The following is a 121896-nucleotide window of genomic DNA, read 5'->3' on the forward strand; positions in this document are numbered from 1 at the left end:
TCTCAGATGGCAATGCTTCCTATGGAAGTAGTATGGAGAGGACGCTGCATGAACTGCTGCCTGTGCTATTATTCCTGTATTCCTTTACCCTGTCTGGCATCATATTGCAAATCCCTGGGAGGGGTTGTCTGTACCAGCAGAATGGAGGGTAACTCACCCCCACCAGACCCTCGCCCCAAACCAGGAGGACCCAGCGCTCTGTACCTCGGCTCTGTAAGTTCACTCCATCCTCTAGTCTCATTCACGAAAAAAACTATTATTATGTGTCGCCCCCGTTTTCCGGGAGTGGAGAGGCCAAGGACTGCGTCGCAAGACGCCCTGTGACGACCAGCCTGAGTCGCAGATGACCATGTTTAATCACAGACTGTGACTCTGGTCGCAGCGCTGCCATCGCAAATGCAGGAGGCGGTGTGCATGCCCCCCCCCGTAATTACAATCCATGCTGAGTTAGACCCACAGTAGACACACACCTACCTCCTAACAGCACAGAGGTTAGTTGCTGTTTTGCTGATTCCCCATAACACTAATACTTTGCAGATTATTACATTACTGACCTCGCTAGTGATCTGCAGAGCATTGCTCTGTTCCACCTCTTCCCTGATAGAAGTGGGATCCGGATGATAGATAGACCGTGTCTAGTTAGACAGTCAATAGATAAACACCCTGGGGTAAATTTACTAAGATGTGCGTTCTATTTAAGATGGGATGTTGCCCATAGCAACCAGATTCCAGGTATTATCTTCTACAAGGTGCTAGATAAATGAGAAGTAGAATCTGACTGGTTGCTATGGGCAACATTCCATCTTAAATAGAACTCCCAGCTTAGTAAATTTACTCCCATATGTTAGACAGACATTAGTTCAACAGGTTTAAAAGGTCGACATAAAAATTATCGACATAAAAAGGTAGACAGGTTTTTTTTAAATTTTTACATGTTTTTGGACTTTCCATAACTTCTCTGTTCATGTCCAAGGCTTTAGTACATAGACCCCTTAGTCACAAGCATGCGCAGATCAGGGAGATCAGTGAGATCCGTGCATGCTTCTGTATGGAACAGTAAAGAAAGTGTTAAAAAAATGTAAAAAAAATTACGTTCAGGTCCCCCCAAAAAGCATAACCAGTAGGGTGGCCATTCCCAGCCCATTTTTTCAATCCCGGGTTTCCTGGGATCCCTGGGGATTGGCGTTTCCCTGAGTGGCCGTCACCCTGCCCCGCCCCGCACACATAAGTCACCGATCTTCACTGGATTGTTTGTAAGTATATATATATATATATTTAACAGGTGCACGATTGGATTCTACTGGGGAAGGGGACATGAATGGCGGTGTGGGTTGTAGGTAAGTATGTATGACTGTGTAAGTGTGCATGTATGTGTATTAAAGTTTTACTGTCACGGTGTGTGTCTTGTGTTTTTATTTGGGTATTTATTTTGTTGTGGAACTACAAGAACCAGCGGGCCTGTTATTTTCCCCGCATGCTGGTACTTGTGTTTCTCCAAGTACCAGCGAGTGGGGGAGGCTTGCTGGGACTTGTAGTTCCACAACAAAGGACAATGGGGGTAATTCAGATCTGATCGCAGCAGCAAATTTGTTAGCAGTTGGGCAAAACCATGTGCACTGCAGCTGGGGCAGATGTAACATGTGCAGAGAGAGTTAGATTTGGGTGGGTTATATTGTTTCTGTGCAGGGTAAATACTGGCTGCTTTATTTTTACACTGCAATTTAGATTTCAGTTTGAACACCCCACCCAAATCTAACTCTCTCTGCACGTGTTACATCTGCCCCCCCTGCAGTGCACATGGTTTTGCCCAACTGCTAACAAATTTGCTGCTGCGATCAACTCTGAATTAGGCCCAATATTCTTTCTTAGTTTTTACACACTTATAAAGGCTATCAGCCCCCCATCCACCGCCCAGGGGTGCTGGGGACAGCCTCGGGCTTCACCCCTGGCCCTTGGGTGCCTGGAGGGGGGACTCCTTGATTTAAGGGGTGCCCACTCCTCCTTGGACTTGCGCCGATGCTGCAAATGTATGCGCAGCTGCTGGGATTTTGCGATGGCTCCTGTGGGCGCCTCTATTAATTACCGTGCGGCAGCTTCACCTGCGCGGTTTCTGAAATTTGTATTCTGAAAAAAAGAAACCCACAAAGCTACGTAGATTTTATCACTCAAATCGTGCAATCTCTCTCTCTCTCTCCACTCTCTCTTCCTCCGCTCTCTCTCTCTCTCTCCACTTTCTCTCTCTCTCCACTCTCTCTCTCTCCACTCTCTCTTCCTCCGCTCTCTCTCTCTCCACTCTCTCTCTCTCCACTCTCTCTTCCTCCGCTCTCTCTCCGCTCTCTCTCTCTCCACTCTCTCTCTCTCCACTGTCTCTCTCTCTCTCCACTGTCTCTCTCCCCACTTTCTCTCTCTCTCTCCACTTTCTCTCTCTCTCTCCACTGTCTCCCCACTTTCTCTCTCTCTCTCTCCACTGTCTCTCTCTCCACTCTCTCTCTCTCCACTTTCTCTGTCTCTCTCCACTTTCTCTGTCTCTCTCTCCACTGTCTCTCTCTCCACTGTCTCTCTCCCCACTTTCTCTCTCTCTCTCTCCACTGTCTCTCTCTCTCTCTCCACTGTCTCTCTCCCCACTTTCTCTCTCTCTCCACTGTCTCTCTCTCCACTGTCTCTCTCCCCACTTTCTCTCTCTCTCTCCACTGTCTCTCTCTCTTTCTCCACTGTCTCTCTCCCCACTTTCTCTCTCTCTCCACTGTCTCTCTCTCCACTCTCTCTCCACTTTCTCTGTCTCTCTCCACTTTCTCTGTCTCTCTCCACTTTCTCTGTCTCTCTCTCCACTGTCTCTCTCTCCACTGTCTCTCTCCCCACTTTCTCTCTCTCTCTCCACTGTCTCTCTCTCTCTCTCCACTGTCTCTCTCCACTGTCTCTCTCTCTCTCTCCACTGTCTCTCTCCCCACTTTCTCTCTCTCTCCACTGTCTCTCTCTCCACTCTCTCTCTCTCTCCACTTTCTCTGTCTCTCTCCACTCTCTCTCTCTCCACTGTCTTTCTCTCCACGCTCTCTCCCCACTTTCTCTCTCTCTCCACTTTCTCTCTCTCTCTCTCCACTTTCTCTCTCTCTCCCCTTTATCTCTCTCTCCACTTTCTCTCTCTCCCCTTTATCTCTCTCTCTCCCCCTTTATCTCTCTCTCCACTTTCTCTCTCTCCACTCTCTCTCTCTCCCCCCTTTATCTCTCTCTTCACTTTATTTCTCTCTCTCTCCCCTTTATCTCTCTCCACTTTATTTCTCTCTCTCTCTCTCTCCCCCCTTTATCTCTCTCTCCACTCTCTCTCTCTCTCTCTCTCTCTCTCTCTCTCCCCCCTTTATCTCTCTATCCACTTTATTTCTCTCTCCCCCCCCCCTTTATCTCTCTCTCCACTTTATTTCTCTCTCTCTCTCCCCCCTTTATCTCTCTCCACTTTATTTCTCTCTCTCTCTCTCTCTCCCCCTTTATCTCTCTCCACTTTATTTCTCTCTCTCTCTCCCCTTTATCTCTCTCTCCACTTTCTCTCTCTCCACTTTATCTCTCTCTCCCCCCCCTTTATCTCTCTCCCCCCCTTTCTCTCTCTCCCCCCCTTTCTCTCCCCCCCCCCCCTTTATCTCTCTCTCCCCTTTATCTCTCTTTCCACTTTATCTATTCCCCCCCCCCCTTTATCTCTCTCTCCACTTTCTCTCTCTCCATGCTTTGATACATCTTCCCCTAGTCTGAAGCTGGATATTTCTGTAACTGGAGAGGAGATTCTCTCTGAGGATGATACTTGAGAACCGGCCCTTTCCAGATGAGACAAGAAAGCTGCGTCGGTGCTGCCATTGTGTCGGCTCTGCACCCCATTGTCCTGTATTGCGGCGCCCTTCTTCCTTGTTCATATTTCACCCGGTCACCTGTGCACCTGTTCCGGGACTGGTAAAAGTGCTATAAACTATAGGAAGGAGCCCTGGGGGGAGCGTGAGGAAGATGAGGCCCTGACATCGCTGTCTGCTTCATGCCGTCACCTCGTCTCCTGTATAAACCTCAGACAGACACTGTGGGGCAGCACTGCCCCTATAAGGTGCGCCCGCAGCTTAATGTACTTTGGATGTCATTCCGACCCGTTCGCACACTCCAATTTTTTGCAGCCGTGCGAACGGGTCAGAACTGCGCATGCGCGTCGCTGCCCAGCAATGGCCGTCACCGTGCAGCGACGAAATGGACGAAGAAAGCGTTCTCAGCGGCGAACGCTAGAAGACTGACAGGAAGATGCCGGCCGGGGGTCTATACTCACCGTTTTGAAGGCATGTCCGTGCGAACGCAGGCGTGCCCAGATGTTTCGAGGGGGGATCCTGACATCAGCTCCGTCCTGGATGATCGCAGCGGCTGACGTAACTTTTGTTTGTGCAGCTCTCGGCACGGCGGTTCGCAGACCTGCAAAGCGATTCCCCCTCCCCCTGTAGGTGGCGACTACCTGATCGCAGCAGTGCTAAAAGTAGCCTGCTAGCGCCCCCATTATACGCTCAGCGCACCAATACGCCCCAGTCACATTATTATTTTATTACCACAGTAGCTGCTTATGTAAATCCTCCAGCCCAGCTATAGGGGGTCATTCCGAGTTGATCGCTCGCTGCCGATTTTTGCAGCTCAGCAATGAGGGCAAAAAACTGCATTTCTGCGCATGCATATGCCCCGCAATGCGCACGCGCAACATATGGGTACAACGAACAATGTGGTTTTGCACAGGCTCTAGCGAAGATTTAGGTCGCACTGATGGCCGCAGAGTAATTGACAGGAAGGGGGCGTTACTGGGTGTCAGTGGCGGATCTTGCCACGGGCAAGCAGTACTTTTGCCCGGGGCGCCGCCTTCCGGAGGGCGCTGGCGCCATCCGGAGGGCGCCGCACCGTGGCAAGATCCGCCACTGCTGCCCGCTGTGTCCCCGTCCGCCTCCGCTGCCCGCTGCCGTCCCCATCCCCGTCCGCCTCCTGAAGGGAACTAGACGCTATGCGTCTAGTTTCCCTTCCTGGAGAGTAACTTTGCTGAGCGGTGCGCGATGACGTCATCGCGCACCGCACAGCAAAGGTCCTCTCTACGAAGGGAACTAGACGCATAGCGTCTAGTTTCCCTTCGTGGAGAGGACCTTTTGCTGTGCGGTGCGCGATGACGTCATCGCGCACCGCTCAGCATTCAAGCGGCGCTTTTAATGTACAGGGGGCGTAGTTGACCACGCCCCCTGTATTAGGCCATGCCCCATTTCCTGCCCGGGGCTCAGAGCGCCCTTGAACCGGCCCTGCTGGGTGTCAACTGGCCGTTTTAGGGGAGTGTTTGGAAAAACGCAGGCGTGCCAGGGAAAACGCAGGCGTGGCTGGGCGTTCGCTATGCGGGTGTATGACGTCAAATCCGGACACGAATAGGCTGAAGTGATCACAAGCGCTGAGTAGGTTCAGAGATACTCTGAAACTGCACAAACTGTGTTTGCAGAGCTCAGCTGCACATACGTTCGCACTTCTGCTAAGCTAAAATACACTCCCCAGTGGGCGGCGGCATAGCGTTTGCACGGCTGCTAAAAACTGCTAGCGAGTGATCAACTCAGAATGACCCCAATAGTTCAGTATAGTTTATTTTTTGTATTATAATATGTAATTAAGCAACATACAAAATTAAGAACAGACATCCCAGGTAACCAGCGTGAACCTATTACCTGATCCCTATACATACAGATGGGTTCAGTATTATTTACCGACGGACACAATACCGACAACCATTGACCAACAGTCAAAATACAGACATTAATTATGCCGACATGGTCAGAATACAGACATTAATTATGCCGACATTTCAAAATACCGACATGAGTTTTTCTGTGTGTTTTTTGTGTGTCAATGTCGACATTAGTTGACATGGACACCATGTAGGTGGTAACGTATCCCCTCGCCTGGCTCGCGTCGCTCGGCACACTATTATATTCCCCCTCCAGGTCCACCGGGATGGTACATTTGTTTTTGGGCAAAAATTCCTTAAAAATGCATGTCGGCATTTCGACATGTCGGTATTCTGACTATGTCGCCATTTTGAACATGTCAGAATAATGAATGTCGGTATTTTGACTGTCGGCCAATGGCTGTCGGTATTAGAGACATTTACATTTCAGGATATGCTCTTGCTGTCTGGGGGTCCTCACACTCCTGTCTGGGGGTCCTCACACTCCTGTCTGGGGGTCCTCTGTCCGGGGGTCCTCACACTCCTGTCCGGGGGTCGTCACACTCCTGTCCGGGGGTCCTCACACTCCTGTCCGGGGGTCCTCACACTCCTGTCTGGGGGTCCTCTGTCTGGGGGTCCTTACACTCCTGTCCGGTGGTCCTCACACTCCTGTCTGGGGGTCCTCTGTCCGGGGATCCTCACACTCCTGTCCGGGGGTCCTCACACTCCTGTCCGGGGGTCCTCACACTCCTGTCTGGGGGTCCTCTGTCCGGGGATCCTCACACTCCTGTCCGGGGGTCCTCACACTCCTGTCCGGGGGTCCTCACACTCCTGTCCGGGGGGGGTCCTCACACTCCTGTCTGGGGGTCCTCACACTCCTGTCCGGGGGTCCTCACACTCCTGTCTGGGGGTCCTCTGTCTGGGGGTCCTCACACTCCTGTCCGGGGGTCCTCACACTCCTGTCTGGGGGTCCTCTGTCTGGGGGTCCTCACACTCCTGTCCGGGGGTCCTCACACTCCTGTCCGGGGGTCCTCTGTCTGGGGGTCCTCACACTCCTGTCCGGGGGTCCTCACACTCCTGTCTGGGGGTCCTCTGTCCGGGGATCCTCACACTCCTGTCCAGGGGTCCTCACACTCCTGTCCGGGGGTCTCTGAGCCATGTGCTTGGCCTCCTTGTGGGCAGTGGATATGTGACATGTACAGTTGTATTCATGTTGGTAATAAATGTATTATAATTCCAGGATAAATCCGCACAGCAGCAGCAGCTCCTGCCATAATAAGAGCACCGCCAGCACCAGCCGTGTCTAGGGCACAGTTACTGTGTGTGATAACCCAGGCTGGCACCAGGTGGTGCCTCTGCCATCCTGCCTGGCACTGTCACCCCACCTCCAGCGTTCCAGACTCTCACACCCAGCCACACCTCCCAGCTACAGCAGCACTGCCCTCACTCCTCTCCCTGCACTCTCAGGACTGGGTGCCCGGCTGCCAGGAGGTACCCCCAGGACCCCCCAGGGCACTGCCATGACAGGTACCAGCACTTTATACTATTAGCTGTGTGTTACTTGTGGCAGAACTGTAGGCAGCTGTCTCTGTAGTGCTGTGTGAGTAGTGATCAGCTGCTGCTCTACACATCTGTATATCCTGTGTGCTGTGTGTATACTGTATATCCTGTGTGCTGTGTGTATACTGTATGTCCTGTGTGCTGCGTGTATACTGTATGTCCTGTGTGCTGCGTGTATACTGTATGTCCTGTGTGCTGCGTGTATACTGTATATCCTGTGTGCTGCGTGTATACTGTATGTCCTGTGTGCTGCGTGTATACTGTATATCCTGTGTGCTGCCTGTATACTGTATATCCTGTGTGCTGCGTGTATACTGTATATCCTGTGTGCTGCGTGTATACTGTATATCCTGTGTGCTGCCTGTATACTGTATATCCTGTGTGCTGTGTGTATACTGTATGTCCTGTGTGCTGTGTGTATACTGTATGCCCTGTGTGCTGTGTGTATACTGTATATCCTGTGTGCTGTGTGTATACTGTATATCCTGTGTGCTGCGTGTATACTGTATATCCTGTGTGCTGTGTGTATACTGTATATCCTGTGTGCTGTGTGTATACTGTATATCCTGTGTGCTGCGTGTATACGTATGATATAATATTATTGCTTGCTGTGGCCTCATACTTATGGCTTGTATTTTATTTTTTTATATGATAGTTAAACAAAGTGATGGCAGTATAGTGCACGGCTCTGGTAGTAGTATAGTGCACGTCTCTGGTGGTAGTATAGTGCACAGCTCTGGTAGTAGTATAGTGCACGGCTCTGGTAGTAGTATAGTACACAGCTCTGGTAGTAGTATAGTGCACAGCTCTGGTGGTAGTATAGTGCACAGCTCTGGTAGTAGTATAGTGCACAGCTCTGGTGGTAGTATAGTACACAGCTCTGGTGGTAGTATAGTACACAGCTCTGGTGGTAGTATAGTGCACAGCTCTGGTGGTAGTATAGTGCACAGCTCTGGTGGTAGTATAGTGCACGGCTCTGGTGGTAGTATAGTGCACAGCTCTGGTGGTAGTATAGTGCACGGCTCTGGTGGTAGTATAGTGCACAGCTCTGGTGGTAGTATAGTGCACAGCTCTGGTAGTAGTATAGTGCATAGCTCTGGTGGTAGTATAGTGCACAGCTCTGGTAGTAGTATAGTGCATAGCTCTGGTGGTAGTATAGTGCACAGCTCTGGTAGTAGTATAGTGCACGGCTCTGGTAGTAGTATAGTACACAGCTCTGGTAGTAGTATAGTGCACAGCTCTGGTGGTAGTATAGTGCACAGCTCTGGTAGTAGTATAGTGCACGGCTCTGGTAGTAGTATAGTACACAGCTCTGGTAGTAGTATAGTGCATAGCTCTGGTGGTAGTATAGTGCACAGCTCTGGTGGTAGTATAGTGCACAGCTCTGGTAGTAGTATAGTGCACAGCTCTGGTAGTAGTATAGTGCACAGCTCTGGTAGTAGTATAGTGCACAGCTCTGGTAGTAGTATAGTGCATAGCTCTGGTGGTAGTATAGTACACAGCTCTGGTGGTAGTATAGTACACAGCTCTGGTAGTAGTATAGTGCACAGCTCTGGTGGTAGTATAGTGCACAGCTCTGGTGGTAGTATAGTGCACGGCTCTGGTGGTAGTATAGTGCACAGCTCTGGTGGTAGTATAGTGCACAGCTCTGGTAGTAGTATAGTGCACAGCTCTGGTGGTAGTATAGTGCACGGCTCTGGTGGTAGTATAGTGCACAGCTCTGGTGGTAGTATAGTGCACAGCTCTGGTAGTAGTATAGTGCACAGCTCTGGTAGTAGTATAGTGCATAGCTCTGGTGGTAGTATAGTGCACAGCTCTGGTGGTAGTATAGTGCACAGCTCTGGTGGTAGTATAGTGCACGTCTCTGGTAGTAGTATAGTGCACAGCTCTGGTAGTAGTATAGTGCATAGCTCTGGTGGTAGTATAGTGCACAGCTCTGGTGGTAGTATAGTACACAGCTCTGGTAGTAGTATAGTACACAGCTCTGGTAGTAGTATAGTGCACAGCTCTGGTGGTAGTATAGTACACGGCTCTGGTAGTAGTATAGTGCACGGCTCTGGTAGTAGTATAGTACACAGCTCTGGTAGTAGTATAGGCCCTCATTCCGAGTCGTTCGCTCGGTATATTTCATCGCATCGCAGTAAAATTCCGCTTAGTACGCATGCGCAATATTCGCACTGCGACTGCGCCAAGTAATTTAACAATGAAGATAGTATTTTTACTCACGGCTTTTTCTTCGCTCCGGCGATCGTAATGTGATTGACAGGAAATGGGTGTTACTGGGCGGAAACACGGCGTTTCAGGGGCGTGTGGTTAAAAACACTACCGTTTCCGGAAAAAACGCAGGAGTGGCCGGAGAAACGGAGGAGTGTCTGGGCGAACGCTGGGTGTGTTTATGACGTCAAACCAGGAACGACAAGCACTGAACTGATCGCAGATGCCGAGTAAGTCTGAAGCTACTCTGAAACTGCTAAGTAGTTTGTAATCGCAATATTGCGAATACATCGGTCGCAATTTTAAGAAGCTAAGATTCACTCCCAGTAGGCGGCGGCTTAGCGTGTGTAACTCTGCTAAAATCGCCTTGCGAGCGATCAACTCGGAATGAGGGCCATAGTGCACAGCTCTGGTGGTAGTATAGTGCACAGCTCTGGTAGTAGTATAGTGCATAGCTCTGGTGGTAGTATAGTACACAGCTCTGGTGGTAGTATAGTACACAGCTCTGGTAGTAGTATAGTGCACAGCTCTGGTGGTAGTATAGTGCACAGCTCTGGTGGTAGTATAGTGCACGGCTCTGGTGGTAGTATAGTGCACAGCTCTGGTGGTAGTATAGTGCACAGCTCTGGTGGTAGTATAGTGCACAGCTCTGGTAGTAGTATAGTGCACGGCTCTGGTAGTAGTATAGTGCACGGCTCTGGTGGTAGTATAGTGCACGGCTCTGGTGGTAGTATAGTGCACAGATCTGGTGGTAGTATAGTGCACGGCTCTGGTGGTAGTATAGTGCACAGCTCTGGTGGTAGTATAGTGCACAGCTCTGGTAGTAGTATAGTGCACAGCTCTGGTAGTAGTATAGTGCACGGCTCTGGTGGTAGTATAGTGCATGGCTCTGGTGGTAGTATAGTGCACAGATCTGGTGGTAGTATAGTGCACGGCTCTGGTGGTAGTATAGTGCACAGCTCTGGTGGTAGTATAGTGCACAGCTCTGGTAGTAGTATAGTGCACAGCTCTGGTAGTAGTATAGTGCATAGCTCTGGTGGTAGTATAGTGCACAGCTCTGGTGGTAGTATAGTGCACAGCTCTGGTGGTAGTATAGTACACAGCTCTGGTGGTAGTATAGTGCCCAGCTCTGGTGGTAGTATAGTGCACGGCTCTGGTAGTAGTATAGTGCACTGCTCTGGTGGTAGTATAGTGCACGGCTCTGGTGGTAGTATAGTGCACAGCTCTGGTGGTAGTATAGTACACAGCTCTGGTGGTAGTATAGTGCCCAGCTCTGGTGGTAGTATAGTGCACGGCTCTGGTAGTAGTATAGTGCACGGCTCTGGTGGTAGTATAGTGCACGGCTCTGGTGGTAGTATAGTGCACAGATCTGGTGGTAGTATAGTGCACGGCTCTGGTGGTAGTATAGTGCACAGATCTGGTGGTAGTATAGTGCACAGCTCTGGTAGTAGTATTGCACAGCTCTGGTAGTATTATTGCACAGCTCTTGTGGTAGTATAGTGCACAGATCTGGTGGTAGTATAGTGCACAGCTCTGGCGGTAGTATAGTGCACGGATCTGGTGGTAGTATAGTGCACAGCTCTGGTGGTAGTATAGTGCACAGCTCTGGTAGTAGTATAGTGCACGGCTCTGGTTGTAGTATAGTGCACGGATCTGGTGGTAGTATAGTGCACAGCTCTGGTGGTAGTATAGTGCACAGCTCTGGTGGTAGTATAGTGCACAGCTCTGGTGGTAGTATAGTGCACAGCTCTGGTGGTAGTATAGTGCACAGCTCTGGTGGTAGTATAGTGCACAACTCTGGTGATAGTATAGTGCACGTCTCTGGTAGTAGTATAGTGCACGTCTCTGGTAGTAGTATAGTGCACGTCTCTGGTAGTAGTATAGTGCACAGCTCTGGTAGTAGTATAGTGCACAGCTCTGGTGGTAGTATAGTGCACGGCTCTGGTAGTAGTATTGCACAGCTCTGGTAGTATTATTGCACAGCTCTTGTGGTAGTATAGTACACGGATCTGGTGGTAGAATAGTGCACAGCTCTGGTGGTAGTATAGTGCACAGCTCTGGTGGTAGTATAGTGCACAAATCTGGTAGTAGTATAGTGCACAGCTCTGGTGGTAGTATAGTGCACATCTCTGGTAGTAGTATAGTGCACAGCTCTGGCGGTAGTATAGTGCACGGATCTGGTGGAAGTATAGTGCACGGCTCTGGTAGTAGTATAGTGCACGGCTCTGGTTGTAGTATAGTGCACAGCTCTGGTGGTAGTATAGTGCACAGCTCTGGTGGTAGTATAGTGCACAGCTCTGGTGGTAGTATAGTGCACAGCTCTGGTGGTAGTATAGTGCACGGCTCTGGTAGTAGTATAGTGCACAGCTCTGGTAGTAGTATAGTGCACAGCTCTGGTAGTAGTATAGTGCACAGCTCTGGTGGTAGTATAGTGCACGGCTCTGGCGGTAGTATAGTGCACGGCTCTGGTGGTAGTATAGTGCACGGCTCTGGTGGTAGTATAGTGCACGGCTCTGGTAGTAGTATAGTGCACAGCTCTGGTGGTAGTAGTATAGTGCACAGCTCTGGTAGTAGTATAGTGCACAGCTCTGGTGGTAGTATAGTGCACGGCTCTGGCGGTAGTATAGTGCACGGCTCTGGTGGTAGTATAGTGCACGGCTCTGGTGGTAGTATAGTGCACGGCTCTGGTGGTAGTATAGTGCACAGCTCTGGTGGTAGTATAGTGCACAGCTCTGGTGGTAGTATAGTGCACAGCTCTGGTGGTAGTATAGTGCACAGCTCTGGTGGTAGTATAGTGCACAGCTCTTGTAGTAGTATAGTGCACAGCTCTGGTAGTAGTATAGTGTAGTATAGTGCACAGCTCTGTCCAGAGCCGTGTATTAGTATAGTGCACAGCTCCTGTGGTAGTGTAGTGCGCAGTACCTGTGGTAGTGTAGTGCGCTGCTTCTGTGGTAGTGTAGTGCACAGCTTCTGTGGTAGCGTAGTGTGCAGCTCCTGTGGTAGTGTAGTGCAGATTTCCAGTGGTAGGGTAGTGCACAGCTCTAGTAGTAGGGTAGTGCGGATCTCCAGTGGTAGTGTAGTGCATGGCGCATGTGGTAGTGTAGTGTAGTGCACAGTGCCTGTGGTAGTGTAGTGCACAGCTCCAGTGGTAGTGTAGTGCACAGCGCCTGTGGTAGTGTAGTGCACAGCTCCAGTGGTAGGGTAGTGCACAGCTCCAGTGGTAGGGTAGTGCGGATCTCCAATGGTAGTGTAGTGCACGGCGCCTGTGGTAGTGTAGTGCACAGCTCCAGTGGTAGGATAGTGCACAGCTCTAGTAGTAGGGTAGTGCGGATCTCCAGTGGTAGTGTAGTGCACAGCGCCTGTGGTAGTGTAGTGCACAGCTCCAGTGGTAGGATAGTGCACAGCTCCAGTGGTAGGGTAGTGCGGATCTCCAATGGTAGTGTAGTGCACGGCGCCTGTGGTAGTGTAGTGCACAGCTCCAGTGGTAGGATAGTGCACAGCTCTAGTAGTAGGGTAGTGCGGATCTCCAGTGGTAGTGTATTGCACAGCTCCAGTGGTAGGGTAGTGCACAGCTCTCGTAGTAGGGTAGTGTGGATCTCCAGTGGTAGTGTAGTGCACAGCGCCTGTGGTAGTGTAGTGCACAGCGCCTGTGGTAGTGTAGTGCACAGATCTAGTAGTAGGGTAGTGCGGATCTTCAGTGGTAGTGTAGTGCACAGCGCCTGTGGTAGTGTAGTGCACAGATCTAGTAGTAGGGTAGTGCGGATCTCCAGTGGTAGTGTAGTGCACAGATCTAGTAGTAGGGTAGTGCGGATCTCCAGTGGTAGTGTAGTGCACAGATCTAGTAGTAGGGTAGTGCGGATCTCCAGTGGTAGTGTAGTGCACAGCGCCTGTGGTAGTGTAGTGCACAGCTCCAGTGGTAGTGTAGTGCACAGCACCTGTGGTAGGGTAGTGCACAGCTCTAGTAGTAGGGTAGTGCGGATCTCCAGTGGTAGTGTAGTGCACAGCGCCTGTGGTAGTGTAGTGCACAGCTCCAGTGGTAGGGTAGTGCACAGCTCTAGTAGTAGGGTAGTGCGGATCTCCAGTGGTAGTGTATTGCACAGCGCCTGTGGTAGTGTAGTGCACAGCTCCAGTGGTAGGGTAGTGCACAGCTCTAGTAGTAGGGTAGTGCGGATCTCCAGTGGTAGTGTAGTGCACAGCGCCTGTGGTAGTGTAGTGCACAGCTCCAGTGGTAGGGTAGTGCACAGCTCTAGTAGTAGGGTAGTGCGGATCTCCAGTGGTAGTGTAGTGCACAGCGCCAGTGGTAGGGTAGTGCACAGCTCTAGTAGTAGGGTAGTGCGGATCTCCAGTGGTAGTGTATTGCACAGCGACTGTGGTAGGGTAGTGCACAGCTCCAGTGGTAGGGTAGTGCACAGCTCTCGTAGTAGGGTAGTGCGGATCTCCAGTGGTAGTGTATTGCACAGCGCCTGTGGTAGGGTAGTGCACAGCTCCAGTGGTAGGGTAGTGCACAGCTCTCGTAGTAGGGTAGTGCGGATCTCCAGTGGTAGTGCGGATCTCCAGTGGTAGTGTATTGCACAGCGCCTGTGGTAGGGTAGTGCACAGCTCCAGTGGTAGGGTAGTGCACAGCTCTCGTAGTAGGGTAGTGCGGATCTCCAGTGGTAGTGTAGTGCACAGCGCCTGTGGTAGTGTATTGCACAGTGCCTGTGGTAGTGTAGTGCACAGCTCCAGTGGTAGGGTAGTGCACAGCTCTAGTAGTAGGGTAGTGCGGATCTCCAGTGGTAGTGTAGTGCACAGCGCCAGTGGTAGGGTAGTGCACAGCTCTAGTAGTAGGGTAGTGCGGATCTCCAGTGGTAGTGTATTGCACAGCGCCTGTGGTAGGGTAGTGCACAGCTCCAGTGGTAGGGTAGTGCACAGCTCTCGTAGTAGGGTAGTGCGGATCTCCAGTGGTAGTGTATTGCACAGCGCCTGTGGTAGGGTAGTGCACAGCTCCAGTGGTAGGGTAGTGCACAGCTCTCGTAGTAGGGTAGTGCGGATCTCCAGTGGTAGTGCGGATCTCCAGTGGTAGTGTATTGCACAGCGCCTGTGGTAGGGTAGTGCACAGCTCCAGTGGTAGGGTAGTGCACAGCTCTCGTAGTAGGGTAGTGCGGATCTCCAGTGGTAGTGTAGTGCACAGCGCCAGTGGTAGTGTAGTGCACAGCTCCAGTGGTAGGGTAGTGCACAGCTCTCGTAGTAGGGTACTGCGGATCTCCAGTGGTAGTGTAGTGCACAGATCTAGTAGTAGGGTAGTGCGGATCTCCAGTGGTAGTGTAGTGCACAGATCTAGTAGTAGGGTAGTGCGGATCTCCAGTGGTAGTGTAGTGCACAGCGCCTGTGGTAGTGTAGTGCACAGCTCCAGTGGTAGTGTAGTGCACAGCACCTGTGGTAGGGTAGTGCACAGCTCTAGTAGTAGGGTAGTGCGGATCTCCAGTGGTAGTGTAGTGCACAGCGCCTGTGGTAGTGTAGTGCACAGCTCCAGTGGTAGGGTAGTGCACAGCTCTAGTAGTAGGGTAGTGCGGATCTCCAGTGGTAGTGTATTGCACAGCGCCTGTGGTAGTGTAGTGCACAGCTCCAGTGGTAGGGTAGTGCACAGCTCTAGTAGTAGGGTAGTGCGGATCTCCAGTGGTAGTGTAGTGCACAGCGCCTGTGGTAGTGTAGTGCACAGCTCCAGTGGTAGGGTAGTGCACAGCTCTAGTAGTAGGGTAGTGCGGATCTCCAGTGGTAGTGTAGTGCACAGCGCCAGTGGTAGGGTAGTGCACAGCTCTAGTAGTAGGGTAGTGCGGATCTCCAGTGGTAGTGTATTGCACAGCGCCTGTGGTAGGGTAGTGCACAGCTCCAGTGGTAGGGTAGTGCACAGCTCTCGTAGTAGGGTAGTGCGGATCTCCAGTGGTAGTGTATTGCACAGCGCCTGTGGTAGGGTAGTGCACAGCTCCAGTGGTAGGGTAGTGCACAGCTCTCGTAGTAGGGTAGTGCGGATCTCCAGTGGTAGTGCGGATCTCCAGTGGTAGTGTATTGCACAGCGCCTGTGGTAGGGTAGTGCACAGCTCCAGTGGTAGGGTAGTGCACAGCTCTCGTAGTAGGGTAGTGCGGATCTCCAGTGGTAGTGTAGTGCACAGCGCCAGTGGTAGGGTAGTGCACAGCTCCAGTGGTAGGGTAGTGCACAGCTCTCATAGTAGGGTAGTGCGGATCTCCAGTGGTAGTGCGGATCTCCAGTGGTAGTGTATTGCACAGCGCCTGTGGTAGGGTAGTGCACAGCTCCAGTGGTAGGGTAGTGCACAGCTCTCGTAGTAGGGTAGTGCGGATCTCCAGTGGTAGTGTAGTGCACAGCGCCAGTGGTAGTGTAGTGCACAGCTCCAGTGGTAGGGTAGTGCACAGCTCTCGTAGTAGGGAACTGCGGATCTCCAGTGGTAGTGTAGTGCACAGCTCTCGTAGTAGGGTAGTGCGGATCTCCAGTGGTAGTGTAGTGCACAGCTCCAGTGGTAGGGTAGTGCACAGCTCTAGTAGTAGGGTAGTGCGGATCTCCAGTGGTGTGCAGCTGAAGTATTGCACTTTCAATTTCTGACAGTAATGTGTAATGACAGTTGTGTTGTGTATTGTCCATCTGACTTAATAGTGCTTTGTGCAGTGAAAGTATTAGTGTATTGTGTAGCACAACTTCACTGTGAAGTGATTAGTGGTCACACGTCCTGTGTTGCAGAACTAGGAGCCCAACTAATATTTGCAGCTATTTCCCTGAAAACAGCCGGTGTCCTGCATTATTCGCAATGATTAAGTATCCATGCAATGTATGTAGGTGGAACTGCAGCCGGTATCTCCAATACCCGCTGCCATTCCTCCATTCCCGCCGGCAGCCGCATCACCCACAGGTTTCTATGGGAGACGCGATGCAGCCAGATTTACCAATATCCAAAATGCGAAGCATGGCCCGCGCAGCTACCACCATATTGAGACAGCGGTACCTCATTGTAGCCCATAGGCTACAGATCCGGGATGTAGTTCCGGCAGGGTTCCCCGGGAACCCTCCGCCGGAAACGCCCACTGTGTATGGTGTTCAGGGTGACCGTCCCACCTCGGCACTGCACACACCACATCAGAGCCACAATGTGCCAGAGTGAGCGCAGTCACACAGTCTATGTAGCAGGTTAGTGTGTGATTGGATGGTGATGTCACAGAGTGAGGGCAGTCACACAGTCTATGTAGCAGGTTAGTGTGTGATTGGATGGTGATGTCACAGAGTGAGCGCAGTCATACAGTCTATGTAGCAGGTTAGTGTGTGATTGGATGGTGATGTCACAGAGTGAGGGCAGTCACACAGTCTATGTAGCAGGTTAGTGTGTGATTGGATGGTGATGTCACAGAGTGAGCGCAGTCACACAGTCTATGTAGCATGTTAGTGTGTGATTGGATGGTGATGTCACAGAGTGAGCGCAGTCATACAGTCTATGTAGCAGGTTAGTGTGTGATTGGATGGTGATGTCACAGAGTGAGGGCAGTCACACAGTCTATGTAGCAGGTTAGTGTGTGATTGGATGGTGATGTCACAGAGTGAGCGCAGTCACACAGTCTATGTAGCAGGTTAGTGTGTGATTGGATGGTGATGTCACAGAGTGAGCGCAGTCACACAGTCTATGTAGCAGGTTAGTGTGTGATTGGAGGGTGATGTCACAGAGTGAGCGCAGTCACACAGTATGTAGCAGGTTAGTGTGTGACTGGATGGTGATGTCACAGAGTGAGGGCAGTCACACAGTCTATGTAGCAGGTTAGTGTGTGATTGGATGGTGATGTCACAGAGTGAGCGCAGTCACACAGTCTATGTAGCAGGTTAGTGTGTCATTGGATGACAATGTCACAGAGTGAGCGCAGTGCAGTCACACAGTCTATGTAGCAGGTTAGTGTGTGATTGGATGGTGATGTCACAGAGTGAGGGCAGTCACACAGTCTATGTAGCAGGTTAGTGTGTGATTGGATGGTGATGTCACAGAGTGAGCGCAGCGCAGTCACACAGTCTATGTAGCAGGTTAGTGTGTGATTGGATGGTGATGTCACAGAGTGAGCGCAGCGCAGTCACACAGTCTATGTAGCAGGTTAGTGTGTGATTGGATGGTGATGTCACAGAGTGAGGGCAGCGCAGCCACAGTCTATATAGCAGGTTAGTGTGTGATTGGATGGTGATGTCACAGAGTGAGCGCAGTCACACAGTCTATGTAGCAGGTTAGTGTGTGATTGGATGGTGATGTCACAGAGTGAATGCAGTCACACAATCTATGTAGCAGGTTAGTGTGTGATTGGAGGGTGATGTCACAGACTGAGTGCAGTCACACAGTCAATGTAGCAGGTTAGTGTGTCATTGGATGACGATGTCACAGAGTGAGCGCAGCGCAGTCACACAGTCTATGTAGCAGGTTAGTGTGTGATTGGATGGTGATGTCACAGAGTGAGGGCAGCGCAGCCACAGTCTATATAGCAGGTTAGTGTGTGATTGGATGGTGATGTCACAGAGTGAGCGCAGTCACAGTCTATGTAGCAGATTAGTGTGTGATTGGATGGTGATGTCACAGAGTGAGGGCAGCGCAGCCACAGTCTATGTAGCAGGTTAGTGTGTGATTGGATGTGATGTCACAGAGTGAGCGCAGCGCAGTCACACAGTCTATGTAGCAGGTTAGTGTGTGACTGGATGGTGATGTCACAGAGTGAGTGCAGCGCAGTCACACAGTCTATGTAGCAGGTTAGTGTGTGATTGGATGGTGATGTCACAGAGTGAATGCAGTCACACAATCTATGTAGCAGGTTAGTGTGTGATTGGATGGTGATGTCACAGAGTGAATGCAGTCACACAATTTATGTAGCAGGTTAGTGTGTGATTGGAGGGTGATGTCACAGAGTGAGCGCAGTCACACAGTCTATGTAGCAGGTTAGTGTGTCATTGGATGACGATGTCACAGAGTGAGCGCAGTCACACAGTCTATGTAGCAGGTTAGTGTGTGATTGGATGGTGATGTCACAGAGTGAGGGCAGTCACACAGTCTATGTAGCAGGTTAGTGTGTCATTGGATGACGATGTCACAGAGTGAGCGCAGCGCAGTCACACAGTCTATGTAGCAGGTTAGTGTGTGATTGGATGGTGATGTCACAGAGTGAGCGCAGTCACACAGTCTATGTAGCAGGTTAGTGTGTGATTGGATGGTGATGTCACAGAGTGAATGCAGTCACACAATCTATGTAGCAGGTTAGTGTGTGATTGGAGGGTGATGTCACAGACTGAGTGCAGTCACACAGTCAATGTAGCAGGTTAGTGTGTCATTGGATGGTGATGTCACAGAGTGAATGCAGTCACACAGTCAATGTAGCAGGTTAGTGTGTCATTGGATGACGATGTCACAGAGTGAGCGCAGCGCAGTCACACAGTCTATGTAGCAGGTTAGTGTGTGATTGGATGGTGATGTCACAGAGTGAGGGCAGCGCAGCCACAGTCTATATAGCAGGTTAGTGTGTGATTGGAGGGTGATGTCACAGAGTGAGCGCAGTCACAGTCTATGTAGCAGGTTAGTGTGTGATTGGATGGTGATGTCACAGAGTGAGGGCAGCGCAGCCACAGTCTATGTAGCAGGTTAGTGTGTCATTGGATGACGATGTCACAGAGTGAGCGCAGCGCAGTCACACAGTCTATGTAGCAGGTTAGTGTGTGACTGGATGGTGATGTCACAGAGTGAGTGCAGCGCAGTCACACAGTCTATGTAGCAGGTTAGTGTGTGATTGGATGGTGATGTCACAGAGTGAGTGCAGCGCAGTCACAGTCTATGTAGCAGGTTAGTGTGTGACTGGATGGTGATGTCACAGAGTGAGTGCAGCGCAGTCACACAGTCTATGTAGCAGGTTAGTGTGTGATTGGATGGTGATGTCACAGAGTGAGTGCAGCGCAGTCACACAGTCTATGTAGCAGGTTAGTGTGTCATTGGATGACGATGTCACAGAGTGAGCGCAGCGCAGTCACACAGTCTATGTAGCAGGTTAGTGTGTGACTGGATGGTGATGTCACAGAGTGAGTGCAGCGCAGTCACACAGTCTATGTAGCAGGTTAGTGTGTGACTGGATGGTGATGTCACAGAGTGAGTGCAGCGCAGTCACACAGTCTATGTAGCAGGTTAGTGTGTGATTGGATGGTGATGTCACAGAGTGAATGCAGTCACACAATCTATGTAGCAGGTTAGTGTGTGATTGGATGGTGATGTCACAGAGTGAGGGCAGTCACACAGTCTATGTAGCAGGTTAGTGTGTGATTGGATGGTGATGTCACAGAGTGAATGCAGTCACACAATTTATGTAGCAGGTTAGTGTGTGATTGGAGGGTGATGTCACAGAGTGAGCGCAGTCACACAGTCTATGTAGCAGGTTAGTGTGTCATTGGATGACGATGTCACAGAGTGAGCGCAGTCACACAGTCTATGTAGCAGGTTAGTGTGTGATTGGATGGTGATGTCACAGAGTGAGGGCAGTCACACAGTCTATGTAGCAGGTTAGTGTGTGATTGGATGGTGATGTCACAGAGTGAATGCAGTCACACAATTTATGTAGCAGGTTAGTGTGTGATTGGAGGGTGATGTCACAGAGTGAGTGCAGTCACACAGTCTATGTAGCAGGTTAGTGTGTCATTGGATGACGATGTCACAGAGTGAGCGCAGCGCAGTCACACAGTCTATGTAGCAGGTTAGTGTGTGATTGGATGGTGATGTCACAGAGTGAGCGCAGTCACACAGTCTATGTAGCAGGTTAGTGTGTGATTGGATGGTGATGTCACAGAGTGAATGCAGTCACACAATCTATGTAGCAGGTTAGTGTGTGATTGGAGGGTGATGTCACAGAGTGAGTGCAGTCACACAGTCTATGTAGCAGGTTAGTGTGTCATTGGATGACGATGTCACAGAGTGAGCGCAGCGCAGTCACACAGTCTATGTAGCAGGTTAGTGTGTGATTGGATGGTGATGTCACAGAGTGAGGGCAGTCACACAGTCTATGTAGCAGGTTAGTGTGTGATTGGACAGTGATGTCACAGAGTGAGGGCAGCCACAGTCTATGTAGTATGTTAGTGTGTGGTTGGATGGTGATGTCACAGAGTGAATGCAGTCACACAGTCAATGTAGCAGGTTAGTGTGTCATTGGATGACGATGTCACAGAGTGAGCGCAGTCACAGTCTATGTAGCATGTTAGTGTGTGATTGGATGGTGATGTCACAGAGTGAGCGCAGTCACAGTCTATGTAGCAGGTTAGTGTGTGATTGGACAGTGATGTCACAGAGTGAGTGCAGTCACACAGTCTATGTAGCAGGTTAGTGTGTGATTGACAGTGATGTCACAGAGTGAGGGCAGTCACAGTCTATGTAGCATGTTAGTGTGTGATTGGATGGTGATGTCACAGAGTGAGCGCAGTCACAGTCTATGTAGCAGGTTAGTGTGTGATTGGACAGTGATGTCACAGAGTGAGGGCAGCGTAGTCACACAGTCTATGTAGCAGGGTAGTGTGTGATTGGACAGTGATGTCACAGAGTGAGGGCAGCGTAGTCACACAGTCTATGTAGTAGCAGGGTAGTGTGTGATTGGATTGTGATGTCTCTGTGAACAGGTCTTGGGGTTAGGGTTATTCACAAGGAGGAGGGTTACATCCGGAACCTCGAGATACTGCCAGGAGATGTTTAAATTTTGGAAGTTTCCGCTCAGTATCTTCTGTTGATCTCTGGTTTCCTCACAGTGTTCTATATATTATATATAAGCAAACGCATTAAGCTATGAGGGTGGTGGGTACCAGCTTGGCACACTGGTTAGGGTCAGTGTCCCCCCATCTTCCAGGCAGATTACTAGGGCACGCACGGACTCTTCCATGTAGCTCTGGAAAGACCTGTTCTGTAGCCATGTTAATGCCCTGGCCGGCCATACATATACTAATGTCACAGGAAGCAATCTGCAGTATTTGCATGTGTGATGTGTTTATATAACGTGCTGGCATTAGCGCGCCCGGGCACCTCACCAACAGCTATTCAGTAGACGCGTGTTCATCGCTGGTGCTGGAGCTTCTGTTCTGCATTTATACCTGGCTGCTGGTTAGAGCAAACCGCTCCAATACACACACGCTGCCGGCCACAGTACAAACACATCAAACACACACACACAAACACACACATGCTTCCGGCCGCAGTACAAACACATCACACACACACACACACACACACACACTTCCGGCCGCAGTACAAACACATCACACACACACACACACACACACACATGCTGCCGGCCGCAGTACAAATACATCACACATCACAAACGCACAAACACATACACACTAATACACACATGCTGCCGGCCGCAGTACAAACACATCACACACACACACACAAATACACACATAAACACACACACACAAACACACACACACACTAACACATACACACACACACACACACACTAAAACACACATGCTGCCGGCCGCAGTACAAACACATCACACATCACACAACAAACACACACACACACAAACACACACACAAACACACACACACACACACACACACACACACACACACACACACACACACACTAACACAAACACTAATGCACACACAAACACACTAATACACACACACACAAATAGACACACACAAACACACACACGCACATCATGGGCTTAATTCAGACCTGATCGCTGTTGCGTGAAATTGCAAGGCGGCTGATTATCGAACGACTGCGCGTGCCTACGAATTGCAATGCGCACTTCTGACGCCAACTGCTAAAGAAATCTGCATCTTTTTTGATCGCTAGGCGTACGCAGACTGACTGACAGGAAGCAGAGGTTTGGGGGTGGTACAGTATCTGCCTGTTTTCTGGGAGTGTCAGTAAAAACGCAGGCGTTCCCAAGCGTTTTCAGGGTTCTCCGGCCCGATCAGCCTGGACTGCACACAGACTGGAGAAATCATTAGTGAGTTGTGATCGGATTTGCAGCTGAGCGGCGTTTGCAAAGCTTTTCGCACGGCGTACGCAGACTTGCACAGGGCGGGTTTTTACTCTGTCTGGACGGCGACTTTCCAATCACAAACCTCTGCAAATTCGCGGAGGAGCGATCAGGTCTGGATCGTGCCATGTTTTTCTGCTTGTGATTACCTCAGTGTACAGCCTGGGTGTTGCTAGCTGATCAGACCGGCTTCATGCCCATTTACTGCCATTCATTCCTAGTGGCCCCCGGGGACCCAGTGTGTCCTTGTGTTTCACTTCACGGTCCATCCCTCTGAATACAGCGACCTTGCTCCTGTTTGGTAGAATAATGACCCGTGCCTGGTGTAATGTATAAAACGTTCCCAGGACTCCGGAGCTGACTGACCAATCAGGCATTTTTTAAGCACACTCGCCTACGTTTGATAAATCATGTCAGGGAGATGTGACAGTAACACCTATCAGCGCGGACGTGTACCACTACATCTGAGAGGCGTCATAAACATGGCTGACATCCAAATGTAAATGAGCCGCAGCGTTAGTAACATCTACTTGTTATAGAAAAGACTGATATTTGTCAGGATGTATTGTGTATTGTGCTTTACAGGAGGTTCCTTATACTGTAAGTGGCCACGAGAAACCTTATTTAAAAAAATACATGCAGCCATAAGGATCATAGGGTGTCATTCCGAGTTGTTCACTCGCTAGCAGTTTTTAGCAGCCGTGCAAACGCTATGCCGCCTCCCACTGGGAGTGTATTTTAGCTTAGCAGAAGTGCGAACAGTTGTATCGCAGAGCGGCTACAATTTTTTTTTGTGTAGTTTCAGAGTAGCTCAAAACCTACTCAGCGCTTGCGATCACTTCAGACTATTCAGTTCCGGTTTTGACATCACAAACCCGCCCAGCGTTCGCCCAGCCACGCCTGCGTTTTTACTGGCACGCCTGCGTTTTTTCTGCACACTCCCTGAAAACGGTCAGTTGCCACCCAGAAACGCCCACTTCATGTCAATCACTCTGCGGCAAGCAGTGCGACTGAAATGCATCGCTAGACTCTGTGCAAAACGACATCATTCGTTGTACCCGTACGTCGCGAGTGCGCATTGCACCGCATATGCATGCGCAGAACTGCCGATTTTAAGCCTGATCACTGCAAACAAATTCAGCTAGCGATCAACTCGGAATGACCACCATTGTGCCTTATACCTATGCAGGGAAATGGCGCTGATGATCCCATCTGATTACTTTTGTTTACCCCCAAGAATGTAACAGCGACATAATGGGGGGATATGGTGCAATCAGGGAGATCGCTGGACTATTCAGGGAGTGAGGGAGATTACTACTATTTCAGGGAGTCTCCTGCGGAATGAGGGAGGGTACGCAACTATGATTTTAACACTTATCCATGCCAGAGATGATTTCAGTGTCTTGCTAAGATGAAAGTAAACTCTGCCATACAGTTCTAGCAACTCATAAGTTACTCTTTGCTTGTTGCCATATTTCTGTAGAATCAGCCACACTTCCCTTGCGTCTAGCTTTAGGTCAGGGGTGGGGAACCTTTTTTCTACCAAGGGCCATTTGGATATTTATAAAATCCTTCGGGGGCCATACAAAAATTATCGACTAAAAAATTAGCCTGCCCCCCAGTAGATATGCCCCCAGTCAGTTGTTATACCCCATTAGATATGCCCCCAGTCAGTTGTTATACCCCATTAGATATGCCCCCAGTCAGTTGTTAGGCCCCTAGTAGCGCCTCTTACACACACACATTAAAATAAGAAAAAAAAACACAATACTCACCAGCCCCGCTCCTGTTTCCGGACTGCTGCCCTCCGCCTGGCCGCCCGCTCCTCGGAACTATGGTAGTGCCTCACACGTACACTGCCTGAGCTGAAAGCCGGAGTTCAGGAGTGAGCTCCTGCTGAGGAGACGGAGCCGGGCGCCCGCTGGTAACGAAATCTCAGCAGGCGCCCGGCATCTCCCTCGGTTAGGTGAGCCTGGCCGGGCCTGATTTTAGTGGTTTTGCGGGCCTTATACGGCCCGCGGGCCTGAGGTTCCCCACCCCTGCTTTAGGTGATGGCAGAAATCATGTACCATTTTTACGTGCCTAAGAGGTGTTTATAACAAGATCCTGCCACAATATATATCCCAGCATATTGCAGCGATCCGTAATAATGTGCCGCAGTAGTATAGCAGGCTGAGATTCACCAGCAGACCAGCGCTTCCATAAATGCCCGCATAGTAGTAATACCCGGCAGAGACAAGTGAATATACCATATTTGTTGGGTATACTGTAGTAGCTTTGTCACTTTATAAATGGCCAGATTCCTCCATCTCCATAGAGGTCTCTTGGGGACAGCGGTAGGTGGCGGTAAATGGGTTAAGCCTTTGATTAATTGCTCTTCACCGATTTATTAATAGAGCTGTGTATCTCTGTGCCACAGTTCTCATCTCCGTCCGCCTGCAGTAGACCCCCCTCCATATTCCCTCCGTACAGTGTCATGAGAAGTAAGGGGCGAGGAGGCAGAGCAGAGTGGCCAATAAGAAAGGCGCTAAGCAGCCATTGGCAGGCTCCGGAGAGCGATGGTGTGGCGGTTATTATTATCATCATATATTTATATAGCGCCTGCATATTCCGTTGCGCTTTGCAAGTGGTCTAGCAATTATACATATAAGCGATGGTCTAGAATGGATTTACAGAACCTTCCCATTACACAAACATTAAATCACACAATAAATTTCAGCATTTAAAAAACAAACAAACAAAACAATTCTTGTTTCAGATAAATGATACGTCTAGCCGTGCCGCGGTAATGCTGAACTATGGGCCTAATGCGCAGTGGCGCGATTATCTGCAAACTGCGCATGTGCTGCGATTATCTACAACCTGCTCATGCGTCAAGGCGCCACTGCGATAAGAGACAGAGGTGTTAGCGCAGTGTTTATGGGGAGTGGTTGGGGAAACGCAGGTGGTGTCATGGCCATTTCCGTGGCGTGTATCTGCCGTCAGCTGCGAGTTCATACGTGCAAAATCATGGTGCCTGTGTTGCTGTCCCTGTGGCCGGTCTGCGCAGCCGTAGACCAAACGTTAACCTCGATGTTCTCCGTATTGGCGCACAATCCGCTAATGTGTACGCAGTTGCGAATGAGTTTGCAATGACTCCGGCAGGTGTCTCTTTTAATTTCTGGGCGGCAGCTTCATGTGCTAACAGCAGCAGCTCCGTAGCCTAGAGAATGGCACTTGTATTTGTGTGCAAACATTAATTGGGCCCTATGTTGTGTTACTGTCCCTCTTGTGTGTCTGACTTGTGGCTCCTGTTATTATATTTCCCTTTTCTACTGGCTGCACCAATGATCCCCCAGCCCTGGGCGTGACACACAGGAGGTGGGAGGGGAGCCAGCGTTCTGCAGTCCGGCACCTGCTAGCTGGGCTCATTGTGTCCTCAGCTGGGGAATGCAACTTCTGTTGTGTGACAGTAACACAACCCAAACTGTAATTGCAGCAATGGGCTCTTACAGTCAGCATTGGCGCAAGTGAGAGAGTTGTGCAAGTGTGACACAGGTATGTGATATTGTCGCTTTCTGCTCAGTTGCGTGTTTGCTTCTCGCTAACCTATAATCATCTGGGACGTAGATTACTGTATACCATTGTAACTTGTAATAGAAGGAACCGTATTGCTCAGGGTATAATCAATGTGTAATTTGTAAAACGCTCTTTGTTCCGCAAGGTGACTGTCATGTAATAGATCTTCAGTATAACCTTTGTGTAAATGTATAGTTTAATCAGCGTATAATTAATTCATGTATAGTTTAATTAGCGAGAAACCGCCGTATATACGTAATATGCATTAAAGTAAGAACAGTGAAAGAAAAATAAAACACTCAAGAATAAATAAAAAAATCTGTAATATTTAAATTAGCGTTCTCTAGTTACAGTACATGGGGTTTGTAATTGTAGACAAAGTATAGTCTGTGCAATCTGTGGCTCCGTGTTTACTGCATAATATACTTCTATTTAATAATATATATATTTTTTACTTTATTATATTATTGCTAATAAATTGAATAGAAAAATAGAAGTCAGTTTGAGTTACTATTAAAATCTGAGAAATCGTAGGTTTATAAATAATTTAGTATTGGACAATCTGGTTGGGTGCGCCGTACGGAGGAAATGCGGTGTATATGGGACTGTGGCCCATGTTTGGTGGCCAGCAAAACAGCATACACAGGGGGTCATTCGGGTTTGTTAGCAAACCAAAAAAATTAGCAGTTGGGCAAAACCATGTGCACTGCAGGGGAGGCAGATGTAACATGTGCAGAGAGAGTTAGATGAGGGTGGGTTATATTGTTTCTGTGCAGGGTAAATACTGGCTGCTTTATTTTTACACTGCAAATTAGATTGCAGATTGAACACACCACACCCAAATCTAACTCTCTCTGCACATGTTACATCTGCCCCACCTGCAGTGCAGCGTGGTTTTTGCCCAATTGTTGACTGATTTGGTTTGCTAACAACTCTGAATAACCCCCACAATCCCAAATCCTGCAGAAGAAATAGCCAGGGGGGCTATTTATCAAGCCTTGGAGAGAGATAAAGTGGAAGGAGATAAAGTACCAGCCAATCAACTCCTACCTGTCATGTTACAGGCTGGGTTTAAAAAATGACATTTAGGAGCTGGTTGGCTGATACTTATCTCCAACCACTTTATCTCTCCCCAAAGCGTAGTAAATAGACCCCCAGGTCTGTTGCGATGACCGTGTCCATTTGTAGAAAGCTCAGTGTTATGTCTTTGGTAGAATTGTTGATGATCGTCCTGAAGTCTCCTTTATTATAACCCTGTGTGCGGCTCTGGTTACCGCCACTCATATAACAAGGTGCACTTATTCCTGAGGAGAGGTTATCGGCGACGCTTATCAGAGGTTTTGTGTTGGAATCTTACAGATATTAGTACAGAGAATTTCCATGGGGGGTTGGAGGTAACAGCGATAGCGCTGTATGTTTTGGCAGACGTTACATTGAAGTATTAAGTGACCATCTGTGAAGTCTGTAGAATTTCCCTGACTGATATGGCCCTATTGCATCAGAAAGGCTCCATCCCCTTGAAGTATGTATAAATAAGATTAAATATGACGTCTGGATATAGCAAGAACCTGTTATCAACTCTGGCAGACCCGACATAGCCCCGGCCACGCGTTTCACCGCAGCACGCAGCTGTCAGGACCTGGACACAGGAAGGATGTTTAAACAGTGTTTAAAGCACAAATGATTCTCCCTCGCACAATAGTCATGAAAGGCGTTGATTTTACACCCTTGTGTCTGGCTGGTCTACCTAGCGCACAGCAAGATACAAGGCTACTGGAGAGGCCTCTGTAGACTAGCAGAGCACCAAGGTGTGCAGAGCCAGGAGAATCTGAAGAGCATTGGGTGCATTGTACTGACTCCACAGTCCATGCAGCCACCACGTCATTATCATCACCCATCAGAAAATAAGTCTTTTTGGGTTTCTCTTAAAATTCTGATTGGTTTATAGGTCCTCAAACTCGGTCCTCAGGACCCCACACAGTGCATGTTTTGCAAGTAACCCAGCAAGTGCACAGGTGTATTAATTACTCACTGACACACTGTAAAAGGTCCACAGGTGGAGCTAATTATTTCACTTGCGATTCTGTGAGGAGACCTGCAAAACATGCACTGTGTGGGGTCCTGAGGACTGAGTTTGAGAACCTGTGGTTTAGCCTCATTAATTGGTGAAATTACTTGAGAGTGTGGCACTTGTGCTTGAAGTCTTTTATTGCATTTTAGGGCATGTTAATTAACAATTGCAGTTTACCCCCCAAAATAAAAGTTCCTTATGGCGGAAATAAGGTATGTCTATTCGCCTAATGTATCATTTCTGAGTCGCAGGGGCTGGGAAAACGCGCCCATTCTGGTGACAAGAAGTAAAGTGATTGAACTATGTGATCACTTAACATCCTGCTTTGAACCCCCGCTGCTGTACTGCGCACGCACCAACATCCGGCAGAACATGCGCAGGCAGACAGCACCAGAGAAATAAATCTGCGCTTGTAGCCCATAGGCCATCTGAAGATTGGAGGTTTATGCATTCCTATATACTGGGGATGTGACATGTCTGTGGGTCTTGTAAAACAGCTCTGATAAATGAGCCTCTCAGTGTGTCTGGAAACGCATCTCGTCACCAAAGTGCAACAGACAAACTATTTAAGTCTTTATGAAATGTTTAGGAAAAGATCTCCAGTCTGGCAGCTGGTGCAAAATTCACATCCTTTGCTGAGTGACACGGCCGTAATGAATAACCCTAAAAGTGCGCCCTATTCGCGCTCTCATTATGTAACCTCGCTCTGCAAATTGAAATCTCGTTGCTGCAGTGCTCTGCAGAATTTGGTCCTGCACCTTCTCTCGGCTGTGGAGACCTTCTACTCTACTCGGCTCCTTCCCTTGGCCTGGCCAATGTCTCTTCCACTGCCAATGCCAACATCTGTAAACCTTCAGTGCAAAATGTAGGTGCACATTGCGAGCGGAGCCTATTTTTCAGCTGCACCTCAGCTGTTTGACATTTCCTAGACAATCTCCAACGTGCCAGAGACACAATCATTCTATGGCACAATATAAACTACCAAATATAATCAGTTTTACTTTTTGATCTTTTTTGTATAGTTTTTTGTTTATTATTTTTTGTAAAGTTGTCCTATGATACCGTATATCAGTATGTATAAGTAGTCCTATGCTACCGTGTCTCAGTATGTATAAGTAGTCCTATGATACCGTATCTCAGTATGTAAGAGTAGTACTATGATACCGTATCTCAGTATGTAACAGTAGTCCTATGATACCGTGTCTCAGTATGTATAAGTAGTCCTATGATACCGTATATCAGTATGTATAAGTAGTCCTATGCTACCGTGTCTCAGTATGTATAAGTAGTCCTATGATACCGTATCTCAGTATGTAAGAGTAGTACTATGATACCGTATCTCAGTATGTAACAGTAGTCCTATGATACCGTGTCTCAGTATGTATAAGTAGTCCTATGATACCGTATCTCAGTATGTAACAGTAGTCCTATGATACCGTGTCTCAGTATGTAAAGTAGTCCTATGATACCGTATCTCAGTATGTAAGAGTAGTACTATGATACCGTATCTCAGTATGTAACAGTAGTCCTATGATACCGTGTCTCAGTATGTATAAGTAGTCCTATGATACCGTATCTCAGTATGTAAGAGTAGTCCTATGATACCGTATCTCAGTATGTAACAGTAGTCCTATGATACCGTGTCTCAGTATGTATAAGTAGTCCTATGATACCGTATCTCAGTATGTAAGAGTAGTCCTATGATACCGTATCTCAGTATGTAACAGTAGTCCTATGATACCGTGTCTCAGTATGTAAGAGTAGTCCTATGATACCGTATCTCAGTATGTAAGAGTAGTCCTATGATACCGTATATCAGTATGTATAAGTAGTCCTATGATACCGTATCTCAGTATGTAAAGTAGTCCTATGATACCGTATATCAGTATGTATAAGTAGTCCTATGATACCGTATATCAGTATGTATAAGTAGTCCTATGATACCGTATCTCAGTATGTATAAGTAGTCCTATGATACTGTGTCTCAGTATGTATAAGTAGTCCTATGATACCGTATATCAGTATGTATAAGTAGTCCTATGATACCATGTCTCAGTATGTATAAGTAGTCCTATGAAACCGTATCTCAGTATGTAAGAGTAGTCCTATGATACTGTATATCAGTATGTATAAGTAGTTCTATGATACCGTATCTCAGTATGTAAGAGTAGTCCTATGATACCGTATCTCAGTATGTAACAGTAGTCCTATGATACCGTGTCTCAGTATGTATAAGTAGTCCTATGATACCGTATCTCAGTATGTAACAGTAGTCCTATGATACCGTATCTCAGTATGTAAGAGTAGTCCTATGATACCGTATCTCAGTATGTAACAGTAGTCCTATGATACCGTGTCTCAGTATGTAAGAGTAGTCCTGTGATACCGTATCTCAGTATGTAACATTAGTCCTATGATACCGTATCTCTGTATGTATAAGTAGTCCTATGATACCGTGTCTCAGTATGTATAAGTAGTCCTATGATACCGTATCTCAGTATGTAACAGTAGTCCTATGATACCGTATCTCAGTATGTAACATTAGTCCTATGATACCGTATCTCTGTATGTATAAGTAGTCCTATGATACTGTGTCTCAGTATGTATAAGTAGTCCTATGATACCGTATCTCAGTATGTAACAGTAGTCCTATGATACCGTATCTCAGTATGTAAGAGTAGTCCTATGATACCGTATCTCAGTATGTAACAGTAGTCCTATGATACCGTGTCTCAGTATGTAAAGTAGTCCTATGATACCGTATCTCAGTATGTAAGAGTAGTACTATGATACCGTATCTCAGTATGTAACAGTAGTCCTATGATACCGTGTCTCAGTATGTATAAGTAGTCCTATGATACCGTATCTCAGTATGTAAGAGTAGTCCTATGATACCGTATCTCAGTATGTAACAGTAGTCCTATGATACCGTGTCTCAGTATGTATAAGTAGTCCTATGATACCGTATCTCAGTATGTAAGAGTAGTCCTATGATACCGTATCTCAGTATGTAACAGTAGTCCTATGATACCGTGTCTCAGTATGTATAAGTAGTCCTATGATACCGTATCTCAGTATGTAACATTAGTCCTATGATACTGTACCTCAGTATGTAACATTAGTCCTATGATACCGTATCTCTGTATGTATAAGTAGTCCTATGATACCGTATCTCAGTATGTAAAGTAGTCCTATGATACCGTATCTCAGTATGTAACATTAGTCCTATGATACCGTATCTCACTATGTAACATTAGTCCTATGATACCGTATCTCAGTATGTAACATTAGTCCTATGATACCGTATCTCAGTATGTAACATTAGTCCTATGATACCGTATCTCTGTATGTATAAGTAGTCCTATGATAACTTATCTCCGTATGTAAAGTAGTCCTATGATACCGTATCTCTGTATGTAACAGTAGTCCTATGATACCGTGTCTCAGTATGTAAAGTAGTCCTGTGATACCGTATCTCAGTATGTAACATTAGTCCTATGATACCGTATCTCAGTATGTAACATTAGTCCTATGATACCGTATCTCAGTATGTAAAGTAGTCCTATGATACCGTATCTCAGTATGTATAAGTAGTCCTAAGATACCGTATCCCAGTAAGTAAAGTAGTCCTATGATACCATGTCTCAGTATGTAAAGTAGTCCTATGATACCATATCTCAGTATGTAAGAGTAGTCCTATGATACCGTATCTCAGTATGTAAGAGTAGTCCTATGATACCGTATCTCAGTATGTAAAGTAGTCCTATGATACCGTATCTCAGTATATAAAAGTAGTCCTATGATACCGTATCTCAGTATGTAATTAGTCCTATGATACCGTATCTCAGTATGTAACAGTAGTCCTATGATACCATATCTCAGTATGTATAAGTAGTCCTATAATACTGTATCTCAGTATGTAAGAGTAGTCCTATGATACAGTATCTCAGTATGTAAAGTAGTCCTATGATACCGTATCTCAATATGTAACAATAGTCCTATGATACTGTATCTCAGTATGTAAGAGTAGTCCTATGATACCGTGTCTCTTTATGTAAAGTAGTCCTGATACCGTATCTCAGTATGTAAAGTAGTCCTATGATACCGTATCTCAGTATATAAAAGTAGTCCTATGATACCGTATCTCAGTATGTAATTAGTCCTATGATACTGTATCTCAGTATGTAAAGTAGTCCTATGACACCGTATCTCAGCATGTAAAGTAGTCCTATGATACCGTATCTCAATATGTAACAATAGTCCTATGATACTGTATCTCAGTATGTAAGAGTAGTCCTATGATACCGTGTCTCTTTATGTAAAGTAGTCCTGATACCGTATCTCAGTATGTAAAGTAGTCCTGATACCGTATCTCAGTATATAAAAGTAGTCCTATGATACCGTATCTCAGTATGTAAAGTAGTCCTATGATACCGTATCTCAGTATGTAAAGTAGTCCTATAATTCCGTATCTCAGCATGTAAAGTAGTCCTATGATACCGTATCTCAATATGTAACAATAGTCCTATGATACCGTGTCTCAGTATGTAAGAGTAGTCCTATGATACCGTATCTCAGTATGTAAAGTAGTCCTATGATACGGTATCTCAGTATGTAAGAGTAGTCCTATGATACCGTATCTCAGTATGTAAAGTAGTCCTATGATACCGTATCTCAGTATGTAAGAGTAGTCCTATGATACCGTATCTCAGTATGTAAGAGTAGTCCTGATACCGTATCTCAGTATTTAAAGTAGTCCTATGATACCGTATCTCAGTATGTAAGAGTAGTCCTATGATACCGTATCTCAGTATGTAAGAGTAGTCCTGATACCGTATCTCAGTATTTAAAGTAGTCCTATGATACCGTATCTCAGTATGTAAGAGTAGTCCTGATACCGTATCTCAGTATGTAAAGTAGTCCTATGATACCGTATCTCAGTATGTAAAGTAGTCCTATGATACCGTCAGGGCTGGCTCCAGGCCTACTAGCACCCTTAGCGGGAAAGTTTCAAAATGCCCCCCCCCCCCCCGTGCGCTCCTGGAAAAGTGGGCGTGGCCTCACAACTTCTTATTGTCAAACTATAAATAAATATATTTTCATACCCCCTCTACGCACACAATTAGCAACCTTACTTACACGTAACAGCCACAGTAGTGTTCCTTACACATAATGTCTCCAGTACAGTGCCAGATACACATAATGTCTCCAGTACAGTGCCAGATACACATAATGACCCTACGCAGTGCCATATACACATGATAAGCCCCCCAGCAGTGCCATATACACATGATATGCCCCCCAGCAGTGCCAGATAGACATGACATGCCCGCCAGCAGTGCCAGATAGACATGACATGCCCCCCAGCAGTGCCATATACTCATGATATGCCCCCCAGCAGTGCCAGATAGACATGACATGCCCCCCAGCAGTGCCATATACACATGATATGCCCCCCAGCAGTGCCAGATAGACATGACATGCCCCCCAGCAGTGCCATATACACATGACATGCCCCCCAGCAGTGCCATATACACATGATATGCCCCCCAGCAGTGCCATATACACATGATATGCCTCCCAGCAGTGCCAGATAGACATGACATGCCCCCCAGCAGTGCCATATACACATGACATGCCCCCCAGCAGTGCCAGATAGACATGACATGCCACCCAGCAGTGCCATATACACATGACATGCCCCCCAGCAGTGCCAGATAGACATGATATGCCCCGCAGCAGTGCCAGATAGACATGACATGCCCCGCAGCAGTGCCAGATAGACATGACATGACCCCCAGCAGTGCCATATACACATGATATGCCCCCCAGCAGTGCCAGATACACATGACATGCCCCCCAGCAGTGCCATATACTCATGATATGCCCCCCAGCAGTGCCAGATAGACATGACATGCCCCCCAGCAGTGCCATATACACATGATATGCCCCCCAGCAGTGCCAGATAGACATGACATGCCCCCCAGCAGTGCCATATACACATGACATGCCCCCCAGCAGTGCCATATACACATGATATGCCCCCCAGCAGTGCCATATACACATGATATGCCTCCCAGCAGTGCCAGATAGACATGACATGCCCCCCAGCAGTGCCATATACACATGACATGCCCCCCAGCAGTGCCAGATAGACATGACATGCCACCCAGCAGTGCCATATACACATGACATGCCCCCCAGCAGTGCCAGATAGACATGATATGCCCCGCAGCAGTGCCAGATAGACATGACATGCCCCGCAGCAGTGCCAGATAGACATGACATGACCCCCAGCAGTGCCATATACACATGATATGCCCCCCAGCAGTGCCATATACACATGACATGACCCCCAGCAGTGCCATATACACATGATATGCCCCCCAGCAGTGCCATATACACATGATATGCCCCCCAGCAGTGCCAGATACACATGACATGACCCCCAGCAGTGCCATATACACATGATATACCCCCAGCAGTGCCATATACACATGATATGCCCCCCAGCAGTGTCAGATACACATGACATGACCCCAGCAGTGCCATAAACACATGATATGCCCCCCAGCAGTGCCATATACACATGATATGCCCCCCAGCAGTGTCAGATACACATGACATGACCCCCAGCAGTGCCATATACACATGATATGCCCCCAGCAGTGCCATATATGCACATGATATGCCCCCCAGCAGTGCCAGATACACATGACATGACCCCCAGCAGTGCCAGATAGACATGACATGACCCCCAGCAGTGCCAGATACACATGATATGCCCCCCAGCAGTGCCAGATAGACATGATATGCCCCCCAGCAGTGCCAGATACACATGACATGACCCCCAGCAGTGCCAGATAGACATGACATGACCCCCAGCAGTGCCAGATACACATGATATGCCCCCCAGCAGTGCCAGATACACATGATATGCCCCCCAGCAGTGCCAGATACACATGATATGCCCCCCAGCAGTGCCAGATACACATGACATGCCCCCAGCAGTGCCAGATACACATGATATGCCCCCCAGCAGTGCCATATACACATGATATGCCCCCCAGCAGTGCCATATACACATGACATGCCCCCCAGCAGTGCCAGATAGACATGACATGACCCCCAGCAGTGCCATATACACATGGCATGACCCCCAGCAGTGCCATATACACATGATATGCCCCCCAGCAGTGCCAGATACACATGATATGCCCCCCAGCAGTGCCAGATACACATGACATGACCCCCAGCAGTGCCATATACACATGATATGCCCCCCAGCAGTGCCAGATACACATGACATGACCCCCAGCAGTGCCAGATACACATGACATGACCCCCAGCAGTGCCAGATACACATGACATGCCCCCAGCAGTGCCAGATACACATGATATGCCCCCCAGCAGTGCCAGATACACATGACATGACCCCCAGCAGTGCCAGATACACATGACATGACCCCCAGCAGTGCCAGATAGACATGACATGACCCCCAGCAGTGCCAGATACACATGATATGCCCCCCAGCAGTGCCTGATACACATGATATGCCCCCCAGCAGTGCCAGATACACATGACATGACCCCCAGCAGTGCCAGATAGACATGACATGACCTCCAGCAGTGCCAGATACACATGATATGCCCCCCAGCAGTGCCAGATACACATGATATGCCCCCCAGCAGTGTCAGATACACATGACATGACCCCCAGCAGTGCCATATACACATGATATGCCCCCCAGCAGTGCCATATATGCACATGATATGCCCCCCAGCAGTGCCAGATACACATGACATGACCCCCAGCAGTGCCAGATAGACATGACATGACCCCCAGCAGTGCCAGATACACATGATATGCCCCCCAGCAGTGCCAGATACACATGATATGCCCCCCAGCAGTGCCAGATACACATGACATGACCCCCAGCAGTGCCAGATAGACATGACATGACCCCCAGCAGTGCCAGATACACATGATATGCCCCCCAGCAGTGCCAGATACACATGATATGCCCCCCAGCAGTGCCAGATACACATGATATGCCCCCCAGCAGTGCCAGATACACATGATATGCCCCCCAGCAGTGCCAGATACACATGATATGCCCCCCAGCAGTGCCAGATACACATGACATGACCCCCAGCAGTGCCAGATAGACATGACATGACCCCCAGCAGTGCCAGATACACATGATATGCCCCCCAGCAGTGCCAGATACACATGATATGCCCCCCAGCAGTGCCAGATACACATGATATGCCCCCCAGCAGTGCCAGATACACATGACATGCCCCCAGCAGTGCCAGATACACATGATATGCCCCCCAGCAGTGCCATATACACATGATATGCCCCCCAGCAGTGCCATATACACATGACATGCCCCCCAGCAGTGCCAGATAGACATGACATGACCCCCAGCAGTGCCATATACACATGACATGACCCCCAGCAGTGCCATATACACATGATATGCCCCCCAGCAGTGCCAGATACACATGATATGCCCCCCAGCAGTGCCAGATACACATGACGTGACCCCCAGCAGTGCCATATACACATGATATGCCCCCCAGCAGTGCCAGATAGACATGACATGCCACCCAGCAGTGCCATATACACATGACATGCCCCCCAGCAGTGCCAGATAGACATGATATGCCCCGCAGCAGTGCCAGATAGACATGACATGCCCCGCAGCAGTGCCAGATAGACATGACATGACCCCCAGCAGTGCCAGATAGACATGATATGCCCCCCAGCAGTGCCAGATACACATGACATGACCCCCAGCAGTGCCAGATACACATGACATGACCCCCAGCAGTGCCAGATACACATGACATGACCCCCAGCAGTGCCAGATACACATGATATGCCCCCCAGCAGTGCCAGATACACATGACATGACCCCCAGCAGTGCCAGATACACATGACATGACCCCCAGCAGTGCCAGATACACATTGCCACTTGCATGAGCACTTGTGGGCGGCGGGACAGACGCTGCGGCTGCACAGTGCAGGGACTTGGCTCCAGGGCAGGCTCCAATATGGCAGCGCGAGCTAGCGGCGCCCATTAAGTGTGGCGCCCTTTTCGGCCGCTCTATTGGAACGTGCCTGGAGCCGGCCCTGCGTGGAAACAAGGCCAAACAACTCAACTATGCATGAAAACATGGGAACTGGGGAGCAGAGACATGGCAGCAGGGGCTCTGGACGGAGGAGTCACAATGTGAAATATCCGGTGTAACAGAGGGCAGTGTGTTCCCTGGAGGACTGGAGAGCGGTACAATAATGAGTCTGCAGCAGTGACGCATGGCGGAGGTTCCCTGCAGGTTTGGGGCTGCATTTCAGCAAATGGAGTTGGAGATTTGGTCAGGATCAATGGTGTCCTCAATGCTGAGAAACACAGCCAGGTACTTATCCATCATGTAATGCCATCAGGGAGGCGTCTGATTGGCTTCAAATGTATTATGTAGCAGGATAACAACCCCAAACATTCAGCCAATGTCATTATGAACTATCTTCAGCATAAAAAAGAACAAGGAGTACTGGAAGTGATGATATGGCCCCCACAGAGCCCTGATCTCAGCATCATCAGTCTGTTTGGGATTACATGAAGAGACAGAAGGATTTGAGCAACCTACATCCACAGGAGATCTGTGGTTAGTTTTCCAGATGTTTGGAACAACCTCCCTGCCGAGGTCCTTTAAAACTGTGTGCAAGTGTACCTAGAAGAACTGATGTATCCAACCAGGCGGGTGATGATAGCAATCACTTATTTACCAATATTTTTCTGGTTCCTTCAGTTCTGGTGAAGCATCTATTTGGCTCCTGTTCCACCTTTAATATTAATGACCTCTTTGTGGTGAATTCATGCAAAACATAAAAAGGTGGACAGACCATAGTGCATACCATCAACTTTTTATTATTAAAAGATATTAAAATGCCAAAAAACATGAGTACCAAATATAACCTTCTAGGGAAGGTACATAACAAAGCATATAGGGGTTATATTGGTATAATGCTCCCCCTACTGAGCTGTACCAGGCAGCACTGACAATCCAACACCAACACGTTTCAACCCTCAGCAGGTCTTTTTCAAGGTGTACTGAGGATCTGTTTGTGCTTCGAAAGTTCTATCATTCCCACAAGGCAGCAGGAGCAGAGAGCAGCCATTGCTGTGTCTGCCAGTAGGAATAAAGGAGAAGATAATTCGAGATGGAGACAGAGAGACAACAGCTATCCCCAAAATAGATGGAATGAACAACGAACAGAGAGGAAATTTCGAGAAAGACAGTATCCATCCAGACCCACTCGTCCAAACTTTCGAAGCACAAACAGATCCTCAGTACACCTTGAAAAAGACCTGCTGAGGGTTGAAACGCGTTGGTGTTGGATTGTCAGTGCTGCCTGGTACAGCTCAGTAGGGGGAGCATTACATCAATATAACCCCTATATGCTTTGTTATGTACCTTCCCTAGAAGGTTATATTTGGTACGCATGTTTTTTTAGCATTTTAATATCTTTTAATAATAAAAAGTTGATGGTATGCACTATGGTCTGTCCACCTTTTATGTTTTGCATGAATTCACCATATAGAGGTCGTTAATATTAAAGGTGGAACAGGAGCCAAATAGATGCTTCACCAGAACCGAAGGAACCAGAAAAACATTGTGAAATAAGTGATTGCTATCATCACCCGCCTGGTTGGATACATCTAACAGGTTTTTGCCTACTGGAACTGTTTAACTACCAATTGACTGAACTTTATTAATTAAAATTTTGGACTTTTATATATATTTATGTTCTAAAGTATCCTAGAAAAGAAAAGTGCGCAGGAATCCTTCTATCTTCTATGGTTCTATTTGTGGATTGGTGATATTCACGTTTGAATCCTGCAGCCTTTTTATCAACGAGGCGCGCTAAGTGTATATTTTCTTTTTTATCTAGAAGAATTGATGTTGTTTTGAAAACACCAAATATTGATTGGATTGAGATTTCTCTTCTGTTCCTTTACTTTGCATTTTGTTAATTGAGAAAAAGAAACTATTAACACTTCTAGAAGGTTATCAGATTTTCAAAGGCACAAGCTGAGGAGAAAATTGCCCAGTCAGTGGGTATAGGAGGCAAAACTTTTTTTAGGTATATAAGCAAAAGGAGAAAAACAAAAGGCGGAATAATAAAACTAAAGACAGAGACTGGGAGTCTTGTGAGGGGGACAATGTAATAGCAGATGATCTTAAATTAATAATTATTTTAGCTCAGTATTCACTAATGAAAGAGAGGGGAAGGGGCCACAGTTAAGTTGCAGGGATATTCAGGAAAATGAAACAATTATTTACATTTATGTTTCTTTGTTTGAAAGCATTCTTACTTTGCAGATTTTTTCCACACCTGCCTAAAACTTTTTCACAGTACTGTGTGTGTATATATATATATATATATATATATATACATACTAAGAAAATTCTCACTGCGACACCAGACTATATATCGAAAGGTTGTAATTAATTAAACAATTGAATATGTGTTCCCACAATACATTTAACAGTAAATACTATTATACAAGCTTTTAAAACTTGTGTGCTCCGTCTTTTGCTTGATTGCCAACCTCTGCGATGTGTGTTCATCTATTAATCCAAAGAATCAGAAATATACCCACTCACGAAAATCACCCAAAAAAGGCCAATTAGTTGAAATCAGGTTTCATTTTTATAAGAAATGTCTAAAAATGCTAATTAATAAAGGTGTGGCTTCCACTTATACAATGGTGTCTATCAAACCCGCCACTATAGAAGAGATGGAGTTTGTCCCATCTATACCCCTCCAATTAGGAGCTCAAAGACACCAGGCTTCCAATGTGGTGATTAGATATGGCACCTGCCACTACGCGTTTCGTCCTACACAGGACTTCTTCAGGGGTATAGATCAATCATAGCTTAAACACCCAGTGTTTTCAGAGTTTGAGGCAGAGTCTTTCATACAGGGGATTCATAGCATTAAATCAGGCTTTTCACCAATAAGGGTGATGCTGGCCAAAACAGTGCATTCAAAATTCACAGCAGTGTTAGAACTGGAGTCCTCATAAGGAGTATCCACAATATCAGAGCATATATGGTTTTCCACCAATACAGCTTGGAAAACACTTCCCAACTGTTCTTAGAGTCTACTTGCTCAGTTGGGAAGTGTTTTCCAGGGTGTACTGGTGGAAAACCATTTCCTTTACTTTCTTTGGATATCTTTATAAAGGTTGGGTTCCACTAATAGAGAATCCACTTAGAGGAGGAGCTTTACATAACTGATCGCAGGTCAGAACAATTTTGGTGTTTTATATATATATATATATATATATATATACAGCCATACACAGTATACTACATCTATGCGGGTTGGGTATGGGTATTGGGATCTCACCGGTCACCATACCGACGCTGGGATCCCGAGGTTTACATTGCTGGCAGGAGGGGGCGGGTGCAATGAAGCCCCTTGCGGGTTCGCTGCGCTCGCCACTGGTTCCATTCCCACTCTCTGGGTTTTGTGGGAATAGTTCCTTGTTAGTCGGCATGCCGGTGTGTCGGTATAGTGACTACATCCCATCTATGCAGCAGGTATCCCAGACCCCATGGATATAGTATACAGTGTGGCCTGGTGCATTGCTGCATGTGGGCGGTGTGATGAAATACCGCTGGGATCCCGGGTGTACGTTCTGGGAATATGAGATTACATCTACTACAATCACATTCTCCTTATCTCATGTTTGGCCAGAATGACACAGCTCTGCCGCTCATTTGCATAGCCCCGCCCCCCGCAGTCCCTGCACAACATGTAACATTTCCTCTGTGTTTCACTTTCTCCCTCTGGTTATAGAAGCATTTGTGGTGCACCTGGTCTCCGATCGTCTATGACAGCGAGCCCGGCGCACGTAGGATGGCTGCGGAGTTCATAAAGAGCTGCTGTAAAGGGTGTTTTCAGAGCGACCACCGGAAAGGTAGGTGGGGGTTTATGTCAGTAAGGAAAGGTAGGTGGGGATATCAGTCAGCAAGGAAAGTTAGGTGGGGGTATCTGTCAGTAAGGAAAGGTATGTGGGGATGTCAGTCAGTAAGGAAAGGTATGTGGGGATGTCAGTCAGTCAGTAAGGAAAGGTATGTGGGGATGTCAGTCAGCAAGGAAAGGTAGGTGGGGGGTATCTGTCAGTAAGGAAAGGTATGTGGGGATATCAGTCAGCAAGGAAAGGTATGTGGGGATGTCAGTCAGCAAGGAAAGGTATGTGGGGATATCTGTCAGTAAGGAAAGGTATGTGGGGATGTCAGTCAGTAAGGAAAGGTATGTTGGGATATCAATCAGTAAGGAAAGGTAGGTGGGGGGTATCTGTCAGCAAGGAAAGGTATGTGGGGATATCAATCAGTAAGGAAAGGTATGTGGGGATATCTGTCAGTAAGGAAAGGTATGTGGGGATATCAATCAGTAAGGAAAGGTAGGTGGGGATATCAATCAGTAAGGAAAGGTATGTGGGGATATCAGTCAGTAAGGAAAGGTATGTGGGGATATCAATCAGTAAGGATTGGTATGTGGGGACATCTGTCAGTAAGGAAAGGTAGGTGGGGATATCAATCAGTAAGGAAAGGTATGTGGGGATATCAGTCAGTAAGGAAAGGTATGTGGGGATATCAGTCAGTAAGGATTGGTACGTGGGGATATCTGTCAGTAAGGAATGGTATGTGGGGATATCTGTCAGTAAGGAAAGGTACGTGGGGATATCTGTCAGTAAGGAAAGGTACGTGGGGATATCTATCAGTAAGGATTGGTATGTGGGGATATCAGTCAGTAAGGAAAGGTATGTGGGGATATCTGTCAGTAAGGAATGGTGTGTGGGGATATCTGTCAGTAAGGAAAGGTACATGGGGATATCTATCAGTAAGGAAAGGTATGTGGGGATATCAGTCAGTAAGGAAAGGTACGTGGGGATATCTGTCAGTAAGGAATGGTATGTGGGGATATCTGTCAGTAAGGAAAGTTACGTGGGGATATCTGTCAGTAAGGAATGGTATGTGGGGATATCTGTCAGTAAGGAAAGGTACGTGGGGATATTTATCAGTAAGGAAAGGTATGCGGGGATATCAGTCAGTAAGGAAAGGTACGTGGGGATATCTATCAGTAAGGATTGGTATGTGGGGATATCTGTCAGTAAGGAAAGGTATGTGGGGATATCTATCAGTAAGGATTGGTATGTGGGGATATCTGTCAGTAAGGAAAGGTAGGTGGGGATATCTGTCAGTAAGGAAAGGTATGTGGGGATATCAGTCAGTAAGGAAAGGTACGTGGGGATATCTATCAGTAAGGAAAGGTATGTGGGGATATCTGTCAGTAAGGAACGGTACGTGGGGATATCTGTCAGTAAGGAAAGATCATTGTGAATAGTCAGTAAATGTGTTATAGAGAGGAAGGTTCCTGTTACTGTTGGTGCAGTGCATACTGCTGAACAGAATTAGAATATAAAAGTTTTTGCTCAGGGTTACACACAAGTAATTGCACCATGGTGCACAGGTGCCCTCACACTTACCTGCATTACATGGTGCACAGGTGCCCTCACACTTACCTGCATTACATGGTGCACAGGTGCCCTCACACTTACCTGCATTACATGGTGCACAGGTGCCCTCACACTTACCTGCATTACATGGTGCACAGGTGCCCTCACACTTACCTGCATTACATGGTGCACAGGTGCCCTCACACTTACCTGCATTACATGGTGCACAGGTGCCCTCACACTTACCTGCATTACATGGTGCACAGGTGCCCTCACACTTACCTGCATTACATGGTGCACAGGTGCCCTCACACTTACCTGCATTACATGTACCTGGCTGCAGTGCACAGAAACCTGCCAGAGCTCAGTGGTTCTGTGAGTTCCGTGTGCCGGAATATGAGTGCGTCCCCTGCGCTCCTACACAGCGTACAGTAAGCCACCTGTCCTATGTTACTCTCCTGTGACCGCCATTATGTCACTCACTGCTAATACATTGGGGAAATATTTGTTGTATATCACATTATAAACACTTTGCACTATTTTGCACCAGTATCACATACAGATAACCACATGATTTTAGTATCACTCAATGTATTAAATGGCTTTTGGAGCAGTTTTTGTGAAAAACTGCTCCAAACCCTTTAATTTTATTTTTTATTTTTTTTTGTAACCCAGATCGTATTCCCAGTACTTACAATGGGAAATGTGATGTGGCCGAATTTACTAAGGAATAAATGTGAAAAAACACTGCAGTGTGCCCTGTGATAATGTCACCAGCTCAGGCCGCAGTAATCACAGGGCAGCACTGCGATAGGCAGCCTTTTGCCCAGCTCTCTCTGTCCCTGCATGTGATAATTGATACATCCCTGCGATGTACTCAATTATCGCAGTGCGTGAATGGCCAATATTATCACGGGTGGTCTTCAGTATGCCGGCTGTCGGGATCCCGGCGCACAGTATACCGGCGTCGGAATCCCGACAGCCGGCATACCGGCACTTATTCTCCCTTGTGGAAGTCCACGACCCCCCTGGAGGAAGAATAAAACAGCGTGGCGCGCGCAGCGCGCCACCGCGCCCGCAGCGTGGCGAGTGCAGCGAGCCCGCAAGGGGCTCATTGGCTCGCCACACTGTCGGTATGCCAGCAGTCGGGCTCCCGGCGCCGGTATGCTGGTCGCCGGGAGCCCGACCGCCGGCATATCATACTACACCCTATTATCACATGACATCCTCATCATCAGATGCGGATGGTGATAAATCGGCCCCTCAGTCACACACAGATATACAAGTGTCACGTATATCACACTAATCAGCCTCATGTGTCGTGTCGCATTATGTTGTGACTTAAATGCGTTTTCGGTAAAAAGCAAAAGAGACATCCGACGCTAGAAAATTCTCATATGACCTGGCGAGCCAAGAGGGGCTGTTTGGCGTGACTGCAGCGGAGATGTATGAGGACACATCTGTACCTATACATACATACATACATACATACATACATACATACATACGTGCATACATACATACATACATACATACAGTACATACATACATACATACAGTACATACATACATAGATACAGTACATACATACATACATACATACGTGCATACATACATACAGTACATACATACATACATACAGTACATACATACATAGATACAGTACATACATACATAGATACAGTACATACATACATACATACGTACATACATAGTTTACATATATAAATAGCATGAGAAATCCGGTAAACACCAGAACAGCAGCACACCATTATAGTATTTGAAAAAAGATACTATATAAACCGCAATTCCACATGTCGCATGTCGCAGTTCTACCAAACATGAACGTGAATAGCTGCTGATAAGTATATATAGCGCTAATACTTGCACTTTTGTGAACTGATGGTTTTCCAGACAACTGGAATTGTGGTTTATAAAGTATCTTTTTTCAAGTACAATTATTCTACATAGGCTGAGTGTGCATCCTTGCTGTATACAGTATACCGTATATACCAGGGCCGGACTGGCCATCTGGCACTTCTGGCAAATGCCAGAAGGGCCGATGGCCACGTGGGCCGGTCCAGCGGTCACTGAGACACGCTGCTGCTCAGTCCGGCGGCAGCATGTCTCAGCTGTCAGGAGAGGAGAGCGCCCGCCAGTGCGGCTGTGTCTGGCGCGGTGGCGTATAGCGGACTTCAAACCAGCCGCCGGTTCGTGAGCCAATCAGAGCTCGCGGACCGGCAGCCAATCAGAAGCCGCCGGTCCACGAGCTCTGATTGGCTCACGAACCGGCGGCTGGTTTGAACGAAGTCCGCTATACGCCGCAGCGCCAGACACAGCCGCGCTGGCGGGCGCTCTGCTCTCCTGACTCACCCCCGTCCCTCACAGCCCGGAGGAGCAGCAGTAGCAGTGCAGCACTGGCTGCTGTGGAGGCATTTGTATACCTGGCACTGTGGGGGCAATTGTTTACCTGGCACTGTGGGGGCATATGTATACCTGGCACTGTGGGGGCAATTGTTTACCTGGCACTGTGGGGGCATTTGTATACCTGGCACTGTGGGGGCATTTGTATACCTGGCACTGTGGGGGCATCTGTATACCTGGCACTGTGGGGGCAATTGTATACCTGGCACTGTGGGGGCAATTGTTTACCTGGCGCGGTGGGGGCATTTGTATACCTGGCACTGTGGGGGCATTTATGGATCTGTCACTGTGGGGGCATTTGTATACCTGGCACTGTGGGGGCATTTGTATACCTGGCACTGTGGGGGCAATTGTGGATCTGGCACTGCACTATTGGGGGCATATAATGTAAATTTTGGCTCATACTGTGTGATATAATGTGAAAGAGGCACCAGTACTAGATAGTATAAGGGGTCCTACTATTGTGGTGCATAATGCGTATAAGGGGTGTATGGTGTGGTAAACTACACTGAAGGCCACGCCCCCTTTTGACTGGCCATGCCCCCTTTTCCGGAGCGCGCGCGCCTTCGGAGCGCGCTTATTTACAAACTTCACATTTCCATACCCCCACTTAAAAATTTCCACTTCAACCACTGGTTGTGTGTATTTTAATAGAGAATGATGTACGCTTGTATGTTGTTAGAATATTAATTATATTTGTAAGAGCATCGACTAATAAGTGGGAGGAGTCAGGAATAGTAAGGGGAGGAGTCACAGAGGTGGGCCTGTGTGCTTCAAAAATGCCAGGGCCTATTTTTAGTCCCAGTTCGGCCCTGGTATATACTGATACATATATATATATATATATATATATATATATATATATATATATATATACTCACACATGACCGGCACTCCAATTGAACATAATAGTAGTTTGCCCCGGTGCCCTCAGTGATAAGTATATGCAGGAGAGCAGAGAAGCGGCACTCACAGGACCAATAAGATATCAACATTTCAGTGGGGTGCCAATCAAGTTAGCGACTCGAAATAGGTCCCGACCCCAGAGCCGGCCCTAACCAATTTGATGCCCTAGGCAAGAGTTTGGCTGGTGCCCCCTAGCACCGCCGCTAGTTCGGCAGGAGACGCCTGGCATGAGTCAGCTGGTAGCTCTGCTAACATCGGGAGCCTTTTGTTTATGAAAGTACATCATATTATTTGCATTACTAGGTGGCTAGGATGCACAAGAAGCTTCTGCTGATTAAAATGATATGTAGCATGCCTGTATTCTGTGTGCGGCTGTATCTGCATACAAAATGCTACATTACAGTGATTTCCAGGAATACACTGCAATGTAGCATTTCGTATGCAGATACAGCCGCAGTCACACACAGAATATAGGCATGCCACGTATCATTTTAATCAGCAGAAGCTGCTGGTGCCCCTAAGCATACCAAATGCCCTAGGCATTTGCCTAGTTTGCCTATGCCTAAGGCCGGCTCTGCCCGACCCCACTGAAATGTTGATATGTTATTGGTCCTGTGAGTGCCGCTTCCTCTTATACAGTATATATTGTCATGATTGTCTGTCAGTGTTATGTATAAATGTATGTCTCCTGGTTCAGCTTGGGTTGTTAAGGGCCTGAGGACGGGGCTAGTCCCCGAAACATGTTGGTACAATTAAACTGACCTATCTACTTTTACAAGAAGCCTGTCCGAGTGCCTCCTCTTTTCCATGTTTATATATATATATATATATATATATATATATCTGCAATTATATTTACTGGCAATTGGTTGGACATGACTGAGCCTGGAACTGGCGCTGCTCTACCTCCGTGGCTGCTGGGCTGTGATGTCAGCTGATGCCCTGTGACAGAGGTGAGGTGTGATATGGAATACAGGCAGCCCTGCTGGGAGGCTCCAGGTTTGCACAGCTATTTACTAAGGGAGGTCATACAGAACACATGTAGTATCACGTCCTTTCTATGTTGGCCCCTCTGCTGACCTGGGGCATGAGGGCCACAGAGCTAGGACTTAACCCTTTGCGTATCACTCCTATGTATCCAGCTCACCTGCATTACCCCACCACCCACATCTTATGGGATAATATTACTAATACAGGTCGAGTCTCCCTTATCCAAAATGCTTGGGACCAGAAGTATTTTGGATATGGGATTTTTCTGTATTTTGGAATAATTGCATACCATAATGAGATATCATGGCGATGGGACCTAAGTCTAAGCACAGAATGCATTTATGTTACATATACACCTTATACACACAGCCTGAAGGTCATTCTAGCCAATATTTTTAATAACTTTGTGCATTAAACAAAGTGTGTGTACATTGAGCCATCAGAAAACAAAGGTTTCACTATCTCACTCTCACTCAAAAAAAGTCCGTATTTCGGAATATTCCATATTTCGGAATATTTGGATATGGGATACTCAACCTGTACTGTAATGCAAACATATAATCAAGCTCGCTATAAAAACATTTATCTTCAGATCATTTTGTCTGCCCTAAATTTATCATACATTTCCAGACGTGTCAGTAAACGCAGTCACTATCATCTAGTCATCTCCCATTCGCACTAATAGAGTCCAGTGACGCAGCAATCTCACAGCTGCACTAATAGAGTCCAGTGACGCAGCAATCTCACAGCTGCACTAAGAGAGTCCAGTTACGCAGCAATCTCACAGCTGCAGTAATAGTCCGGTGACGCAGCAATCTCACAGCTGCACTAAGAGAGTCCAGTGACGCAGTCATCTCCCATTCGCACTAATAGAGTCCAGTTACGCAGCAATCTCACAGCAGCACTAAGAGAGCCCAGTGATGCACCAGTCCCACAGCCGCACTAATAGAGTCCAGTGATGCAATCAACTCATAGCTGCACTAAGAGAGTCCGGTGATGCAGCAATCTCACAGCTGCACTAAGAGAGTCCAGTGATGCACCAGTCCCACAGCCGCACTAATAGAGTCCAGTGATGCAATCAACTCATAGCTGCACTAAGAGAGTCCGGTGACGCAGCAATCTCACAGCTGCACTAAGAGAGTCCAGTGATGCACCAGTCCCACAGCCGCACTAATAGAGTCCAGTGATGCAATCAACTCACAGCTGCACTAAGAGAGTCCGGTGACGCAGTCATGTCACAGCCGCACTAAGAGAGTCCAGTTACGCAGCAATCTCACAGCTGCACTAAGAGAGTCCGGTGATGCAGCAATCTCACAGCTGCACTAATAGAATCCAGTGATGCACCAGTCCCACAGCCGCACTAATAGAGTCCAGTGATGCAATAAACTCACAGCTGCACTAAGATAGTCCGGTGACGCAGTCATGTCACAGCCGCACTAATAGAGTCCAGTTACGCAGCAATCTCACAGCTGCACTAAGAGAGTCCGGTGACGCAGCAATCTCACAGCTGCACTAATAGAGTCCGGTGATGCACCAGTCCCACTGCCGCACTAATAGAGTCCAGTGATGCAATCAACTCACAGCTGCACTAAGAGAGTCCGGTGACGCAGTCATGTCACTGCCACACTAATAGAGACCAGTGATGCAATCATCTCACAGCCACACTAACAGAGTCCGATTAAGCAGCCATCTCACAGCCACACTAGTAGAGTCCTGTGATGCAGCAATCCCACAGCCACACCAGTAGAGTCCGGTGACTCCGCAATCTCACAGCCTTACTAATAGAGTCCAGTGAAGCAGACATCTCACAGACGCACTAATAGAGTCCGGTGGTGCAGTCATCTCATAGCCGGACTAATAGAGTCCGGTGATGCAGCAATCTCACATATGCACTAATAGAGTCTGGTGATGCAGCAATCTCACAGCTGCACTAATAGAGTCTGGTGATGCAGCAATCTCACAGCTGCACTAACAGAGTCCGGTGACACAGACATTTCACAGCCGCACTAATAGAGTCCAGTGACACAGCCATCTCACATCTGCACTAATAGAGTCCGGTGATGCAGCAATCTCACAGCCGCACTAATTAAGTCCGGTGACACGGCAGTCTCACAGCTGCACTAATAGAGTCCAGTGATGCAGTCATGTCACAACTACACTAATAGAGTCCGGTGACGCAGTCATGTCACATCTGCACTAATAGAGTCCGGTGATGCAGCCAACTCACAGCCGCACTAATAGAGTCCGGTGATGCAGCAATCTCACAGCCACACTAATAAAGTCCGGTGACACAGCAATCTCACAGCTGCACTAATAGAGTCCAGTGATGCAGCAGTCTCACAGCTGCACTAATAGAGTCCAGTGATGCAGTCATGTCACAGCCACACTAATAGAGTCCGGTGATGCAGTCATCTCACAGCCGCACTAATAGGGTCCGATGACACAGCAATCTCACAGCTGCACTCATAGAGTCCGGTGATGCTGCAATCTCACAGCCGCACTAATATTGTCCAGTGATGCAGTCATCTCATAGCCAGACTAATAGAGTCCGGTGATGCAGCAATCTCACAGCTGCACTAATAGAGTCCGGTGATGCAGTCATTTCACAGCCGCACTAATAGAGTCTGGTGATGCAGCAATCTCACAGCCGCACCAATAGAGTCCGGTGATGCAGCAATCTCACAGCTGCACTAATAGAATCCGGTGAAGCAGCAATCTCACAGCCACACTAATAGGGTCCAGTGACGCAGTCATCTCACAGCCGCACTAATAGAGTCTGGTGATGCAGCAATCTCACAGCCGCACCAATAGAGTCCGGCGACACAGCAATCTCACAGCTGCACTAATATAATCCGGTGACGCAGCCATCTCACAGCCACACTAATAGAGTCCAGTGACGCAGCCATCTCACAGCCGCACTAATAGAGTCCGGTTACGCAGCAATCTCACAGCTGCACTAATAGAGTCCAGTGACGCAGCAATCTGCACTAATAGAGTCCGGTAACGCAGCAATCTCACTGCTGCACTGAGTCCGGTGATGCAGCAATCTCACAGCTGCACTAATAGGGTCCTAATTCATTATAGAGAAGGAAACGGTTCAAAGATACCCATTGAGTCCTAGCTGATGGGTGAACTATAAAGCGTGAGGATTCTATGGAGACACTGACCATCACCGTGGTTCTTAGGTAAATATCATGGGTGCAGCTTAGTGATATTCAGCTGTCCATGTGATACTGGTCCGGTGCTGGAAGGGTTAACTAACGACTATAGTAACCATGCATTGCTTTTGTTTCATCTAAATTATCTGATTACTTTCAGCACTGACTGACCAGGGAAGTCTTGATGCAGCCAGGAAAGGGTCCCACATCGTGGAGCTTCCCCCCATGTCTGCTGTTTCTATTAGACGGCAGGTGGGGTGTACGGAGGATTACCTGCTCTCCAAACTGCCCCCGGACGGGAGAGATGTCCCTTTCATCGTTCCAACATTCAAACCGTCCTACATTCAGCCGAGAACTGTGACCAGTCCCACTCACCAGGACGAGCTGAAAGGTATTAGCAAAGTATATGTGCGTACTGTAGGTATAGGTATGTAAATGTGTAGCATGTGTGTATATGTGTGTGTGCGCATATATATGTATGTATGTATGTATGTATGTATGTATGTGTAAGTATGTGAATGTGTAGCATGTGTGTATGTGTGTGTGCGCATATATATGTATGTATGTATGTATGTATGTATGTATGTGTAAGTATGTGAATGTGTAGCATGTGTGTATGTGTGTGTGCGCATATGTATGTATGTATGTGTAAATATGTGAATGTGTAGCATGTGTGTATGTGCGTATGCGCATATATGTATGTATGTATTTATGTATGTGTAAGTATGTGAATGTGTAGCATGTGTGTATGTGTGTCTGTGTATGTATGTATGTATCTATCTGTAAGTATGTGAATGTGTAGCATGTGTGTATATGTGTGTGTGTGCGCGCGTATGTATGTATGTATGTGTAAGTATGTAAATGTGTAGCATGTGTGTATGTGCGTATGCGCATATATGTATGTATGTATGTGTAAGTATGTGAATCTGTAGCATGTGTGTATGTGTGTCTGTGTATGTATGTATGTATGTATGTATGTATGTATATATCTATCTATCTATCTATCTGTAAGTATGGGAATGTGTAGCATGTCTGTGTGTGTGTGTGTGTGTGTGTGTGTGTGTGTGTGTGTGTGTGTGTGTGTGTGTAGGTATAAGTATGTACATGTGTAGCATGTGTATATGTATGTAGGTATAAGTATGTAAATGTGTAGTGTGTGTGTATATGTATGTAGGTATAAGTATGTAAATGTGTAGCATGTATGTGTGTATAAGTATGTATAAGTATGTAAATGTATAGCATGTATGTGTGTGTGTGTGTGTGTGTATGTATGTACAAGTATGTAAATGTGTAGCATGTATGTATATGTGTGTGTGTGTGTGTGTGTATATGTATGGAGGTATAAGTATGTAAATGTGTGGCATGTATGTATGTATTTATATGTGTGTGTATATGTATGTAGGTATAAGTATGTAAATGTGTGGCATGTATGTATATATCATATATACATACATGCCACACATTTACATACTTATACCTACATACATATACACACATAAATACATATATAATATATGTATTTATATGTGTGTGTATATGTATGTAGGTATAAGTATGTAAATGTGCAGCATGTGTGTATGTGTGTGTGTATAAGTATGTAAATGTGTTGTGTGTGTGTGTGTGTGTGTGTGTGTGTGTGTGTGTGTGTGTATATGTATAAGTATGTAAATGTGTAGTATGTATGTATGTATGTATGTATGTGTATATGCATGTAGGTATAAGTATGTAAATGTGTAGCGTGTGTGTGTGTGTGTGTGTGTGTGTGTGTGTGTGTGTGTATGTATAAGTATGTAAATGTGTAGCATGTATGTATGTAGGTATAAGTATGTAAATGTGTAGCATGTATGTATGTATGTATATATGTTTGTATATGTATGTAGGTATAAGTATGTAAATGTGCAGCGTGTGTGTGTGTGTATATATAAGTATGTAAATGTGTAGCATGTATGTATGTATGTATGTATGTATGTATGTATGTATGTATATATGTATGCAGGTATAAGTATGTAAATGTGTAGCATGTATGTATGTATGTATGTATGTATGTATATGTGTTTGTATATATATGTAGGTATAAGTATGTAAATGTGTAGCATGTATGTATGTATATGTGTTTGTATATGTATGTAGGTATAAGTATGTAAATGTGTAACATCAGGGCTGTTTCTAGCCAATTTGGCTCCCAGTGCGAACACAAAAAATGTGTGCTCCCCAGAAAAAAGGGCATGGTCTAGCAGAAAATGGGTGTGGCATTGCTGAAATGGGTGTGATCTTTAAAGAAAATACAACCTTACACCATATTATGCCCCAAACAGTAATGCCTCTAGCACCAAATTATACCCCACACAGTAATGCCCATTGCACCATATTAAGTCTCACACAGTAATGCCCATTGCACCAGCGACGTGCGGTGGGGTGAGGCAGAGCCTTTCCTGTCATACTAACGTTTGTGTCAGAGTGTTGACTGTATAAAGTATATGAAAAATACAAAGACTATGTAAGAAATATCTTCTTTGTATTATTCTAATCATTTTTATAGCCAAAACTCTGGAGTAACAAGTCTATGGCAGGTGAGGCAGTGCCTCACCTGGCTAACTTTTCCGCACATCTCTGATCAAATCTCACCAGGTTTCCAGGAGTTTATACTAGAGATGAGCGGGTTCGGTTTCTCTGAATCCGAACCCGCACGAACTTCATGTTTTTTTTCACGGGTCCGAGCGACTCGGATCTTCCCGCCTTGCTCGGTTAACCCGAGCGCGCCCGAACGTCATCATGACGCTGTCGGATTCTCGCAAGACTCGGATTCTATATAAGGAGCCGCGCGTCGCCGCCATTTTCACACGTGCACTGAGATTGATAGGGAGAGGACGTGGCTGGCGTCCTCTCCATTTAGATTAGGAGAGAGAGAGAGAGATTGACCTGAGGCTGATACTGTAGAAGAGAGTGCAGAGTTTAGTGACTGACCACAGTGACCACCAGCAGTGCAGTTGTTTTATTTAATATATCCGTTCTCTGCCTGAAAAAAACGGTACACACAGTGACTCAGTCACATACCATATCTGTGTGCACTGCTCAGCCCAGTGTGCTGCATGCCTGCATCATCTATGTATATATTATATATCTGACTGTGCTCAGCTCACACAGCTTATAATTGTGGGGGAGACTGGGGAGCACTGCAGTGCCAGTTATAGGTTATAGCAGGAGCCAGGAGTACAAGACAGTCACATACCATATCTGTGTGCACTGCTCAGCCCAGTGTGCTGCATCATCTATGTATATATTATATATCTGACTGTGCTCAGCTCACACAGCTTATAATTGTGGGGGAGACTGGGGAGCACTGCAGTGCCAGTTATAGGTTATAGCAGGAGCCAGGAGTACAAGACAGTCACATACCATATCTGTGTGCACTGCTCAGCCCAGTGTGCTGCATCATCTATGTATATATTATATATCTGACTGTGCTCAGCTCACACAGCTTATAATTGTGGGGGAGACTGGGGAGCACTGCAGTGCCAGTTATAGGTTATAGCAGGAGCCAGGAGTACATATTATATTAAAATTAAACAGTGCACACTTTTGCTGCAGGAGTGCCACTGCCAGTGTGACTGACCAGTGACCTGACCACACTGACCACCAGTATAGTTAGTAGTATACTATATTGTGATTGCCTGAAAAAGTTAAACACTCGTCGTGTGACTTCACTTGTGTGGTGTTTTTTTTTTTATTCTATAAAAAACTCATTCTGCTGACAGACAGTGTCCAGCAGGTCCGTCATTATATAATATATATACCTGTCCGGCTGCAGTAGTGATATATATATATTTTTTATAACATTATTTATCATCCAGTCGCAGCAGACACAGTACGGTAGTTCACGGCTGTAGCTACCTCTGTGTCGGCACTTGGCAGTCCATCCATAATTGTATACCACCTACCCGTGGTTTTTTTTTCTTTCTTCTTTATACATACATACTACTACATCTCTTTATCAACCAGTCTATATTAGCAGCAGACACAGTACAGTACGGTAGTTCACGGCTGTGGCTACCTCTGTGTCGGCACTCGGCAGTCCGTCCATAATTGTATACCACCTAACCGTGGTTTTTTTTTCTTTCTTCTTTATACATACATACTACGACATCTCTTTATCAACCAGTCTATATTAGCAGCAGACACAGTACAGTACGGTAGTTCACGGCTGTGGCTACCTCTGTGTCGGCACTCGGCAGTCCGTCCATAATTGTATACCACCTAACCGTGGTTTTTTTTTTCTTTCTTCTTCATACATACATACTACGACATCTCTTTATCAACCAGTCTATATTAGCAGCAGACACAGTACAGTACGGTAGTTCACGGCTGTGGCTACCTCTGTGTCGGCACTCGGCAGTCCGTCCATAATTGTATACCACCTAACCGTGGTTTTTTTTTCTTTCTTCTTTATACATACATACTACTACATCTCTTTATCAACCAGTCTATATTAGCAGCAGACACAGTACAGTACGGTAGTTCACGGCTGTGGCTACCTCTGTGTCGGCACTCGGCAGTCCGTCCATAATTGTATACCACCTACCCGTGGTTTTTTTTTCTTTCTTCTTCATACATACATACTACGACATCTCTTTATCAACCAGTCTATATTAGCAGCAGACACAGTACAGTACGGTAGTTCACGGCTGTGGCTACCTCTGTGTCGGCACTCGGCAGTCCGTCCATAATTGTATACCACCTAACCGTGGTTTTTTTTTCTTTCTTCTTCATACATACATACTACGACATCTCTTTATCAACCAGTCTATATTAGCAGCAGACACAGTACGGTAGTTCACGGCTGTAGCTACCTCTGTGTCGGCACTCGGCAGTCCGTCCATAATTGTATACTAGTATCCATCCATCTCCATTGTTTACCTGAGGTGCCTTTTAGTTGTGCCTATTAAAATATGGAGAACAAAAATGTTGAGGTTCCAAAATTAGGGAAAGATCAAGATCCACTTCCACCTCGTGCTGAAGCTGCTGCCACTAGTCATGGCCGAGACGATGAAATGCCAGCAACGTCGTCTGCCAAGGCCGATGCCCAATGTCATAGTACAGAGCATGTCAAATCCAAAACACCAAATATCAGTAAAAAAAGGACTCCAAAACCTAAAATAAAATTGTCGGAGGAGAAGCGTAAACTTGCCAATATGCCATTTACCACACGGAGTGGCAAGGAACGGCTGAGGCCCTGGCCTATGTTCATGGCTAGTGGTTCAGCTTCACATGAGGATGGAGGCACTCAGCCTCTCGCTAGAAAAATGAAAAGACTCAAGCTGGCAAAAGCGGTAGCACCGCAAAGAACTGTGCGTTCTTCGAAATCCCAAATCCACAAGGAGAGTCCAATTGTGTCGGTTGCGATGCCTGACCTTCCCAACACTGGACGTGAAGAGCATGCGCCTTCCACCATTTGCACGCCCCCTGCAAGTGCTGGAAGGAGCACCCGCAGTCCAGTTCCTGATAGTCAGATTGAAGATGTCAGTGTTGAAGTACACCAGGATGAGGAGGATATGGGTGTTGCTGGCGCTGGGGAGGAAATTGACCAGGAGGATTCTGATGGTGAGGTGGTTTGTTTAAGTCAGGCACCCGGGGAGACACCTGTTGTCCGTGGGAGGAATATGGCCGTTGACATGCCTGGTGAAAATACCAAAAAAATCAGCTCTTCGGTGTGGAACTATTTCAACAGAAATGCGGACAACAGGTGTCAAGCCGTGTGTTCCCTTTGTCAAGCTGTAATAAGTAGGGGTAAGGACGTTAACCACCTCGGAACATCCTCCCTTATACGTCACCTGCAGCGCATTCATAATAAGTCAGTGACAAGTTCAAAAACTTTGGGTGACAGCGGAAGCAGTCCACTGACCAGTAAATCCCTTCCTCTTGTAACCAAGCTCACGCAAACCACCCCACCAACTCCCTCAGTGTCAATTTCCTCCTTCCCCAGGAATGCCAATAGTCCTGCAGGCAATGTCACTGGCAATTCTGACGAGTCCTCTCCTGCCTGGGATTCCTCCGATGCATCCTTGCGTGTAACGCCTACTGCTGCTGGCGCTGCTGTTGTTGCTGCTGGGAGTCGATGGTCATCCCAGAGGGGAAGTCGTAAGCCCACTTGTACTACTTCCAGTAAGCAATTGACTGTTCAACAGTCCTTTGCGAGGAAGATGAAATATCACAGCAGTCATCCTGCTGCAAAGCGGATAACTGAGGCCTTGACAACTATGTTGGTGTTAGACGTGCGTCCGGTATCCGCCGTTAGTTCACAGGGAACTAGACAATTTATTGAAGCAGTGTGCCCCCGTTACCAAATACCATCTAGGTTCCACTTCTCTAGGCAGGCGATACCGAGAATGTACACGGACGTCAGAAAAAGACTCACCAGTGTCCTAAAAAATGCAGTTGTACCCAATGTCCACTTAACCACGGACATGTGGACAAGTGGAGCAGGGCAGGGTCAGGACTATATGACTGTGACAGCCCACTGGGTAGATGTATGGACTCCCGCCGCAAGAACAGCAGCGGCGGCACCAGTAGCAGCATCTCGCAAACGCCAACTCTTTCCTAGGCAGGCTACGCTTTGTATCACCGGTTTCCAGAATACGCACACAGCTGAAAACCTCTTACGGCAACTGAGGAAGATCATCGCGGAATGGCTTACCCCAATTGGACTCTCCTGTGGATTTGTGGCATCGGACAACGCCAGCAATATTGTGTGTGCATTAAATATGGGCAAATTCCAGCACGTCCCATGTTTTGCACATACCTTGAATTTGGTGGTGCAGAATTATTTAAAAAGCGACAGGGGCGTGCAAGAGATGCTGTCGGTGGCCAGAAAAATTGCGGGACACTTTCGGCGTACAGGCACCACGTACAGAAGACTGGAGCACCACCAAAAACTACTGAACCTGCCCTGCCATCATCTGAAGCAAGAAGTGGTAACGAGGTGGAATTCAACCCTCTATATGCTTCAGAGGTTGGAGGAGCAGCAAAAGGCCATTCAAGCCTATACAATTGAGCACGATATAGGAGGTGGAATGCACCTGTCTCAAGCGCAGTGGAGAATGATTTCAACGTTGTGCAAGGTTCTGATGCCCTTTGAACTTGCCACACGTGAAGTCAGTTCAGACACTGCCAGCCTGAGTCAGGTCATTCCCCTCATCAGGCTTTTGCAGAAGAAGCTGGAGACATTGAAGGAGGAGCTAACACGGAGCGATTCCGCTAGGCATGTGGGACTTGTGGATGGAGCCCTTAATTCGCTTAACAAGGATTCACGGGTGGTCAATCTGTTGAAATCAGAACACTACATTTTGGCCACCGTGCTCGATCCTAGATTTAAAGCCTACCTTGGATCTCTCTTTCCGGCAGACACAAGTCTGCTGGGGTTGAAAGACCTGCTGGTGAGAAAATTGTCAAGTCAAGCGGAACGCAACCTGTCAACATCTCCTCCTTCACATTCTCCCGCAACTGGGGGTGCGAGGAAAAGGCTCAGAATTCCGAGCCCACCCGCTGGCGGTGATGCAGGGCAGTCTGGAGCGACTGCTGATGCTGACATCTGGTCCGGACTGAAGGACCTGACAACGATTACGGACATGTCGTCTACTGTCACTGCATATGATTCTCTCACCATTGAAAGAATGGTGGAGGATTATATGAGTGACCGCATCCAAGTAGGCACGTCACACAGTCCATACTTATACTGGCAGGAAAAAGAGGCAATTTGGAGGCCATTGCACAAACTGGCTTTATTCTACCTAAGTTGCCCTCCCACAAGTGTGTACTCCGAAAGAGTGTTTAGTGCCGCCGCTCACCTTGTCAGCAATCGGCGTACGAGGTTACATCCAGAAAATGTGGAGAAGATGATGTTCATTAAAATGAATTATAATCAATTCCTCCGCGGAGACATTGACCAGCAGCAATTGCCTCCACAAAGTACACAGGGAGCTGAGATGGTGGATTCCAGTGGGGACGAATTGATAATCTGTGAGGAGGGGGATGTACACGGTGATATATCGGAGGGTGATGATGAGGTGGACATCTTGCCTCTGTAGAGCCAGTTTGTGCAAGGAGAGATTAATTGCTTCTTTTTTGGGGGGGGGTCCAAACCAACCCGTCATATCAGTCACAGTCGTGTGGCAGACCCTGTCACTGAAATGATGGGTTGGTTAAAGTGTGCATGTCCTGTTTTGTTTATACAACATAAGGGTGGGTGGGAGGGCCCAAGGACAATTCCATCTTGCACCTCTTTTTTCTTTTATTTTTCTTTGCGTCATGTGCTGTTTGGGGAGGGTTTTTTGGAAGGGACATCCTGCGTGACACTGCAGTGCCACTCCTAAATGGGCCCGGTGTTTGTGTCGGCCACTAGGGTCGCTAATCTTACTCACACAGTCAGCTACCTCATTGCGCCTCTTTTTTTCTTTGCGTCATGTGCTGATTGGGGAGGGTTTTTTGGAAGGGACATCCTGCGTGACACTGCAGTGCCACTCCTAAATGGGCCCGGTGTTTGTGTCGGCCACTAGGGTCGCTAATCTTACTCACACAGTCAGCTACCTCATTGCGCCTCTTTTTTTCTTTGCGTCATGTGCTGATTGGGGAGGGTTTTTTGGAAGGGACATCCTGCGTGACACTGCAGTGCCACTCCTAAATGGGCCCGGTGTTTGTGTCGGCCACTAGGGTCGCTAATCTTACTCACACAGTCAGCTACCTCATTGCGCCTCTTTTTTTCTTTGCGTCATGTGCTGATTGGGGAGGGTTTTTTGGAAGGGACATCCTGCGTGACACTGCAGTGCCACTCCTAAATGGGCCCGGTGTTTGTGTCGGCCACTAGGGTCGCTAATCTTACTCACACATTCAGCTACCTCATTGCGCCTCTTTTTTTCTTTGCGTCATGTGCTGATTGGGGAGGGTTTTTTGGAAGGGACATCCTGCGTGACACTGCAGTGCCACTCCTAAATGGGCCCGGTGTTTGTGTCGGCCACTAGGGTCGCTAATCTTACTCACACAGTCAGCTACCTCATTGCGCCTCTTTTTTTCTTTGCGTCATGTGCTGATTGGGGAGGGTTTTTTGGAAGGGACATCCTGCGTGACACTGCAGTGCCACTCCTAAATGGGCCCGGTGTTTGTGTCGGCCACTAGGGTCGCTAATCTTACTCACACAGTCAGCTACCTCATTGCGCCTCTTTTTTTCTTTGCGTCATGTGCTGATTGGGGAGGGTTTTTTGGAAGGGACATCCTGCGTGACACTGCAGTGCCACTCCTAAATGGGCCCGGTGTTTGTGTCGGCCACTAGGGTCGCTTATCTTACTCACACAGTCAGCTACCTCATTGCGCCTCTTTTTTTCTTTGCGTCATGTGCTGATTGGGGAGGGTTTTTTGGAAGGGACATCCTGCGTGACACTGCAGTGCCACTCCTAGATGGGCCAGGTGTTTGTGTCGGCCACTAGCGTCGCTTAGCTTAGTCATCCAGCGACCTTGGTGCAAATTTTAGGACTAAAAATAATATTGTGAGGTGTGAGGTATTCAGAATAGACTGAAAATGAGTGGAAATTATGGTTTTTGAGGTTAATAATAATATGGGATCAAAATGACCCCCAAATTCTATGATTTAAGCTGTTTTTTAGTGTTTTTTTAAAAAAACACCCGAATCCAAAACACACCCGAATCCGACAAAAAAAATTCGGTCGAACCCAAAACACGGCCGCGGAACCGAACCCAAAACCAAAACACAAAACCCGAAAAATTTCAGGCGCTCATCTCTAGTTTATACTGCTGCACCTGTGTATAATGCCCAGATGTACGCTTTGGCTCATATATTGCATGTAAATCTGGTTCTGGTTCTAGCCAGTGCCTCCTGAGCTATTTAGCTCACCGCACGTCCCTGCATTGCACCATATTAAGTCTCACACAGTGATGCCCATTGCACCATATTAAGTCTCACACAGTAATGCCCATTGCACCATATTAAGTCTCACACAGTAATGCCCATTGCACCATATTAAGTCTCACACAGTAATGCCCATTGCACCATATTAAGTCTCACACAGTAATGCCCATTGCACCATATTAAGTCTCACACAGTAATGCCCATTGCACCATATTAAGTCTCACACAGTAATGCCCATTGCACCATATTATGTCCCACACAGTAATGCCCATTGCATCATATTAAGTCTCACACAGTAATGCCCATTGCACCATATTATGTCCCACACAGTAATGCCCATTGCACCATATTATGTCCCACACAGTAATGCCCATTGCATCATATTAAGTCTCACACAGTAATGCCCATTGCACCATATTAAGTCTCACACAGTAATGCCCATTGCACCATATTAAGTCTCACACAGTAATGCCCATTGCACCATATTAAGTCTCACACAGTAATGCCCATTGCATCATATTAAGTCTCACACAGTAATGCCCATTGCACCATATTAAGTCTCACACAGTAATGCCCATTGCACCATATTAAATCTCACACAGTAATGCCCATTGCACCATATTAAGTCTCACACAGTAATGCCCATTGCACGTTATGTCCCACACAGTGATGCCCCCTAGCACCATGTCACACTTAAAATTGGCACTGTACCTGCTGGTTGTCAAGGGGTCATTCTTTGCTTCTGGCCAGGCCTGCTACCTCCGCCGCAGCCTCTGCCGCATCCCCTCCGTGTGCCGTTTATGAGATGTCCCTCCCAAAATGGCCGTGGTCTCCTCTAGCATCCTTTAAAACTGTCATCTCTCAGGCAGGGGCCATTTTGGGAGGGGCGTTTTCACAGTACTCTATGCGGCCGGCCAGGCCCCATAGAATACTGCCACAGTGTATTCACAATTGCCTCGGACCGGTGCCCCATGCGATTGCATGACTGGCCCCGCTCTAAAAACGGCACTGTGTAACATGTATGTGTGTGTGTGCGTGTATATATATATTTATATATTTACGCACGCACACACACATACAGTACATACATACATACATACATACATACATACTGTGTAACATGTATGTGTGTGTGTGTGTATAATATTTATATATGTATATGTATATATATTTATATATTTACACACGCACACACACATACAGTACATACATACATACTGTGTAAACATACAGTATACATTACATACTTATGTCAGGGCCAGGAACCGGATCTGCTGCGCAGGAAGCCTCGGCCTCCTGTCCGCGTGCTGCAGCTTCCTGTTGGCGGTGGGGGGGATATATTTCCCATAACTACGATTCTTCCAGGAGTGATGAGTGTGATGAAAGATTTGATGACAACACAATAAGATAAGGGGATATGAGCTGTGAAATTGAAGGGTCTGCCTCCCTCATGGTGTAAATATTGAGGCAACAAGCGTGTCCCCCCCCCCCACACACACACACTCGCCCATATCCCCCCCCCCCCCCCCCCGCTCTCTGTGTGACACATGTTACTTATGTGAGTACTCCCAGTTACTGTATATTGCGCTACTTACCTGATATCTGTCTCTGGCCAGTACAAAAGTCCACAAGGTATTGTCTCAGGAAATCAGATATGGCTACAAATGTACTAAATGGGAAATATTCCACAGAACACAATCCGGGAGCAGCCAGCGATATACAGTAGAGGGAGGTGTATCAAAGTTTGGAGAGATATAAAGTACCAGCCAATCAGCTCCTGATTGCCATGTTACAGGATAGTTTTTAAAAATGACCATTAGGAGCTGATTGGTTGTTACTTTATCTCTAAGCTTTGATACACCGGCCCCTATAGCATGATAATGCTCCATATTTTACTGATGAGTCTACGGTATGTCCTGTGTCTGCCCTGCTGTCGGTGACATTGATATATCTTGTGTCGCTCAGGGTCGGCGAGGGCCACATTCACCGACAGAAAATCAGAACTCACAACAACGTATCAAAAAGGAGCAAATTATGACGTGGTTTATAACCCCAGCTTTGTCCTGCAGCACATCTCACCCGATCTAACCAGAAGGGGGACACTGAACGAAAACACCGCCAGATTATATGGCTCAGGTGAGTGCGCCTGCAGGTGTAACGTCGGATACGCTGCTTTATTTCCTGTTATTAGTGAGATATTGTCGTTTCTTTAGTTACATTTAACTGATGCCACATACAGCTGTGTAGCGTGTCATGTGCCAGTCTGCAGGTGTAGTGTGTCATGTGCCAGTCTGCAGGTGTAGCGTGCCATGTGCCAGTCTGCAGGTGTAGTGTACCATGTGCCAGTCTGCAGGTGTAGTGTACCATGTGCCAGTCTGCAGGTGTAGTGTGCCATGTGCCAGTCTGCAGGTGTAGTGTGTGATGTGCCAGTCTGCAGGTGTAGTGTACCATGTGCCAGTCTGCAGGTGTAGTGTGTGATGTGCCAGTCTGCAGGTGTAGGGTGCCATGTGCCAGTCTGCAGGTGTAGTGTGCCATGTGCCAGTCTGCAGGTGTAGGGTGCCATGTGCCAGTCTGCAGGTGTAGTGTGCCATGTGCCAGTCTGCAGGTGTAGGGTGCCATGTGCCAGTCTGCAGGTGTAGTGTGCCATGTGCCAGTCTGCAGGTGTAGCGTGCCATGTGCCAGTCTGCAGGTGTAGGGTGCCATGTGCCAGTCTGCAGGTGTAGTTTGTGATGTGCCAGTCTGCAGGTGTAGTGTGTGATGTGCCAGTCTACAGGTGTAGTGTGCCATGTGCCAGTCTGCAGGTGTAGCGTGCCATGTGCCAGTCTGCAGGTGTAGGGTGCCATGTGCCAGTCTGCAGGTGTAGTGTGTGATGTGCCAGTCTGCAGGTGTAGTGTGTGATGTGCCAGTCTGCAGGTGTAGTTGTGATGTGCCAGTCTTCAGGTGTAGTGTGTGATGTGCCAGTCTGCAGGTGTAGTTTGTGATGTGCCAGTCTGCAGGTGTAGTGTGCCATGTGCCAGTCTGCAGGTGTAGCATACCATGTGCCAGTCTGCAGGTGTAGTGTGCCATGTGCCAGTCTGCAGGTGTAGCATACCATGTGCCAGTCTGCAGGTGTAGTGTGCCATGTGCCAGTCTGCAGGTGTAGCATACCATGTGCCAGTCTGCAGGTGTAGTGTGCCATGTGCCAGTCTGCAGGTGTAGCGTGTGATGTGCCAGTCTGCAGGTGCAGGGTGCCATGTGCCAGTCTGCAGGTGCAGGGTGCCATGTGCCAGTCTGCAGGTGTAGCGTACCATGTGCCAGTCTGCAGGTGTAGGGTGCCATGTGCCAGTCTGCAGGTGTAGGGTGCCATGTGCCAGTCTGCAGGTGTAGGGTGCCATGTGCCAGTCTGCAGGTGTAGTGTGTCATGTGCCAGTCTGCAGGTGTAGCGTGCCATGTGCCAGTCTGCAGGTGTAGCGTACCATGTGCCAGTCTGCAGGTGTAGGGTGCCATGTGCCAGTCTGCAGGTGTAGTGTGTCATGTGCCAGTCTGCAGGTGTGGCGTGCCATGTGACAGTCTGCAGGTGTAGGGTGCCATGTGCCAGTCTGGCGGTGTAGTGTACCATGTGCCAGTCTGCAAGTGTAGTGGGTCATGTGCCAGTCTACAGGTGTAGGGTACCATGTGCCAGTCTACAGGTGTAGGGTACCATGTGCCAGTCTGCAGGTGTAGGGTGCCATGTGCCAGTCTGCAGGTGTAGTGTGTGATGTGCCAGTCTGCAGGTGTAGCGTGCCATGTGCCAGTCTGCAGGTGTATCTCCTGTGCCCGGCTGTATTATAGGTCTCCTCTTTGCCCTGACGCACAGTTAGTGACAGAGCTACAGCAAATAATGACTTACCCATGATTCCAGCATTACTCACAGTCTTGTTTGATCAGCCTTCAAAGCAAACAGAATCCCGCCAGGTATGCCCAGCTCCCGGCGTGTTGTGCACACACATGCAGCTATGCCACGCACCCACACACAGCACGTTACACAGTGATTACTGTCTCTCACATGTCCCACTCCACGGGTTCCAGTCACCTAATCCCTTCATTTCTGGGTGTATTACAGTCTGTGACCTGAGGAACATCAAGGCGGCCGATTCCCCCGGCCTGAGCACCTCTCTGTATGACCTGAGCGGCTATATCCAGGTACGGGGAGCTCTGATACCGCCTGGGGGGGGCACAGAAATAGGACTGTTATATAAAGAGTGTGTAATACAAGCAGGCAGGTGCATTGTGGGGGTTATTCAGACGTGCCATCAAACCAAAAAAGCAAGCAACTGGCCAAAACCATGTGCACTGCAGGTGGGGCAGATGTAACATGTGCAGAGAGAGTTACATTTGAGTGGTGTGACATCTGAATTGCAGTGTAACAATAAAGCTGTCTGACGTGTGGGCTACATGCAGAAGCAGCCAGTATTTACCCTGCACGGAAACAGTATATATGTATTTGCTCCCCTTGCATGGCAGCGTGGCTTGTTCCAGATACAAATGTACGTGCTTATTCTGCCCGGCTTCCAAATCCGAATCAGGCCCTATATATTATACATATCTTGGTGCAATTCATCCACAATGTTCACAGGACCCCACATGTGAAAGGTGCCCCCTTCTCATGATGATATACGTATGTATGGAAATGTGATTGTGAGAACTCATGATGAAGCTGGACAGTAACATTAATAGTGCGGCCTCAGGCAGATCGTTGCAGTATATAGTTATTAGCACACATACCAGTGTAAGTGACGACGCTATGACTGCAGTAACTCTGTGCTGTTATTGACACACAAACCTACGCCACAAGCCTCACGTTATCTGGCCGCGCAGAGCTGACACACTTCCTGCAGTGTGGTGATGTCACAGGAAGCGTCAGCTGGAGCGCTGCCAGCACATGGGACTGTCACTCTCTCCTAATCGCTAATGTACATTTATAGCTGAGAAACCACGTTACGCGGGAGATGCATCCGGTTGTACATCACTACCACTATGCGTCAGCACTACATCAGGCGCAGTGCTTACAGTCCGTGAGAGCGTAGCGACGGGACAGCGTGAGAGGGCAATATAAAACACACATTACCCTATTTGTACACAGTATAATACTGTCATTAAGCGTCATGTACGTGAGAAGATGGTCCTGGTAATTATTAATAAATGCAAATGTTGTATTTATCATGTAAAATACAATGAAACACGGACACAAATACAAATACAATTAAATACTAACTTATGTTACGACGGATCCGGTCTCTAGGTCAGCAGTGTCTAGGTTGACCACTATTGGTCGACAGTAACTAGGTCAAAAGAGTCTCTAGGTTGATATGTTCTAGGTCGACAGTTCAAATGGTCGACATGAGTTTGTCACTATTTTAGTCTTTTTTTAAAACTTTTTCATACTTAACGATCCACACAGACTACGATTGGGAACGGTAACCTGTGGCGAGCGCAGCGGCAGCAGAGCGAGGGGACACGGTGCGCTAATTGGGGTTTTCCTGTCACTGTACGGAGAAAACGACACAAAAAAACACAAAAAATGTATGTCGACCTTTTGACCTGTTGACCTAGATACTCTGTCGACCTAATTACTGTCGACTTAGTAACTGTCGACCTTGCATACCACACCCATGTTACGGTATGCAGAGTGGAGGCACATGGGCTTGCTATAATATCATAGTGCGGGCTGCAGGCGGGAAAAGGTATTGTTTCTGTGGGAGGAGCTGCGTAAACTGTGGGCAGTCCTTGGGGTGAGTGGGCGTGCACATATCTTCACCCACGTGCAAGTCAAGATTTCATTTAATGGGGCAAAAATGATTTAAATGAGGCACAAGTGGTGCAGGATGTGCAGGTAGTTCCCTGGTGGGGGAGGGGCATTGCATTTTCTGCTGAATGTTACAGGTAGTTAGGAGGAAGGTCCTGTTATTGGGATACTATCAGTGATACGTCTGTTGGGCCTCAGTCAGATCCCGAAGGATATGCAGTGCATGCCGCAGAGTACCAATGTGCGGTACTTTGCGCATTCGCCAGACCCGTACTGGGTCTGCAGCGGCGGACGAGGGCTGCATCAGACTGCCAGTGATTTACAGTTTGATGCCGTATAGGGGTGGGAAGGGGACGGCAGCCTCTGTTTCTTAAAACGAAGGCAAGTCGCCAGCGTTGTGGGAGATGTGCGAGACCTGGATCTCCGTCCGATGCTGTGCCCAGGGCGCAACTCAGATCAATTATGCAGCAGGAGGTGTGACGCCCCCCTGCTGCATTACCATATTAGTGCTATCACTGCTGCTGTGTGACACCTCCTGCTGTATTACCATATTACTGCTATCACTGCTGCTGTGTGACGCCTCCTGCTGTATTACCATATTAGTGCTATCACTGCTGCTGTGTGACACCCTCTGCTGCATTACCATATTAGTGCTATCACTGCTGCTGTGTGACTCCTCCTGCTGTATTACCATATTAGTGCTATCACTGCTGCTGTGTGACGCCCCCTGCTGTATTACCATATTAGTGCTATCACTGCTGCTGTGTGACACCTCCTGCTGTATTACCATATTACTGCTATCACTGCTGCTGTGTGACGCCTCCTGCTGTATTACCATATTAGTGCTATCACTGCTGCTGTGTGACACCCTCTGCTGCATTACCATATTAGTGCTATCACTGCTGCTGTGTGACACCTCCTGCTGTATTACCATATTAGTGCTATCACTGCTGCTGTGTGACGCCCCCTGCTGCATTACCATATTAGTGCTATCACTGCTGCTGTGTGACTCCTCCTGCTGCATTACCATATTACTGCTATCACTGCTGCTGTGTGACGCCTCCTGCTGTATTACCATATTAGTGCTATCACTGCTGCTGTGTGACACCTCCTGCTGCATTACCATATTAGTGCTATCACTGCTGCTGTGTGACTCCTCCTGCTGCATTACCATATTAGTGCTATCACTGCTGCTGTGTGACTCCTCCTGCTGCATTACCATATTAGTGCTATCACTGCTGCTGTGTGACGCCTCCTGCTGTATTACCATATTAGTGCTATCACTGCTGCTGTGTGACACCTCCTGCTGCATTACCATATTAGTGCTATCACTGCTGCTGTGTGACGCCTCCTGCTGTATTACCATATTAGTGCTATCACTGCTGCTGTGTGACGCCTCCTGCTGCATTACCATATTAGTGCTATCACTGCTGCTGTGTGACGCCGTCTGCTGTATTACCATATTAGTGTTATCACTGCTGCTGTGTGACACCTCCTGCTGTATTACCATATTAGTGCTATCACTGCTGCTGTGTGACGCCCCCTGCTGCATTACCATATTAGTGCTATCACTGCTGCTGTGTGACGCCTCCTGCTGCATTACCATATTAGTGCTATCACTGCTGCTGTGTGATGCCTCCTGCTGTATTACCATATTACTGATATCACTGCTGCTGTGTGACGCCCCCTGCTGCATTACCATATTAGTGCTATCACTGCTGCTGTGTGACGCCTCCTGCTGTATTACCATATTAGCGCTATCACTACTGCTGTGTGACGCCTCCTGCTGTATTACCATATTAGTGCTATCACTGCTGCTGTGTGACGCCTCCTGCTGTATTACCATATTAGTGTTATCACTGCTGCTGTGTGACACCTCCTGCTGTATTACCATATTAGTGCTATCACTGCTGCTGTGTGACACCTCCTGCTGCATTACCATATTAGTGCTATCACTGCTGCTGTGTGACACCCTCTGCTGCATTACCATATTAGTGCTATCACTGCTGCTGTGTGACTCCTCCTGCTGTATTACCATATTAGTGCTATCACTGCTGCTGTGTGACTCCTCCTGCTGCATTACCATATTACTGCTATCACTGCTGCTGTGTGACACCTCCTGCTGTATTACCATATTAGTGCTATCACTGCTGCTGTGTGACACCTCCTGCTGTATTACCATATTAGTGCTATCACTGCTGCTGTGTGACGCCTCCTGCTGCATTACCATATTAGTGCTATCACTGCTGCTGTGTGACGCCTCCTGCTGTATTACCATATTAGTGTTATCACTGCTGCTGTGTGACACCTCCTGCTGTATTACCATATTAGTGCTATCACTGCTGCTGTGTGACACCTCCTGCTGCATTACCATATTAGTGCTATCACTGCTGCTGTGTGACACCTCCTGCTGCATTACCATATTAGTGCTATCACTGCTGCTGTGTGACTCCTCCTGCTGCATTACCATATTAGTGCTATCACTGCTGCTGTGTGACTCCTCCTGCTGCATTACCATATTAGTGCTATCACTGCTGCTGTGTGACGCCTCCTGCTGTATTACCATATTAGTGCTATCACTGCTGCTGTGTGACACCTCCTGCTGCATTACCATATTAGTGCTATCACTGCTGCTGTGTGACGCCTCCTGCTGTATTACCATATTAGTGCTATCACTGCTGCTGTGTGACGCCTCCTGCTGCATTACCATATTAGTGCTATCACTGCTGCTGTGTGACGCCGTCTGCTGTATTACCATATTAGTGTTATCACTGCTGCTGTGTGACACCTCCTGCTGTATTACCATATTAGTGCTATCACTGCTGCTGTGTGACGCCCCCTGCTGCATTACCATATTAGTGCTATCACTGCTGCTGTGTGACGCCTCCTGCTGCATTACCATATTAGTGCTATCACTGCTGCTGTGTGATGCCTCCTGCTGTATTACCATATTACTGATATCACTGCTGCTGTGTGACGCCCCCTGCTGCATTACCATATTAGTGCTATCACTGCTGCTGTGTGACGCCTCCTGCTGTATTACCATATTAGCGCTATCACTACTGCTGTGTGACGCCTCCTGCTGTATTACCATATTAGTGCTATCACTGCTGCTGTGTGACGCCCCCTGCTGCATTACCATATTAGTGCTATCACTGCTGCTGTGTGACACCTCCTGCTGCATTACCATATTAGTGCTATCACTGCTGCTGTGTGACACCTCCTGCTGCATTACCATATTAGTGCTATCACTGCTGCTGTGTGATGCCTCCTGCTGTATTACCATATTACTGATATCACTGCTGCTGTGTGACGCCCCCTGCTGCATTACCATATTAGTGCTATCACTGCTGCTGTGTGACGCCTCCTGCTGTATTACCATATTAGTGCTATCACTGCTGCTGTGTGACACCTCCTGCTGCATTACCATATTAGTGCTATCACTGCTGCTGTGTGACGCCCCCTGCTGCATTACCATATTAGTGCTATCACTGCTGCTGTGTGACGCCCCCTGCTGTATTACCATATTAGTGCTATCACTGCTGCTGTGTGACACCTCCTGCTGTATTACCATATTAGTGCTATCACTGCTGCTGTGTGACGCCTTCTGCTGTATTACCATATTAGTGCTATCACTGCTGCTATGTGACGCCCCCTGCTGTATTACCATATTAGTGCTATCACTGCTGCTGTGTGACACCCCCTGCTGTATTACCATATTAGTGCTATCACTGCTGCTGTGTGACACCTCCTGCTGTATTACCATATTAGTGCTATCACTGCTGCTGTGTGACGCCTTCTGCTGTATTACCATATTAGTGCTATCACTGCTGCTATGTGACGCCCCCTGCTGCATTACCATATTAGTGCTATCACTGCTGCTGTGTGACGCCTTCTGCTGTATTACCATATTAGTGCTATAACTGCTGCTGTGTGACGCCTTCTGCTGTATTACCATATTAGTGCTATCACTGCTGCTGTGTGACACCTCCTGCTGCATTACCATATTAGTGCTATAACTGCTGCTGTGTGACGCCTTCTGCTGTATTACCATATTAGTGCTATCACTGCTGCTATGTGACGCCCCCTGCTGTATTACCATATTAGTGCTATCACTGCTGCTGTGTGACGCCTTCTGCTGTATTACCATATTAGTGCTATAACTGCTGCTGTGTGACGCCTTCTGCTGTATTACCATATTAGTGCTATCACTGCTGCTATGTGACGCCCCCTGCTGTATTACCATATTAGTGCTATCACTGCTGCTGTGTGACACCTCCTGCTGTATTACCATATTAGTGCTATCGCTGCTGCTGTGTGACGCCTCCTGCTGCATTACCATATTAGTGCTATCACTGCTGCTGTGTGACGCCTCCTGCTGTATTACCATATTAGTGCTATCGCTGCTGCTGTGTGACGCCTCCTGCTGCATTACCATATTAGTGCTATCACTGCTGCTGTGTGACGTCTCCTGCTGCATTACCATATTAGTGCTATCACTGCTGCTGTGTGACACCTCCTGCTGTATTACCATATTAGTGCTATCGCTGCTGCTGTGTGACGCCTCCTGCTGCATTACCATATTACTGCTATCACTGCTGCTGTGTGACGCCTCCTGCTGCATTACCATATTACTGCTATCACTGCTGCTGTGTGACACCTCCTGCTGCATTACCATATTAGTGCTATCACTGCTGCTGTGTGACGCCTCCTGCTGCATTACCATATTACTGCTATCACTGCTGCTGTGTGACACCTCCTGCTGTATTACCATATTAGTGATATCGCTGCTGCTGTGTGACGCCTCCTGCTGCATTACCATATTAGTGCTATCACTGCTGCTGTGTGACGCCTCCTGCTGCATTACCATATTAGTGCTATCACTGCTGCTGTGTGACGCCTCCTGCTGCATTACCATATTAGTGCTATCACTGCTGCTGTGTGACGCCTCCTGCTGCATTACCATATTAGTGCTATCGCTGCTGCTGTGTGACGCCCCCTGCTGTATTACCATATTAGTGCTATCGCTGCTGCTGTGTGACGCCTCCTGCTGCATTACCATATTAGTGCTATCACTTCTGCTGTGTGACACCTCCTGCTGCATTACCATATTACTGCTATCACTGCTGCTGTGTGACACCTCCTGCTGTATTACCATATTAGTGCTATCACTGCTGCTGTGTGACACCCCCTGCTGCATTACCATATTACTGCTATCACTGCTGCTGTGTGACACCTCCTGCTGTATTACCATATTAGTGCTATCACTGCTGCTGTGTGACACCCCCTGCTGTATTACCATATTAGTGCTATCACTGCTGCTGTGTGACGCCCCCTGCTGCATTACCATATTACTGCTATCACTGCTGCTGTGTGACGCCTCCTGCTGTATTACCATATTAGTGCTATCACTGCTGCTGTGTGACACCTCCTGCTGCATTACCATATTACTGCTATCACTGCTGCTGTGTGACACCTCCTGCTGTATTACCATATTAGTGCTATCACTGCTGCTGTGTGACACCCCCTGCTGCATTACCATATTACTGCTATCACTGCTGCTGTGTGACACCTCCTGCTGTATTACCATATTAGTGCTATCACTGCTGCTGTGTGACGCCCCCTGCTGCATTACCATATTACTGCTATCACTGCTGCTGTGTGACGCCTCCTGCTGTATTACCATATTAGTGCTATCACTGCTGCTGTGTGACACCCCCTGCTGCATTACCATATTACTGCTATCACTGCTGCTGTGTGACGCCTCCTGCTGTATTACCATATTACTGCTATCACTGCTGCTGTGTGACACCTCCTGCTGCATTACCATATTACTGCTATCACTGCTGCTGTGTGACGCCTCCTGCTGTATTACCATATTAGTGCTATCACTGCTGCTGTGTGACACCTCCTGCTGCATTACCATATTAGTGCTATCACTGCTGCTGTGTGACACCTCCTGCTGTATTACCATATTAGTGCTATCACTGCTGCTGTGTGACTCCTCCTGCTGTATTACCATATTACTGCTATCACTGCTGCTGTGTGACACCCCCTGCTGCATTACCATATTACTGCTATCACTGCTGCTGTGTGACACCTCCTGCTGTATTACCATATTAGTGCTATCACTGCTGCTGTGTGACACCCCCTGCTGCATTACCATATTACTGCTATCACTGCTGCTGTGTGACGCCTCCTGCTGTATTACCATATTAGTGCAATCAGTGCTGCTGTGTGACACCCTCTGCTGCATTACCATATTACTGCTATCACTGCTGCTGTGTGACACCTCCTGCTGTATTACCATATTAGTGCTATCACTGCTGCTGTGTGACACCTCCTGCTGTATTACCATATTACTGCTATCACTGCTGCTGTGTGACACCTCCTGCTGCATTACCATATTAGTGCTATCACTGCTGCTGTGTGACGCCCCCTGCTGTATTACCATATTAGTGCTATCGCTGCTGCTGTGTGACGCCTCCTGCTGTATTACCATATTAGTGCTATCACTACTGCTGTGTGACCCCCCCCTGCTGCATTACCATATTACTGCTATCACTGCTGCTGTGTGACACCTCCTGCTGCATTACCATATTAGTGCTATCACTGCTGCTGTGTGACGCCCCCTGCTGTATTACCATATTAGTGCTATCGCTGCTGCTGTGTGACGCCTCCTGCTGTATTACCATATTAGTGCTATCACTGCTGCTGTGTGACACCTCCTGCTGTATTACCATATTAGTGCTATCACTGCTGCTGTGTGACGCCCCCTGCTGTATTACCATATTAGTGCTATCACTGCTGCTGTGTGACGCCTCCTGCTGCATTACCATATTAGTGCTATCACTGCTGCTGTGTGACACCTCCTGCTGTATTACCATATTAGTGCTATCACTGCTGCTGTGTGACGCCCCCTGCTGTATTACCATATTAGTGCTATCACTGCTGCTGTGTGACGCCCCCTGCTGTATTACCATATTAGTGCTATCACTACTGCTGTGTGACACCTCCTGCTGCATTACCATATTAGTGCTATCACTGCTGCTGTGTGACGCCCCCTGCTGTATTACCATATTAGTGCTATCACTGCTGCTGTGTGACGCCCCCTGCTGCATTACCATATTACTGCTATCACTGCTGCTGTGTGACGCCCCCTGCTGCATTACCATATTAGTGCTATCACTGCTGCTGTGTGACACCTCCTGCATTACCATATTACTGCTATCACTGCTGCTGTGTGACACCTCCTGCTGCATTACCATATTAGTGCTATCGCTGCTGCTGTGTGACACCTCCTGCTGCATTACCATATTACTGCTATCACTGCTGCTGTGTGACGCCTCCTGCTGTATTACCATATTAGTGCTATCACTGCTGCTGTGTGACGCCCCCCTGCTGCATTACCATATTAGAGCTATCACTGCTGCTGTGTGACGCCCCCTGCTGCATTACCATATTAGAGCTATCACTGCTGCTGTGTGACACCTCCTGCTGTATTACCATATTAGTGCTATCACTGCTGCTGTGTGACGCCTCCTGCTGTATTACCATATTAGTGCTATCACTGCTGCTGTGTGACACCTCCTGCTGCATTACCATATTAGTGCTATCGCTGCTGCTGTGTGACACCTCCTGCTGCATTACCATATTACTGCTATCACTGCTGCTGTGTGACGCCTCCTGCTGTATTACCATATTAGTGCTATCACTGCTGCTGTGTGACGCCCCCCCTGCTGCATTACCATATTAGAGCTATCACTGCTGCTGTGTGACGCCCCCTGCTGCATTACCATATTAGAGCTATCACTGCTGCTGTGTGACACCTCCTGCTGTATTACCATATTAGTGCTATCACTGCTGCTGTGTGACGCCTCCTGCTGTATTACCATATTAGTGCTATCACTGCTGCTGTGTGACACCTCCTGCTGCATTACCATATTAGTGCTATCACTGCTGCTGTGTGACACCTCCTGCTGCATTACCATATTAGTGCTATCACTGCTGCTGTGTGACGCCTCCTGCTGCATTACCATATTAGTGCTATCACTACTGCTGTGTGACACCTCCTGCTGCATTACCATATTAGTGCTATCACTGCTGCTGTGTGACGCCTCCTGCTGCATTACCATATTAGAGCTATCACTGCTGCTGTGTGACACCTCCTGCTGTATTACCATATTAGTGCTATCACTGCTGCTGTGTGACGCCCCCTGCTGCATTACCATATTAGTGCTATCACTGCTGCTGTGTGACGCCCCCTGCTGCATTACCATATTAGTGCTATCACTGCTGCTGTGTGACGCCTCCTGCTGCATTACCATATTACTGCTATCACTGCTGCTGTGTGACGCCCCCTGCTGCATTACCATACTAGTGCTATCACTGCTGCTGTGTGACGCCCCCTGCTGCATTACCATATTAGAGCTATCACTGCTGCTGTGTGACACCTCCTGCTGTATTACCATATTAGTGCTATCACTGCTGCTGTGTGACGCCTCCTGCTGCATTACCATATTAGTGCTATCACTGCTGCTGTGTGACGCCCCCTGCTGTATTACCATATTAGTGCTATCACTGCTGCTGTGTGACACCTCCTGCTGTATTACCATATTAGTGCTATCACTGCTGCTGTGTGACACCTCCTGCTGCATTACCATATTACTGCTATCACTGCTGCTGTGTGACGCCTCCTGCTGTATTACCATATTAGTGCTATCACTGCTGCTGTGTGACGCCCCCCTGCTGCATTACCATATTAGAGCTATCACTGCTGCTGTGTGACGCCCCCTGCTGCATTACCATATTAGAGCTATCACTGCTGCTGTGTGACACCTCCTGCTGTATTACCATATTAGTGCTATCACTGCTGCTGTGTGATGCCCCCTGCTGTATTACCATATTAGTGCTATCACTGCTGCTGTGTGACACCTCCTGCTGTATTACCATATTAGTGCTATCACTGCTGCTGTGTGACACCTCCTGCTGCATTACCATATTAGTGCTATCACTGCTGCTGTGTGACGCCTCCTGCTGCATTACCATATTAGAGCTATCACTGCTGCTGTGTGACACCTCCTGCTGTATTACCATATTAGTGCTATCACTGCTGCTGTGTGATGCCCCCTGCTGTATTACCATATTAGTGCTATCACTGCTGCTGTGTGACGCCTCCTGCTGCATTACCATATTAGAGCTATCACTGCTGCTGTGTGACACCTCCTGCTGCATTACCATATTAGAGCTATCACTGCTGCTGTGTGACGCCTCCTGCTGCATTACCATATTAGAGCTATCACTGCTGCTGTGTGACACCTCCTGCTGTATTACCATATTAGTGCTATCACTGCTGCTGTGTGACGCCTCCTGCTGTATTACCATATTAGTGCTATCACTGCTGCTGTGTGATGCCCCCTGCTGTATTACCATATTAGTGCTATCACTGCTGCTGTGTGACACCTCCTGCTGTATTACCATATTAGTGCTATCACTGCTGCTGTGTGACACCCCCTGCTGCATTACCATATTAGTGCTATCACTGCTGCTGTGTGACGCCTCCTGCTGCATTACCATATTAGTGCTATCACTGCTGCTGTGTGACACCTCCTGCTGCATTACCATATTAGTGCTATCACTGCTGCTGTGTGACGCCTCCTGCTGCATTACCATATTAGTGCTATCACTGCTGCTGTGTGACACCCCCTGCTGCATTACCATATTAGTGCTATCACTGCTGCTGTGTGACACCCCCTGCTGCATTACCATATTAGTGCTATCACTGCTGCTGTGTGACGCCCCCTGCTGCATTACCATATTAGAGCTATCACTGCTGCTGTGTGACACCTCCTGCTGTATTACCATATTAGTGCTATCACTGCTGCTGTGTGATGCCCCCTGCTGCATTACCATATTAGTGCTATCACTGCTGCTGTGTGACACCTCCTGCTGTATTACCATATTAGTGCTATCACTGCTGCTGTGTGACACCCCCTGCTGCATTACCATATTAGTGCTATCACTGCTGCTGTGTGACGCCTCCTGCTGCATTACCATATTAGTGCTATCACTGCTGCTGTGTGACACCTCCTGCTGTATTACCATATTAGTGCTATCACTGCTGCTGTGTGACACCTCCTGCTGCATTACCATATTAGTGCTATCACTGCTGCTGTGTGACGCCCCCTGCTGTATTACCATATTAGTGCTATCACTGCTGCTGTGTGACACCTCCTGCTGCATTACCATATTAGTGCTATCACTGCTGCTATGTGACACCTCCTGCTGCATTACCATATTACTGCTATCACTGCTGCTGTGTGACGCCCCCTGCTGCATTACCATATTAGTGCTATCGCTGCTGCTGTGTGACGCCCCCTGCTGTATTACCATATTAGTGCTATCACTGCTGCTGTGTGACACCCCCTGCTGTATTACCATATTAGTGCTATCGCTGCTGCTGTGTGACGCCCCCTGCTGCATTACCATATTAGTGCTATCACTGCTGCTGTGTGACACCTCCTGCTGTATTACCATATTAGTGCTATCACTGCTGCTGTGTGACGCCCCCTGCTGTATTACCATATTAGTGCTATCACTGCTGCTGTGTGACACCTCCTGCTGCATTACCATATTAGTGCTATCACTGCTGCTGTGTGACGCCTCCTGCTGTATTACCATATTAGTGCTATCGCTGCTGCTGTGTGACGCCTCCTGCTGTATTACCATATTAGTGCTATCACTGCTGCTGTGTGACGCCCTCTGCTGCATTACCATATTAGTGCTATCACTGCTGCTGTGTGACGCCTCCTGCTGTATTACCATATTAGTGCTATCGCTGCTGCTGTGTGACGCCCCCTGCTGCATTACCATATGAGTTCTATCACTGCTGCTGTGTGACGCCTCCTGCTGCATTACCATATTATTGCTATCGCTGCTGCTGTGTGACGTCTCCTGCTGTATTACCATATTAGTGCTATCGCTGCTGCTGTGTGACGCCCCCTGCTGCATTACCATATTACTGCTATCACTGCTGCTGTGTGACGCCTCCTGCTGTATTACCATATTAGTGCTATCACTGCTGCTGTGTGACGCCTCCTGCTGCATTACCATATTAGTGCTATCACTGCTGCTATGTGACACCTCCTGCTGTATTACCATATTAGTGCTATCACTGCTGCTATGTGACACCTCCTGCTGTATTACCATATTAGTGCTATCGCTGCTGCTGTGTGACGCCCCCTGCTGTATTACCATATTAGTGCTATCACTGCTGCTGTGTGACACCTCCTGCTGTATTACCATATTAGTGTTATCACTGCTGCTGTGTGACACCTCCTGCTGCATTACCATATTAGTGCTATCACTGCTGCTGTGTGACACCTCCTGCTGCATTACCATATTAGTGCTATCACTGCTGCTGTGTGACGCCTCCTGCTGCATTACCATATTAGTGCTATCACTGCTGCTGTGTGACGCCTCCTGCTACATTACCATATTAGTGCTATCACTGCTGCTGTGTGACGCCTCCTGCTGCATTACCATATTAGTGCTACCGCTGCTGCTGTGTGACGCCTTCTGCTGTATTACCATATTAGTGCTATCACTGCTGCTATGTGACACCTCCTGCTGTATTACCATATTAGTGCTATCACTGCTGCTGTGTGACACCTCCTGCTGCATTACCATATTAGTGCTATCACTGCTGCTATGTGACACCTCCTGCTGTATTACCATATTAGTGCTATCGCTGCTGCTGTGTGACCCCTCCTGCTGCATTACCATATTAGTGCTATCACTGCTGCTGTGTGACGCCCCCTGCTGTATTACCATATTAGTGCTATCGCTGCTGCTGTGTGACGCCCCCTGCTGTATTACCATATTAGTGCTATCACTGCTGCTGTGTGACGTCTCCTGCTGTATTACCATATTAGTGCTATCACTGCTGCTGTGTGACGCCTCCTGCTGTATTACCATATTAGTGCTATCACTGCTGCTGTGTGATGCCCCCTGCTGCATTACCATATTAGTGCTATAGCTGCTGCTGTGTGACGCCGTCTGCTGCATTACCATATTAGTGCTATCGCTGCTGCTGTGTGACGCCTCCTGCTGTATTACCATATTAGTGCTATCACTGCTGCTGTGTGACGCCTCCTGCTGCATTACCATATTAGTGCTATCACTGCTGCTGTGTGACGCCTCCTGCTGCATTACCATATTAGTGCTATCACTGCTGCTGTGTGACGCCCCCTGCTGCATTACCATATTAGTGCTATCACTGCTGCTGTGTGACGCCTCCTGCTGCATTACCATATTAGTGCTATCACTGCTGCTGTGTGATGCCTCCTGCTGCATTACCATATTAGTGCTATCACTGCTGCTGTGTGACGCCTCCTGCTGCATTCCCATATTAGTGCTATCACTGCTGCTGTGTGACGCCTCCTGCTGCATTACCATATTAGTGCTATCACTGCTGCTGTGTGACGTCTCCTGCTGCATTACCATATTAGTGCTATCACTGCTGCTGTGTGACGCCTCCTGCTGCATTACCATATTAGTGCTATCACTGCTGCTGTGTGACGCCCCCTGCTGCATTACCATATTAGTGCTATCACTGCTGCTGTGTGATGCCTCCTGCTGCATTACCATATTAGTGCTATCACTGCTGCTGTGTGACACCTCCTGCAGCATTACCATATTAGTGCTATCGCTGCTGCTGTGTGACACCTCCTGCTGCATTACCATATTAGTGCTATCGCTGCTGCTGTGTGACACCTCCTGCTGCATTACCATATTAGTGCTATCGCTGCTGCTGTGTGATGCCTCCTGCTGTATTACCATATTAGTGCTATCGCTGCTGCTGTGTGACACCTCCTGCTGCATTACCATATTAGTGCTATCGCTGCTGCTGTGTGACGCCTCCTGCTGTATTACCATATTACTGCTATCACTGCTGCTGTGTGACACCTCCTGCTGCATTACCATATTAGTGCTATTGCTGCTGCTGTGTGACGCCTCCTGCTGTATTACCATATTAGTGCTATCACTGCTGCTGTGTGATGCCTCCTGCTGTATTACCATATTACTGATATCACTGCTGCTGTGTGACGCCCCCTGCTGTATTACCATATTAGTGCTATCACTGCTGCTGTGTGACGCCTCCTGCTGCATTACCATATTAGTGCTATCACTGATGCTGTGTGACACCTCCTGCTGCATTACCATATTAGTGCTATCGCTGCTGCTGTGTGACGCCTCCTGCTGCATTACCATATTAGTGCTATCGCTGCTGCTGTGTGACGCCTCCTGCTGTATTACCATATTAGTGCTATCGCTGCTGCTGTGTGACGCCCCCTGCTGCATTACCATATGAGTGCTATCACTGCTGCTGTGTGACACCTCCTGCTGCATTACCATATTAGTGCTATCACTGCTGCTTTGTGACGCCCCCTGCTGCATTACCATATTAGTGATATCACTGCTGCTGTGTGACGCCTCCTGCTGCATTACCATATTAGTGCTATCACTGCTGCTGTGTGACGCCTCCTGCTGCATTACCATATTAGTGCTATCACTGCTGCTGTGTGATGCCTCCTGCTGCATTACCATATTAGTGCTATCGCTGCTGCTGTGTGACGCCCCCTGCTGCATTACCATATTAGTGCTATAGCTGCTGCTGTGTGACGCCCCCTGCTGCATTACCATATTAGTGCTATCACTGCTGCTGTGTGACGCCCCCTGCTGCATTACCATATTAGTGCTATCGCTGCTGCTGTGTGACACCTCCTGCTGCATTACCATATTAGTGCTATCGCTGCTGCTGTGTGACGCCCCCTGCTGCATTACTATATTAGCACTATCGCTGCTGCTGTGTGACACCTCCTGCAGCATTACCATATTAGTGCAATGGCTGCTGCTGTGTGATGCACCCTGTTGCATTACCATATTAGTGCTATCGCTGCTGCTGTGTGACACCTCCTGCTGCATTACCATATTACTGCTATCACTGCTACTGTGTGACGCCTCCTGCTGCATTACCATATTAGTGCTATCACTGCTGCTGTGTGATGCCCCCTGCTGCATTACCATATTAGTGCTATCACTGCTGCTGCGTGACGCCTCCTGTTGCATTACCATATTAGTGCTATCGCTGCTGCTGTGTGACGCCTCCTGCTGCATTACCATATTAGTGCTATCACTGCTGCTGTGTGACACCTCCTGCTGCATTACCATATTAGTGCTATCGCTGCTGCTGTGTGACGCCCCCTGCTGCATTACTATATTAGCACTATCGCTGCTGCTGTGTGACACCTCCTGCAGCATTACCATATTAGTGCAATGGCTGCTGCTGTGTGATGCACCCTGTTGCATTACCATATTAGTGCTATCGCTGCTGCTGTGTGACACCTCCTGCTGCATTACCATATTACTGCTATCACTGCTACTGTGTGACACCTCCTGCTGCATTACCATATTAGTGCTATCACTGCTGCTGTGTGACGCCTCCTGCTGCATTACCATATTAGTGCTATCACTGCTGCTGTGTGATGCCCCCTGCTGCATTACCATATTAGTACTATCACTGCTGCTGTGTGACGCCTCCTGCTGCATTACCATATTAGTGCTATCACCGCTGCTGTGTGATGCCCCCTGCTGCATTACCATATTAGTGCTATCACTGCTGCTGTGTGACGCCTCCTGCAGCATTACCATATTAGTGCTATCGCTGCTGCTGTGTGACACCTCCTGCAGCATTACCATATTAGTACTATCACTGCTGCTGTGTGACGCCTCCTGCTGCATTACCATATTAGTGCTATCACTGCTGCTGTGTGATGCCCCCTGCTGCATTACCATATTAGTGCTATCACTGCTGCTGTGTGACGCCTCCTGCAGCATTACCATATTAGTGCTATCGCTGCTGCTGTGTGACACCTCCTGCAGCATTACCATATTAGTGCTATCGCTGCTGCTGTGTGACACCTCCTGCAGCATTACCATATTAGTGCTATCGCTGCTGCTGTGTGACGCCGTCTGCTGCATTACCATATTAGTGCTATCGCTGCTGCTGTGTGATGCCCCCTGCTGTATTACCATATTAGTGCTATCACTGCTGCTGTGTGACGCCGTCTGCTGCATTACCATATTAGTGCTATCGCTGCTGCTGTGTGACGCCTCCTGCTGTATTACCATATTAGTGCTATCACTGCTGCTGTATGACGCCGTCTGCTGCATTACCATATTAGTGCTATCGCTGCTGCTGTGTGATGCCTCCTGCTGCATTACCATATTAGTGCTATCGCTGCTGCTGTGTGATGCCCCCTGCTGTATTACCATATTAGTGCTATCGCTGCTGCTGTGTGACGCCTCCTGCTGCATTACCATATTACTGCTATCACTGCTGCTGTGTGACGCCCCCTGCTGCATTACCATACTAGTGCTATCACTGCTGCTGTGTGATGCCCCCTGCTGCATTACCATATTAGTGCTATCACTGCTGCTGTGTGACGCCCCCTGCTGCATTACCATACTAGTGCTATCACTGCTGCTGTGTGATGCCCCCTGCTGCATTACCATATTAGTGCTATCACTGCTGCTGTGACGCCTCCTGCAGCATTACCATATTAGTGCTATCGCTGCTGCTGTGTGACACCTCCTGCAGCATTACCATATTAGTGCTATCGCTGCTGCTGTGTGACACCTCCTGCAGCATTACCAATTAGTGCTATCGCTGCTGCTGTGTGACGCCGTCTGCTGCATTACCATATTAGTGCTATCGCTGCTGCTGTGTGATGCCCCCTGCTGTATTACCATATTAGTGCTATCACTGCTGCTGTGTGACGCCGTCTGCTGCATTACCATATTAGTGCTATCGCTGCTGCTGTGTGATGCCTCCTGCTGTATTACCATATTAGTGCTATCACTGCTGCTGTGTGACGCCGTCTGCTGCATTACCATATTAGTGCTATCGCTGCTGCTGTGTGACGCCTCCTGCTGCATTACCATATTAGTGCTATCGCTGCTGCTGTGTGACGCCCCCTGCTGCATTACCATATGAGTTCTATCACTGCTGCTGTGTGACGTCTCCTGCTGTATTACCATATTAGTGCTATCGCTGCTGCTGTGTGACGCCCCCTGCTGCATTACCATATTAGTGCTATCACTGCTGCTGTGTGACGCCCCCTGCTGCATTACCATATGAGTGCTATCACTGCTGCTGTGTGATGCCTCCTGCTGCATTACCATATTAGTGCTATCACTGCTGCTGTGTGATGCCTCCTGCTGCATTACCATATTAGTGCTATCGCTGCTGCTGTGTGATGCCTCCTGCTGCATTACCATATTAGTGCTATCACTGCTGCTGTGTGACACCCCCTGCTGCATTACCATATTAGTGCTATCGCTGCTGCTGTGTGACGCCTCCTGCTGCATTACCATATTAGTGCTATCGCTGCTGCTGTGTGACGCCTCCTGCTGTATTACCATATTAGTGCTATCACTGCTGCTGTGTGACGCCTCCTGCTGTATTACCATATTAGTGCTATCGCTGCTGCTGTGTGATGCCTCCTGCTGTATTACCATATTAGTGCTATCACTGCTGCTGTGTGACGCCTCCTGCTGTATTACCATATTAGTGCTATCACTGCTGCTGTGTGACACCTCCTGCTGTATTACCATATTAGTGCTATCACTGCTGCTGTGTGATGCCTCCTGCTGTATTACCATATTAGTGCTATCACTGCTGCTGTGTGACGCCTCCTGCTGTATTACCATATTAGTGCTATCGCTGCTGCTGTGTGATGCCTCCTGCTGTATTACCATATTAGTGCTATCGCTGCTGCTGTGTGACGCCCCCTGCTGCATTACCATATTAGTGCTATCACTGCTGCTGTGTGACACCCCCTGCTGTATTACCATATTAGCGCTATCACTACTGCTGTGTGACGCCTCCTGCTGTATTACCATATTAGTGCTATCACTGCTGCTGTGTGATGCCTCCTGCTGTATTACCATATTAGTACTATCACTGCTGCTGTGTGACACCCCCTGCTGTATTACCATATTAGTACTATCACTGCTGCTGTGTGACACCTCCTGCTGCATTACCATATTAGTGCTATCACTGCTGCTGTGTGATGCCTCCTGCTGTATTACCATATTAGTACTATCACTGCTGCTGTGTGACGCCTCCTGCTGTATTACCATATTAGTGCTATCACTGCTGCTGTGTGACGCCCCCTGCTGTATTACCATATTAGTGCTATCGCTGCTGCTGTGTGATGCCTCCTGCTGTATTACCATATTAGTGCTATCACTGCTGCTGTGTGACACCCCCTGCTGCATTACCATATTAGTGCTATCGCTGCTGCTGTGTGATGCCTCCTGCTGTATTACCATATTAGTGCTATCACTGCTGCTGTGTGACACCTCCTGCTGTATTACCATATTAGTGCTATCACTGCTGCTGTGTGACACCCCCTGCTGCATTACCATATTAGTGCTATCGCTGCTGCTGTGTGATGCCTCCTGCTGTATTACCATATTAGTGATATCGCTGCTGCTGTGTGACGCCTCCTGCTGCATTACCATATTAGTACTATCACTGCTGCTGTGTGACACCTCCTGCTGTATTACCATATTAGTGCTATCACTGCTGCTGTGTGACACCTCCTGCTGCATTACCATATTAGTGCTATCACTGCTGCTGTGTGACACCTCCTGCTGCATTACCATATTAGTGCTATCGCTGCTGCTGTGTGACACCTCCTGCTGTATTACCATATTAGTGCTATCGCTGCTGCTGTGTGACACCTCCTGCTGCATTACCATATTAGTGCTATCACTGCTGCTGTGTGACACCTCCTGCTGCATTACCATATTAGTGCTATCACTGCTGCTGTGTGACGCCTCCTGCTGTATTACCATATTAGTGCTATCACTGCTGCTGTGTGACACCTCCTGCTGCATTACCATATTAGTGCTATCACTGCTGCTGTGTGACGCCTCCTGCTGTATTACCATATTAGTGCTATCACTGCTGCTGTGTGACGCCCCCTGCTGTATTACCATATGAGTGCTATCACTGCTGCTGTGTGACACCTCCTGCTGCATTACCATATTAGTGCTATCACTGCTGCTGTGTGACGCCTCCTGCTGTATTACCATATTAGTGCTATCACTGCTGCTGTGTGATGCCCCCTGCTGCATTACCATATTAGTGCTATAGCTGCTGCTGTGTGACGCCCCCTGCTGCATTACCATATTAGTGCTATCGCTGCTGCTGTGTGACACCTCCTGCTGCATTACCATATTAGTGCTATCACTGCTGCTGTGTGACGCCTCCTGCTGCATTACCATATTAGTGCTATCGCTGCTGCTGTGTGACGCCCCCTGCTGCATTACTATATTAGCACTATCGCTGCTGCTGTGTGACACCTCCTGCTGCATTACCATATTAGTGCTATCACTGCTGCTGTGTGACGCCTCCTGCTGTATTACCATATTAGTGCAATGGCTGCTGCTGTGTGACGCCTCCTGCTGCATTACCATATTAGTGCTATCACTGCTGCTGTGTGACACCTCCTACTGCATTACCATATTAGTGCTATCACTGCTGCTGTGTGATGCCTCCTGCTGCATTACCATATTAGTGCTATCACTGCTGCTGTGTGACACCTCCTGCTGCATTACCATATTAGTGCTATCACTGCTGCTGTGTGACGCCTCCTGCTGCATTACCATATTAGTGCTATCACTGCTGCTGTGTGACGCCTCCTGCAGCATTACCATATTAGTGCTATCGCTGCTGCTGTGTGACACCTCCTGCAGCATTACCATATTAGTGCTATCGCTGCTGCTGTGTGACGCCGTCTGCTGCATTACCATATTAGTGATATCGCTGCTGCTGTGTGACACCTCCTGCAGCATTACCATATTAGTGCTATCGCTGCTGCTGTGTGACCCCTCCTGCTGCATTACCATATTAGTGCTATCACTGCTGCTGTGTGACGCCGTCTGCTGCATTACCATATTAGTGCTATCGCTGCTGCTGTGTGACGCCTCCTGCTGTATTACCATATTAGTGCTATCGCTGCTGCTGTGTGATGCCTCCTGCTGCATTACCATATTAGTGCTATCGCTGCTGCTGTGTGATGCCCCCTGCTGTATTACCATATTAGTGCTATCGCTGCTGCTGTGTGACGCCTCCTGCTGCATTACCATATTACTGCTATCACTGCTGCTGTGTGACGCCCCCTGCTGCATTACCATACTAGTGCTATCACTGCTGCTGTGTGACACCCCCTGCCGTATTACCATATTAGTGCTATCGCTGCTGCTGTGTGATGCCCCCTGCTGCATTACCATATTAGTGCTATCACTGCTGCTGTGTGACGCCTCCTGCAGCATTACCATATTAGTGCTATCGCTGCTGCTGTGTGACACCTCCTGCAGCATTACCATATTAGTGCTATCGCTGCTGCTGTGTGACACCTCCTGCAGCATTACCATATTAGTGCTATCGCTGCTGCTGTGTGACACCGTCTGCTGCATTACCATATTAGTGCTATCGCTGCTGCTGTGTGATGCCCCCTGCTGTATTACCATATTAGTGCTATCACTGCTGCTGTGTGACGCCGTCTGCTGCATTACCATATTAGTGCTATCCCTGCTGCTGTGTGACGCCTCCTGCTGTATTACCATATTAGTGCTATCACTGCTGCTGTGTGACGCCGTCTGCTGCATTACCATATTAGTGCTATCGCTGCTGCTGTGTGATGCCTCCTGCTGCATTACCATATTAGTGCTATCGCTGCTGCTGTGTGATGCCCCCTGCTGTATTACCATATTAGTGCTATCGCTGCTGCTGTGTGACGCCGTCTGCTGCATTACCATATTAGTGCTATCGCTGCTGCTGTGTGACGCCGTCTGCTGCATTACCATATTAGTGCTATCACTGCTGCTGTGTGACGCCTCCTGCTGCATTACCATATTAGTGCTATCGCTGCTGCTGTGTGACGCCCCCTGCTGTATACCATATTAGTGCTATCGCTGCTGCTGTGTGACGCCGTCTGCTGCATTACAATATTAGCGCTATCGCTGCTGCTGTGTGACGCCGTCTGCTGCATTACCATATTAGTGCTATCGCTGCTGCTGTGTGACGCCCCCTGCTGCATTACTATATTAGTGCTATCGCTGCTGCTGTGTGACGCCCCCTACTGCATTACCATATTAGTGCTATCACTGCAGCTTTCATGCAGTCAGGGCCATTGAGCCTCGAGGTTGGGTCTGTACAGGAAAGCACATTTCTAGCAATATAATAAGGTGTTCAAACCCACAAAACAAAGACGTCCCCTAAATCTCATGATTCATATTAAAACATGAATGAAACTATCCGATTAGTATTTTAGGAGAAACAAATAAAAGTTTTATTAATGGAGGGAGCGGTACCGGAATGTGTCTGCGACAGTTTCACACTCTTCACGTTTACAGTCAGACCCAGAATCCAATCACTAACATAGAGGCAGAATTATATTCTGGGGGCATATCCAGGGAATGTGCCCGCTGATACGCCATGTGCCGCTTAATTTGCACTTTCGCACAACGTTTATCCCTGCTAATTAACCTGTAATTACTGATGGTTGCCAGCCAGGAAACAAGGGTGAATTCTTCAATAGCCAATTAGATTACGCACTTGCTACGATCTTATAAATAAAGTTGATCTGAGCCGACTGAATGAGTTTAAAGCGTAATAACGCCAACTCTAATAAACTTACAATATTGGAAGGCTAATGACAAAGTCTGGAGATTTGTTACCACCGAAGATTAATAAGTGAAGGTTTTCCAAAGATCCTATTGCCCAAGCTTTCAAACCGAGTAATAGGAATACCTGACAAATTGCACCTTTGGCGCCAATGCTGTGATTTTTGGCGTGGTCTGTAGGATAAATTAAATACTTCATGCATTGACTGTTTGTATTACTTTCCCAGAGGTACGATTCTGTGTCCAGCGTACGAAGCAGTAATTCCTCCAGGAAAGACTCGCAGGGCAGTAACCGCAGCCTCGGTAAGACCAGGGGCCGCCAGTCGCACTGCTGGTTAGGTGCTGGTGCGGCTTTAATAAGTATGTAAGGTTATAGAATTCTGTTATAGTCACACAAATGCTACTAGCCCTAGAGTGATTGGGGGAGGGAGATCAAACTGTATATACACTGTGGGGTTGCATTAAAATAGATTTATCAATTACATATCCTTATATGAAGAATTTTATTGAAAAAATAAAGTTATGTATTCTCATGTACAGATTAGTCTCCTCAGAGACCTAATAAATAGCCACCTTTGAAAATATTGGTTTGATTTAAAGTGCTTCGTTCAGTCATGTAATATTGGGCTAAGCCAACAAAATAGCCTTCTCCACCCTGTATAATAAGATGTTGTACAAGCAGAATGAGGGCACCGCTATGGGCCCTAAATCTTTTCCCTCATATGCTCTTTATGTGGTAATGGGAGCAGAATGATCATTATAAGAAATATCAGCAAATATCAAAGACATTAACATTTGTCAAGTAATTCTAAAAATGATATTAATAGATATAGTATTAAGTAGGATGGACATGAAAAGTAACCTTTTTTTAATCAATTTTTAATTAATTGGTCATTAAATGTTCAGAGACTGTAAATTGCACACTGTTTGCTATTATGATTCATTTCCCAATTAAGTAATTCTATCATTTCTTCCTCTAAATGTATTTGCCTCATACAGTGTGTGAGAGGGATGCATTACACAGTACCAAACAATGGACCATCAATGTGCCATCAAATTTGGATAGTCTACATTATTAAATATTTTATCAATAAAAAAACAAAAACAAAACCAGCCCATTAGAAATGATGGTTATATAATTATTTATGTCGCTTGTACCCCCTTGTTGATTGAACTTTTGATCCTGATGTCTCTTAAAGTCTTTTTATTATCACACAAATTATTAATTATGAATAACTGAAAAAAAGTTTTATGGTTACATACGTGAAGCATCTGCCTTTAAAGCGACATCTTCTGATGCAGTGAGGTTTGCGGCACGAAGCGCGCCACAGTGGGAGCGAGTTCTGCTCTTTGACCCAGCTGGCGTGCTCTTACTGTGAAGTTCACCTCCTATGATATACATTATGGAGGTCATTCCGAGTTGTTCGCTCGCAAGCGGATTTTAGCAGAGTTGCTCACGCTAAGCCGCCGCCTCCTGGGAGTGAATCTTAGCATCTTAAAATTGCGAACGAAGTAATCGCAATATTGCGATTACACACCTCGTAGCAGTTTCTGAGTAGCTTCAGACTTACTCGGCATCTGCGATCAGTTCAGTGCTTGTCGTTCCTGGTTTGACGTCACAAACACACCCAGCGTTCGCCCAGACACTCCTCCGTTTCTCCGGCCACTCCTGCGTTTTTTCCGGAAACGGTAGCGTTTTTTCCCCACACGCCCATAAAACGGCCTGTTTCCGCCCAGTAACACCCATTTCCTGTCAATCACATTACGATCTCCAGAACGATGAAAATGCCGTGAGTAAAATTCCTAAGTGCATAGCAAATTTACTTGGCGCAGTCGCAGTGCGGACATTGCGCATGCGCATTAAGCGGAAAATCGCTGCGATGCGAAGATTTTTACCGAGCGAACAACTCGGAATGAGGGCCTATGTAATTTTAACGTTATATATGTGAATACTCAGATTTGCCTTCACTTTTTTGTTCCAATAAGATATTTACTGGAAAGCAGAATATTAGTTAAAGGGGTCTATTAACTAAGCCTTGGATGGAGATAAAGTCGCTGGAGATAAAGTACCAGCCAATCAGCTCCCAACTGTCATTGTTTCAACCACAGCCTGTGACATGACAGTTAGGAGCTGATTGGCTGGTACTTTATCTCCAGCGACTTTATCTCCACCCAAGGCTTAGTAAATAGGTTGAGGTTCCCCTTCTTGCCATTACGATGTAAGTATAAGACTTTCCTTTGTTACAGACACAATAACATTGTCCGGGGATGAGCGGGAGTTTGGAAGATTGCATTTCAGACTGCGGTATGTTACAGCCGTGGAACAAATCTGGATTACTGTGCTACAAGTAAGGATGCTTATAAAAAACATATGGAACTTGCATTTTTTTATCGTGATGGCATGACCGCACGGGCGGCCATAAATTATAAGTATTTTCCTGAGAAACATGACGCAATTGTTCTACATGGTACTGGCCCCACCCCCACTGCACTGGCCCCACCCACACAACACTGGTCACAGCCCCACCCACACAGCACTGGTGACACCCACACCGCACTGGTGACACCCACCCTGCACTTGCCCCACCCACACAGCACTGGTGACACCCACACCATACTGGCCCTGCCCACACAGCACTGGTGACACCCACAGTGCACTTGCCCCACCCACACAGTACTGGTCACACCCACACCATACTTGCCCCACCCACACAGCACTGGTGACACCCACACCACACTGGCCCTGCCCTCACAGCACTGGTGACACCCACAGTGCACTTGCCCCACCCACACAGTACTGGTCACACCCACACCATACTTGCCCCACCCACACAGCACTGGCCCCACCCACACAGCACTGGATACACCTCATTTCCGTACCCAGACCATTTGGCCATTAATCTGGCCCTGGGCTTTGCAAGACATGTGTCCTCCCATCTCCTGGGGGTCCCGTAGCCACTGCACCTGACAATGGTGGTAGCTCAGACACTACCTGGATCTGGTTACAGCGCCACTCCCTAAACCTTTTTGTCAGTGAGTGTGTGACGCGGTCTCTGTAGTGTGTTACATGCTGTCCTACACTGATGAGCATCACAGAATATGAATAAAATACCATTTATAAAGCAGTAATGCCACATCTGTGTGTAATCTCTGCCACCAATTTATAAACGTTACATTGAAATAGTTTAAACAGAAGGAAGTGAGGTTGCGGAATTCAGCTGGAAGGTTAGTGACAGTAAGTAGCCCAGCTGTCATTACTGGCCCAAAGTTATAGTTCCATAATGCAGCCGTATCCTGGCAATAGGGAATTCGTGTTAGGGCTCTGTATACCTGCACTCGCCCGGTGAGCGGCCCCATTAAGTGTCCAGAGTACACAGTATAGAGAGAACAAATTATTCCAATAGATAAATGTCGGGAGAAGACAGATTTGCTATTTCTTTCCGGGAAGCTGTTTGTTGGCATTGGGACGAGGCGTCCGGGTCAGTACATACGCAGTGCCGAGTCAGCCAGCAAGCTCCCTGTGACTCCATATACACACTCCGGATATTTGCTGGGCCCCTGAGTCCCCGGCCTGGCACGATCCCCCCGCTTCCCCTCTGACTCCAGGCTGTACTGATTGGCTGTGGTTCAGGTGTTTATAATGTGACGACCCCCTGAAGCCGGTTTCTCCCTCCGCAGATCGGCTGTGACTCAGCAGCGCACGTTGTTACATCTACACAATGTTATAGTCACTCGCGGAAACATTACAGAATTCCATAAAATAAGGTTTTGCCAAAGTTACAGGAACAATTGTCAGTATTTACAAGGATCTGAAACGGTGTTTATAATTCGCAACTGTTATCACTGAAACACGCAGCATTTAGGGCCTCAGTAATGAGGGTGATGCAATAATTAGGGTAACAAGACCGCTCATGTGTGTAATGTTCTCTATGTCAGTCTAATTCCCCGCCAGGCCGGAGCAGGTAGACCGCTGCTTCCCCTCACAGCCTCATATCAGTCATACTGTCCCAGCAAAGAAAGTCATGGCGGACGTGTTTTGGGACTTGATTTCCTCACCAGGGGAGACACTGTGAATGCTGAACGTTATTGTGAGCTAGGTGCGGAGGGCAGTTCGTTGAATATGACCTGGGTTGCTGGGAGCAGGCGTCGTATTGCTGCATGATAACGCCAGGCTGCACACATGAGCTGGTACGGTGCTACCATCGGGAGGTCCTGGGCCATTCTCCTGGCAGCCCTGACCTGGAACCGAGGGATTTCCATCTCTCTGGAGCATTGGAGAAGCACCGAGGTGGAAGATGATCAGCAAGCCGCCATGTCCTGGCTTCAGGCGCCTGACAATGATTTCCTCTGTGCCAGGGTAGAGGCCTCGGTGTAGCGTAGGAACAAACGCTTACACAAGTATGGGGGCTGTGAATAATCTGTACCCAGCCCATACTAGTGATTATACATATATATAAGAGCTGCGTACATTTACACAATGAGAGTCTTCTTACCTTATTTATTGAACCACCCGTGTGTGTGTGTGTGTGTATATATATATATATATATATATATATATATAAGAGCTGCGTACATTTACACAATGAGAGTCTTCTTACCTTATTTATTGAACCACCCTCATAGATTTAAAAGCAAATCCAGCTGAAGTTTGAAAATCTGCATCCGAATAAACCCATTTTATGATGCAAGTGGACAAATGCGTCTGCGTTACGCGCTGGGAGACACCGGCTGCTTATCCATGTAGGCTGCACATACTGAGCATCTTTATCGCAACCCTGGAGTTTCAGTAGATTTATGATGCGCCCCTCCCTGCCTAAATGTTTCCCCACATTTTTAACCCCCCGTCCCCCGTCACTGCAGCACAAAGCTAGAATTAATTTTAATGCTAAATGATGCCCTTAATATTCAGTACAGTAATAAGTGGGCAGAGATACGCCGATGTATAATTCCCCGCAGTAACCTGCCTGTATGCGTATATAGGGCGGGATGTACTAAATGACATCGCGGCCCTGCGCCACGATGCTGATCGCATATGTACTTACATATGCATTCAGCATTGCGGAGGACAGCTCTTCCGATAAGAGCTTTCCACTGCGATCCCCAGCGGCCGCCTGACTTCCGGGATTCAACCCCTGGAGTCAGTCTACGCAATGCGCGGGGTGACGGGGGAGGGCACGGGGCATGCTGGGAGGGATCCGATCAGATCCCTCACGCAGCGCTGTGGAGAGAAGCCCATAGACTTCTATGGGGCATCGCCAGCAAAAGCTGGCAAACCCCTCCACGGCGCTGACCCGGCGGCTGGGGCATAATACATTCCAAAAATACGGTAAACGGGAGTTTACTGCATTTTCCGTTTAGTACATCTCGCCCATATACACATCAACGCGATCACTAATACCTGGGGGCAGGATGTACTAAACAGAATTTTCAGAATGTACTATGCCCCAGCCGCCGGGTCAGCACCACGGAGGGGTTCGCCAGCTTTTGCTGGCGATACCCCCTAGAAGCCTATGGGCTTCTCTCCGCAGCGGATCCCTCCCAGCATGCCCCGCGCCCGCCTCCGTCACCCTGCACCCCGTCCTAACTACTGGCTTCTATTATCAAGAGGTTTCTCTGCAAATGTTTCTCCCAGAGACTATTATACAGAATCATCCAGTGGAGAGACAATTACTGTAAGACCATAAGTGTCTCAGGATTTCACCTAAATTACAGGTTGTGTGACAGCTAAATCTCCTCTCCTGTTTCACCTCAGCTGAAAGACCTGTCTTGGCCGGGAAGCTGCGGAGATTCCCCCAGTATCTATGTAAAAGGCATCATTACCCTGCCCAAAGCCGTGCAGTTCAAGTCCTCCGCCAAGGAGGCTGCGCAGGTAAGTGACGCTCACAGGGTATCACAGCACTTACCCCAAATGTTCTCCAGTCATGTCTCAAGCAGAAAGTAAACTGATGGGGGGAGATTATCAAGGCTTGGAGAGAGATAAAGTACTTAGCAATTAGCTTCTGCCATGTTACAGGCTGTGTTTGAAAAATGACAGACAGGAGCTGATTGGTTGGTACTTTATCTCTAAGACTCTCCGAGCTTTCCTAAATCTCCCCTTTATCTCTACACAAGCTTTGATAAATCCTCCGTGAAGGTAAGATGTACTGGAGCGCAGGGCGTGTAATACAGGAATATGCGTATAAATCTGTCTTCCGTGTCTTACTTCTCCGTGTTTCCCAAACGAAACTGGATTTGTTGTGGGAGAAATAGCGCACTGAGCTACCTATCTAATGGTATAACAAAGATACAAAACCGGAATAGGAAAAATATATTGTTTTTAATGATATCTAATGTTAATCATTACTTGTTGAATCATAAACTTATCACAATAACAAACACCCGGCGGTGCTCCCTTGAGTTGTTAGAAACACAGTTAATAAGCAAGAGAGAAAAGACAACTCCTTTTTATGGGGCACTCATTAGTAGTAGTCTAAAACGTAACTTTTATTGAAACGGACTCACATTGGACATACACCATAAAACACTTAATTTATGGGGATGTTAATGATATATCTGGCTATATTAATTACGACTGCCCCCTGCAAATAATTTGTTATTTCATTAATCTAACAATCCACACAGCACTGCCTAACATATGGCTGATTGATTTGCCCACTAGGGTAATAAATCAATATTGTGTGAAAAGAATTACTGAAGATAAAGGTCAGAAAGAAGATAGGGAGGAATAGATGATAATGCCTGGTTTCTGCTTTTGAAGATCTGCTTAAGAAGCATCGAATCCCCAATGAGAGAACCAACTGGAGCATATATACATCACTCCCAAGACCTGTATCTGCTGTTAACTCCACCTAACAAAAATATGGCAGAGTTAATGAGAGTGCAGGGGAGAAGTCCCTAACCAGTGTTAAATAACTGTGATACTGATTATTTTCTAGCCCTTAATTTCTCCGTGTTTCCCGGCAGGACATGGAATTCATGGAAACATTTGTATTCGCCATCAAGTTACAAAGCTTGCAGAACGTAAGGCTGGTCTTCAAGGTCCTCAGTCTGACTCCCCGCAAGAGAACCATCAGCAAGTGCTCCGTCTCCCTGCGGGACCTGGGCGAGGAGGAGAGTGACCACTGGCTAGATGTGGTTCCATCCTCCAAGGCACCGGTGAGTAACACACGGGCCGTCACCCCTATTTGTAGGGCGCACATTCACCCCAACCTCTCATGGATGCAGATTTGTGCAAATATATAGCGTCTGCGACACTCGTAATGCTGCACAGCTGTATCGATCGTCATCTCATTTGTTCCAGAACTATCTGACCCACAGTTACATGGAGACATAGAATGTGATGGCAGAAAGGAACCACTTGGTCCATCTAGTCTGCTCTATCACAAGTACATGCAGCAGCCAATTCACCTACCAGTATATTATTGGATTGTGGGAGGAAACCGGAGTACCCGGAGGAAACCCACCCAAGCACAGGGAGAATATACAAACTCCACACAGTTAGGGCCATGGTGGGAATGGAACCCATGACCTCAGTGCTGTGAGGCCACAATGCTAACCATTACACCATCTGTGCTGCCCTGCTGCGAGTTTTCCCAGAAACACCTGGGACGTAGCACAAAACACAAATGAGATGAAAACGGACTGTTTGTAGATGCAATCCGCTGATGACTGTGTCGGCAAATAATCAGTCTCAGGCAACTTGTTCTGTGCCGATTGGGGATTACTCCTTAAATAACGTTTAGCACAGATGTATTCGCTGTACACATGGCAAGCCGATCGTCTGGCCCAACCGTGAAAGGACTATGGGGGTCATTCCGAGTTGACCGCTCGCTAGCTACTTTTAGCAGCCGTGCAAACGCATTGTCGCCGCCCACCAGGGAGTGTATTTTTGCTTTGCAGAAGTGCGAACGCTTGTGCAGCCGAGCGCCTGCAAAACAAGACCAAACCTGTAGTTACTCTTCGTGTGCATTGATTCTAACGACGGAGGGACGGCTTTTGACGTCACACACCCGCCCAGCGTTCGCCCAGCCACGCCTGCATTTTTCCCAACACGCCTGCCTTTTTCTAAGCACTCCCTGAAAACGGTCTGTTGACACCCAGAAACGCCCACTTCATGTCAATCTTCCTGCGTTCGGCCGTGCGACTGAAAGCTTCGCTAGTGCAAAACAACCTTGCTCTTTGTACCCGTACATCGCGGGGGGGATTGCAGTGTATACACATGCGCAGATTAGCCGTTTTTTTCACTGATAGCTGCGCTGCGAACAACGGCAGCTAGTGATCAACTTGGAATGACCCCCTATGGGCCTAATTGAGACAACACGGAATCATGCCATTGCCGCCTTCACCCTTACATATCTCTACAAGAGGGCCTACAGAAACTGGGGTGGTTACCAGCTGTTAGACCGATGCGCTATACGCCAATCAGCTGCGCACCCAGCATAAGCCCGCTAGATAAATCCATCAATGTATAAACGGTTTGGTTCTCCGGGATTTGGGACGCTGTGATGCGAGCAGGACGCACTACATAATCCAGCTCTAAGTGTAAGCGCTGGTATTTCCCAGAAATCTGCAACCCCCTGCAGAGATATACGTGGTGGAATCCGGGTGCATTGTTTGTCTTGTCAGGTGACAGCGTCTGATGTGACGTCAGCCGGAGACATATGATATTACCGCGGTGGCTGCGTGTGTACATACGCTCCTTCCCAGGGATATGGCGGCTGTTTGCACAAATGTCCATTTCTCCATGTTACAGTATGTGCTGGATGTTACAGTAGCGGAAGCGCTGTCTAATAGCCGTATCATTATTTGTTCTGTGTATTGTTCTGCTGCTGATGTGTATCTGACCTTTAACAGATACCTTCTTATCTCTAGTACAGCACTAAGTAAATCTCAGTGCATTTAACTCCTGCAGGACTTAGGGCATGGGTCTTCAACCTGCGGCCCTCCAGCTGCTGTGGCACTACACATCCCAGCATGCCCTGCCACCGTTTTGCTGTTAAGACATGTTAAAACTGAGGCATGGCATGCTGGGATATGTAGTTCCACAGCAGCTGGAGGGCCACAGGTTGAAGACCCATGCCTTCCGCTCAGGCAGGGACCAGGTCTCACCCCTGCTCTGTGCTGCCCGAGACAGACGGAGACGATAGATGTAATATAGTGCGGACGTTGTGCAGGTGTAGCGACGCTGCGCGGCGCTCCGAGCTGTGACTATTCGCAGCCGGCGATTGCGCCATTAATTCCATTAGGAATTAATGTAGCAATCGCTGGCTGCGAATAGTCGTAATAGTGGCAGCCTGGCACGCCGCGCAGCGAACCGTATTGCAGAGTGCCACACCGCAGCAAAGATGAGCATGGCTACATCTGTATGTTGTAAAGACGTGTTCTGGGGCTGGACACAGACATGCGTTCATTTGTATTACAAGATGGCGGATGGCGGACGTTAGTGCACTGTACGGTAATGCGTTCCCTGTGTTCTAGGATCTGTTCATTGTGTGATGACATAAGCCCAGTACTGGCAGAGGGGCATAGGATCTTATCCAGGTGTGTTCTTGCCATATGCCATCTAATCTGTCCTGTTTGTCCTCTCACGCAGGCGTGCCACGCAGAGCTCCTGGTCGGGACCTGTTTCCAGGCAATAAACAGCAGGATCCAGTTACAAATCCTGAAGGCACAGAACCTGCCCAGCTCCTCCACGCCTCTGACCATACGTATGTCCAGCCTCAGCTGTCTGTCTGTCTGTGTGTGGTGCCTGCGATCAGGTTCAGCGTAGGCTGCAGTCAGGTTCAGCGCAGGCTGTGGCAGGTTCAGCGTAGGCTGCGGTCAGGTTCAGCGTAGGCTGCGGTCAGGTTCAGCGTAGGCTGCGGTCAGATTCAGCGTAGACTGCGGTCAGGTTCAGCATAGGCTGCGGTCAGGTTCAGCGTAGGCTGCGGTCAGATTCAGCGTAGACTGCGGTCAGGTTCAGCGTAGGCTGCGGTCAGGTTCGGCGTAGGCTGCGGTCAGGTTCAGCGTAGGCTGCGGTCAGGTTCAAGTAGGCTGCGGTCAGGTTCAGCTACTGTAAGCGCCCAGCCGGAGCGTCAGCTAAGTGTATAGGCCTGAGCCTGAGTCGCACCCTCTTTGAGGAGAGTGAAAGTCCATTGGCAGATAGACGTTTGCTATGGCCCCTCCCACCACTGAACAGGTAGCGCTCCCATAAATGCCACTACCAGACACTTGGCGTGATATGCGCAGATCTGTGTGGTTCTTCCCATCAGAAGATAGTGGCGCAGTCCCTGCCCCACTAGAGTGTACAGTCTGGAACCCCTAACATGTAGGCATACATGCCCACACAAACACACATACACACACACTAGTGTGGGAGGAAACCAATGCAAACAAGAGAGAATGTACAAACTCCACACATAATAAGGCACTGTTTGAAGATTGACAGCATGCTCCCTTCGCAGTGCTGCGGGACAATAATTCTAGCCACTGTGCCATCATGCCGCTGTGTTATATGTACTACAAATGCCTTTATACTGGGTAGGCAGAGTTATGTGCATGTGACTCAGCTCAGCGCTGTGCAACGTGTATGACTGCATGCAGAGCAGTTTTGTGTCACATCCAAGGACAATGAAATAAAATGCTGTCTACATGACAAGGGACATTTGTGGCACCCAGATTCCATAGCAACTAATCATATTGTGGCACGTTCACGGTATAGAAACAGAATAAACGAAAATAGGTTTCCAATCGGCAGCGATCGCTAGCTGCACATTGCTCATTGCTAATAATGGACGGGTTACATAAATATTCCCCAAATACTGGTGACAGAACAGAGGAGGGGGCTCAGACAGAACAATGGGTTTAGTAAAAACTGCAGGAGGAACTGAACAACCCAAAGGGGGAGATGAATCGAGCCTTGGAGAGAGATAAAGTGGAGAAGTTGCCCAAGGCCACATATTGGGGATAATTCAGACCTGATCGCCGTGCAGCGATTTTTGCAGCCCTGCGATCGGATAGTCACCGCCTACGGGGGAGTGTATTTTAGCTGTGAAAGCCTGCGATCGCATGTGTAGCAGAGCTGTGCAAACAGATCTTGTGCAGTCTCTGCGCAGCCCAGGACGTACTCAGCCGCTGCGATCACTTCAGCCTGTCCGGTCCCGGAATTGACGTCAGACACCCTCCCTGCAAACGCTTGGACACGCCTGCGTTTTCCCAACCACTCCCAGAAAACGATCAGTTGACACCCACAAACGCCCTCTTCCTGACAATCTCCTTGCCATCGCCCGTGCGAACGGATCCGTCGCACAAACCCATCGCTGAGCGGCGATCCACTTTGCGATGCGCCTGCGCAGTTTGTGCCTGATCGCCCCCTGTGCGAAAACGCAGCCTAGCGATCAAGTCTGAATCGTCCCCATTGGGCGTATGGTATTGAAACAGAGTGCCAAACTATACATATGTTTGTGTTTCTATTGTATTTTGGGGGTGGTCTTCAGTTTGCCGGCTGTCGGGATCCCTGCGCACAGTATACTGGCGCCAGAATCCCGACAGCCGGCATACTGATAATTTTTCTTCCTTTTGGGGGTCCACGACCCCCCTGGAGGGAAAATAGATAGCATGGCGAGCGCAGGGTGCCCGCAAGGGGCTCATTTGCGCTTGCCCAGCTGTCGGAATGCTGGCATTCAGGATTCCGGCGCTGGTATGCTGGCCGCCGGGAGCCAGGCCGCCGGCATACCATACTACACCCGTATTTTGGTGGTCTCTTTATGTTTAGGGACGCAGAGGTCTTGGTTGCACCTTGGGACTGTTTATTTTGTATTTAAGTTGCCCAGAGCAACTAGCCATTGACCTAGCACCATCTATGAAATGACAGTTACAAGCTGTTTGGTTGCTACGGGAAACTTCTTCACTTTATCTCTCTCCAAGGCTTGATGCATCTCCTAATGATTGACAATTGTCTAAAGGCAAGCTTCGGGATGGTCTGCACACAGTGACTTGTATATATTATTATCCATTGCTGAAAGAGTAATGTGCTGCCCTGGCCGCGGCGCCTCACTGCCCCCCTTCCTCCTTCCGCAGACTTCTACGTGAAGGCCGAGATGTTCAGCACAGAGGGGCTCCTGTACAACAAGAAGACGCGTCCGTTGAAGTCCTCGCATGCCCAGGTGAACTGGGGGGAGACCATGATGTTCCCAGTGACGCAGAAGGAGGAAGGAATCAACTTCCTGATAAAGCTGTACAGCCGGAGTTCAGTCAGACGGAAACATTTCATTGGGCAGGTGAGGAGGACATTATACTGAGGCATACCAGGATGAGAGGCATGAGGCACCACCATGTAGAGATGGGGCTGGGCGGCTGCTCGCTCTAGATCCCGGGTGACATACAGAACGGCCGGAAGACAGTCAGCCATACACAGCTAATGAGAGGCGTGGCATATCTATACTGGGTGCGGAGTCCTGGGACCCAGGGTGTACACGGGCCCCTGGGTCCGGTCCCGGAGGGGCCACACCCCACACCCTGCATAATACTTACCTCCGATGTACAAATCACCAGGAAAATGGCGCGGTGGCCTCACTCTTGTCTGGCGATATGCACAGTAGAAAAATAGCTGGGAAAATGGGCGCCACACCATGTTCCCGGAGACCGGAGCATGCGCAGTAGACCGGCACAGTGCAGCGTCTGCTCACTCGCGCCGCTTGGTTAGAGAGGACACTGCACACGGGCCACCTCACAGCTGGCTGTATGTACGGGATGCAGTTTCAATGCCCTTCTCATATTCTGTATAGTGGGATATGTGACACTGCATAATGCCCCTTCTCATATTCTCTCTAACCCCCCCCAGCATCATATCTCTAACCCCCCCCCCAGCATCCTATCTCTAACCCCCCCCCCCAGCATCCTATCTCTAACCCCCCAGCATCCTACCTTTAACCCCCCCCCCCAGCATCCTATCCCTAGACCCCCCCCAGCATCCTATCTCTAACCCCCCCCAGCATCCTATCTCTAACCCCCCAGCATCCTATCTCTAACCCCCAGCATCCTATCTCTAACCCCCCCCAGAATCCTATCTCTAACCCCCCCCCCCCAGCATCCTATCCCTAGACCCCCCCCCCAGCATCCTATCTCTAACCCCCCAGCATCCTATCTCTAACCCCCCCCCAGCATCCTATCTCTACCCCCCCCCAGCATCCTATCTCTAACCCCCCAGCATCCTATCTCTAACCCCCCCCAGCATCCCAGCATCCTATCTCTAACCCCCCCCAGCATCATATCTCTAACCCCCCCCCAGCATCTTATCTCTAACACCCCCGCAGCATCCTATCTCTAACCCCCCCCAGCATCCTATCTCTAACCCCCCAGCATCCTATCTCTAACCCCCCAGCATCCTATCTCTAACCCCCCCCAGCATCCTATCTCTAACCCCCCAGCATCCTATCTCTAACCCCCCAGCATCCTATCTCTAACCCCCCAGCATCCTATCTCTAACCCCCCAGCATCCTATCTCTAACCCCCCCCAGCATCCTATCTCTAATCCCCCCCCAGCATCCTATCTCTAACACCCCAGCATCCTATCTCTAACCCCCCCCCCCCCCCCCAGCATCCTATCTCTAACCCCCCAGCATCCTATCTCTAACCCCCCCCAGCATCCTATCTCTAACCCCCCCCAGCATCATATCTCTAACCCCCCTCCCAGCATCATATCTCTAACCCCCCCCAGCATCCTATCTCTAACACCCCCCCAGCATCCTATCTCTAACCCCCCCCAGCATCCTATCTCTAACCCCCCCAGCATCCTATCCCTAGACCCCCCCCCCCTCAGCATCCTATCTCTAACCCCCCCCAGCATCCTATCTCTAACCCCCCCAGCATCCTATCTCTAACCCCCCCCAGCATCCTATCCCTAGACCCCCCCCAGCATCCTATCTCTAACCCCCCAGCATCCTATCTCTAACCCCCCCCCCCCAGCATCCTATCTCTAACCCCCCAGCATCCTATCTCTAACCCCCCCCAGCATCCTATCTCTAACCCCCCCCAGCATCCTATCTCTAACCCCCCCCAGCATCCTATCCCTAACCCCCCCCCAGCATCCTATCCCTAGACCCCCCCCCAGCATCCTATCTCTATCCCCCCAGCATCCTATCTCTAACCCCCCCCAGCATCCTATCCCTAGACCCCCCCCCCCCCCCCCCCGGCATCCTATCCCTAGACCCCCCCCCAGCATCCTATCTCTGATCCCCCCCCCCCAGCATCCTATCTCTAACCCCCCCCCCAGCATCCTATCTCTAACCCCCCCAGCATCCTATCTCTAACCCCCCAGCATCCTATCTCTAACCCCCCAGCATCTTATCTCTAACCCCCCCCCCCCCCAGCATCCTATCTCTAACCCTCCCAGCATCCCATCCCTAGACCCCCCCCCCCCCCCGGCATCCTATCCCTAGACCCCCCCCCCCCCCCAGCATCCTATCTCTAACCCCCCCCCAGCATCCTATCCCTAGACCCCCCCCCAGCATCCTATCTCTAACCCCCCCCCAGCATCCTATCCCTAGACCCCCCCCCCAGCATCCTATCCCTACCCCCCCCCCCCCCTCCCTCCGCAGCCTTGCCCCAACCGCTGACATTCTGAAACTGTGGAAATACCGTACGTCAACATTTTAGATGCTGACAATGTGACCTGCCGGCAGTTTGAGGATGTCGATCCTGGTGCCTGTCAACAGTTGGAACCATGACGACATTGTGCTGTTAATCTTATGATTGCCGACTTGGTTACTGACGGGATGGGATTAGCATCTTGGTAATTTACATTTCAATAGGTTTCAGACTTGGGGTCTATGTACTAAGCTTTGGAGAGAGATAAAAGTACCAGCCAATCAGCTCCTAACTGTCATTTTACAAACCCAGCCTTTAACATGGCTGCTAGGAGCTGATTGGCTGGTACTTTACCTCCGTCTGCTTTATCTTTCGCCAAGGCTTAGTACATAGGGGGGTATTCAGATTTGTTAGCAAACCAAAATGGCACACTAATGGGCAGTACCATGCTGCACTGCAGGTGGGGCAGATGTAACATGTGCAGAGAGACCTGGGTAACACCATGCTGCACTGCAGGTGGGGCAGATGTAACATGTGCAGAGAGACCTGGGTAACACCATGCTGCACTGCAGGTGGGGCAGATGTAACATGCAGAGAGACCTGGGTAACACCATGCTGCATTGCAGGTGGGGCAAATGTAACGTGCAGAGAGAGTTAGATTTGGGTGGGGTGTGTCCAAATCTAATTTGCAGTGTAAAAATAAAGCAGCCAGTATTTACCCTGCACAGAAACAGTATAACCCACCCAAATCTAACTCTCTCTGCACATGTTACATCTCCCCCACCTGCAGTGCTCATGGTTTTCCCCAATTGCTAACTTTTTTGGTTTGCTAACAACTCTGAAGACCCCCATAGACCCCTGTATTTGTTAGCGGCTGGTGTAGGCGATTCCCTGGCTTATTCCTCTCTAACAATCCCTCCTTTCATGAGCGGCGCACAGCGCGCCGGGGTGCAGAACCGACAATATCCTCTTACAGTTCCCCTAAAAGCATCATTCTCTAGGAAAGGAAATGTCTGGAGTATAATGACCGCAGGGGAGTCACCTTTCAGGCTCCTAAATGTAACACATTCACCATTCTGCTTCGTGAATAGATGCCAGGAATAAATATTCTATAAATAAGGGTACGTTTACTTTGGTAACAATGAGTATGAACATAATACGTCCCCGGGGAAACAGAAGAATTAAATAAGGTTTGTGTTGGAGACGGATTTGGAGCTCACGTAACATCCGTGGAGAGGTTTCGTAAATGAATTATGTGGCAAATAAGTTCTAAATAAATAGTGCGTCTCGGAAGAACGCGGAGAGATGGATCATTATATTTCCATGAGGGGTGTATGGAAAAAATATAGTGTCAAAAATGGTTTCATGAAATCCAGGCAAGATGGTGACTATGATAATATTAATCAGATTCTGTCATTATATATATATATATATATATATATATATATATATGAAGAAAATGAAGAATAGCGCCTAGGACGATCCTGATATAAACAACGGGGTATAACTCTATTCATAAAACACCCCCCAGCTATTAGTGGGTGGCAGCTCCTGCCCAGAAGTGGGTAAAATATATACAAAAATGAAGTGCAAAAGAGCGCCTACTGGTGTTTAAATTTAAACTAAAAAATGTGATCATTCACCCTGTGAGACGTGAGAGAGTAGAGTGCAGAGTATGACTTATCTCTTTACACGTCTTCAATTCTGATGACACTGTGGGTGGATCTACAGGCTTCCTGGGGGAAAGGGAGGTGGCCCCAGGATCAAATGAATATATAAATATGTTGCGGTCTTGCAGCTATCACCACACACGGTATTGCGTGATATTATGGCAGATGATATGCCAGAGTATCAGCAAATCTCGTTGCCCAGGGGCAATGCTGTATCTGATCTGTACATGCCTGAGGCCGCTCATATTGCGTCATCTGCCCTCCGTACTCTAATGACTGACCTCTGTCCCCCAAGTCTGCTGGCGGGGAGTCATCCCTCTCCTCCATTCCCCACATCTAGTCTGTCTCACAATCATGCCACTTTCATTTTACATTTCCAGGATCAGATCTTTCCTCCCCATGGCCGTCACCAAAACTCTCATTCCTGCATTTGCCATTTCCCACCTGGACTACTGTAACCTCCTCCTGTCTGCTCTTTCTCACACCTGCCTCTCCCCACATTTATCCTTATATATCTCTCTCACTGCTCTGTCTCGGCCTCATGTCTTTCCCAAACCATTCCACTGGCTGCTTATACTCCTCAACCTCATATATTAAGCCCTCAGTACCTCCACTCGCTCCTGCACCTCCAACCTCATTTCTTCTCCTGCTGATTCCATTGGCGCCCTCCGTCCTCATTCTCTCCACCTGGCACTTATTATCCCGGCCACCAGTGCCTTCGCATTCTCCTCCCCAGGTCTCCCACTAGAGGGTCTAACCCTGTCTGTCCACACTCCCTCCCACCTGCTCCATTAAGTGCTGCCTCACTCAACTCTGGTCACCTAGTCTCAATTCCACATCCAAGATTTCCCCTGATCTGCCCCTCTGGAGCTCACTACCGCACCCCATCAAACTCCCTGCCAGTATCCACAACTTCAAACAGGCACTTAAGACTCAGCTCTTCCTAAAAGCCTATCAGCCTCCTTATAACTCGTTATGCAGCCCCTCTGTCCATCCACCTACTCTCCCAGGTCACCCTCCCTCTTAGACGGTAAGCCCTCACAGGCAGGGACCTCCACCCTCGTTATCTCCGTCTAGCACTATCTCTGTCGGCTGTGTGCTTGCGTTCCCACCCCCTTGTGCTCCACCAGTGGGTCTAACCCTGTCAGTCCATCCACCGGTTGGGTACAGGTTCATTGAAAGCCCATTTAATCCCACAGGCACATAGGCCTGTGAACAGTACACATGTAAGCTTTTGACCAGGGTAAGGACTGAGGTAAATACATTTTAAGGCCCCTGCATCAGAAATAAGACATGCAGAAAAAAAAGAATGCAGGTGCAAGCTCCAAACATTAATAATCAGAACTGAAATAAACTTAGCAATTTAACATCTAGTAAAAGTAAGGTTCTTTGCATAACACATGCCAAAAGTATGGGACTACCTGCTATTTCTCACTAGTGTGGTGCCTTGGGGTGGTTTGGTTGGGCCGTCCTGGGGGTGTCCCATGCTCTGGACGTGACTCTTTAGAATGTTAGGACCCCACCTGATGATGAGGTTACCTGGACGCAGTGGGTAGGTCCATACTTTTGGCCAAAATTATGCAAGGGAACCTGGTTTTTACTTGATGTTAAATTACAAAATGTATTACAATTCTGATAAAAAATGTTTGGAGAATTAGAACATGCATTTTTTTTTTCTGTGTGCGGCACTACAAGTCTCAGCATTTTAGCACATCTCATTATGTCTAGTTAGGGTGAGCCCCCCCCTCCCCCTCATCCCCTATATATCAGAAATAAGACACCAGGTTTAAACTAAGATTATAAAACCACAGCTCACGTACTCTTCTGTCAGCGGACATCGGAAACACAAGTATCACTTGTAAACATCACTTCCTATACCGATACTGTACACCTGTAAACCCCCTTTCACACCAAAATATCCAGGTCCAACGTGGGTTCACAGCGCAGGCTGGACCCGGGTTATTGCCGGCTCTTCCCTCTGCCGGCGCTGTGAGATGACACCATCTCCAATTGCCAGTGATCGGATGACCCAGGTCACGCCGTTCACACCCGCACAGTGTGCCTGTATAACCATGCAGTGTGCCTATACACCCGCACAGTGTGCCTCTGTAAACATGCACTGTACCTATACACCCGCACAGTGTGCCTCTGTAAACATGCAGTGTGCCTATACACCCACACAGTGTGCCCCTGTTACCATGCAGTGTGCCTATACACCCGCACAGTGTGCCTCTGTAAACATACAGTGTGCCTATACACCCGCACAGTGTGCCTCTGTAACCATGCAGTGTGCCTATACACCCGCACAGTGTGCCTGTTTAACCATGCAGTGTGCCTATAAACCCGCACAGTGTGCCTCTGTAACCATGAAGTGTGCCTATACACCCGCACTCACCCGCACAGTGTGCCTCTGTAACCATGCAGTGTGCCTATACACCCGCACAGTGTGCCTCTGTAACCATGCAGTGTACCTATACACCCGCACAGTGTGCCTCTGTAACCATGCAGTGTGCCTATACACCCGCACAGTGTGCCTCTGTAACCATGCAGTGTACCTATACAACCGCACAGTGTGCCTCTGTAACCATGCAGTGTGCCTATACACCCGCACAGTGTGCCTCTGTAACCATGCAGTGTGCCTATACACCCGCACAGTGTGCCTCTGTAACCATGCAGTGTGCCTATACACCCGCACGGTGTGCCGTGTAACCATGCAGTGTGCCTATACACCCGCACAGTGTGCCTGTGTAAACATGCAGTGTACCTATACACCCACACAGTGTGCCTGTGTAACCATGAAGTGTGCCTATACACCCGCACAGTGTGCCTGTGTAACCATGAAGTGTGCCTATACACCCGCACAGTTTGCCTCTGTAACCATGCAGTGTACCTATACACCCGCACAGTGTGCCTCTGTAACCATGCAGTGTGCCTATACACCCGCACAGTGTGCCTCTGTAACCATGAAGTGTGCCTATACACCCGCACAGTGTGCCTCTGTAACCATGCAGTGTGCCTATACACCCGCACAGTGTGCCTCTGTAACCATGCAGTGTGCCTATACACCCGCAGAGTGTGTCTCTGTAACCATGCAGTGTGCCTATACACCCGCAGTGTGCCTCTGTAACCATGCAGTGTGCCTATACACCCACACAGTGTGCCTCTGTAACCATGCAGTGTACCTATACACCCGCACAGTGTGCCTCTGTAACCATGCAGTGTGCCTATACACCCGCACAGTGTGCCTCTGTAACCATGAAGTGTGCCTATACACCCGCACAGTGTGCCTCTGTAACCATGCAGTGTGCCTATACACCCGCACAGTGTGCCTCTGTAACCATGCAGTGTGCCTATACACCCGCACAGTGTGCCTCTGTAACCATGCAGTGTGCCTATACACCCACACAGTGTGCCTCTGTAACCATGCAGGTTGCCTATACACCCACACAGTGTGCCTCTGTAACCATGCAGTGTACCTATACACCCGCACAATGTGCCTCTGTAACCATGCAGTGTGCCTATACACCCGCAGAGTGTGCCTCTGTAACCATGCAGTGTGCCTATACACCCGCACAGTGTGCCTCTGTAACCATGCAGTGTGCCTATACACCCGCACAGTGTGCCTCTGTAACCATGAAGTGTGCCTATACACCCGCACAGTGTGCCTCTGTAACCATGCAGTGTACCTATACACCCGCACAGTGTGCCTCTGTAACCATGCAGTGTACCTATACGCCCGCACAGTGTGCCTCTGTAACCATGCAGTGTGCCTATACATCCGCACAGTGTGCCTCTGTAACCATGAAGTGTGCCTATACACCCACACAGTGTGCCTCTGTAACCATGCAGTGTGCCTATACACCCGCACAGTGTGCCTCTGTAACCATGCAGTGTGCCTAATTATACACCCGCACAGTGTGCCTCTGTAACCATGCAGTGTGCCTATACACCCGCACAGTGTACCTCTGTAACCATGCAGTGTACCTATACAACCGCACAGTGTGCCTCTGTAACCATGCAGTGTGCCTATACACCCGCACAGTGTGCCTGTGTAACCATGCAGTGTACCTATAAACCCGCACAGTGTGCCTCTGTAACCATGCAGTGTGCCTATACACCCGCACAGTGTGCCTCTGTAACCATGCAGTGTGCCTATACACCCGCACAGTGTGCCTCTGTAACCATGCAGTGTGCCTATACACCCGCAGTGCGCCTCTGTAACCATGCAGTGTGCCTATACACCCGCACAGTGTGCCTCTGTAACCATGCAGTGTGCCTATACACCCGCACAGTGTGCCTCTGTAACCATGCAGTGTGCCTATACACCCGCACAGTGTGCCTCTGTAACCATGCAGTGTGCCTATACACCCGCAGAGTGTGCCTCTGTAACCATGCAGTGTGCCTATACACCCGCAGTGTGCCTCTGTAACCATGCAGTGTGCCTATACACCCACACAGTGTGCCTCTGTAACCATGCAGTGTGCCTATACATCCGCACAGTGTGCCTCTGTAACCATGCAGTGTGCCTATACACCCGCACAGTGTGCCTCTGTAACCATGAAGTGTGCTTATACACCCGCACAGTGTGCCTGTGTAACCATGCAGTGTGCCTATACACCCGCACAGTGTGCCTGTGTAACCATGCAGTGTACCTATACACCCACACAGTGTGCCTCTGTAACCATGCAGTGTGCCTATACACCCGCACAGTGTGCCTCTGTAACCATGCAGTGTGCCTAATTATACACCCGCACAGTGTGCCTCTGTAACCATGCAGTGTACCTATACAACCGCACAGTGTGCCTCTGTAACCATGCAGTGTGCCTATACACCCGCACAGTGTGCCTCTGTAACCATGAAGTGTGCCTATACACCCGCACAGTGTGCCTGTGTAACCATGCAGTGTACCTATAAACCCGCACAGTGTGCCTATACACCCGCACAGTGTGCCTCTGTAACCATGCAGTGTGCCTATACACCCGCAGAGCGCCTCTGTATCCATGCAGTGTGCCTATACACCCGCACAGTGTGCCTCTGTAACCATGCAGTGTGCCTATACACCCGCACAGTGTGCCTCTGTAACCATGCAGGGTGCCTAATTATACACCCGCACAGTGTGCCTCTGTAACCATGCAGTGTGCCTATACACCCGCACAGTGTACCTCTGTAACCATGCAGTGTACCTATACAACCGCACAGTGTGCCTCTGTAACCATGCAGTGTGCCTATACACCCGCACAGTGTGCCTCTGTAACCATGAAGTGTGCCTATACAACGGCACAGTGTGCCTCTGTAACCATGCAGTGTACCTATAAACCCGCACAGTGTGCCTCTGTAACCATGCAGTGTGCCTATACACCCGCACAGTGTGCCTCTGTAACCATGCAGTGTGCCTATACACCCGCAGAGTGTGCCTCTGTAACCATGCAGTGTGCCTATACACCCGCAGTGCGCGTCTGTAACCATGCAGTGTGCCTATACACCCGCACAGTGTGCCTCTGTAACCATGCAGTGTGCCTATACACCCGCACAGTGTGCCTCTGTAACCATGCAGTGTGCCTATACACCCGCACAGTGTGCCTCTGTAACCATGCAGTGTGCCTATACACCCGCACAGTGTGCCTCTGTAACCATGCAGTGTGCCTATACACCCGCAGTGTGCCTCTGTAACCATGCAGTGTGCCTATACACCCACACAGTGTGCCTCTGTAACCATGCAGTGTGCCTATACACCCACACAGTGTGCCTCTGTAACCATGCAGTGTGCCTATACATCCGCACAGTGTGCCTCTGTAACCATGCAGTGTGCCTATACACCCGCACAGTGTGCCTCTGTAACCATGAAGTGTGCTTATACACCCGCACAGTGTGCCTGTGTAACCATGCAGTGTACCTATACACCCGCACAGTGTGCCTGTGTAACCATGCAGTGTACCTATACACCCGCACAGTGTGCCTGTGTAACCATGCAGTGTGCCTATACACCCGCACAGTGTGCCTCTGTAACCATGCAGTGTGCCTAATTATACACCCGCACAGTGTGCCTCTGTAACCATGCAGTGTACCTATACAACCGCGCAGTGTGCCTCTGTAACCATGCAGTGTGCCTATACACCCGCACAGTGTGCCTCTGTAACCATGCAGTGTACCTATACAACCGCACAGTGTGCCTCTGTAACCATGCAGTGTGCCTATACACCCGCACAGTGTGCCTCTGTAACCATGAAGTGTGCCTATACACCCGCACAGTGTGCCTGTGTAACCATGCAGTGTACCTATAAAACCGCACAGTGTGCCTATACACCCGCACAGTGTGCCTCTGTAACCATGCAGTGTGCCTATACACCCGCAGAGTGTGCCTCTGTAACCATGCAGTGTGCCTATACACCCGCAGTGCGCCTCTGTAACCATGCAGTGTGCCTATACACCCGCACAGTGTGCCTCTGTAACCATGCAGTGTGCCTATACACCCGCACAGTGTGCCTCTGTAACCATGCAGTGTGCCTATACACCCGCAGAGTGTGTCTCTGTAACCATGCAGTGTGCCTATACACCCGCAGTGTGCCTCTGTAACCATGCAGTGTGCCTATACACCCACACAGTGTGCCTCTGTAACCATGCAGTGTGCCTATACAACCGCACAGTGTGCCTCTGTAACCATGCAGTGTGCCTATACACCCGCACAGTGTGCCTCTGTAACCATGAAGTGTGCTTATACACCCGCACAGTGTGCCTGTGTATCCATGCAGTGTACCTATACACCCGCACAGTGTGCCTGTGTAACCATGCAGTGTACCTATACACCCGCACAGTGTGCCTGTGTAACCATGCAGTGTGCCTATACACCCGCACAGAGTGCCTGTGTAACCATGCAGTGTACCTATACACCCGCACAGTGTGCCTGTGTAACCATGCAGTGTACCTATACACCCGCACAGTGTGCCTCTGTAACCATGCAGTGTGCCTATACACCCGCAGTGTGCCTCTGTAACCATGCAGTGTGCCTATACACCCGCACAGTGTGCCTCTGCAACCATGCAGTGTGCCTATACACCCGCACAGTGTGCCTCTGTAACCATGCAGTGTGCCTATACACCCGCAGTGTGCCTCTGTAACCATGCAGTGTGCCTATACACCCGCACAGTGTGCCTATATAACCATGCAGTGTGCCTAATTATACACCCGCACAGTGTGCCTCTGTAACCATGCAGTGTACCTATACAACCATGCAGTGTGCCTATACACCCGCAGTGTGCCTCTGTAACCATGCAGTGTACCTATACAACCGCACAGTGTGCCTCTGTAACCATGCAGTGTGCCTATACACCCGCACAGTGTGCCTCTGTAACCATGAAGTGTGCCTATACACCCGCACAGTGTGCCTGTGTAACCATGCAGTGCACCTATAAACCCGCACAGTGTGCCTATACACCCGCACAGTGTGCCTCTGTAACCATGCAGTGTGCCTATACACCCGCAGAGTGTGCCTCTGTAACCATGCAGTGTGCCTATACACCCGCAGTGCGCCTCTGTAACCATGCAGTGTGCCTATACACCCGCACAGTGTGCCTCTGTAACCATGCAGTGTGCCTATACACCCGCACAGTGTGCCTCTGTAACCATGCAGTGTGCCTATACACCCGCACAGTGTGCCTCTGTAACCATGCAGTGTGCCTATACACCCGCAGAGTGTGTCTCTGTAACCATGCAGTGTGCCTATACACCCGCAGTGTGCCTCTGTAACCATGCAGTGTGCCTATACACCCGCACAGTGTGCCTCTGCAACCATGCAGTGTGCCTATACACCCGCAGAGTGTGCCTCTGTAACCATGCAGTGTGCCTATACACCCGCAGTGTGCCTCTGTAACCATGCAGTGTGCCTATACACCCGCACAGTGTGCCTATATAACCATGCAGTGTGCCTAATTATACACCCGCACAGTGTGCCTCTGTAACCATGCAGTGTACCTATACTACCGCGCAGTGTGCCTCTGTAACCATGCAGTGTGCCTATACACCCGCACAGTGTGCCTCTGTAACCATGCAGTGTACCTATACAACCGCACAGTGTGCCTCTGTAACCATGCAGTGTGCCTATACACCCGCACAGTGTGCCTCTGTAACCATGAAGTGTGCCTATACACCCGCACAGTGTGCCTGTGTAACCATGCAGTGTACCTATAAACCCGCACAGTGTGCCTATACACCCGCACAGTGTGCCTCTGTAACCATGCAGTGTGCCTATACACCCGCAGAGTGTGCCTCTGTAACCATGCAGTGTGCCTATACACCCGCAGTGCGCCTCTGTAACCATGCAGTGTGCCTATACACCCGCACAGTGTGCCTCTGTAACCATGCAGTGTGCCTATACACCCGCACAGTGTGCCTCTGTAACCATGCAGTGTGCCTATACACCCGCACAGTGTGCCTCTGTAACCATGCAGTGTGCCTATACACCCGCAGAGTGTGTCTCTGTAACCATGCAGTGTGCCTATACACCCGCAGTGTGCCTCTGTAACCATGCAGTGTGCCTATACACCCACACAGTGTGCCTCTGTAACCATGCAGTGTGCCTATACAACCGCACAGTGTGCCTCTGTAACCATGCAGTGTGCCTATACACCCGCACAGTGTGCCTCTGTAACCATGAAGTGTGCTTATACACCCGCACAGTGTGCCTGTGTATCCATGCAGTGTACCTATACACCCGCACAGTGTGCCTGTGTAACCATGCAGTGTACCTATACACCCGCACAGTGTGCCTGTGTAACCATGCAGTGTGCCTATACACCCGCACAGAGTGCCTGTGTAACCATGCAGTGTACCTATACACCCGCACAGTGTGCCTGTGTAACCATGCAGTGTACCTATACACCCGCACAGTGTGCCTCTGTAACCATGCAGTGTGCCTATACACCCGCAGTGTGCCTCTGTAACCATGCAGTGTGCCTATACACCCGCACAGTGTGCCTCTGCAACCATGCAGTGTGCCTATACACCCGCAGAGTGTGCCTCTGTAACCGTGCAGTGTGCCTATACACCCGCAGTGTGCCTCTGTAACCATGCAGTGTGCCTATACACCCGCACAGTGTGCCTATATAACCACGCAGTGTGCCTATACCACCGCACAATGTGCCTATATAACCACGCAGTGTGCCTATACCACCGCACAATGTGCCTATGTAACCACGCAGTGTGCCTATACACCCATGCACCCATGCGACATCTCTGCGCCCTGCGGTGCCTCCTGTGTTTTGCATTGTACATTGTATGGCTGGAGCACTGTATGGGGTGTTAGGAGATTGGGCAGCGGTATGTTACTGTACCCCTGATAACGATCTATCCCGGGCAGCTGACATTCCTGTGCAAATACTTTGTCTGAAATGAAATCCCACTGAGGAAAGTTTGCAATTTGATGTATAAAAGGCAGAGAGCAGACAATAGGTGAGAGGTAATCCTGTCCTCTGTACGCCCTGCTGTATAACAGTGCTGCTTTCATACTACACACTGAGCCCTCTGTGCACAGAACTCAATCCCACAGACAATGCTGAGCAGCAGCCAGGGAACGTTACTCAGCACAGGATAGGCCGCTCCCCAGCCCAGGTGCGGGAACATCTGCGTACCCCCTTTCCCAATCCACACCGTACATCCTGCCGTGTAGTCATCTCACAACATGGCAGGAAGACGAAGGTCACTTACTATCTGCTAGGCAAAAAATGTTTCCAATTGCATTTTTTTTTAAAGAATATTTTGTTCTCCCTCTTACATCTCTGACCTTTATACTCCCACCCACCCTCTTCACTCCGCTAATGCACGCCGCCTCTCCTGCCTACTGATGACTTCCTCCTATTCCTGCTTCCTGGAGTTTACATGTGCTGCTCCTTACCTCTGGAACTCTCTACCTCTCCCTATCAGACTCTCCACCTCTCTACAAAACTTTAGACCCACTTCATCAAACCCAGCCTAATCCCCTTCTAACCCTCTTGTCTACGCTCACGGTATGCCCCATCTGTGTCACCCCGGTCTGTCAGCCCTTCACCTTTTAGATTGTAAGCTCACAAGAGCAGGGCCTTCTTCCCTCACATGCCTTTCCTTCTCTTACTTACACTGCCTTATACTCCATACTGCCTTTGGTGGCATCTGACCCCTGGTTATCTGTAATTGTCCTATATTGTCTTGAACTATAAGTCACTGTTTTCTTGTCTGCTCATATGTTTATGTACTGTAATGGGCGCTGCGGACCCCTTGTGGCGCCATATAAATAAAAACATATATCTATATTATTGCTCTTTGCTGCATAAGAATTGATAATGTCGATATTATCTTAAACCATAAAGCTATACCTTTAAACACACTTTTCTCATGGAGCCGCTGCGGCCGCTAGACTTAATATGCACTCTACGTACTTTGGCCCTCATTCCGAGTTGTTCGCTCGCAAGCTGCTTTTAGCAGCTTTGCACACGCTAAGCCGCCGCCTACTGGGAGTGAATCTTAGCTTATCAAAATTGCGAACGAAAGATTAGCAAAATTGCGAATAGACACTTCTTAGCAGTTTCTGAGTAGCTCCACACTTACTCGGCAACTGCGATCAGTTCAGTCAGTTTCGTTCCTGGTTTGACGTCACAAACACTCCCAGCGTTCGGCCAGACACTCCTCCGTTTCTCCAGCCACTACCGCGTTTTTCCCAGAAACGGCAGCGTTTTTTCACACACACCCATAAAACGGCCAGTTTCCGCCCAGAAACACCCACTTCCTGTCAATCACATTACGATCACCAGAACGAAGAAAAAACCTCGTAATGCCGTGAGTTAAATACCTAACTGCATAGCAAATTTACTTGGCGCAGTCGCACTGCGGACATTGCGCATGCGCATTAGCGACTAATCGCTCTGTTGCGAGAAAAATATAACGAGCGAACAACTCTGAATGACCCCCTTTGTACGTTATTTGCGTACAGAGTCCCGCACCGTGTACGGACTTAGCGTACAAACGCCACACTGGGGGTACAAAGTACACACAGCGCGCACACACTCTTGATATACTTTAAACCTTATTAGTAATGCAATGCAATGATATTACACCTTAAACCTTTTACAGCGCTGACGGTATAAAGTACCCGCAGTGCGTACACACCTTATCAATACACCTTTAAACCTTATACAGTTTGGCAATGTAATACGCTTTAAACCCTAGCAGGGAAAAGAGGACACAACACTGATTTGTAGTTAAACACTGGGCTCCGACACCTCAGCGTATATCTCTGGAAGGGGATAACAATACAATTTATACACTACAATACCACAGAGTAATATATCTGGAAGGGGATAACAATACAATTTATACACTACAATACAACAGAGTAAATGGCTACAGTCAATGTACATACGTGAGAATATTCGCATGCGCTTCCTGGTCCAGTCCTCCGCTAATCAGGTAGATCGCGTTAAGAGTCTTCTGACCGGCCAGGCAGCAACAGGCTATTTATACACTACTTCCAAAAGCAATACAATGGATACTGTAATCCCTTTGTCCATTGGACACAGAGATGCATCTTTACATTACAGGAGAGGTCATAGGTTGATTTGAAAAGGTGGGCGATGTCTTTCTCAACTGCTCTTGTGGGTGGTCTCCTCTGGATTCCCGCCGCATACATAATATACAGTAAATACAGTTTATATCTATATTCTACTTCTGCACATAACTATACGCAGGAACATGCAATCTTCCTCTAACCAACACCGGAATGTTACCCTTAAAATACCCTACAGCTGGATACTAAACACCACCTTATAACCTTGTTCTGTCCCCTCCTATCATGCAAAGGCGAATCCCTTAGTCCTGGAATAATTTAAACGGTTGATACTTGCTGATGTGGTGCGGGGGGGGGGGCTATGTGTACAATGTGCACTATTTGGATTAAATATGTAATGTTTTGATAACCCTCTATGCGCTCACAAACTCCGCCGTAAATACCCATACCACGCGCAGGACCGCGGGAGCGACCATACGCAAATTGCGGATATGTGCACGCACGTCGGAACAAGTGCCCGCGCAGCGGGCATGTGTGTGTGGTTAGTACGTGATGTGTGTACTGGAATATTTTTCGACTTTGACAGAATCAAAATAAATCTTCATTTGTTTTAAAAAGCAAAAGACGTGGACGCGTGTAGGCATGTTCAGGATCTGCCCAAATTAGCGCCTCTTATCAATCAAAATATTCCCTGTCGATGACAATAGAAGCAAATCAAATAACAAAAACGGTCAAAGGCAAAACTACAGGCAACAGGTAAATCAGGAACTTCAAAAGCTACAGAACAGCCCATTCCCAAGACCTCGCCTCTCACTGTGGCTGGGTTCCCTGTACACCCAGTAGGGCAAACCATTACCCCAGGCTCCTTCCTGATGACCTGCCCTATAGCCCTGTGGCTCCTGCTTATGAGCGATGTACAATTTGGGATTTGGAATATAAGTGGTGGATAAATAACGTGCTGGATAATTAAAGTTATTTATTTTGCCGAAACTTGTTGAAATGTGAAATCTGCGACACTCCTCTGGTCGGAGGTAACCGCGGAAGCTTACGTATGTAATACAGTGATACGGGCTCCATGATCTGTTTCATATTCGACAGTTAATTAAAAGCTATTTGCAGTTTCCAATTGCATGACGCGTTTCGCAGGTCACTGCCTGCTTCATCAGATAGGAATTACACTTCTCTAGTAAGTACAGGCTTAGTATGAGAAACCCCCAAGGTGGTCTCAATGAGAAATCCACATTCATGCTACAATCCTGTGTAGCTGGCACCGTCACAGACTGCACCATACTTGCCTACTCTCCCGGAAGCTGCGGGAGGCTCCTGTTTTTTGGGGTAGCCCCCCCGCACCCCTGGAAGAGTAGGCAAGTCTCCCGCTTCCTGCTCGCATCCTAGTGATGAGGGCAGGATGGAGACATACTCTTGTGAGTTCGCGGGTCCATGGAGTGGGGAAGGGGTTAAAATGATGAGAATCGCGTCATTTTAGCCCCACCCCCTTCCCGCGGACCCACGAATCATGGCGTTTTCCGGATGTGGGGCGGGGCTTGATGGTGTCACAGCCCGTCCCCATCCCCTGAAGTCTCCTGCAGGGTCACCTCTTCGGGCTTCTGCTGGAGAGGAGACATTAAAAGTAGGTAAGTATGGACTGCGCCCATGACAAATCTCTACCTTCACCATGTAATGGGCATTGTGCTGTATCATAGCGATATCATCTGCTGGACTAGTGGACCTGTTATGCGGAGGACATTTTTACAGTCAGGGCACTGTGTTACAAACTCTTTAAGAAAAACTATTATTTGTCGTTATAAAAAGCAGACATGATTTTTCCTTTTTTTTTTTGTTCTACTGTATTTTCCTCCATTCTAAACAAATGTCTGATAAGAACGTAGAGAAATGCTACCATCAGCGTGGAAGGCTGGGGGTGGGGGGGATAAGGGGAATTTCTAGGACACACATATAGGAGAGTGAGGTGGGGCTGGTATATGGTACCCAGTCTCTGTAGGGTACTCCACTCCCATAAGATGGCATGGCTATGCCGCCTTCATCGTAGCTTGTGCGCTAAGCGCCTGACTGGGAGAAGCTACACCCTCTTACACACGCTCGCACACCATTCTGCGGCCCAACCTTTATAATGGCCATTAGATGGGTCCTCTGGGAATGTTGTACAAATGAACGGCTGACCCTTCTTTTGTTCTTGACTCTTTATCAGCCACATAATGACATCTATGTCTCCTGCTCCAGGTGTGGATCAGCAGCGACAGTAATAGCAGCGAGGCGGCACATCAGTGGACGGACACAATCAGCCACCCAGAGAAGGTGGTGACCAAGTGGCATAAGCTGAGCCCCTCCAGTTACTGACGGGTATAAACCCAGACTATCACGCTGGATGACTATACGGATGATGGACTATTTCTCATTGGATGAGGCTATGGATTATGATGGCGCAGTCAGGGGGGGCCACACAGGGCCCGGATGTAGGATACCTCATTTTGTGCAAGCACCGCCAGGAGCTGTCTCTCAGGACAGCGGTTATTGCCCCGGGGGTTACCTGTCTCACCCACTGTGGCTTTGTGTCATATGTAATAATCATGTTATAGGATAATATGAGGATATATCAGCTGAGCTGTTTATTTCAGGCACACAGAGTAGATACGTAGACAGCTGTGTCCCAGATTATATAACGTTAGCGCATATCCACATAATCAGTAATGGATACTGTATGTAAATAGCGAATAAAACATTTATAGGGTTGGTGCAAAATTTCTACTAATAGTTTTAATGACATTCACATAGGCGACGGCTGACACTTCCTGACCTGTAGCTGGATGTATATTAGTATATAAACTATATCCTTTATTGTGTGGCCATCTCCAGTAGTGTTTCTGTATCTGGTGTATGGACAGGTGCACAGTACCTACCACTTCTGTAGGTCACTGGTAACTCTCAGTCATTGTTTCTGTATGTATGTATATATGTATAAACAATGCACAGTATCATTCTTCTTGCTCTTAATTCCAGGTGCCGTTCTCATTATCTGCTCATATTCTGTATGGGCCTGATATATGTTTGTAAGTAAAGCAAAAAAGCAAGCAACTGGGCAAAACCATACTGCACTGCAGGAGGGGCAGATGTAACATGTGCAGAGAGAGTTATATTTGGGTGGGTTATATTGTTTCTGTGCAGGTTAAATACTGGCTGCTTATGCATGTAGCCCACAAATGTTAGACAGCTTTATTTTACACTGCAATTCTGATTTCAGGTTGAACACACCACACCCAAATCTAACTCTGCACATGTAACATCTGCCCCACCTGCAGTGCACATGGTTTTGCCCAGTTGCTTACTTTTTGGCTTTACTTACAAACATGAATCAGGCCCCATGTGCGAACAAATGTCTGTGTCACTTATCCGGTTACAATGTTCAGTGTCCGTTATATTCTACCGGCCGTACAGCGTCAGACAATGGAGTAAGATACAGCTACGTTGTATTACTATATCGCCCCATGGTCAGGCTGTAGAGGTATACAGCCTTACACGCTGACCTGTAGCCATGTAACGTAATTAGTTCAGAGTAAATGTAGAAATTATAACACGTGAACATTTATTCATTTCCGCAAAATAAATAGAAGCAACGCCATTATTTACTTATTTATTAATGTTGCCGTATTAGCCCACTACAATCCCAATAAAGACTAATCCTAAATACCGGAACATCCTGAGTGCACTGTTCTATGTCCTACATGTAAGAACGCTGTAACGTTCACTCAGCTCAAGGACAAAAGAGATGAAACAATCTGCATTTCTCTCAGGACCGCGAAGCTACTTCCAAGCTGGGCCAAGCAATAAGAGGTACAGGCCTACTAATCACAGGTAGGGGCCACAGGGAGATGTCACACAGTCACAGGTAGGGGGCACAGGGAGATGTCACACAGTCACAGGTAGGGGCCACAGGGAGATGTCACACAGTCACGGGTAGGGGGCACAGGGAGATGTCACACAGTCACAGGTAGGGGCCACAGGGAGATGTCACACAGTCACAGGTAGGGGGCACAGGGAGATGTCACACAGTCACAGGTAGGGGCCACAGGGAGATGTCACACAGTCACAGGTAGGGGGCACAGGGAGATGTCACACAGTCACAGGTAGGGGGCACAGGGAGATGTCACACAGTCACAGGTAAGGGGCACAGGGAGAGGCCACACAATCGCAGGTAGGGGACACAGGGAGATGTCACACAGTCACAGGTAGGGGGCACAGGGAGATGTCACACAGTCACAGGTAGGGGGCACAGGGAGAGGCCACACAATCGCAGGTAGGGGGCACAGGGAGATGTCACATAGTCACAGGTAGAAGGCACAGGGAGATGTCACACAGTCACAGGTAAGGGGCACAGGGAGAGGCCACACAATTGCAGGTAGGGGACACAGGGAGATGTCACACAGTCACAGGTAGGGGGCACAGGGAGATGTCACACAATCGCAGGTAGGGGGCACAGGGAGATGTCACACAGTCACAGGTAAGGGGCACAGGGAGAGGCCACACAATCGCAGGTAGGGGACACAGGGAGATGTCACACAGTCACAGGTAGGGGGCACAGGGAAAGGCCACACAGTCACAGGTAGGGGGCACAGGGAGATGTCACACAGTTACAGGTAGGGGGCACAGGGAGATGTCACACAGTCACAGGTAGGGGGCACAGGGAGATGTCACACAGTCACAGGTAGGGGGCACAGGGAGATGTCACACAGTCACAGGTAGGGGCCACGGAGATGTCACACAGTCACAGGTTGGGGGCACAGGGAGATGTCACACAGTCACAGGTAGGGGGCACAGGGAGATGTCACAGATAGGGGGCACAGGGAGATGTCACACAGTCGCAGGTAGGGGGCACAGGGAGATGTCACACAGTCACAGGTAGGGGGCACAGGGAGATGTCACATAGTCACAGGTAGGGGCCAAAGGTAGATGTCACACAGTCACAGGTAGGGGGCACAGGGAGATGTCACAGGTAGGAGGCACAGGGAGATGATGTCATGCAGTCACAGGTAGGGGGCACAGGGAGATGTCACACAGTCACAGGTAGGGGCCACAGGGAGATGTCACACAGTCACAGGTAGAGGGCACAGGGAGATGTCACAGGTAGGGGGCACAGGGAGATGATGTCATGCAGTCACAGGTAGGCAGCACAGGGAGATGTCACACAGTCACAGGTAGGAGGCACAGGGAGATGTCACACAGTCACAGGTAGGAGGCACAGGGAGATGTCACAGTCACAGGGAGATGTCACAGGTAGGGGGCACTGGGAGATGATGTCATGCAGTCACAGGTAGGCGGCACAGGGAGATGTCACACAGTCACAGGTAGGGGGCACAGGGAGATGTCACAGTCACAGGTAGGGGGCACAGGGAGATGATGTCATGCAGTCACAGGTAGGAGGCACAGGGAGATGTCACACAGTCACAGGTAGGAGGCACAGGGAGATGTCACACAGTCACAGGTAGGAGGCACAGGGAGATGTCTCACAGTCACAGGTAGGAGGCACAGGGAGATGTCACAGGTAGGGGGCACAGGGAGATGATGTCATGCAGTCACAGGTTGGTGGCACAGGGAGATGTCACACAGCCACAGGTAGGGGGCACAGGGAGATGTCACACAGTCACAGGTAGGAGGCACAGGGAGATGTCACACAGTCACAGGTAGGAGGCACAGGGAGATGTCACATAGTCACAGGTAGGAGGCACAGGGAGATGTCACACAGTCACAGGTAGGAGGCACAGGGAGATGTCACACAGTCACAGGTAGGAGGCACAGGGAGATGTCACACAGTCACAGGTAGGGGGCACAGGGAGATGTCACAGTCACAGGTAGGGGGCACAGGGAGATGTCACACAGTCACAGGTAGGAGGCACAGGGAGATGTCACACAGTCACAGGTAGGGGGCACAGGGAGATGTCACAGTCACAGGTAGGGGGCACAGGGAGATGTCACACAGTCACAGGTTGGGGGCACAGGGAGATGTCACAGTCACAGGTAGGGGGCACAGGGAGATGTCACACAGTCACAGGTAGGGGGCACAGGGAGATGTCACATAGTCACAGGTAGGGGGCACAGGGAGATGTCACACAGTCACAGGTAGGGGGCACAGGGAGATGTCACACAGTCACAGGTAGGGGGCTCAGGGAGATGATGTCACACAGTCACAGGTTGGGGGCACAGGGAGATGTCACAGTCACAGGTAGGGGGCACAGGGAGATGTCACACAGTCACAGGTAGGGGGCACAGGGAGATGTCACACAGTCACAGGTAGGGGCCACGGAGATGTCACAGGTTGGGGGCACAGGGAGATGTCACACAGTCACAGGTAGGGGGCACAGCGAGATGTCACAGATAGGGGGCACAGGGAGATGTCACACAGTCGCAGGTAGGGGGCACAGGGAGATGTCACACAGTCACAGGTAGGGGGCACAGGGAGATGTCACATAGTCACAGGTAGGGGCCAAAGGTAGATGTCACACAGTCACAGGTAGGACGCACAGGGAGATGTCACACAGTCACAGGTAGGGGGCACAGGGAGATGTCACAGGTAGGAGGCACAGGGAGATGATGTCATGCAGTCACAGGTAGGGGGCACAGGGAGATGTCACACAGTCACAGGTAGGGGCCACAGGGAGATGTCACACAGTCACAGGTAGGGGGCACAGGGAGATGTCACAGGTAGGGGGCACAGGGAGATGATGTCATGCAGTCACAGGTAGGCAGCACAGGGAGATGTCACACAGTCACAGGTAGGAGGCACAGGGAGATGTCACACAGTCACAGGTAGGAGGCACAGGGAGATGTCACAGTCACAGGTAGGGGGCACAGGGAGATGTCACAGGTAGGGGGCAATGGGAGATGATGTCATGCAGTCACAGGTAGGCGGCACAGGGAGATGTCACACAGTCACAGGTAGGGGGCACAGGGAGATGTCACAGTCACAGGTAGGGGGCACAGGGAGATGATGTCATGCAGTCACAGGTAGGAGGCACAGGGAGATGTCACACAGTCACAGGTAGGAGGCACAGGGAGATGTCACACAGTCACAGGTAGGAGGCACAGGGAGAAGTCTCACAGTCACAGGTAGGAGGCACAGGGAGATGTCACAGGTAGGGGGCACAGGGAGATGATGTCATGCAGTCACAGGTAGGCGGCACAGGGAGATGTCACACAGCCACAGGTAGGGGGCACAGGGAGATGTCACACAGTCACAGGTAGGAGGCACAGGGAGATGTCACACAGTCACAGGTAGGAGGCACAGGGAGATGTCACACAGTCACAGGTAGGGGGCACAGGGAGATGTCACAGTCACAGGTAGGGGGCACAGGGAGATGTCACACAGTCACAGGTAGGAGGCACAGGGAGATGTCACACAGTCACAGGTAGGGGGCACAGGGAGATGTCACAGTCACAGGTAGGGGGCACAGGGAGATGTCACACAGTCACAGGTTGGGGGCACAGGGAGATGTCACAGTCACAGGTAGGGGGCACAGGGAGATGTCACAC

General features: G+C 48.5%; 1 protein-coding gene across 2 annotated transcripts; it reads left to right on the forward strand.

Annotated features, from left to right (window-relative positions):
• The first annotated feature begins 7117 nt into the window (after nucleotides 1-7117).
• On the forward strand, nucleotides 7118-117350 carry TC2N (tandem C2 domains, nuclear). 2 transcript variants are annotated; one of them, XM_063948580.1, is made up of 12 exons: nucleotides 7118-7225; nucleotides 41012-41132; nucleotides 50313-50543; nucleotides 62031-62201; nucleotides 64147-64226; nucleotides 86817-86892; nucleotides 88837-88937; nucleotides 92342-92458; nucleotides 93553-93744; nucleotides 96182-96296; nucleotides 98647-98846; nucleotides 116596-117350. In XM_063948580.1, exons 2-12 carry the CDS (start codon nucleotides 41072-41074, stop codon nucleotides 116710-116712), a joined length of 1461 nt encoding a protein of 486 aa, XP_063804650.1. In that variant the 5' UTR covers nucleotides 7118-7225; nucleotides 41012-41071; the 3' UTR covers nucleotides 116713-117350. The 2 variants fall into 2 exon arrangements, with proteins under 2 accessions (XP_063804650.1, XP_063804651.1); XM_063948581.1 differs by lacking the exon at nucleotides 7118-7225 and adding an exon at nucleotides 25909-26039.
• Nucleotides 117351-121896: the final 4546 nt, after the last annotated feature.

This window comes from Pseudophryne corroboree, chromosome 12 (assembly GCF_028390025.1).
Source record: "Pseudophryne corroboree isolate aPseCor3 chromosome 12, aPseCor3.hap2, whole genome shotgun sequence".
NCBI classification, from domain to species: domain Eukaryota; kingdom Metazoa; phylum Chordata; class Amphibia; order Anura; family Myobatrachidae; genus Pseudophryne; species Pseudophryne corroboree.

What these genes read in the sequence shown, in the direction of transcription:
- TC2N (XM_063948580.1), top strand. Translation starts at nt 41,072, where the DNA reads ATGGCTGCGGAGTTCATAAAGAGCTGCTGTAAAGGGTGTTTTCAGAGC. An exon ending in GGGCAGTAACCGCAGCCTCG is followed by an intron (nt 86,893 to 88,836) that starts GTAAGACCAGGG and finishes CCTTTGTTACAG; the next exon opens with ACACAATAACATTGTCCGGG. An exon ending in CCGCCAAGGAGGCTGCGCAG is followed by an intron (nt 92,459 to 93,552) that starts GTAAGTGACGCT and finishes GTTTCCCGGCAG; the next exon opens with GACATGGAATTCATGGAAAC.